The sequence below is a fragment of the Paramacrobiotus metropolitanus genome, unplaced genomic scaffold (genome assembly GCF_019649055.1).
Source record: "Paramacrobiotus metropolitanus isolate TYO unplaced genomic scaffold, Prichtersi_v1.0 Parri_scaffold0000001, whole genome shotgun sequence".
NCBI classification, from domain to species: domain Eukaryota; kingdom Metazoa; phylum Tardigrada; class Eutardigrada; order Parachela; family Macrobiotidae; genus Paramacrobiotus; species Paramacrobiotus metropolitanus.
Window position 1 is genome coordinate 3844180 of NW_026570221.1, and position 144179 is coordinate 3988358.

Consider the following 144179-nt stretch of genomic DNA (forward strand, 5'->3'; position numbering starts at 1 on the left):
GAAAAACGACATCTGCGTTGATACGGCATGCTAAAGTTTAAATCCGAAGTGATGCATGCGGATTCGCAGTGGATTACAGTCTACCGACAGGTGCAATGTTAACAACTACTTCAGTCGTAACTTTACATGAAATAAGTCAGCAAAAATATGTGTGCACACGTGTCGAGATGAGTTGAGAAAGGCAGTGGCTAAAGTTAGGCAGCAAAAAAATTTGAAAAATGATACAGAAAAAAGCAATTTTATAAAATACAGCTGCAGTCAGCGAACCGATATAGCTTTTAGCAAGAGCAATTAGAAAATAACATGATTTAGTACTACTGACTTGCGCTGGTCGCAATTTATGTTTTGGTAACTAAGTCTTGTTGGCCGATTTCATATAGTAAGTCGACGTTCCTTATGAAAGCGGCGCATATTTTCTAATAAGATTGTTATGTGCTTGTCGCGAAAGCATATAGTAATCTGCCGTCACGAGATTGTGTTGTAGAAGCCACTGTAAGTAATTACGGGTACCCAAAAAGAAACGGCTAAGCTATATTCAGAGTCTCGCTGAAGTTTTGGTGAAATAATTAATGGTGACGTAGATATTTGGTAAAGTTGCGGCACAATGTACTTTGTAAAATGTCGAAGTTTTCGGAAATTCGTATTGTAGAATTGGCCGATGTCTTAAAAATCAGTTCTTGAGAGCCGATCTGGACTTCATTTTACTGGTTTAAATTGCTTGTCAAATTGCTTTGTTCGTTTTTCAGAATTCAAAACTGACTGAGGTTTATTTTTACGTAATGGTTTTCATTGCAATAAGTGCAATTAGCGGCTGATGTTTTGTATGCGATTTTACTTCTATTTTGAGTTATTATACAGAAAGCGGAAAGGCGGGAAGTAATACGATATAAACTGCAAAAGTGCCGGCCATTTTGCCACATTTCCCTTATCATTTCAGTAGATAAGTTCAAAATTGTATGTCATCCGTTTTATCACTGACACCGCTTATCTTTGCGCAACAACATTACTAAGAAGTAAGAAGCACGTATCGTCCGTTACATATCGGACAGTTACGGTACAGTTAATTATACAGTGCCAGGCGTGTGTTAAACTTGCAACAAGGCTGCAAAGCGCATGTTGATGAAATAAAAAGTTCTATTGACGCGTTAAGTCGGCTTTTTGGCATATAAACCAGAGCCTAGGACTTTTATGATACATTCTTGGCGGCCACTGCTGTTGTGTGCTGAACTTAGCACATGCATTAAAACGGAATTAGGCATGTGCTAGAGCTAGAGAGCAGAATGCACTTTTATGAAACTAATGGACAGAGTTTAGGCGCATGGAATTCGGTGGAGGTGCTGCTAGATGACAACGGTCCGCTGCAACGCGGCAGCGTTATGAACATCGTCGAGGATGGTCTGATTATTGAATTCCACTGTGTCGGCCAGCGGCCGGTGCTGGTGGAGTTCGGGAATGTCTTTGGTACGAGCCTGGATGAACGGTGTTTTGGTCGGATCCGCGTTTTCCCGATAAGGAATCAAGGAATTCCTTTGCTTAGCGCCGCCAGCAGCCGGCAGACTGGACTTGCAGGTGCTGCTGCGCGCCCGTCCCGGCCCGAAGGTCCGTGGCATCCTGGAAAGCTGCTGATGTGGGATACAGACCATGCCCGTGGTTACGCCTTCGTAGAAGCGCATTTGCTCGGAGCGACAGTCCGTAAACTGTTATACCAAAGGCAGGTGCGCTCTCTGCCGTCGAATGAGGACACGAAGCAGAAAACAATTCAGCCCAGTGATTCGTTATGCGCTCCGTTCCTCTGCCGGAAAGATACTTGTCACGACTTGAAGGTGGCGGCATAATGTATTTATTATGAACCGCCACTGAGGGCGCAAACAACCAACTGATTGTTGTCATCAGGACAACAATGGCACACTGCAACCGTAGTTGCCATGCTGGACAACACACCACATAGAGGTCACAGCGGACACAACATTCTCGTTGCGTCAGTGCCACTGCACTACGCCACAATACTGGAAGGTTGGAACGCCGGCTTTAACGGCGGCGTTTCAGTAGCAAATCGACGCCTGCTGCAAAGCGCGATGCATCTCTCTCTACAACGAAGGATTTGTCTATCTGCAGCGCACCGAAGAGACGGCTGTTGCAAATCATGTTCCAGTAAGTTCCCTTGTTTTTTCTAGCCAAAATAGAGTAACAGAACTGATAACAGTGACTGGGTACTTGCCATTTATCTGCAATATAAAATCAATCGTTCAGGCGGAATGTGCACAACGAGCGCAAGCTCGCCGTGGCGACTACGTGAAATACGGACGTGAATACCGACTCAGCCGGCATCCGCTGCCACTTAAAACGAGTTGCTTCCGGGATTCCGTTGCTGCGAGAACTTCTAGTTGAGATCTTCCAGTCTTTCGATACCATCGGTCGTCTGCGGTGTCGGCGTAGCTGCCAAGCTTGGGAGACTGTTCTGACTTCAGGAGAAGTGCGCCGTGAGGTCCGGGTGTCCTTCGACCGTAGCGTTCTCTCGTCGCGATGGTTGTTTCAGAGATTGGCGTACTACGCGGTGCACTGTTGTGTCCTTTTAAGGACACAACAGTGCATGAGCACATCACTCCGGCCACACGCACCATCTCGTTCCTCGACTACGATGACCTTTGGTGGGAGGATCTAGACTCCGGGCGGTGGTGTCATTGCCTGCGTGCAACAAGTTTTAAGCGTGACTGGTCGACGAATCCAGCGAACAATCTTCTGTCGACGACACATCCGCGCGCACGACAACAACGAGTATTTGTCGGACTGCTTCGGAGAAAATTTTCGGAGCGTTCCGGGTCTCATAAAATATGCTTGACAGCTCTGCACAATGGCACAGCGTATTACTGCGCGTTTAAGAACGCAGAATAAATTCAGGGATTTAAAATAAATTGCGATTACGGTGGCTCAAAAACCTTGTACCTGTAAGTTGTAATAACAGCTCCCCATTTAAATATTGTTTTACGTATATACATGTATTAGAAAAATGAACTATTGTCGAGATGCTGCCTAATTGCAAAACTATGCCAGATGCCTTTTCCTCGTGTTTTGCGATGTTTCGGATTTGCGGCGTTTATATTTAGGCTTACAGTTGAATCGGGACGAAGCCGGATCGTCCGGATCGACACCGGATCGTCCGGTATATAATTTTGCAAAACCGAAAAATTTCACCTTTCGGCAGCAAGCTCCTGACAGTGGTGCATGGTGCTCAATAGCTTAACAAATCGCTAAACTTGATCATTTTCTGTCCGATTTTCCAAAATGGATGGTTCTTTCTAGGCGGTAGGCTGTGTGAAACGGGGACGTTCTAGAACGGCAGCTACTGGTGCGCCAGCTGTGACTGCTACCCGTGAGGTTTTGAGGATAACGAAGTCCATCCGACGCCCTGTGAGTCTGTGACCAACGTACTTGTCAATGTGTTCGTCTTCCCGGCATTGCCGGACGAACGTGTGACGAGTGCGCACCCGGTACCAACGATCATTCGGCGCTGCACTGTACTGAGTTTCGGTGCTCGCCTGGCGGCCAGCACTGCGCACGGTACTTGCACCTGCAAAAGCCAACTTCATATGTCCACCCACATGTACGGTACTCTGTACCTTTACGGGAACTTACTTCATGCTACGTGGGCACAAAGTTTTCAGACCTTGCCCGAAGATGGTGTTATGATCTGAAATCGTTTGAAAACAATAAATTTTGCGAGATACAAAACAGAAAAATAGGTGAAAGACTGCAATGTATTGTTTTATTTATTCTCCCGGCCTTAGCGTGATACAGGTAACATGTAAGCAAAATTATAAATTATTATTCTCGTGTTTTCGTTTTGAATAATTCCGAAGGGTAAATAGAAGATCCCCACACGCGTTACCGGGCTGCGGTTTTCCAAATCACTAAGAGAACTGAGGCGAGAACTGCATGACACGTTGTGATTGTGTCAAGAAACTGGTTCGCAGATGTTATCGTTAAAATCTCTGGCGCATTGCATTAACATGGTATGATACTGGAAAACGGCGATTTACTGCTCCTCTCAGAAACTCTGACCACTGAGTGTTGTTCTTTCTGTACAATTTTTACGTGGATGTTCGAGCATGTCGATTCAGCTCGTTTTTAACTGTCACGTAACTCACGTTCATCGTCATTTAAAAGAGATCTGCTCCGGACCCGCTTACAGTTGCCGTTGCGGGTGCCGGTAGAACGTTCAATTTTAAGGGTCTCCAAAAAAAATAGCGACGTACGATTGCACCGATCAAATAAATTATTCACATGTTATTTTTTATAATATATATTTACCCAGATCAAAATTTCAAAATGTTCCATTTTTCCTCTTTTAAAAAAAAGGCCTTACAGGATGTGAATTCTAACAAAACTCGCTGTTCGCTAACTTTAGATAATTCTCAGTAAAAGGAAATCGAAACTGATCACCAGTAATTCAGCATGATCAAAATAAAAGAGTCAGAATAATCACGAACAATCATAAAAGAGTCAGAATAGTCTAAATAGTAGGTGGCTTAACTTTCGTAACTCATGCGGACTTTATTGAAGTGGTAAGCGAAGTAAACTTACACTATCCCGGAAAAAAATTGTTAACGGAACCCGTTTTAATTTGCACGAGCTAATCCTAAGCGTATTTTTAACTGACTAATACGAGAGCCAGAAACTCTGAATAAACGTCCAATATCATGGTCCGTACTCCATAATCTATCTATCTATCTATATAAAAGAATAAGAAGGTGCACGAAATTTGTGTGTGTCAGGGTCTAAGTCATAGACACGTTCAACCAAACTTGAACGTCTATGTACCGTTCGATAGCCCTGAATGTGTAGATTTGTACAAAGTTATCAGATTTCAGAAAAACGTAAACAGTTTTGAGAAAAAATTCAAAACTCTAACATGGAAAGTCTACGGGACGTCATAAACCAGTTAACGGAGCGCAGCTAAGTATATGTAGCTGCCACCTTGCGTAGGTTGTGGGACTCTACAGATTTTACCGTAACGGCGAAGAAGTACTATTGTACGGCTGCAGCCAGCAACACATTATCCGGTTTGTGGTCGAGTTGCATTTAAATTTTCGAAGGTAAAAGGCACACGTTTGAACTTTAAAGTTTGTCCAGTTGTGATTTCTACAGATTTTTTAAAACGTCTACACATGTAATCTGACAGCTACTCCAGTTATGAAATTTGTGCAGTTGCTGCTGCTGGGCTGCAAAGTTTCGCAATGTAAATCTGTGGAAATTGCTACAAGCAAAAACTGAAAAAAACTGGGAAATTTTTCGTTTGTTATGTTCAGTTTTTGTAAGCATGGAAACTTCCTGCGAGCTATTCCGCCGTTCGATTTCAAACTTGATAGTTTCACAGGCAGGTGATGCCGGGCGACACGACACGAGCGGATCTCGCGGAACATCAAGCGAGACATTATTCTGCGTAGTGCTCCGTATTTCCGTGGCACAGTAATAGCCAAATTCCGAATTCACACAAACTAACAATACACTGCAATCCCAAAATTGGCGAAAGTTGAAAATTAGAATTGCTTTTATTGTTTTCGTAATTGCACTTTCAAACCACAAGTAGACGTGGAAAACTGAAAGCCGAAAAGTTAGCGACCATTCGTTAACAAATTTTTAAAACCTTTCGGTTGGTCTCACTACGTTCACCCCGTGCGCTACATTGCGCACTATTTACTTGGTAAATTACCTTTTCGGTTTTCGCCTTTCACCGTCCCTTATGGTCCGACGTGGGAAAACACTTTGCAATGTATTTTCTGCATAATAATTTTGCTATGTTTATAAGATGTACACGTTATTGTAAACATATCTAAATTTCAGAAATTATTATTTTTATAGATTCCAGCAATAAATTCCTCTGAATTTCAGAAATTATTCCCAATTGTATGTCCAGAAATTCAATGGCGACAAATAACTGGTATTTTGTCCGACTGCTTAAAGTATGTAGCAGCATGTTTCGGACATTTACGAACATATACTTTAGAAATATCTTGAAAAATGAAAGTGAATGTAATGTACAGAAATATTTTGAAAACAAGCAAGTGTGGTTAAAGCAAATGCAAATATCAGGCGAAGGGACCGTTGGCAGGCCGTATTAAATGCAATGAACGGAGGGAAAAGTAGTACGAGTACCGAATTCGAAAGTTTCAAAGTTTTGTGTTTTAAGAAATACGAATACGATTGAAAGGCAATGAAAAGTGGTAAACAGAGTGGTCAAATTATTGATTAGTTTTCAAATGTTCTAAACGGTGCAATCGGCAAGTATTTTTGGTTGTTTTGCTGTCTGTTCATTAACATTTAATTAACACTGGCTACTGATAAGTACGTATTTTTTACGATCGTGGGATTTATAACAACGAAAATTAATAAGTACAGTATTGTACGAGTAGCTCTCCATAGTTCGTGTAGTTATTAGCCGCTAATTTACTCCGCGCAATTTGCGCGGGGTCCACTAGTATCGGAATAATGAATTTTACACCAGCAGTCACCGAGAATGCCAGCAACATACATCGCGCACACAGTGTGATTATATGCAAGAATTACTTTGCGAAAATCCCAAATGCGTCCAAGTTTGCTGTTGCATTTACGGACGGGAGTGAATCCTCTTGCTTCAAGACGGGGAATCACTCGGCATGAACTTCTTTTAAACAGTGTTCATGCAAATTTCTTATATCCAGATTGACGTCAAGAGAGCGTTTACACCATAACATAAAGCCATAAACATTATGAAATAGCATTATTGGGCAATAGATAGGGCTCTAATTTCGTCTCCGGCAAACGTGTGTCGCAATAACTCCTCATCTCGATCAGGCAATGCGACAGTTGACCAGGGTTCATTGCTAATTGTATCATACACTTCTATCGAATATTCAACATCACCTTCAGCGTTTTCGCCACCGGTGACGTAAATCTTTTCGTTAACAACGCTTGCTGAATGACGACGTCGAGGTTGTTGCAGCGTTTGAACATTCTCCCATCTAAACGTTCTCACATTCAGTCTGATACAAGAAGGTGTTACAACCCGATCAACTATTCCGCCGATTATGTAAAGGTATCCGTCCACGACAGCCATTCCAAAATCAACCCGGTTTTGTGGAACTTGTGGTAAGGATTCCCATTTGTCCGCCATCGGATCATACAGATCCAGCTTCACTTCAGAACTGCGCACTTTGTGGTAAGCATATAGTATTTTTTCTTCAAACTCAGTCACACTCATCACCGTGTTCCTGCAATTAAAATTAACAATATTGTTAGCTTTGCACACGGTAGACCGGAAGGTTAAAACATGCTCGTTCCTCGATTCCGCCATTTTGAAACACAAAAGCAAAACCTCAGCAAAATTGCTTATTCAACTGGCTCGAAATGACGGTGAAACTGATGTATTGCTAGTTTGCTACTTACCCTGGTGTGTCGCCCACTGGACATAATTTCTCAAACTTGGTGTGGCCACCGCATAGGTCTCTCGCAACAAACTTAGTGTTGTAATAAGTGTTTCTCTGCAAATAATAAATCGTGTCTTTAACAACAACCGGACTGTCACACGGAACACGATTTGTGTACAAGGCGTACGTTTCAAATTCACATAAGCGCCACGTGCCCTTCGATACATTCCAGATGTACAATTTATAGTCGGTGTCGGATCTCGGCTTGTTCGCTTCCATAATTATTTCTTTATTCGGTAATGCCATTTGGGGATTAACAAAACGCAACTGTTCTTTCACAGGCACTTCAAGAAGTCGAATTCGGTTTGTCAATGGATTCAAAATTACTGGCTTTACTATTCCCGATTTTGCACTCCAGTTTATTAAAAGAACCTCACAGCTGACCGTTTCAGAAAGCGTGTTGTTCTCTAAACTGACGCCCTCAGCAACTGAAAATTTGTCCAAGAGCCCCTCGGCTAAAACTCTTTCTTTGGGATTTTGTTTTAAGCACAAACTGGCACAGGCTGCTAATTTTGGCGGTATTTCAGAACTAATAAACGGCACATGGCCATTCATTATCAGTCCAACAAATTGGCTGTCCGTAGTGCTGTTTAAATTGATCAGTTCTCCATTCTTCTCCAGGAATTTTTCGCCAACATTTCTGCCTAAAAAGCATTCGGCGATCTCCAGCATAATACAACCTAAACTCTAGATATCAGTTTTCCGTCCGGGATCTTCCGCTTCAAGTTGGCAGAACTTCTTCAGCATTTCTGGTGACATGTAGCGAACAGTCCCACGCAGTTGCAGTATATCTCCAGAACAAGTAACGCTTTCTTGCATATGAACTAAATCATCCAAGTCTCCGATCAGCAGCTTTTTGCTGCCGTCGGTCAGGCATTTCACTAAAATGTTTCCCGGTTTCAAGTCTCCGTGTATTATTCCCCTCCGGTGAAGATACGCTAGTCCTGTCGTTATATCCTGACAGTACCGTTCAAAATCTTCGTATTTCTTGACGGGAGTTTTGATTTCCGACGCTTGCTTAAGAAGAGCTGCGAGATCACCTGCAACATTCTCGTAAATAGTTAGCAAATACCGTTTTAGCCACTATGATGGTGGATCTAGAAAGAATCCACGGACAGAGACAGAAACGGAATCTATCCTGCAGAGTGAGCAGTGTTGTATACTACGAGCTATGCGGAAACGCAAGACACCCGACAATCAACTGCACACTTTTATATCCCATTCATATAGCACTACAGATGCTCCCGCAGCAGATGCTGCGGGGCCAAAAGTACAGCAAGTTACTCAGACGACGATGGCTAGCAACTGAAGAATCTACCAGATCGAAGAGCTGGTAGATGGAGAAAATCACTAGCAAAAACAGCAAAACAACTTAGCACCCGCACCTGTGCGGGCGTACGGGGAGGCCACTCCTCCTCACATGCCTGCGGGTGGAACCCGTGAGGTCCTCCGAGCGTATCGCGCGGCGTCGCGAACTCCCCCTCCACGTCTTCCCGGGTTGAAGTCATGGGTGGCCGCTGGGGCTGTAAACCTCCGCTCACCAGTCCACATAGCCGATGCGCATCCTTCACACTGCAGACACGGCCTCGTGCCTGCGGTACTGGAAAAACTGACACATACACTTTCGTTTCACTTTTTTCGCACCTTTGCTTCGGATTCGTTTCATTTCTGTATCCTCTGACGTCACCGGTGCCTGCGGTACTGGAAAGACGTCACATACGGCTTGCTTCACATCGGTTTACGGTACACTTCGGTTCGGCTCGGTTCACGGTTCGCTTCGGTTTGGATCCAGTCCGCTCTGACCTCTTTAACCTTGTCTGGGTCGACGCACTGGCTGCGACGAAATTTACGACTGCGACGACGTCCAACCCGGAACTGGGCAAATTCCAATTTTCTTCAGTCGGAAAAGGTCACGTTCTGAGAAAAATCGGGCAGGGGTTTGGGGCACTGGTACACTGGTGACCCTGCAAACACCAAAATACGCTTCTTCAGTGGGGAAATTCCGCTGCACCCGTCCAGGAAAGGTCGTCATCCCAGGAAAATCGGGCAGGGGTTTGGGGCAAATTGACACTGGTGACCCTGCGGAGCAGCTCACTGCATCGTCTGTGGTGGCAGGGTACACGTGGGCTTCGGTGGCTGGCAGTCCTTTAGCTGCTGTGGACTGGAGTTGGCGTAGTCGTCGCTGGCTGGCTGCTGACATTCTTGTTCCATCTTCTTTTCGCGATCCATCTTCCTTTCGCGATGACGGCATCCGTATAGCCGTTCTTCTTGTTCCATCTTCTTTCGCGATCCATCTTCTTTTCGCGATGACGGCATCCGTATAGCCGTTCCCTTTGCTGCTGCTGCTGCGGTATCCTTATAACCGCTTAAACGATTAATGGTCCCAATGGATAGACGACACGCTCTGCTACCATATGATGGTGGATCTAGAAAGAATCCACGGACAGAGACAGAAACGGAATCTATCCTGCAGAGTGAGCAGTGTTGTATACTACGAGCTATGCGGAAACGCAAGACACCCGACAATCAACTGCACACTTTTATATCCCATTCATATAGCACTACAGATGCTCCCGCAGCAGATGCTGCGGGGCCAAAAGTACAGCAAGTTACTCAGACGACGATGGCTAGCAACTGAAGAATCTACCAGATCGAAGAGCTGGTAGATGGAGAAAATCACTAGCAAAAACAGCAAAACAACTTAGCACCCGCACCTGTGCGGGCGTACGGGGAGGCCACTCCTCCTCACACCACGTTCAGTATAGACCGCAAATGTGGCCATTGTTGCCAAACTGCCATTTTTGGCAAATCTCTGTAACGAGCTACTATCCACCAGATAGGACAACTGGACAACTAGTCCGCTCACCACTAGTCCGTATTGCAGTGATTCATCACGTCCATATTTGCGCTCACGTCCCAAAATACCAAGAAGATAACCGGAAAAGTATTACGCATTCACTTACTGCTACAGCGCTCCATCAGTACTTCTATTGTCGTTCCGCCTGCGGATTTTGTGATGCGGATTTGGTGGTAGCGCACCAAGTGTGGATGCGCTAATCGAGAAAGTCTCCTTAACTTGCTGCGCATTTTCGCCCAACACTCTTCATTCCCGACAACTTCAGAGTTAGTATCTAAATGAATGGCTTTTACAGCTACGACTTCTTCCCCTGTATGATCACCGCGTTCCGTAATTTTTGCTTGATAAACAATCCCAAACGTCCCTTTTCCAATGAAATCAGTGCTGGAGTAATGATACTGGCATCGACTACCGAAAGTTTCAGTCTCACGTTCAGCGACTTCGGTTGCCATTTGAGTAAAAGTTTATTTCACCTATGAAATGAACCGATTGCATGAAATCATGAGGAACCATACGGTATTTCTAAATCACAACCTGCTACAGCACGTAAATCGCATTATTATCTCAGTTTCAGTATTACGATATTTCGACTGTTGGGTATACACATGCGAGGCAAAGGGACTACTTACTCAAATATGTTCAGCGAATAGACGATTAGATTACAGCCTGCATAACAGGCCAAAGAAGGATCAGATTTGTACTAGGGAAATGCCGCGCCGATTAAGGCGCTGTCGGTGCTGCCCGCATGAAAACTGAAAGAATTAAAATATAATGAAAATGGAATTACAGAAATAAACAAAGTGGATTTGCAACAATTTCAAGGGGTTCACAGAGAAGCCTGCAATTGTCCTCAGTCAAAGTCTTGCAAGTATCTGAGTCTGCTGTAGCCCAAATTCACCCTGGGTATTAAATTGTTGTAGACGGAGTGTTTGAATGAGCAAAGTCTCTTGTCAGTTAGTACGTGAAATGCGGACGACATTTTCCGGTGCTGCTATAATCCATCACCGCCGAAAATTTATTATATTGGGATATTAATTTTTCATGATTAACATATCATGAATCACGAATGCTATGCTTTAGCGCCGGTGTTTCATGAGCGACCGTTGATTTCAAAAATTGTAGTCGAGGTCGCTGGTTATATAAGTATACACATTTCGCATGACGTTGGTCGGCTTGATACGAATAAAGCAACATAAGGTATAGTAACGTTGGTAAATATCAGGTGATTTTACGAAAGTGCTGTTTGAAAGCTGTAAAATTTCTCGGTCGTGGCATTTGTTCTACAGATACAGGAAACTGGCTGCTGATGTACAATACCTTCGCCTTAAGCAAACACAACGGCTCCGCCGGCCATTTTGCGTCAGCAAAAACATTAGCGGTCGGTAGTGTGCCTTAAAATGGTGCGTACGTACGCTGCTGTTTCACTCAAGCGTTGCATTGTGGACATTTCCGGCGGTTAGATACTGTACTGCAATGAGCAATCCCACACTCGCTTTACAGCGGTTCATCTTTGATAACGCTTATGACTGATCGCCGCATGTAAAGCTGCACCTGTGTGCTAAGCGGTTCACAATCAGTGGAATGACTTTTCAGTGCGCTACTAAACGCGGAAATCGGAGTAATATATCAGCAAACACATACAACAAGCACCTACAATTTACAAGTATTGAATCCAGCTCCGCGCATTGGCAGAGTATACTATTTTCTGGGTTCTTAGGGAACTTACGTACTCAATTTTCTGATATTTCTGACGGCAATGCTCAGCTTCTTGATTAAATGAAGCACGAAGTTAATTAAACTGTTCTAAGGCTTGTTCTGAAATCGAGCCCGTTCATCGAAACGGTAGTTGTAATAATACTTTTACTGTGCCGGCCAGCGGTCGGTCTTGGTGCAATTCGGGAAGGTCTTTGCCTCATGGATCGACCAAAAATGTTTATGGTTGGACTCGCGTTTCCCCACATCCTGGAACAATTCCTACTGCCCACTGCCCGCGCGATCTGACAAACCGGATGTGCAAGTGCTACTGCGTGCCCGCCCCGACGGTCCGTGGCTATGGCAGCCTGGGAAACTGCTTATGTGTGATTTCGTCGAGGTCTATGAATACGCTTTTGTGGCAGTGCAGTTGGGCGCAACTACGCTTCACGAACTGGTTCGTCTGTCGCAGGTACGCTTTCCCCCGTCCGAAGACGAGATGCGACGACGGATCATTCGAGCCGCTGACTTCGTTATGCGCACCGTGGATCTGCCGGACGGATACTGGCAGTTTATTTACACGCCGGAGTTAACGGCGGCGTTTTGTCAGCTAATCGATGACATGTACCATGCACGGTGCCTTTTAGTATTCAGCAATTTGATTCACTATTTGCAACGCACGAACGGGTTCGCGATTCCAGACAAGCGCCATCTCGTAAGTTCACCTAAATGCAGTGTGTCTCTTCTGCTTATTTTCATTTTCACAATAGGGAAATAACTCCAATAATAATAAATAATTGTAACAACAATAAAAAACAATAAATAAAAAAGATAAATAATGACAAGTAAAAAAAAAATAGTAATAATAATAATTTGTACAATAAATAATATCCCTCCAGTAATAATAAATAAGGGTCCAATAGATAAAAATAAGTAGAGCACTTCCTGCCTGGTCCATATGTCAGTTCCGTTACGTCTCGGAAATAGTACTGGTAGTGGCAAGGGAACTTGTACTGGTTATGATCGTAGTATTTCTAATTCTCTACTATACAGAGTCTCGCTTTCCTTTTTTAAAGTTGTTTTTAGGTTAGTTCTTAAGCTTTTCTTGGGTTTTTTGGGTTCTTTGAGATTTCTTAGAGTTTAATTTTTTTAAGTATTTTAATTTTTAGTTATCTTTTTTCTTCGTACGAGTAGTTTTCCGCTTTTTTCGTTCTTAGGTTGATGAACTATCTTACCAGGGCCCGGTCACCGGCTCCCGGATCCGAAAAATTTTCTTTTTTGTAGGAAGACAGAGTAACCCTTGGGTATACTTAAAAAATATTTTTATCGGCCATGGTTAAGTGGGTGTGGTTAAACTTGATTTCAGTGCATTAATACATACAGCACTATATATTGGGCATACCGTATTAGTGTAGCGTACAATGTCAGAGGTTTTTGACTAATACGTTATTCAGTAGTGGGATCATTTTTAATACTGCTGTTAAAAAAAACTGCTGCTGCTTCTAAAAATTACTGCTGTTAATAATCGAAAAAAAGTATATAGTAAAGTTACTACAGTACTAGTTTGAAATGGGAAATGCGAATACGCCCGCGATAGAGTATCATATATTTGTTCGCACAAATACAATACGCGTTATCCTTAACCACTAATTTCATAATTTTTGTTAAATTCTTCTCGACATTAACAGCAGTAACTTTGGGAAGAATTAGAAAGGATCGGACTGCTGATAATACGTACTGTATCTATTGCAAACCTCTGACATTGTACGCTACACTAATACGGTATTCCCAATACATAGTGCTTTATGTTTTAATGCAGCACGGGAATTAAGTTTAACCACGCCCACTTAACCAAGGCCGATGAAAATATTTTTTTACGTATACCCCAGGGTTACTCTGTCTTCCTGCAAAAAATGAAATTTTTGGATCCGGGAGCCGGTGACCGAGCGTCGACCCTGGTTAGAGTCATAAGCTTCTCAAGTTTCTTGTTTTTCAGTTCTCTATCTACTTTGGATCTTGTTTTCTGTTTAGAATTTATTTCTACATGTTCTTAATAAAGTTTCAAACGCTAAAAAAGAAACAGCGATCGCCAGAAATGCCGTAAAAAGAGAGATCTAAGTAAAATGATGTTCTGTACAATAGCTGGATTCCTTAAGGGAAGTGGCCCGGTACATGGTACCAAATTCGTGTACATGCACGAAATCTTTCAATTTCGCGCACTCCCAAACCCTTTTTTCTCTTGTTTTATGATATTCTGTAGTCAAATGATTTGTATACACAGGCCTGAAAACCGTTTGCGCGCGCAACATCCGGTTCATGAGTTATGGCTGTAGAAAATTCCCAAAGTTTAAATGCTTTCAGGTGTACCAAAAGTCTCATTATGGACCGATCTCCTTCCAATTTTGCATGTAAATGCACATGGCCATGAAGATCGTTTTTACACCGATCCAGACTTCCACGATTTTTTTCAAATTTTAAAATGAATTTTAAAATTTTTGCAATCCATTTTAAAATTTGAAAAACATGCTAGAACAGTGGATCGGTGTAAAAACGTTCTTCGTGGTTATGTGCATTTACGTGCAAAATCTGAAAGAGATCGGCCCATAATGAGACTTTTGGTACACCTGAATGCATTTAAACTTTTTGGAATTTTCTAACAGCCATAACTCCCGAACCGGATGTTGCGCGCGCAAACGGTTTTCAGGCCTGTGTACACAAATCATTTGACTACAGATTGTCATAAAACAAGAGAAAAAAGGGTTTGGGAGTGAGCGAAAGTGAAAGATTTCGTGCATATACACGAATTTGGTACCATGTACCGGGCCACTTCCCTTAATCCAAGCGGAATATTTTGCCAAGCATTACGTGAAATGCGGTCGAGAATATCTGCGCTTCTGGAACCCAGCGCCCATTAAAACCAGCTAAGAAATGCCGCTTGTGCAAGAGGAACGTTGTCTGCCGTTGCCACGCCCGCTGCTAGTTGAGATCTTTCTATCCCTGGATACCATCGGACGCCAGCGGTGTCGACGTACCTGCCACGCGTGGGAGGTCATTCTTACGTCAAATGAGGCTTGCCGCGATGTCCGGGTGTCGTTTGGCCGCACCGATTTCACGTCTCGGTGGTTGGACCACGATTTAGCGCCCTACGCAGTGTACAGCTGCGTCCTTAAACACGTGACACCGGTGACGCGCGCCGTCTGCTTCCTCGACCTCGACGATGGTTGGCAACCGAATCAGGGTTGGGTTACCGGTGTGCTTGACTGCTTACAGCAGCTGCTAAGTGGGATCGAGCATCGCATCCAGCGATTGGTAATCTGTCGTTCTCACATCCACGTGCACGGCACTAGCAAGCCTCTGATGGAATGCTTTGAAGAGATGACCCATAGTTACGATGCGCTGGCGTCATGTTGTGAAAAAATCATCCATAAAGACGTCCTGTTGACAAGCGAGCACGCGGAATCACGTATCATGCACGCCGTTATCCCACTGAACGCAAGCGAAATGGTGCAAAAGCGGGATGTTTTGGGAAACATGTACTAGAAGAAGGTCTGCTGGAAGCGATTGTTACTGAAACAAATAAATATTACAAAATGTAACTCATAGCGGCAAAAGCACCTTCGCGATTGTTTACGTACTTTTCCGTAAAATCGTGTACTTTTTTAGAAGCGAATGTTGTTAAAATAAAGTTTCGATTGATGCGCCATGCAATGCTTTTTTTCCATAATGAGTGCCTGCTGTTTCGGAACGCTGTGATTAGGTGACAACTCCGTACACTGGCTTTTACTCCGTACAGAACCTTTTGCACTACTATTTTAGAGCAAGTTTTGTAGGGGCACACCGTATCCATTCAGACCGTTAATTATGTAGTTGGATGACTCACAAAATTATCGTATTCTCCGCCCGGTGCCGCACAATTTTTGTAAGACGGTTATTAATTTTAGACTATCAAATTATTGATCTCCTCTTGCGTATTCCGTCAAATTTACCAATTAGCGCCAGAGTTTGTGAGATTGTTTGTACACTTTATGGATTGTCATGCATTTCTGGCGGGGCTGGAAATAAGGTCTCAATGCGTTTCCTGCATGTTCAGCCTTGCATTAGATAAGTTGAAGAAATGACATGCGGTGCATCGATTGTTAATTAATTTTGATATGTCTTATCTTTTCACCATAATAGTACGTATTATTCAGCGATATCTCTCGTAGCAGCTGGTGCAGCCATTTAATTAAGCACCGAAATTCGAGCGTGACATCATACCTGGATGGCAGCATCGGTAAAAACTTCCTTGATAGGTAGCAACTTTTTCATGACACAGGTTGGAATTTACCAGAGTAAATGGTTTATTTCTTGACGTATTTTTGCAATCTCTGTCTGCTTCGGGCGCACCTGCTCGCCCTCGCTACTTCTTTTTCCACTCAATCCGGCATTAAGATAACCATATCATATAAAATTTGGCATTTACTTTTATCAGTTACTGTTATCGTATCGCAAGCTTATATCTTTTACTGCAGCTCGTGTAACTAGCGGAACGATTGTTCAGTACGCTTTAAATCGGAATCGCGAAAGAAGAACACATGAGTACCGACTTTACTCTATTTAATGGCAGATTGAATAATTATTTTTTCCTATGTGCAAAATAGAATAAATAAATTTTTTCCTATGTGTAAAATAGTTTAATTGGCAGCTGAAGCAATGCACTTTTACGAAACTACGAACGGAAATTAAGAGCATGGAATTCGGTTGATGTAATGCTGGATGACAACGGAAAGTTGCAACATGGCAGCGTTATTAACATAGAGGATACCAATTTGGTAACCGACTTCCACTGTTCCGGCCAGCGATCGGTGCGAGTCAAACTCGGAAAGATCTTCGCGTCATGGCTCGATAACAAACGGCTCCGCTGGGACTGGCGTTTTCTCGAATCCTGGAAGGATTCTTACTGCCCACCACCAGCGGGAGCTGACAAACTGGATGTACAGGTGCTGCTGCGTGACCGCCCAGACAGTGCTTGGCTGTGGCATCCCGGGAAACTGGTCATGTACGATTTCGTAGAGGACCGTGATTACGCCTTCGTGGAAGTGGAGTTAAGCGGTGCTAGGATCCGCGAAGTAGTGAGACAGTCGCAAATACGCTTTCCCCCGTCCGACAGGGAAATGCAGCGGCGGATCATTGGACCCGGCGATTTTGTCATCCGTTCCGTTCAAGCGCCCGACCAACACTAGAAGTGTTCTACGCCTGCTTTAGAGGCGGCGTTTTGCCAACAAATCTATGACACGTACGATGCGCGATGCCTGGTTTTATCTACTGAAGGGATTGTGTACTTGCAGCGCAGCGGATATTGCGAGTCAAGGAGTTATTGTCTCGCAAGTTTTCTTCTGAGGAACCCGCGTCTAGTGCAGTATTTTTGTTTTGTTGAAAAATAAAATAGGTATTAAAACTGAACTAAATTACGCTTTATATACGGTTAAGCAATATCGGGTTCTCATATCACAGTCACTTTAATCAAACGCTTCTGTGCAATCAGTTTCCTATGTGTTGTGACCCGCATAAATGTGCAGTTCTTGGTTTGAAGTATGGTAACTTCGCTCAAGAATTTCAAGGCACAAACTGCAACCGCGATTACTGAATTATAAACTTCCTCCGCCCCCCCACCCCTAATTGGAGCCCTTCTCGAGGTGTTCCGAAAAATATACGCCCATGGCTTTTATGTAATTCGATATGTGAGACCGGGATCACTAGCGTTCACGTCAGTGGCGCTACGCCTGTGGCGCTACGCCTTAGGATTACGTGTCTGTGTTGTGTCTCTTCTGATTGGCTTGAGTTGTGTTAGTGGGCGCGGCATAGCACGTGCTGCACAGTGTTACACACTGTTGAATGGGCTCCACGCTTTACGATCGAGCTGCGCCGATCAGTGTTGATTTTTCGATTGTCGGAATTTTCAATATTATTAAAAGTCAGCGATTTACGGTGCGACGTTTGTGTTTCCGCATAGCTCGCGACCCATATCGTATCGCTCGCTTCCACGGGATAGATTCCGTTTCTGTCTCCGTCTCTGGATCCATTCTGGATCTAGCATTAGATGGTAGCAGAGCCGATAGCGGTTCTCTGAAATTGATTTGATTTGTGTCAGGCAAAGTTGGCCTGTTATTTGATGTGAAACCCGACCAGTAAGGCACAGGTCCATCCAACAGCAAAGCGCACACCACAAGCGGTGAACTGCCTCATCTGACGTGGATTTCCAGCTTTGGTCTTCGGTACGGTATCTTCAGCGAAGAACCGTGCTGTTTCCTCAGCTGTGCAAGAGTTCAAGAGTTCAGTCGTCAGCGAAGAAGACGACTGAAGACCTACAATGGTGTCGCTGATACTCGGCAAGGATTCAGCGAATCCTAAGCCGTGGGGCAGAAGCGCCGAAACGCCGAAAGGGGCGCACGGAAAAGACAGATCAGACTCCACCAAACTGGTGTAGAGCGTACAACTACTGGTGCTACGGCACAGCCGGCACAGTAGCCTACTAATAGCGCGAGGCACGCTACGGAACAGCGGCGACGCGGGAGCGGAGTTGGAAGAAGAATCTGGATCATCTGGATCATTTCCCCGAGGAACGCGGAACGGACGGACGGTTAACAGGTAGAAAACCGTTAATAATTACGAGATTGGTTAACTGGTAAAATTCGCAATTTCCATTGGTCCGTACTGAGCTGAGTGTAAAAGTAGGCGGGGTTTTGCACACGGTGCGCACGTCTGGCCGTTGACCGTGACGTCAGGCAGATCTAAAATTTAAGTGGAGTAACGTGATTGGTTAGTTATCTGAGCTGTGATTGGCTGAAATTTGAACTGAATATTTTGAACCAACGGACCAATAGGAACGAAGTAAACAACCCGAATGGGGATTTTCCGCTGAACTCTAGCTGTAATGGGAAATTTGATTTGAGATAAGATAATTGAGACGAAAAGTGACCTTTTGAGTTGAGACAAAGGAAAAGTGACTTTTGATCGAATTGAGCTTAAAAGTGACCTTTAACTTGAATTGAGCGGGAAAGTGACCTTTTAACAGAAATTGAGTTGGAAAGTAACCTTTTGAGTTGAATCGAGTCGGAAAGTGAACTTTGAGATCAGAACGTGACCTTTGACTTCGAAAAGTGACCTTTACTGAAAAAAGTTGGAATTGACCAAATTGACTTAGTTACGTGACCTTTATGACCTGAAAGAGACCAATAGTGACCTTTATCGAAGTGAAAGTGAAGTGAATAGTAGTACAGCGATATCAGCAGCTGTAGGATTCCAATTGTAAACACGTTCTGAACCGTAAGAACGGCTTCAAAGTTTTTGTCTGAAGAGTGACCTTTAGGGCAAATCTCTCGAACTTTTTATCGAAAAAGTGACCTTTAAACGGGACTTAGTCGAAATTTTCCAATCGAAAAGTGACCTTTACTAAGGACTTAGAAAATTTCACAGAAAGAAAGTGACCTTTAGGACAATTGAATAAACCATACAATAACGCGTTTGTGAGAACAATTGGCAGGAGCGTCCAAGTTATCCGATCAACATGGACAAAGACCAAGAAGAACCGACATCCAACAGCAGTCAGGGAAGTAAAAGCTCCCGCAGCTCACAGCAAAGCGCACCGAACCCGTACAAAAAGGACTTGTACCCGTACTCACGTCCAGTTGGACGTGAGCGGAACACTCGAGCGCCCAAGGCATTCGAAAAGAAGGATTCACGAGGTTCTGATAGCACTTATCAGAAGGCGCTCGAGGCGGTCGGCAACCAGGAAAGCTCCAGTGACGACCAGAAACACACTCCCGCATCTGCGGCGGGAAGTGATCCGATGAACCAGACAAAGGTCACCGGGGAGGATAAACCCACAGAAAGGGGGGCGGAACCAGTTGGAGCATCACAGTCAGATGCTACCACCAGTGAGCAGGATAAAAATGTAAACCTGACTCAATCGGAGATGGAAAAGACAAAGGTCACCGAAGAGGAACTGGCGGAACTGGGATTGGGTGACCTTTCGCTGAATGATAAAACGGCAGACGATGACCTTTGGGCAACCCCAATGGTCTCAGATGAATCCAATGAATCATATTTCACGGACGACGAAACAACGATGAATATGTCCTTCCAATCAGCAATGAGACAAGCCGATCGTGCTGAAGGGATGACACCTTTCAAGGACATACCAGAGCACCTCATTGAACGGACACAAACGGGAAAGGTCATCAACGTACGACCACCGTCACCGAATAGCCCCACGTCAACTCTGAAGAGGCGCGTGAAGGATTTGGAAGATGAACTCCATAATAAGGAAGATCAGACGGCGAGACGAAAACAGGAATATCAAGAGAGACTGACATCGCTTGAGACCCGGCTATTTGAGTTAGAACAACAACGGGGATACTTGGAGAATACAGCAGAAGAATGGAAAGTGAAATATGAAAAGCAAAGGGAACTGGCCGAAGAGTATCTGAAAATGGTAGATGACAGAGAAATGGAGGGTCATCTTGCAGTCAGTGACCTTAATGAGAGTATGTCAGAAGAATCAGCTGAAAGGTCACGACACATAGCCGAATTGAAGGATGAATGTGACTCATTGAAACTTAAGGTCACCGAAGCGGAAGCCAAGAGAGACGAATACGCGGCCAAACTCGTCGACGCGACCCAACGATTGTTGACAAGCACCAACGAGGTTTTAAGCTGAGAAATGAATTGAAGTTACGGGACGAGAACATTGGAACCCTTCAGAAAGAAGCACAAGATCATCAGAGGAGAGCCGATGACGCTGTCAAAGTGGCTAAGGACCTGAGGGAGCTCACAGCCACTGAAGGTGTACGGTTGAGTAACGAAATTAAGCAGGTGACGGAAGAAAACAAATCGTTGAAAGAAGATGTTCGAAAGGTCACCGAAGAGAATACTGAGTTGAAAAGGACCGCTAAGACAATTGCCGAGCAAGGCATGAGGTGGGAACATGAGGCACACCTCTTGGATGAAAAGGTCACGGTACTTGAATTGAAAGATAAAGAGTGGCAACAGACAGTCCATCAGAAGACACAGGAGATTATCAGACTCAATACGGAGCTGATCGATATGACCCAAACGGTAATGACGAGGGAAGATGAGGTCACCCATACAAAAGACCAGTTGAAAGCGGCAGCTGAGGAATACATGAAATTGGAACGAGATGTGACTCAGTTGGCAGAACACATCAGGAAAGTGGAAAAGGATACCGAAAAAGTCATCCAGGACAAAACGCTTCAACTACATCAGCACATGTCGAAGGTCGACCAAGAGAACCAGAACTTGAAGAACGAGAAAGAACAATCCGATTTAAGAATTAAGCGCCCCGAAGATGAAAATAAAGCCCTTCAAATGTCCAACAAGCATAAAGATGAACAGCTCCTACAACATGTAGTTAGAGCAGCGACAGTGGAATCACCCCCGCCCAGTTATAGCAAGGCGCATGAAACGGGCACGGGCAAAAGCTTCCACTTTGACATGCCGCTACGAACTGGTACCGGCAAAGGAAGCGTCAAAAATGAAAGAGATGGTGAAAAAGACAAAAACGACAAAGAGCCACCTTCGGAAAGTTACCCGCATATGAGTCGAGGTGACCCTTCACAATTTCCCCCGCACATGGAAACAAATGTGTTCATTGACGAAGGACGACGGGACAGACCCCCCAGCCGACAGGAGCGCCCAAGGAAATCTCGTTATGGAAAGGCGAAACGAAATCAAAGTGATGATGGAAGTAGCGAAGAAGACGATGACCACAGAGCAGAAAACACAGCGGTGCAATTGACAAAAGCACTCAACTCGATGGCCAGGAAAACACCACTCATGACCTTTGACGGCAGTCGTGACACGGTGAGTGGGTGGACACGACTGGTGAAGGAAACCCAAAGGACTTACCAGCTGACAGACGACCAAATTATGATCGAGATAGCCAGTGCAGTGAAAGGTCCTGCAAAAACATGGTTTGAAGGAGAAAAAGACATCGCAGCAGAAGACGGAGTTGAATACTCGATAACCGAATGGATGGACAAATTTAAAGATGAATATGGTGACCGAGATGAAGAAGTCCTAGGCTTACGTGAGGCCTACGCAAGGAAATTTGAACTCGGAAAAGAATCGCTTGACCAATACTATCAAGCGATGATGCGGTTTAAGGCAAAGAGAATCATTACTGAGAAACAGGCCGTGGGCTTCTTAATCGAAGGATGTAGAGTCGACAATGAGCTCTACAAAGCCCTGCGTATACAAAAGTGCAAGACGCCAACGGACGTGAAGGATTTCTTTCGACATTGGGCCACCGGCGAAGAGAAATATAAGGCGCCCAGAGGTCAACGTAACCAGGAATACGTGACCATCCGCCAAGGCCAAGTCGAAAATGTGCCGCAACAGAGAATGGCAGCTGCACCAGTTCAGCAACCAGTTGAATACCGAGTGGAGACTCCGGTTAGAGAGGTCACGGAAAAAGTGACCTTTATCGACAGTCAGACGGGGCAACCGATAACGTACGCAATGGTAGCGGCGATACAAGCGGCAGCTCAAGTGAGACCGGTACCTCAGAATGTGGCTCCACCAGCTCCACAGAACGTGGCCCCAATGAACGTTGGAATACCACAACAAGGAGCGGGGAACGGAAATTTTGGTGGAAATGGATACGGATATGGAAATGCAAACTGGAACGGAGGACAAGGAAATTTCCAGAATCAAGGTCAAGGTCAAGGCAACTTTCAGCCAAACAGAGGAAACCAGAACAATAACCAGCAAAATCAAGGGTCACGAACCGAATTCAAGTTCCAGATGATTGATGGATGGGTGGCGAACAACGTTCAGATGTGCCAGTACTGTATGTATGGCAATCATCAGACACAGGGGTGCAAATTCGCTAACACACCACCAGAACAGAACCCGAACCTGTTCGCCTTCAACGAGTGGCAACGACTGCGCGGGCTTGGTGGTTGGCGCCTAGCGGTGAATAACGGATATGACCTCATCACCCAATGGTACCAACACAAAGCAAACTTCCAAAACCAACAAGGGAACGGAAACGGTAACTATGGAAATGGAAATGGCGGTGGCCAGAATGGCGGCTACGGCCGTGGTGGCTTCGGCCGCGGCGGCTTCAGAGGAAGGGGCAGAGGCTTCGGCCGCGGAACTTTCAGAGGAGGCCAGAACAATGGAGGCGGCCAAGGTAACTACCAACAGGGTGGTGGCCAATACAACAATGGCAACGGACAGAATCCTAACCCGGCAAACGATATCGGACAACAACAAGAAAATGTGCAAGGAAATGTGCAAGGCGTGCAACAAGGTGGGGCGACGGTTCAGGGAAACGGGCAAGATCAGTAGGCACCGGTGAGCCTACTGATCGTCCCGACCCTAAACCACCGGATAAAAGGGAAAGGTCACCACTGCAGAATGGTACTGCAGTGAATGTGACCACTGCAACGGCTATATGGATGCCGTCAGCGCAAAAGGAAACGGCTAGATGGATGCCGCCACAGCAAAGAGAAACGGCTATATGGATGCCGTCATCGCAAAAAGGAAATGGAACGGTTATAGGGATACCGTTACAAAGTGAAAGGTCACCGCAGAATGGCACTGCGAGTGGAAACGTCCAAGTGGATAAAAGGTCACCGCAGAATGGTACTGCGAGTGGAAGCGCGCAACGGGACAAAAGGTCACCGCAGAATGGTACTGCGAGTGGAAATTGTCGTGACGGTAGCGCGACACTGCAAAAAGTGCAGCAAAACGAAAGGTCACCGTACTGCAGCGAAGAAGTGTTAGCGCAACGACGCGCACAACGGAACGCAAAGATTAAACAGGCGTTGCTGAATCAGAAGAAACCGCAGAACGATACTGCGCAAGAAGAAAATGAGCAACATGCGAAATTCCGGAAATACTTGGCAGAAAATGATAAGGCGAATGAACCAGGTTGCGACTGTTACGGAGAGATAAATCCAAAGTTCTGGAATTGTTCAGAGGACGAAGAAGAGAAGTTGATAAGGCAAAAATGGATGGAACAGAATATCACTGTACCCAGTAAAGATGAAAGGCCACCTTCCGTAGGAAAAGTCCAAGTGAAAGGTCAAGGAGCGAGTGCAAACGCTAAAGGTCACGGTGAAGGCACCGTGCTAAAAGGTCGAGAAACAGACTTGACACTGCGAACAGCGCAGCAGAAGAATAGCGAACTGGCACAACAGGACTCCGAAGACTCACTTGTTGATGCAGCAACTCTGCAACAGAAGGAAAAGTGGCAAAAAGTGGCCTACAGACCGAATGGCAATCACGGGATGTGGATACCTGTGACGCCGAAAGCAAAGCAGAAAGCGAGAATGTCACAAGAGGACTACTGGGACATGCAACAGTTGCGAACGCAATGTGAAAGAAAGCGATTAGAAGAGTTGGTTACCGGGAAACCAGCGCAAAGGTCACCGAACCCAGCCCCAGCATTCAATGCAGAGGAATATAAGAAGACATTCGCCGATTGGAATTACTCACGTAATGCTCCGCCACAGGATAAACCGCCGAATTATGGAGAAAAAGTCCCCATACAAAAGTTGACGGGCGGCGGATTTGTCATAAAGCGCAACGAAAGGTCACAGGACTTAGAGCAAAATGAACAAAAAGGACGGTCAAACGAGATGGCGCAAACGCAACAGAGTAGCGCAGTTGAAAGGTCACGGGACTTATCGCAAGCACTACAAAAGGATGCTAACGACAAGTCACCAGCCCGAACAGACGGAATGTCTTCGCAAATTGATCCAACGAAAACGAATAATGAAGTGTCTGCAAAGGTAATGCAATGGATGACCGAAAAGGGATATGATATGGTTACATATGAAAGGTCATCGGAATAGACGAAAGATAAGGAAGAAGACGAATTGAAACGAGCTGACAAAATAACAAGTGAAGTTATTGAAAAGTTGCGAGATAAGCGAAATGAAAACCGTAAAGAGGAACTAATCCATCAGACGATAAACGAAGTGACTAAAGGTCACGAGGATAGCACAAAAGCAAACGAGCAAGTGCAGAACGCTGAAAAGGTCACCAGTGGTAAAACCGCTGTGGAGAAGCAAGCCGACAAGACAAAACCGCGGAAATTTTACGATGTTCGAACTAACGTCCCACACAGGATCGATAAGCTGAGCGAAATACTGAAAGGTCACAGCACTCCGGCTAAAGGACAAGTGCTTCCCGATATGGATCCGGGACCAGTATCGCTCATTCCCGTGAAATGTAAGATTCATACATTGAAGATTCAAAACGGAAAATTGCCCAAAAGAATCGAAGCGTATACACACGAAGTGAAAGTGGGAGACATAAAAGTCAACGCAATGTTGGACACCGGCGCTGAGACGTCGCTGATCAGCAAACCGTTTTGCGAGAAGAATGGACTTCATATGCTCCCATTGCCACCAGATAGACTGGTGAAAATAAACGGAATTAGCGGAACGTCAGGATTCCTGGTGACGCATTACTGTGTAGCACCAGTGGCCTTACGAAAGAAGACAAGCGAACATTCCTTCTACGTCCGACCGAAGTGTGACGATGTACAGGTGTTATTGGGATTTGACTTCTTGGAAAAGAAATTTGTATTGATGGATAACGAAGGCGAAGAAGAAAAAGAAGATGACCCGAAACCAGTTGCTAAAGTACAAGTCGGAAAGGTCACCGAACTTGCAAAACAGGAAAATGTTCAAACGGTTAATAAAACGCTAATCCCAGTACCAGAGGCACCGGGAAACGGAAAGAAAAAGATGGTCCCAAAAGAATTGTCAACATTTGAACAGTTGAAAGTGATCCAGCAGGAGATTGAAAACACACTAAACCAGACAATGCTGACACAAAAGGGAAGAGAAAAGGTCATCCCAGTACCAGAGGCACCGGGAATGACAAAAGTGCAGCAGAAACAAATTATCCCAGTACCAGAGGCACTGTAAACGAAAAATGAAAATGGAAAAGTTGAAAAAGTTATCCCAGTACCAGAGGCACTGGGAAAGGAAAGGTCACCAGATGAAGCCAAAGAAGAAGTAACAGAACGTGATCTTCAAAAGAAACCCTTTTTCGAACCACACTCTGCTATCAATGACGAAAGGTCACCAACACTTGAAGAGATAGCTGCCACACAGAAAGGAGCGACAGCTGCAGCGAAACAATCGCTCGTGCCTGGCATGGATTGGGCAAGGCCTATCCCAGTACCAGAGGCACTGGAAATAAAGACGGCTAAAGTGGGGAAGGATAAAAAGAGTGAAAGGTTACGGGTTTTGAAACGAATAGCTGAAGAGGAACAGATGTTTACAAGTGAAATCCGCAACAAGGCACTCGAACAATTGAAAGGTCACCGAACACAAAAAGAACCAGAGGTCATCGTAATATCCTCTGAGGATAAAAGCGTGACTCCAATCGAATGTGAGGAAGATACCACAGTACAGGAACAGGTTAAACCTCAAGCGAGTCAAAGGACATTAACTCCAGAAGAACGAGCCGGGAGTTGCCACCACGGTTACTTTGAGGATCCGTGCAGAGCGCAACCACAATGGGAATGCGCGGAATGTTGTGAAAATGCCTCTCGAGATGACCTTTCAGAATGGCCGAAATGTAACGCCGCATTAGCAGACCTTAAAGGTCATGCCCAAAAGGAAGTGAAAAGCATAATGCGGACAAACGAAATGTGGAAACCACACATCGAACGGTATCATTGGAATAGATATCGAACGTGGTTGTCATGCGTGAAAGTTTTATAATCGGAAGAGGCAGATGGCTAAACCGTTGGTTGCAACGTGTCGAGAAAGGAATCAAAGATCCTCTCGATCCGGTAGCAACAGAAAGGAGATTTGAACGAGAGATAGAAGAAATGACCGAAGAAGGAGAAATGTGGGAAGAAGCGAGAGTTGACCTTTTCTGGGACTTCCGTGTGAACCACATGTATAAAGGCGAAAGGAGAACGATCATCTTCCCGGCAGGACTTGGTACCCCTGTCTACGAATCACTCGAAGTATATTACAACGCGTTAAAAGAGGGGAACAAAGACATATTCCAAAAATACTGGAATAAATTCGAAGAAGAGATCCCCAGATTCGACGTAAAAGAGATGCGATAATTACAAGTAATCCGGAAAAGAAGGCTACCGGGAATAATGCAAAAGAAAAAGGTGACCTTTGCACCAGATCCAGATGGAGTGGACTACCCAGAACGAGGTGGTGATACGTGGTGCATGTATGAAACGATTCCGAATGATGAATGGGTCACCGAAGAACTGATGGCAAATTGCATTTTCGTCGGTCCCAAACGACCTAAAGGTTACGAAACAGTCCAACAGGATGAAGTTGATAGAGGGACCGAAAGAGAAGCGGAAAAAGAGGAACCAGTTGAAGAGATAGTCGAAGGAGGATCGAACGAAACGGAAGAAAGTTTAAAGTCGGCTTTCGACATCGCACGGATGTTAACAGATAGAGGAGAAATGTGGAAGAAGTTCAAAGAGGAAGTTGAGAGGATATCGAATAAACAATAAAACCCAGCAACTGAGGCAAAAAACGGGGAAAGGTCACTCGATAACGGTGAGGAATGTCCGCCGGTCGAGTTGACCGAAAAGCTATTAACGAGCCTTGAAGAAATAAATGAATTGGAAAAGTCAAAATCGGACGAAGAAAGGTCAAACTCCGAACAATCAGAAAGGTCACCAACGAGAATCCGGGTAGCAAGGAGTCGGTGGCTGACATTACAAAAGCACCAAATGGTTTGAAAAATAACTGGACATTGGGCAAACAGGGTCATTCAAAAATTTCCTGCCAAGTTTGACAGGAATGGGCATGGCGCTACTTTAACAATAAAACTATAAATTCTTTATAAAATCTCAGATACTTGGTAAAATGTCCCACAAGGAATCAAAAAATCAGACAAAAACAGTGCAAAAATGCCTTTTGCTTCGGTGGTCATCAAACTGACCAATGGTCAACAACAGAAAAATTTCCAAAATTCATGTTTTTTGTCGGAAAATTTAGGCTGTTACTTTCAGATAAATTGTGAAATGTAAGAATAAATGTGACATTGCAAAACTGAAGCTGTTTGATATATTTTTTCATCACCGTTCTGTAGGTTGCTCTGAATAGCCCTAAACATAACAAAGAACTGCATGATGGTCTTCACCCAGTTCAGGATATGATGTAATGGCATGATTTGCATCACTGGGAGCGTAAAATTATATGAAATGTATCTACATACTACCGTTTTAATTCTGCGCAACATCTCCACGTTCTATGAGTTGCATCTTGCAGTCAGTTGTTGTGGTGTAAATGCGTGATAGCGGAAATGACCTTGCCGGTAGTGCCGGTGCCGATGTGCTTTACAGGGTTCAATGCAAGTTATGCAATAAGGGAAGCTATCGCCGAATTTTTAGGGGCAGGCAACTTTTAGACTGCATAATTTACTTATAGTTCAGTAGTTGTACCATCTAAAAATTAAAAGTTCACTAAAAGTTAAATTAAAACAGGAAACGGCAAATAAGTACATATGTACTGCTGTTACTGTTGCAGTGTATCATGCAGTATAACGGGAGTATAACTAACAAAAACCGCATATCTAATTGTGCCGACATATTCTGTTGTTTTTGTGTGACCTAGGGTCATTTTGTATTGTCCTTATATAAACAAAGTGGATTTTGCACCTTTGTTAGCCTATGGCCGCTCGGAAACATACTTTCGTGCAATTTTACCGTTTCTTGACCACTGGTCATTTCGATGACCATAACAGTATCTGACAAATGTAGAGCTTGTCAAAACAGTTTTTTTAAGTAGTCGTGCTTCTCAGTGCGATCTCCCCATCGTTTCCCATAAATTCCGGCGTTTTACCTGCCAAATGGCATGATGCCCATCCCTGTCAGTTTGGCAGGCTATCGCCCTGCTTGACCTATGGTCAAGAAAATTCACAAAAAAATAATTTTTCTTGATTGAATTATTTGAGGAAGACCCACAAATTTTTAGATTGGTATTCACGTTCCTTCTGGTAGCTGACTTTGGTGGGTTAAGTGGGTTTTGATGAAAGGGGGAACAATTTGTTCATGTGTCACGTGTTTTCCATATGAGTCTGACATACTCGTACATTTTATTATTTTAATGAGCACTGTGGATCTGGCATTGATAAACTGCAGTGGCATTGATAAACTCCCGACTCATTCCGTCCAGTTCAAGTGCAGGTAACAAAGCTTTGTTATAGGGACTTGGATCGGACGGAATTGGGGTTCTCCCAGCCTGTCTTCCAGGGCGTCTTGTTATAGCAACTACTACTTTGTAGTAATGAAAGCAGAGCTACGTCTTATCAAATCCCGTAAAGTTCCAATGAAAGTAGTGTTGGGCCGGCCCGGCCCAGGGCCGCGGCCCGAACGGCCCGGGCCGACCTCGGCCCGGCCCTTTTAGGAGGGCCGCGCCGGGCCGCGGCCCTCGGCCCGGGAAGAAGGGCCATGGCCCGGGCCGCGGCCCGCTGTAAACGTTAAATATGGAAAAAGACGTAGAAAAACAAAAATTTCATTGGGATTTTCTGAAATTTAGTAGTTTTTGATGAGTTTTTCTTAATTTTTACAGCATTAAACGTTTCTAGGCGAAAATTCGTCTATTTTTCCGTTGACATACCCGCTGTAGCCACTTGCATAATGACATCCGGGAATGAAATATTGATGTGCTGCAAGACGGCCCGGGCCGCGGCCCGTGAACATGTCGGGCCGCAGCCCGGATCGGCCCGCGGCCCGGGCCGTGCAAACGACGGCCCGGCCCTCTTAACCGGGCCGCGCCGGGCCGGGCTGGCCGGGCCGACCCAACACTAAATGAAAGTGGTGTACCAAAAGGTGGTATTAGAAGTCACAGGTGGTATGAAAGATCGTCGCCAAAGATGGTACAAGGTGGCACCCAGCATGACTGAAGATACTTGTACTGCACTTTCGGCGTTTTTTGACTTAGTTTCATACGTTCACAAAACCACTGTAAAAGGCGACGATCGCACATCCTAATGGTCGTAGTCAGTGATCGCGGAAGTACGGGCTTGAAGATGACCAGTGGATAAACCAGTTGTTGACAATAAACAATTCTTTTACTGGTTAGGATTACTCAAGTGAAGTGAAGTTTATTGTCCTTGCAACGGAGCGGTTGCCCCTCTAGGCTTCAGACAGCAGATTCTTGATGCGTAACATTCCGTATAAAAAAATCGACGACACTGTGTTATGCAGTACTTCGGACATTTCTGGACAACCGGTCAATCCTAGTATCCTACTCAGCATTTTGAACATTCGCTCACCAGCTCCCTTGTACAATGCAGATTAACCTAACCCTTGGACCAGACCAGTTGCACAATCGGCTTCTTCGGCTATGTACAAGGTTGTCCGATAGTTTCTGACGAGTCAATGCAGCGAAATACTGTACAGTAATGTATACCAATTTAGTTGTCACGCCAAACTCCATATTACGACGCGCCACGCCATTGCTTAAGCACGTAATATGCATTTGGGTGGCTGGTAGTTTGGTGCACGCCAGGTAGTTTAATGAGAATAATAGTAATTACCTGGCGGAAGTTGGCTAGAAAATGGTCGGTGCAGTAACCACAATCTAATTGCAGAGCGCATTCTTGGATTTTGATAAAAGTAGTGAAGTGGCCATCGTTATAAGCGCAAACTTGTACCTGTTGTGACCAGGTACATGGTGTCAGAAATAGGATACATACCCTAAAACTTCCGCTCTCGCGCACTCCGTATCACTTTTTTGTAATACTTTATGTCATTCTAAAGCTAAACGATTTGTATACATTATTCTGAAAACCGTTTGGGCGTTACTATTCTACTCCAGCACTTCCTACGAGATGTACTGTACAGTATCAGTTATAAATACGGCATCGTCAAAATTGTGGTGAGGCTCATGACTGGCTCAGCAAGCACCTGATAATTAATTAATTAATTAGCTGCAGTCTTGCAGATAATTAAAGTGCTCTTTTTGACAATAAATTTTGTCATTTTATACTTTCTACGCTTAACTCTTGTGCGCATGCAAAATTCTTTTGATCCGGAAGCCCGGAGGCATAATCTGAAGGCGCTGCTGTGTACAATAACGTGGTCTCTTCCTTTACTGACTATGCTCTTAATCCGATGAAAGAGCGAATCTAGAAATATCCTCCTTTTCCAGATAGGCTTTTGTAAAGTGAGGACTGTAGCCAATCGGCTTTCGCTCGGGGGGTATGCCTCGTGTTAAATCGGGCTTGCTACCCGCCTGTATTTAGCACCATCACCATACAGAGCATGTAAGACGATGCAAGTCACGCAGATATTCATCGGTAATGAAATTCGAAGATCGTGCCATACAAGTACAGACAGAAGCGTACATTAAACGATCCACAGTCCATAATATTGTTATTATTATTTTCTGTACCGTCTTGCCAGCGTATAATTATGGTCTACTACACAATACCGCAAAAGCTCATATAATTATACGGCAAGAGAAAACAGTGGTGATCGGATCGAAATTCTTGCGCATTTAAGAGAATTTTGTGGATGATGAATCCGGACAGCCGACTTATAAAGCACTCCTTCGGGTTTGTTTTATTAATCTGTATTAGTATCGCCAGTGTTTCTCGTTCATTACGGAATTTTTGCACGACGTTTGCCACTTAGCCACGAAAATGCGTTTTTTTTGTGTTTTTTTGTGTCGTATCAGTTTCTTTTGTTTGTCAAGATAATTCGTTTTGTCTACGTGCACAAATTTAATCTCTACTAGTGATTATTCCAACTGTTTTATAGTATCTGCTTTGGCTTCCATGGCCATCGTACAGCGCAATGCAAACAAGAGACCAAACCGGTAAAGTAACGCGTAAAATAAAATACAATTATAGAAGATTTCATGTAATTTTGTACGAATATATAAGCGATTTGTTAGCAGATCGATACCGGAACACAAGCTGCCCGCGCACTTACGATCCACTCTGTGTGGAACAAACGAGAAGACATCCGCCAACCTGTGCGAGTTATGCACTGTCCAGTGGCTATTAATGTTCATTGCCAGATTCGTAGATGGGTCGTTTTGCATAGGGTGATGATTATCCCGCTACGCAGAGCGGCGAATCTGGCACTGAAATCGCAGCACGCAGGTACGTACTCGTTTGGGCCAACGTGATACGTATCGCCATAACTAATGTGCTCAAATAAATATGCCTGTTACACCTTATCACTTTAAAATTAATAAAAGATAGAGTATTTTAAGAGATGACTCACGCTAATTGTGAAGTCTGATACTCTGTTATTCTGTGCTGACGACTGTGACGGTCACACTGCAATGGTTCTGGGGCCGAACACCGTGATCACAGTGTGACCATGGTGACAAGCCACAAAACCAATCGTAGGGAAGGCGACAGCGCTAATGGGTACCGTCTATATTCGTGCGGCGACGCCGATGGGTATCCGGACAACTGCCTCATTGCGCCGTAAAGCGGTATGGTTAAGGCTTGATGTTAAATTCATTCATTCAGTCATTCATTGTATCAGGAGCAGACAACCCGGTAAACAGGACTTCAATGTCTGGTCGGTAAAAAGGAAAAGAGCTAAATATTACTAAGGAGATTTTCAAAACAGATAAACACTTTTCAGAGCGAACTTCAAAAAGCCGACACCGCTAACATTGAGTATCTCTTCATCAACTTTTTGAATCCGCTCAAAAACGTTCTTCAACCGCATGGATTCCAGCGATATACGGGTTTTGTCGCTGTGCTGCCACTGTCATCGCCCATGATCACATTACCTTTTATGGTTATTATGCTCGTACGCGTAGCAGGGTAGCGCGAACGCCCGCACGTACGAAGGCCAATAATGATTTCTGATAAACTCGCTTCCGAAGTTATATTACTTGTTAGTTGTTACAATTTCTGTTTAGAGCTTTTGCGAACTGCTTGACAAATTGGTCGGAATCTGATACGAATGTGTTAAAGATTAGGTCGGGCTTTACGGCACGTCTAATTACAAGGACAATAATTGCACATAACGGACCATGTTGCTCATTGCCATTGCCTTGCTAAAATTACTGCATTATCTTCTTTCCTAATTTGTGAAGCGTTGAGCCAAGAGTTGTAAAGCAGTAGGCGGCAAACACGAAATCGTAGTTTAATTCAATTACCGACACAACGGTCCAAGAATCAGGTGTTTAGTTCAAGCGGGACACGAACGATATTACGGAGCAACGCGCATGACCATCTGATAGCTAACTTACAGAATGAGTCCAGATAGCCAATAAGACAAAACAGTACGCATTGTTGCACAAAACAGAAAACACTGATTAAAAAAATGAGCAAAATTCTGCCCAAAGGCAGACATTGTTGCTAAATTTTGACCGAGCGATCACTAATGTTCTCGGCTGCTTTTTTACGGCAGCAGCCATAAAATATGACACACGCCTCAATAAACGGCCCAAGGTTGTTTTTTGTTGTCCACTGTTGTCATTTTAACCCGAGCAGACAAGCGTCATCTGACCCGACATTTTTTGCGAACGGATATTGTTGAGAAAAAGCGCAATAATTATTTGTTATGCATTGCTTATTTTTCAAAACACCACACGGATTGATTTTTATGTCACCGGTGAACAATTTTCTGGCCGCTGTTTCATGGCTGCTTTCTGCCAATTTTGCGCTAAACACGGAATAACATCGTTTTCCTGGCAATAATAGTTTATGTTTATGCGTTGTTTATGCAATCATCGACTATTTAAGCAAGCGGATGCTTATCAGTCTGTATAAAAAAAATCTTCAATAAACGTTTTTGATCTGCAATTTCGATACAAAATGGCAACGCAAATAGTTTTCCTAACCCTTCTGGTCCTCGCCACGTGCGCCTATGCCACTCGCTTCGTAAGTTGGGCATTTTAGACAAATTCTGCAGCAGGTCATCTGCAATGTCTGCTTGTGTTTTGCAGAGGGTCAACAAGGGCTGCGTCGATTTCCAACAACGGGGTGCCGGTATGCACAGTCAGTGCTCGGGGACCGGGGCTAACGTCAGCCCTCCCATCACCGTTTGGGGACAGCTGGGAGGCGGCAAGGGAAAAACGGTACGAGCCGGTTGCAAGAAGGAATTCAACTGGCCTTCCAACTACGGGGAGGTCTTCTATGGAGCGGACAACTGCCTGTACGACGCCAAAGGTGAGTTTTTCCGCTATCGTATCTTCATAAAATAAGGTGTGCTTTAAGCCTTATACCATGTAACAATAGTAATGGAGGAAGCGTTAAATAATACTGATCGAGAAAAGCATATCTACGAGACGAGCGGTTAAGTACTGTTTCTGCAGGCGGAAGAATTAATGGCCAGTGCTGCGACGGTGGCGGCGGCGAGGAGGTGCCTAATCCGTACCGCAGTGGCTAGTAGCAACTCTCCCGAAGTCACTTCCCGGTCTCCTGAATCATGGTCCGTACAAAGAATGGCTACAACTTGTTGATAAGACTTTGAATGCTGCAACGACTGTTCTTGTAAACTAGAACCTTGCTGTTTAATCAGCGCATATCAGTAACATAACGAATTTTATTATTATAGCTTTGCATGCTCTTTACATCATGTACAGATGCTATGAATGATGGACCTATCGTTTTTGGTTTTTCATTCTACTGCCTAGTCCGGCTTCTTAATGTACGTACGAATACTCTGTATAGCGATAGATACAAACAGTGGAGATGCCAAAAAAGGACCTTTATGTTTATGTATCATGGATAAAACTTAGACTAGTGGTCCCGAAATGAACATTCCAACGCTTCAGGTTTTCTTACTTTTTGTGACACTTCTATACCAATGAACTCTTATGTTTATTGAATACTGATGATTGGTTAAAAGCTAGCTGAAACTTTAATACCATATAAGCTTCATAACCAATCAAGTTATTAACAAAGACATTTTGCATTAAAACTGTTGTACTTTGTCAGAAACACTGATACAGCAAGAATAAACCAACACTCCAACACAGTAAGCAAAGCTTTTATTCAGGCTAATCAACCTTTTGTTTTAACACCGTGACAAAAACCGCCAATGCCAAAGGAACAAGTTACATATACTGCAGTAACATTGTGCGAATATCTCCCGTATTTTATTTACTCAGTGGCTGATGCGACGCAGGCTTCACACTTCCACTTCTTCCTGGGTGATCTAATTAGATCAGTCATTGGGAAGGTAAGGGACGACTTTGTCTTTAATTGCTGTTTTCAGAAATCAGCGCAGCCATATCTTCAAGACCGTACGCAGCTGCTTCCATTCTGTTGTAGAAAGTGGATAAAGAGGAGAATTCCGTGGAATCTATTCTACAGGAGCTCTTCAGAAAACGGGAGAGGATACTTCGGTCACTTTGAGTGTTGAGTTTTGCCACGAAGTGGGTCCCCTGTTTAGCAGGGGTCGTGGCTTGTACAGTGCTTCTATCTCAAAACGTGGGCTACGATTATATGTGCGGAAAAGCGGAAGGTGTAGAAACGTATTTTACATTTTATATTTCGCCGTTCTTTTGGGGATAAATGTTCGTAAAAACTGCTACGTCTTGTGCAGGTAAATGCTCCATTATTACTCTGGTTTCCTAATACCGGCTGCCGGTGTTTGTCGAACTGGTTCAATAATTATCATGGCTGAGCTGACAAAGACAGAGAGATCAAAGACACTTTGATACTATATAAGCGTATTATGCGGCATTCTGTTGTGGTTGCCGCCTTGCCGGTCAGTCGGTCACCGACCACGTACGAGAGAAAGTGACCACATCGATCGGACCGAATATGGCGTCGATGACCCTTTTATTCGTGGCAGTAGCAGCGGCGAGGAGTACCCAGGCATTTTTAAATTAGTCATTTGAAAATGTCTACGATGCACCTTGCATCGGGCCGAGATCGGCAGCCGTCGCATCGCGGTCTGCTTCGTGTTTGTTTAGTCCCAGGGCGTCCTTGGCGAAGTGCCGCTGGCACGCTGACACTGTCGGAATGGAATTGCACATTCAATACATTTGCTCGCCAGAACACAGTACAACATTTTCAGACGATGTGCGACGATCCGCACCAACCAGAGAAATTCCGTGGCGCACTCGTTACGATGCTGTTTTTGGGCAATAGTCCACAGTTCAGGCCACTCGCCACTGTTCTCCAAGTCGCTTTGCTCTAGCACTGGCTCAGTGTCATTCCTGCACGTCCGTTGCAGAATCGAAACCGAAAAACTAGTTTTATAAAAAAGTTTCTATTCCAGCTGTTCTAGAATTCGCGGTGCGTCTTCTGCTGGAATATTAGTGTTAATTTATGTACGACATTTGTTCTTAGCTGCCCGGGAGGTGCATATGGCTTAGCTTCACTTCAAGACGCAGAGCTCCTAACTAACACGAGCGATTTTCTTAAGTAAGCTGTGTTTCTGTGAAAAAAAACACTTTGCTGTTGAACAGAATTATTGTTTCACGAAAACCTTCCCGTAGAACGCATGACTTCCGGCGCGACTTCCGGCGTTTAGCGCAGTTGCAACCGCTCGGTGTGGCAGCGTAAAGCCCTTTATCTTCGAGAGTTTTCGGAAATGCTCATTCGTTCGTTTCCTTTCTGATTTCCATTCTTCCTTTCTTCTCAGAGCATTTTTTCGCACTATTTCCTATAAATACATCTAGAGTCAGAATAAAGTACAGGAAGCCATTGTAGGTTGTACAGGAATCCTTTAGAAGCAGGGACACCGAATACGAAACCAACCGACCTGTCGTCCCGACTATCGACGCATCATGCATTTGTACAAAGATCCTAAACACCCGATAAATGCCTGGAACTCCGTGGATGTCCTGGTCGATGGATTTCTGCAACAGGGCCACGTGCTCGACGTGGCCAAAGACGGCCTGGTCATTGATTTTCATTGTGCGGGACAGCGCGCGCAGTTGGTGAAGTACGGCAGCATCTTCCGCTTTCCCAGCAGCAGCAGCAGCGCCAAGGACTCGCTCCCGTCAACGGCGGTCGTACAAGTCCTGCTGCACCGTTCGCCCGATGGTGCGTGGATCTGGTATCCGGGAACGTTGGTCGGCCTGGGAGACTACCACCATCAGCGTTTTGTCTGTGTGCAAGTTGAAGTACCGCTCTACGGCACCATCCTGGAGATGGTACCTCGCGTCCAGGTTCGTCCACATCCCGCGGACGCCGATTGGGAGGGAGGCCGCGTAATGGACAAGGATTTCGTGGTCTGCTTTGATCGACTGCCGGAAGCGCACCGCGCCGGTGGATCGCCAATATTTGTGGAGATTCTTAAGGGGGAGCTGGAGCGCGAATTCCCCATCGTGTGTATCGCACTCTGTCCACGCGAGCGGAGCCTGCGCTACCTGCAGCGCCAGGACGGCTGGCCGCTGAGCTTTAGCCAGCTGGTAAGCTTCCTATAGGAATTTTTTTGACTTTTTCTGTAGTTCAGTACTGATCTGATCTTAAATATTCGCGGGGACATTTGAAGATCGTCCAACTATTTCACATCACCGGAAATTGATGTATATCTGTATTCAGTACACGTAAATTTTGCATTATGCGACATTTTCTGAAAATTTGCGGGGTTACAAGCCCATCTCCAACCGAGTCATGGCTGTAAGCCTTAGAAAATGAAAATATCAGCTTGCGCCAGTCGGCAGATGTAGGTATCTCGTAGACAGATTAGCGGCAAAGTGTGCATGTTGTTGCTGGATTAACTCTCTGTATTACGGAATTAGAACTGCGATATTTCCTCAGTACCGTACACACAAGTATCAGTGGGTGCTGGGTACTATGGATAGCGATTTCCTTGGTTTATTCCGGGACTTTGTTGTCAGATGGGTTTCTACAAAGCTGTTTGGATGACTGAGATGTTTCTTTTTTACAGAGAGATGTTTTCACCTGGGTGCTGGTGAAGGAGAAAGCGCAAAGCGGATCCCGGAGAGCGCGACAGCTGACCGGCATCACCACCGATACGCCAGGAAAGGGAGAGGGCATGCCGCTACCGCCGGTGTTGCTGTTGGAGGTTTTCCGCTCGCTGGACTCCATCGAACGCTTTCGTTATCGGCGAGTGTGTCCCCTGTGGCACACTCTGCTCACTACCGACGGCTACTTCTCTGATGTTTACGTATACGGCAGTTCCGAGTACACCTGCTGGCCGGCAGGTTTAATCAAATGTCTCACGCGGTCCACCCGGGTGCTGGTCTTAGACGAGCTGATGTTAGGCGATGCCATCGGCATCTCCGGCCTCATCCGTCACCTCCTCAACGGCAGCCGCCTGCAGGCCGTGGTGTTTTACGGCTGCGAATTCTCCCCCGGCTTCGGCGCTCCGGTGGGTGCTGGCTCTCTGATGGGACGCTTAACGGGTCTGGTCGTGCAGTGGTCAGTGGCCGACCGAGTGATTTTGAAGCAATGTCAACTGTACGCGGACACTGTTGTCGGAGCAGGTGTAGCGCAGCACATCTTCCACGGGTCGTCGCGCGAGCAGACAGAGTCGGACATGTGGAATCTCTTTGAAAGCCGCCTGATTCTCCGCCGGCCCCTGGATCGACCGGCATTAGCGGAATGCATTGCTGAATGGACGGCAGGATATGTCTTCGAGGACGGCGACGGTTCCGAAGAGCCGATTCCGACAGTACGTTCTTCGAAAATTTTGGCTTTTTTTGCTGTTTTTGCAATACGAATAAATGGCATTAATAATGTTATGCTACACCTTCCAGCCACCTTATTTACTGCTTTGTATTTACTAATTTTTCAAAACTTTTACTTACTATTGACCCCCAATTTTTCAAATACCGTACATACTATCACTTAATATTCTTCGCTAAATAAGAACTTACTAATAAATAGCATTTTCTAGTTTTATTTAGCAGTACATCACTATTGGCATACTTGCAAGTATGCCAATTATTGGCATACTTGCAAGTTGAAGTAGTACGTATACCGGTATAAGTATATGGTCCCATGTAGAGCACGGGCTAGTCTTGAAATTTCCTGCGTAAATGAACAGGCAGCGCAATAAGCCACGATAGCCACTACACCATTAGCGTAAGTTCCAGGGCCGTCGCGAGGTCCGAGGGTAGGGGGGGGGGGCGCGCGCGCGCCCGGCGCGCCAGTTCGAAAATGGCTCAAAAACTGAAAAAAATCGTAGAAAAGTGGCTCAAAAAAGCCGGTTTCTTTTCTACGCTTTTCTATTGTAACTAGGAGACCCCGCGCAAATTGCGCGGAATAATTAATGATAATTAAATCATAACCTAGTACTAAAATCAAAACTCAAGCCTGCAGGTAAAGTGTAGGTTTTATGGGCGAAACGTAAAATTCTACAATATACATGTCCAAAGTCTAAATGTCCACTGGTAAAATTTGCCTGTCGCTTTAACAGACTGCAGAGACTACCTTAAATCTGAAGTGCGGAATTTTTTGCTTTAAAGCAGAGAAATGCATTCATTAGTTTCCCATCTATTTCTTAATTTCCACATCAGTTATCCACTCACAAAATTTCGTACACCTGCAGCAAAGGGACTTCTTAATTTATGAGAAGTTGCACTCTCTTCCTTTTTATAAGCTGTAGAGTCGTAAACTATCCGATAGCTGTTTATTTGCACTCTTACGTTAAATCCCCATTTGAATACTAACACCACCGTGCCCTTTATATCCGTGTTTTAATATCAGTACACTAAGAGAGTAGTTTCTCCACTTGCTATCGCTTTTTTTTACTATTGCTTTGACCACAGAACACGTCCAAACACTTTAAATTAAATAAAAACGTTGCATTTCGTTGTGTTTCCTTTTTCTCTTTTATCTCATTTTCAAAATCGGGAACCGCTACGCTAATTTCTTGTATGCTTGCTGTAGTGATGATTAAACTCTTAATTTTGCTGGGAATTAAACATTATGATTAATTCAATTAAAATTATGGCAATTTTGATTATGCTGAGCATAATTAAAATTGCGCATTTTTAATTAAGCTTAAGCATAATTAAAATTCGTCAATTTTAATTATACTTAAGCTTAATTCTGAGTCAAATTATGAACAATATAAATAGCCTGATCAAAAGAAAACTGAATTTTAATTATGATAGGCAAAATTAAAATTGGACAATTTTAATTATGCTCCAGTTTAATTAAAATTGTTGAATTTTGATTATGCTGATCATAATTAAAATTGATCAATTTCCAATTATGATAAGCTTAATCAAAATTATAAGCAAAATAATTATGATGAGTTTAATATTCACGCCGCCTTGCTGCTCCTTGAGCAAATTCTGCTTAAGCTCCGCTCGCGCCGCAACTCGGCTCCGCCTTCCAGTATGCTATATGAATAGCGGACTGAAAAATTCATTTGCCCTTTTTACTTACCAGAGCATCATTCCACCTTACATAATACTTCGCGCCACATCCAATTCCACCCCACCAGTTTTTAAACCGAACATGATTTAGCTTGTACAGAAAGCTGGATTCGCTTTAATATGTATCAGATGTTCTTTTATCCAGAAACCACGTAACTTGCGAAGCAAACAGCATGATGTTCTCGAAGCAAATCTTGAATTTTCCAAGTTATCCGTTTGCCTTTCTCGAACACCACCTTGCGTATCTGCTAAAAACGAAAACCTAACAAAATACTGCAAGAAAGGCAATCGCGCCCGCCCAGGAAGGCACTTTTAATACAGCGTAGGTAAGTGAAAGCTGCCTAAGCCACTGCGGGGGTCAGATACTTTCTTAAAATCAGACTTTAGAACCGTCCCACAGTCGCAGAATCTTCGCGGCCATTTCTGTTTTGTTTTATTTTCTTTCTCAAAACTAACTTTTCCTTCTCAATTTTGATGAGAAACATACATTAAAACGATGGAATATTATTTGTCATGGAACGTACAGTCCCATCCAGCTGCAGCGAAATTCAAAAAAGCGAGTTGACTGTTCAGACAGTGATGGAGTGATCGGTTTAACAGTGGTGGCTTCTTGGCTTTTTCCATAGACTTTATAAGTTAACGTCTTTGAAAGTTTTCTGTCAAACTGATTTTTTTCTTCAAAAACTGATTTGTTTTGGCAAATCTACACTATAAGGGCTATCGAATGATACATAGCCATGGCAGTTCGGATCAGTGCGTCGAGCTGACGGACTCAACAAAGATTTAGGCTTACGCGATTATTATATAGAGATTGGCTATGTGGGCCGAAGATGTCACGCTGACATGGCTACAATGAAGCAATGGAACAGGCATTAACTGTCGACGTGCAACAAGATTTCATACTCAGTCCCACTGCATTACCGGCGATTGTAGTTGAAACTAAACTCACGTTGTATCAGATCTAAAAATCTCTACTATCTCGGACATGAATCTTCACATGTGGAAGCAGCGAAGCGAGGACACGCAAGTGTAATTATTGTAGTTCAAATATAAGGTAGCGTCAGCGTGTTCCAATAAAGATCAATTTGCGTGCCTTGAAAAAATCTGCATTTGCAGCTATGACAAGTACCGTCACTGGAACGATGATTAAGTTCTTGTATGTGGCAGAAAATTAACACCCCATTTCAAAAATCAGCTATTCATCCTAAACAATTTCAGTTCTGGCGCATGCTACTCGGCACTGCTGCGGAGACACGAAGAGAGCGTGTTATCGAAATGTTTTCGCAGTTGCGCTTATTTGCGTCGGAATTGTTGCTGGCCTTCCCAATCCTGGATGTGTGTATGATCAGGATTACAACAATGTGCGGTGTAAGAAGAATAATTTAACGCTACCCGATACATTTCTGGTTGACTCCATTCCTCTTGATGTCCGGTATATGTTCCTTAGTTGTCCCGCAGTCAATGCTGATCCCGTACGACCTTATACTTACTGTAACGTCATAATGGATGACATGTTCCCCTTGCCATACCGGGAAGCTTTGCGTGAAGTTCTCCGCAGCTAACGGCGGTAGACTCCCCATTGACAAGCTCTTTGGTCATAACAGTGTAACAGACAAGCACGAGGAGATCACGAGTGAGCTTTATTGTACAAATAAAGGGGAACAAATGCTGCGTTATAGCAGGAAAGCAAGAACAAAGCACTGATGGCTAAATAGCATGTGAATGCCAGGAAGGTTCTTGAGCGTCTGATGGCGTGAAAGAAGTGCTGGCGGCAACCACGTGCTGTGTGCCATCAGCTGTGTGATGATGCGCAGACTGGACTCTATCCAACGCGAGCGTATGAACGCTGAGTCATACTGCGAGAGAGGAACGTTACCCGTCGTAACCGGTTACATTCACCGAGATCGGATAAGCACGGTTAAACACTTACTTCCGACTCGTATCCATCCGTCTGGGATAGAGAGGCACTGTTGCGGTTGCAAATGCCGAGGCATCCTCTCTGAATGGGGAATAGGACCAAGGTCGGTTTGACCAAGGTCGGCCTACCGATAAGTCGATCGGCGGCTAGGAGAAATTCGGCTGTGTTCCGAATTCTTAAGGTTCCGGTCGGAAAAGGCTGTATATAAGTCATGCGGCCTTTGTGGTCGTCATGTACAGCAGTTCCGTTCAAATGTGGTCGGTTACAACCGTTCAATCTGCTACCACGAGCCTGGTTTGAAATAATCCGAGTCGAACTGGCTCGAAGGTCCGATCGGAAATCACGGGTTTGTTCGATGGAAGTGTCCAGTCGACTTCCATCCGGTATATTCCGTTGTTATCCGACCTTCTGTCGAGGTCGGTCATCCTATCCGTCGGTGGTCGACTAGGGTTAACCTGCAATAACATGCCCATATGGGGCTAAACAAGTGCCTTCAGGTCGAATTCGTCCACCGCGAACAGCTATCAATCTTCTTCCGTCATGTTGACTGAGTTTCCGACTTCCGACTTGTAGTCGGTTATGGTCGACTTCGGGAGGTCGGATGAACTGTGTGCTCATCCGTCCGAAGGCTAAGTTTTTCCGTTAGGAGGTCGGCTCTCGACTTCCAAATGCCTTCGCCGACTTGTTGTCGTATCCTTCCGACTTCTGTTCGGTCACTTCCGACCTTCATTTGAGGTCGGCTATCTATGTCAAAGTTCCGAGGTCGGCTGATTTCCGACTTCTTCGAGTCGGATGAACTGTGTGTTCATCCGTCGAAAAGGCAAAGTTCTTCGGCTGGGAGGTCGATTTCCTACTTCTGATGGATTTTCCGACCTGTTGTCGTATACTTCCGACCTCCATCCGGTGACTTCCGACTTCCGTTCGAGGTCGGTTATACGGTTATGCGTTCTGCTTAATGGTCGATCTGGACAACTCATACCGTTAAGCCCATTGTGGAGCTAGTCGGCACTTGTCAAGTCGACTTCCCTCTGACATGAACTCTGGGTCAGATCCAAGCTGCTGTTGGCCTGTTTACCTGAATGACTTGCCCCTGGGCCGCCGAGTCCTGCGAGGTAGGAGTTTCCTTGGCATCTGTTGGCCGAGTGACTGGCGCTTCGTCATGCAATTGTGCTCGCTTACAACACTAAGGGTCTCTGTGGCCCCGGTTGCCGAGCCGAGCTCTTTGGTTTGAAACTTCATGCACATGCAAATCCCTGAGGTCGTCAGATCCGATTCTTCTATTTTGTTTTGTCGGAACCTAAGACGCCTAGCCGCTTCTGTTGGGGTAGACAAATCATGTCCAGGGAGAATTTTTCTTTGCCGGTGACGCTGGCCAATTGGCCGGTACTGTTGCGGGCAAGTGGTCATCGTCATCGGGGGTTCGTTAAAGGGGTGCCGGCCGAGTATTCTAACTCAGTCTGCCTAGGATGTTCCATTGAATACATGGGGAAGCAGGTCGCGGAGGAGTCGTTGGTACACCGGTAGCCAAATCACCGTCGCTGTTCCTCTTCAGGTAATGGCAGCACGTTCGAGACGCGCGTAGTCGTGGTCACCGGTGAATCGGCTGGTTTACCCGATATCGTCCGGGGAGACTGCGGTTGGACTCCGGGTACAGATTCCTAGTTGAGTCCCTGTAGATCTGGGTTCAGCCTGAGAATCCGGTTAAGCTGCCACGTAACTACTGCTAGCTTCCGTTCATTCTTCATGGGCGACTTCTGTTGGCCGTTATGGTCGACCTGTGTGGTCGTCCCCAATATCGACTTCAGCTTCCGGGTTTCCAAAACCGATCTTTGTGATCGGCTTGCACAACCGACCTTTATGGTCGGTTAGTGCGGCAATATCCGTTATGTCTCCAAGTTATGGGCAAAGTACGAAGTCGACCTTTGTGGTCGACTCGAGTACATATAGTCAAATCCGAGTTTTCTTGCGCTGTTGGCAGCTCGGCCGAGGGATATCCGCTTTTACACTGGTGAAGGCTGTTCGGCTACCCGGTTCCGAAGTTGGCCACGGGTGCTCGGCAAACATGACGATGAACACGCAGCGACGTATTCCACGCCATGTTAGCGTAATCCTCTCGGTCTGTGCTCCGGAATCAGTTGGCCGGAGTAATCCTCATAGCTGATCCATGTTAATGGTGCGGTCCGTACCATGTAACTTATAGTGGGGGTCAGCTCCATGTAACGCGGATTGGGGCTTCTGTTGGCTCCGATGGTCGCAGAACGTGGTTGGTGATCTGCTATTGTTAGCAGATGTGGTTCGCGATCTGTTCATGCCGTACTGGGGAACTGAGGTCGATTTGCCCAGTTCTATTCAGGGGATTCCTCGGAAGACGTACCGGAACGGTGGAAAAAGCCGGCTTGTCAGGTCTAACCACTCGTGTCCGGGTCAAACCGAAGAATCCGGCCGACTTGTGTAGTCGGCACTCTGGCAAGGTCGCCGTTGACGTCCGCCGTATACATGGTTAATCGGTTGCTGTAAAAAAAAATTAAAGAAAAGTGTCCATTCCGAAGTCGTTTCTCGACAGTGCTGTTTCTCAGCTGGACTGATTCTCATTCGGCTATGCCGTTTCTCGGCGCCAAGTCCCCATAGATGTTCCGACGGAGGATCGAGTTCCAATGTGGGAACTCGATCTTAACTAAGTGGGACTTCGACGGGTTTATCGCCGCCGAAATAGTCTTCCTCATCGTCATCGTCTGGGCCAGGTCGATTATGTGGTCGCCTGGCCGGATCCTTGGGTTTACAAGTCGCCGGGCCACTCCGTTGGGACATCTCGTCGGTCTCATCAGTTTCTTGGCCGTAGCAATCCGTTCTGCCCTTCTTCGATTCCTTGGCCGCTTGTTTTCGGAGCCTCAGTGCGTACGGTTGTGCGCCGGGGGCGATGTCGTCCGACATCCAAGGTTCGTAGGGCGATGAGTTAAATCCGCTGGGCAAAGTCTTCTTTCGTCGGTACCAGCTAATAAATCTGGTCGCGTCGTCGCTAGGATCTACGTGATCCTCACGAAAGGCATACTTTGGCGCATACCGTTCTTGGGTATACAGCAAGTCGCGCATCCAGATGGCGAGGATAACACTCCTCATCGGTGTGCCGAGTTGGGCGACGAGGGTTTCCAAAGCCGCTGGTATCATTTCGTTCTGGTACAGTCCGTACAGGGTGTAATGGCAAAAGTAGTTGCCAAGCCGAGCTGCGAAAATGAATCGCAGGAATGCCGTTATTCCGTCCTGGGCAAGGTCGATCTCCCCTTCTGGAAGGTGCTGGGTTAAGTCCAGTGCTGCCCGAGCCGCGGTAATTACAAAGGCTGGATGTGCGTCCGTTATGACGAACTGGGCCATACTCTCCAACTCGTCGTGGGGGTATTCCCGAGCTCCTAATTGGCTCGCCCGCGTTCCGTCGGGGCTATACAGCGGTACATTCAGTAAGACCGGATCAGTCATCGACGGTAACGCATTGGATCTGGTATATGGGTGTTCAACGTTCGGCGCTGTGTGCGCAGACATATCGAAGTCCGGTTGCCACTGATGTTGTTCCAGTAGCATCTGGTATCCAGATCGGACGAGGAATTGACGAAGGTTTTCTACCATACGCCAAACTTGTGGTCGATTCCGTTCGTCGTAGTTCATGACGTTCATAATGTGGTTTGTCCGTTCGGTGGGATGTAGCATGACGACCTCGATTCCTTGTTGTCGAGCACGGTCGTAACGAGGGTCTTCTCGGATCGGCACTTCCACTTGTGGTAGTTGTGCCATCTGGTCAGCTACATCAACGTCCATTTGCTCCTGTTGAGCTGGCAGTTCTGCCTGGACTTCGGCCGCCTGTTCCGCCTGATAGGCTTCCGGCTGCTGTTCGGGTGGGACGAAGTTACGCTTCGACTTATTTGTTAAGTCGACCGTAAGTCCAATTCCCGTTTCTCCAGGTCCAGTCCGTTTTCCTGGTGGAGCTCTTGTCGGCTCTTTTCCGACTTGTCGAATTACGGCTCGTTGCTCTTCGATTCTGTCTCGAAGGTCGACAGGACCAATCCTATGTCGGAGGTCGTGTCCCGCCAGGTTTTTGCTCGGTCGGCGTTGCTGCTGTTGAGTTGCCGGTTGAGTCCGAGTTTCATGGGTTCCATGTTGGGGAATCTGCTGGGAAATAGTTGGACTAGCCTGTGTGACTACTGGCGTTGCCCTATGTGGGATTGCCATCAACTGTTCCTGAGTCGCCGGGGTAAGGGTAACCGGCTGTTGGGTTCCGTCCGGCATGTTCATCATCATCGTCACCGATGCACTCGTCATTGGTCGGTGTCGATCCCCGACGAAAACATCGCGTATGGTGTGCATCAACTGCTCGGTTTCCGGGCGACCCTGTGTGGGTGCCTGTACCCGAATCTTTATTTCCGGTTCGTAGTCGGTCGGTGATGGATGGGCTCGCATCGTGGCGATCTGTCTGTCGACCTCTGTGATCTTCTTCTGGTCGTCGAGTTGACGCTGCAGATCCTGCATCTGACGATACTCCAACAGTCTATTTGTTAAGACTGGTGGTCGAGTTCCTTCCCATCTTGGGTCGCGGGTTCGTTGCCGCTGAAGTGTAGCCAGGTTATCCTGTTCATGTGACTCCAATTGGTTGATCAGGTATTCTCTGCCGGCCAGGTACCGATATGCGCTCAGGTTACCAGCGACAACATTAATGTAAAGTGCCGCCGCCTGAGCTCGGTGTTGCGGTCCCGTGCCGGTAACTCGTTCGTTTGTGAAGGATACGATGCATTGCGCGCAAGGCAATCTGTTGTTGTCCCTCGTCGCGTTATCCCCGCACTGTTGGCAGTCCACCGTATAAGCTTCCGTACGAGTCTGTCAAAAGAAAAGTAAGCGAACCGTTTCTCGGTTGCATCCTATAATTTACGCCCTATAGTTACTACGGTCGGGCCAGGTCGTTTCTCGAGCTGGTCCAAGACGCCTTTGTAGTCGTCTAATGAGGTAAGTCGACTTCTGTTGGTCGATGACGCCTATGTGGTGTCACTGGAGGAAGGTCGGTTATGCCTCTCCTCCAACGCGTTCTGCGTTTCCTCATTCCCGTGTCGGTGCTTCTGTCGACTCCGGCCGACTTGCTTGGTGCGAGTCGGTCAGCTCGGTTGATTGTGCCGGGGTGGATCGTTCCTTCGGTAAGTGTCCGTGCCGGTGAGTTGATGGATTTAATGCGATAAATCGTTGGCCGCCCTGGACTTTATCGGTGTTTGTGGCAAATCTTTGTTGGTAGAGTGCCTTCGATAAGACGAATTCCAATTCGTCTTCCAGGGAATACTTCTTGCGTCCGGCGATTACGTCCGGTTTGGGCTTGTATTTAGGGTCGACCAACTGCGGTTCTGCTGTTGTCCACTCGAACTCAAACCGTGCTGTCAGTTGGTGGAGTATTTCTCCACGGGTAAGTCCGTCGGGATGCCAGGACATTTCCATGCACGCTTCGATGGCGTGTGTCCATCCTTCATATGTTGAAGGGGCCGGGTCCTTTTTAGCCGGTGGGAACTCGTAGTACATCCGCTTTGTGCTGGTGTACGTACGTATTATCTTCCCGGCATGGTATCCCAGGTCGCAGTAATGTCGCACATTATTCTGGCTCAGTTGTCGCCAGTCGCCCGTCTCGTCTACCTTCCAATATTGGAGGAGCTTAAAGGCGATTCTTGGTGTGGCGAATTTCGGTCCGCGTGTAGCCAAGGCCTTCAGGGCGGCGAATGTGTACATCCATCCCGCGTCGTATTCCGAAGCACTCGGCTTCGGTTTTCAAGCCGATTTGATGCCGGTGTACTTAACCCGAACGTTGGTCAACGGGGGGATGTCGTCCGGCAACACTTCCATGGCGTCTTCATTCCATTCGGAGAGAAGTGGCCGCTCGTCAGTGTCAGGGGTTATCGGTATCCGTTTACCGTACTGACGAGGGATATATACTCCGCCATCGTCTCCATTGCCTCTGGACTCCTCGGCTTTGTCGCCGCTGTCCTTCTCTTCCGGTTGTCTATCCGGTATCTCCGGTTCACTCTGAGGTGCTGGGGCCGACGGCGGTGGTTGACCGTGTTCGTCGTCGTCGTCGTCGTCTTTTGGCGATCCATTTCCAGGTGTTTGGAAATTGTCGTCGTTATCGTCGTCATCGGTTTCTTCCTCCGATGACGGGACCAATTCTGATGACTTCGGTTCCTTCTTCTTAGCTGGGTTAGTCGACTTCGTCTTAGTCGACTTCGACTTTCCCTTCTGTTGGGTCAAGTCTTCCGGTTCCGGCGAAATTTCCATGGGCGAGGACGGTGGTAGTGACTGTACGTCCTTCGGAATGAACCGTCCTTTAGCGCTCCGAGTCGGCTTCGCCATACTTGCTCGTCCCGCTGGAGCTGCTGCCGTACCGACATATGTTGTCGGTTCGAACGGTGCTCGCGGTCGGGATAAGATTTGGACTCGTCTTTGTGACGACTGTCCAGCCGTACGAGCTATATGCAGCAGAGTAGCCGCATCGTCCGACGGTTGTTCGTTGGAGTCGCTGTACTCTTCGGTAGGTTCCGTGCCAGCCGGAGGCTTGTCCGTGTTGAAATAAGACATCCGGAGGTTGAACTCACGCCGATGTTGTTCCGGTATGAAGTTAGGCACGGTGTACCGTACTGGTACGTCGCGTTCCGCGTTAGTCGTCTGAAGGGTGTGTTGTTCGACCAAGGACGTAATCCGGTCGCTTATCCTATTCATGATGATTTCGGCGATGTTCCCCCTTCTTGTCCATGTACATCACGTTATATACACGGGCGATTTGGACCAAGGTTGATCCGCGGGGGTTCATACTGTATCCGATGCACCTTGCAATTCTAGTCGGTGTATCGTCTGCGTTTCTTGCGGCTGCACTTCTAAGTACTTTGATAGGGTCCGGTGGAAGCAGTTCGGCTCTCCGTCCCCATTGTCGGTGAACGGCTACTGCCAATCCGAAATCCAAAGTCCAGGCGACGATCTGCATCATGAGTTGATGCGTCAACCACTTTCCGGTTTCGTCTCCGACCTGGATGTTATTGGACAAGTCTCGGACCAGGGACTGGTAGATGTCCGCGCCGTTTTCCCTGGCGTTTTCGATGCTCCTTACGACTTCAACGTGTACTCGGACGGTACGGATTAACGTATCGACCGGGTCATCCGGCTGTTCATCCGGAAGACGCTCGCGTACATCGTCTGGGGCTGGCCACTGTGATTCATCAGTGTCCGCTCCATGGTCGAACATTTCTTTCAGGTCACCTTTAAATCCTTCGTAGGGGTCACCTTCTCCATGATCGGAGATTGAGTCCTTTTCTTCAATATCCGAGATGTGGTCGGACTCGACGTCAGACTGTTGCTTGGATGTGGAGAACTGGGGTTGTTCGGTCGGAGTCGGCGGTTTTGGTGGGTTCCGTAGCCGACCTCCTGAAGTCTTAGCCGGCTTTGTGCCGGTTCGTTCCATGACTTCTTTGAATTTCCGCTCCACCGCTTCCTTGTCATGCGGTTGCTGAGCTTTCTCCTTCTGCTCGGTCCTTTGTGGGCCGGCATCCGAGATATCCAGATCATCGGATGACTTATGCCGCTTGGCCGGATTAGGCTTCGGCGTCTTCACCGTAGAGTCCGACTTCGGTTTGGTCGTCTCTTTGGCCTCCGACTTCACTGGTTTCTTCTGGGTTTCCGTCGGTTGCGGCTTAGCGGATTGTTTCGCTGCTTCCTTCTTGGCCTTCCGTTTATCCTTATGGGATTTCGCGGAGTTGGCCGAGTTAATGACCCGTGTACTCGGATCATCGTCGATCTGAACGGAAGGTTGTCTGGCCGGAGGAGGAACTTTCATCTTGACGGGTTGCTGTACCCTCTTCTTGGTCTTGGGTCCCGGAGCGGTGACTTTATGTCGAGTCGGCGTAGCCGCTTGTAGGGCTTTAGGTCGACTCTTTTCCGCTCGTTAGTGTTTTCCCATACGTTTCATAACGTCGGCCATCTTCTCCGTAAGTCGGTCGTGGTCGCGCCGAGCTTCCGTGGTATTTCCGACTATGCTGGCACGTCGGATTCTCAGCGAGTGCCAGAGTTCCCTGTCCTCCGGATATGCCATTTCGATGCAGGCATCCTGTTCCGACCTTGTCAAGTCCTTTACATGTTGTAAGGCTGGGTCGTCATGGAATTCGCGCGACGAGTCCTGAGGTGGTTTCTCCTTGGCCGTACTCCGTTTGGTCGGTATATTTACCGACTCCTTTACCGAATCGTTCGTTCGAGACTCGTCAATTGTTAGACGTGGTCCGGCGTGTATCGAGGTCGGTTCGTCCCTTTGTGGCGACGTTTCGACCGTTGTTTCGACTCGCGCTTCCGAAGGGGATGTTGTGTCCATCGCGTCTTCGGTTTTCTTCGGTTTCGTCGGAGTATTCCGAGGTGTGAACCTGAGTGGTTTCTCCATTGTCGGTTGACTCGGCAGCTTAGTCGGCTGGGATGCTGATCGGGTCGGCGAAATTTGTTTCACCGGCGATCTGCCTCGTTTCGGCGTGGATCCCTTCGGTGGTGCCGCTGCCTTCTGTTGAATGGAGTCATCGGAATCGACGTTGTCCGCATTTTCCTCATCTTCACTACTGTCCGTGATAGTTATCGGAATCTTCTCGGTTACCTCTTCTCCGGGCCGAGGTTGGATTTCCAGCGTGTAAGCGCCTGGGTTGATGCTAGGGTTGCGGAGCCGTTGAATTGTTTGAATCATAGTCGGATCCAGCGGGAGTTGTCGTAACTCCTTCTTCCCGCATCTCAATGTCACCAACCGTCGCAGGACTTTATCCCTATCCTGGATTGTGGCATGGATCTTCTGGGCCATTTGAGTCTGTTGCTCTTCCGTCATGGTCCGATCTCGGATACCTCCTTGAAGTTGTGCTTCGTAAAGTATCCATTGAAGGTCCAATGTTTTGGCTTGGCTGACCAACTTCTTATGGACGCCGGGTGTAAATAAGGCCTTCGCTCCCAGCACTTTTTGTGACGGGCCCGGCTTTTCTTCATCCGGTGGTAGGGAAGACGGAGTCGCCTTTAGGAGTTCCAAGAGTTGTTCCTTGGTCCTGACTGGTGATGGCGACTTTGACGGGAAGAGACGCCTTCGTGGACCGTGCTCTTCGATGTTGTCCGTCGGTTTTGGCTTCCTTGCGAATTTCGGTGAGTTTGGTCCGCCTGGTTGGTGGACGAGTCGACCATCAGATGTTCGTTCACTCTGTGGTTCTCTTTGTGAGAGCCCAGGTAACGTTGTTGGTCGTTCCAGGGGCTTGAATCGGCTAGCTTCTGTTACTGCGGCTTCCTCCGATGTGTCCATCAGTTCATCTTCGCCTTCGAGTCCTGGTACTGGTAGGTCGTCCATCGGCTCGTCTTGTTGACTCACCGGTGGGACTACCTGTGTCGGTTTGACAGGTTGTACCTTAGGCTTTTTGGCGGAGGGCGGCCTCTTCAGCTTACGTTGCTCCTCCGCTTCCTTGCGCTTGTAGAAGTCGTCTACGAAGGACTGAATCATGGCCATCAGAGTTTGCAGCCGTTCCTGATTCTTTGCCGACCACACTGTTGTTGGTCAGAGGATAAATCGGGCTTCCTTGGCGTTGTTTTCCAAGTGTCCGAGATTAATGCGATCTGACAATACTGCGGACTCCGTTGATCGGTTTTGTCCATCATCTTCCGCAGTTCGACGATGACGGCATCTGCTCGCAGTAACTGTGTGTTAACTGCCTTTACCCATTCAAGGTCGGGTTTGGCTGGTGGGGCCGGAGGTGGAAGTCGGACAGCATCGAAATTCGGTTTCCGAGCCGACTGGATCTTTGTGATCCGAGACGGTCGACCTTCAGCCATGGCGTTTGTTGCCAGGTTGGTCGATTCCTGTTCTTTGTCCCGTTCCTTCTCTTCCTCGTACTCGTTTACCCTTGTTTCCAACCATGAGGTCGTTCGAATCAGATGTTGTCGAGTCCTGGTCGTCTGTGGGGCGTCCGGGTGACTAAGTCGTCGTATGAACCGGGCATTGTTTCCCCACGCCAAGATATCTCGATCCAAATCATTCGCTTCTTGCTGTTATCTTCACAGAAGTTTCTGCGGGCCCTCATCTCTGTGATGAGTTCCGCTACTCTAGCCAATAATTTGACTATATGTGGCGCGACCGTACTCGGCAGTTCGTCCGTGTCCGGTATGGCTTCCATGATCCGAGCTTCTGTAGCCGGAGACATGGGCCGATCGGCCATTTCCATCGGTTTCGGGTGAACCAAACCTACTGTTGGGGTCGGCTGAGGTTGTATCCGAGCTGTTGTCGAAGTCGGCTGACTCGAGGTGTTCGGCTGTTGCGAACCGGATGCGCGTTGTGCCGCTTTCCGTTGTTCCTCGAGTTCCTTCCGCCGTAAAATTTCGAGGTCGACTTGCACGTCCTGAATGTGCATCTGGGAGACTCTAATTTGGTCTTCTATTGCCGTCCGAATATTACGGATGGTCGGATCTGTTCCGTCCATGTTATCAACTTGGCGTTGCAAGCTGTCGGCAATCCTTCTTGTACGAGCCAACTTATCGTTAAGGGCTTCACGCTTTTCTGCCAATGTGGGCTCGAGCGGTTGTTGAGAAGAAGTCGGCTGCGGCTGAGTGGGGGTCGGCTGAACCCTTTGTGAGTTAGCCTCTAAAATTTTCCACAAATCTTCGACCCGCCTTGAGCAGATGCTATACTGCTGGTCCAAGGCATCGCGCATTTGCTTCTCCATGGCGTTATTCGGGTCGAGTTCCCGGAGTTGTCTTCCGAGCTTCTCCATGACGTCGACCGCTTCTCGGTACTGGTCCTCAACTCCTCCGATGTCGACTTCTTTTTTGGTCGACCGCTTCTGCGAATGGGAGTTCGACGTCAAGTCCGGGTGATGGGACTGGAGAAGGTGTTTTCTCGCGAGCTGGTACTGGCGCTCCCGCTTTGTTCGGGTTTGCCAAGTACTCCTTGACATGGTCAATCACCGACTGAAGTGCTTCAATAAGCCGGTCCCGGTTCGGACCTGGCGGTGGGATTCCCCACGTGCCTAGAGTATCGGCCCAATCCAACTCGAGTCGTAGTGCTCGGTCGATCCGGGTGAGGTCGGTTTCCCCTTGTTCCGTTAGGGTTCCACTAAGTCGGTGGTAAAAGATGTCGGCCAAATCCTGTCCGGCTTGGGTGATTATGTCCAAGTTGGCGTTTAGGTTTTCCATTGGTGTCGTGCCGACTAGAGTCATCACTGCTGTCGTAGTCGGTGGTGCTCGGCGAGGTGGCGACGGTGTTGGAATCCGTTCAGTGTACGCGGGTTCCGCGTCAAGGATTTCTGTGATCCGTTCCACTACCGACCTGAGTTGTCGTTCGTCGACCTCGGTCGGTTCATCTTTACCGATGAGAAGATCCGCCTTTTCCAGGTAGGCCGTTAGGTCGTTCATTTTCTGCCGTGCCACTTTGAGGGTTTCGGCATCGGATGGTGTCTCGTGGACAAAAGATCTCTGGAGGTGATCCAGTAAATTCCATCCATCGGTGATTATTGAGGACATCTTTTCTCTGCGGCTTTTTCGCATTGCCGAGTGCATCTCCGCCGCCGATGAGGTCGACGGTAATGCGTCCGAGGTTTCCGTATCAGAGTCGTGTGGTTTCGCCGTTACGTCCTGTGTGGTCGTCGTCGGCGGTAAGACTAAAATGCCTCGATGCTCTTCGTTGAGTTTCGTCAACAGATCGACTCGTGGCTGTACTAGCCGTTGATGCGCCTCCGTCTGCGGCGGTCCAGTTTGGATCAGACTTTCGACTAACTCTATGTAAGCTGTAAAGTCGTCCATCTTCTGCAGAGCGAACCGTTCAAGGCCTTGTCGTGACCGTTCGCGTATCCTTTCCAGAATTTTCTTCGCGTCTTGTAGGGCCGCTTTCGCGTTGGCGAATGTTTTCTCGCCGTCCACGGCTGGTGTGGCTAAGGCCTGTGTGGTCCTTGCCGATCGTGGTGTAGCCGTTAGTTGGATCATCTGTTGCTCGACCTGAATTAGTTGGTCGAGTTCCATATGGCGGTTGGACGCCTGCTTGTACTGGTCTAGCAAGACTTGGAACTTCTGGTGATGGTCGGCCTCGGTTGTTGGGAGGTTCTGCATCCGTTCCTTGATTGCGTTAGACTGGTTGATTGCTTCGTCCCGCTTCCGTTTCAAGGTTGCGAGCGTCCGGAGTCGTTCCGGGTCGAACGCCTGGGGATTCGGTGGGTTTACTTCGCTATCGACCTGTGTGGTCGGCGGCGGAAGCGATGATATCGGTGAAATCGCAACGGCTCCCGGTGGTAACGTCGTGGGTTGGACGTTATCCGTCGGTAAGGTCGGAAGTTTCTCCGCCAAGATAGCCCTCTTCACCTGGTCCATAGCTGTTCGGAGTCGGTGTTTGTCCACCTATGTGGTTGGCAAACCATACCGAGTGAGATCTTCAGTTAGCCCTATGTGGGCTATGAGATCGTGAATTTTCCGAACTGGATCTAGGTTGGTAGGATCTCGGATTCCGTCAGCTATGCGTCCGTAGATTCCTTGGAGGGCTTGTTTGCCGTCAAGGATGGTTTTCCAGTCTTCTGTCGTCTGGTCATCCTGTCCGATCTGAAATGCCATCGCATCGTACCGGAGCTGGGGAACCTGTTGTTCGGCTCCTCCTATTTGGCTCTGGATTATCTGTCGAATCCTTCGGTAATGCATGTTTAGTCGAATGGCCTGATCGTCTGTGGTTATGCCGCCGTGGTTAAGTCTGCGGGCGATCCGTAAACTTCGGTAAAGGTCGTTTACTAACCCTGCTCTATTGGTTACGGCGACCGAATCTCCGCCTTGCGTCATCCTCACTTCGTCGAGGATTCTATCTCCCGTTCGGATGGCGGCCTGTACCTCTGCCAATGTAGGCATTTGAACATCTTCTGACCGACGTTCGGCTGCGTCCAGGTTCTGGGCAAGCTGTGGATACAGGTTAACTCGGTTCTGGGCATTCCGTATCCTGTTCCGGATTGCAGTTAGCAATTCCAGGCTTGTCGGCATTCCGGTCGTTAAGTAAGACCAAAGTCCTGACATGAAGTCGCGGATAGCCCTCCTATGGCTATCGAGGTTCATTGCCTCGGTAGTCCCTGCCTGTGTATCTTCTAATACTGTGTCCATCCGACCTGTGACTATTGTAGCCATCCGTAGGAAATCCCGCAGTTCCTGCAGTGTTGGGAGCGGTTCCACAGGTGGTCCTTGTGGGGCCTGCTGTGTCGGGTTCACTTGTAAGGCCGGGACTTGGATTGGAAGCAACCCTTGGCCTACGTTCCACGTCATCGTAGGTAGAGGTTGACTCGTTGGGACGACCGCTGGTTGGGTCGTCTTCGGCTGTAACGCTCGGATTTCATTTTCCTTCTCCGTCAGCTTCTTAGTCCAATGCTCGATCAGTCCGGTATTGCCCAGAACAGTTTCAGGGTAATGTTCCTTGGTTGGATCGAGTGTGGCCAGGCGTTTCTTCACCTCGTTTATCTCGTGGAGATATTCATTGCGTTTTTGCCCCAAAGCGTCCAGCCTGGCTAATCGGATTTCTTCGTCAATCACCGCCTGTGTGGTCGGTGCTGAGATTCCGGACGAGCGCAAGTTTTGTTCTTGAGCTCGTATTCGTCTTTCCAAGTCGGCAGCCGAATCGGTCCAGCGTTGTTCCTCTCGGCCTATCCTTCCCATCTCGGCGGTGTAGTTCTCCGCTGTGTGGGGGATCTTGGAGTAACTCATTCTGAGTTTCACTGCCTCCTTCATAGCCTCCTCCTTTTGAACACGGAGTTTTCCGATCTCCAGTGAAGGTGTTCGGCCAGGCACTTGTTGGCCTGCCGAAGTCGACGGAGTTGGCTGAGTTGCCTGGGAGGTCGGCGTGACAACCTGTGTGGTTATCGCCGGTGGACCGGGGTCAGGATCTCCCAGTCTCTGAGCAACATGCCGAGCTACCGCTTGCTGGCAGATTCGAAGGGACGTCTGTTCCTCGGCATGGAGCTTTAAGTTGGCGTCGTTCAGACGGTTCTCGTAGTACGACAGTTCAGTCAACAACTTCGTTCTGTACGGAGTGTGGCTCGGGTCCATGTGTGAAGTCTGCGTCAGTGCTTGGCTGATCGTGTCTATGTGAGCACGAGCCAGTTTTGCTTGTTGGCGCAACTCTGCTTCGGTTCTGCCGTTAGTGTTGATTTCTTGGACAACCGCCAAAGGTGGAGGCATCGACGTTACGACCTGTGTGGCCGTCGTCGGAGCAGGCACTTGTTGGCTCTGTCCTCCTACCTGACTTCTATGCTGGTTCAGCCAGGTCATTAAATGGGTTGTCGCGTTCGGATCCATCCAGAGGTTCTGTTGCCTGGGCTGTCCGAGATGAGTCGGCGAGATCGGTGGCGTAAGCAATACTGGCCTTGGTGGCGAGATTGTGCCATCCGGGCTGACCATACTCATCGTTGCGATCGTCATAGGTGAGGGTGACATTCCGGGCGTGGGCGGAACTGCTACGAAGCGCATCGGCGATTGGTTATATGCGAAACTATTCGGCGCCAATGTGGGCGTCGTATAGATCGGACCCGCTATGTTAGCCATTCCTGGCGCCATTGTGGGCACCGTGTAAAGTGTTACGGGCGTGTTCGCCATCCCTGGCACCATTGTAGGTGTCGGGTAAGGTGCTCCGGTCATCATTGTTGATGCCGAGCTGGTCGGTCCGACTATTGTAGTCGGTACTGACCACTGATAAGGTGGCATTTGACCATGTGGGCCTGCTGCCGATACCGGAGTCATCTGACTCGTTCCAGTTCCGAGGTTCCACAGACAGCCTGTGTTATCGACTGCTGTGTTCGGTGGCAAGATCTGCGGTGGTATCGTTCCACGTTGGGGCCCGACCGTAAGACCTGCTAACACATTAGCTGTTACGTTAGCTTGAGGATTGTCTACCTGCGGTAATGGCGTCTGTGTGGCCGACCGCGAATTGTCCGATCGCGATGTCGAGCGATGAGTCGGGTAGGGCTGTGATCGGTTCGATCCGCTACCACTGCGTCCACTGTTCGATCCGCTGGAAGGTGGGTCGTGTCGGTGACGACCTGACATTGTTGCTTGCTGTCAAGGAAAGGAAATACGGCGCGTTAGAATTCTACCAACTCCCGTATATTCAGCTGAAGATGTTCCGGTCAACTGAAGAGATTCCATTTCGACACCAAAGGTCCATCTATACCTAGCTACTGTTAAACTATCTAAAACTTATTCTAAGTTTTACGCCTATGGCCCTATGACTGAGTCTATTCTGTTGTGACTGCTGTTTTGGGTGTCTTGGTTTTTGCTGTTTTGACTGGTTTCTCAGGGTCTGCCCGTCCTTCGGATATTCGTTCGAGGATTTCTTTATGGGCTTCGTCTTCAGCGACTTCAGTTTCCTCCAGCATCTGTTGTGCTGTCAGCTTCGGTTTCTTAGCTGTCCCATACTTCCGTTTCGGCTTAGTCGGTTCGACTGCCTGGTCAGCTGCCTTGACTTCCGTGGTCGGCGCTGCTGTGTTCGGTGAGTCGACCTTCCGCTTTATATACTTCCGCTTAGGCTTGGTCGGTTGGACTGCCAAGTCGGCATCAACGACCTCCGTGGTCGGTGCCGACGAGTCGGTTTCCTTAACCGTCCTCTTCTTCCGAGCTGGCTTTGTCGCCGGCTTCGGTTCTTCCGTAGGTTGGTTGACTGGCTGAACCGGCGTTTCCGACTTGTTTTCCGACTTCTTCGGCTGTTCGGTAGTCGACTGAGCTTTGGTCTCGGCTTCATCCCGAGGTCGGTGCTGGTTCAGCGGCTATCACATCCTGCTTCTGAAGTTCCTTCAGTGCTGGTGTCTCGAAGTCGGTCGGAGGTTTCTTCCGAGGTCGACCTCGTTTCTTCTTCGCCGTCGGTTCGGTTTTATCCGTGTCATTAGTCGGATCCGAGGGTTTTTCGACGGTTTCTTCCGGTCTCTCCTTCGGCTTCCGAGTAGCTTTCCCTTCTGTCGGGTCGGCTACCGGGCCTGTTGACCGAGTTGCTGGTCGACTTGTCTCGACTCGGCAATGTTTTACTCGGTCGACGGCTACCGTATCTTCACGTCCGTCCTCGCATCGAAGGAGTAAGTTGTTTGGGCCAACATAGTTGATGACCTTCCAAACTCCGTCGTAGCGTTCCTTCCGAGTTGGATCCTCGGTCGGGTATTCCACCGTTACCTTATCCCTCGGTTTGAAGGTCGGACTCGACTTCTTCTTGTTATAGTGCTCGGCATTTCGTTCGAATGCTTCACCGATGTTGATGCGAGCAATCTCGTGCGAGAGCTGAAGTCGTTCCTTGATCCGTCGGATATAGTGTTCCCTATCCGTGAAGGTTTCTGGTGTATTCGTTCCGACTACTACGTCCTGTGGCATGGTCATTTCTCGACCATACAACATGTAGAACGGTGAGAACTTAGTCGCGGCGTGGACGGCTCGGTTCATTCCGCAGACGACGTAATCCAGGGCTCTGTGCCATCGGTGTCCGTCTTTTACATCGCAGAACTTCCTTATTCCGTCCCAAATCGTTTGCATTTGCCGTTCGACTTGTCCTTGTCCTTCCGGATGATGGGCCGTTCCAAGTGTATGCTGGATGCCGAAGATCCGTGCGACCTTAGCGAACGTCTTCGCTGTGAAGTGTGTCCCTCTGTCCGAGTGGATGAAGGTCGGCATTCCGTACTTCAATAAGACATCTTTGACGAAGAACCTTTCGAATTCCCTCGCGGTGTTCGTCTTTGTTGCCCGGGCTACGGTGAACTTCGTCAGCTGGTCGGTTACCACTGCGATGTACTGGTATCCCTTCGTCTCCGTCCGGGGAAGAGGACCTTTAAAGTCCGCGTATATGCGATACCAGGCTTCACCGACTTCCGTCTTTTGGAGTTTACCCGGTGGTGGGCATCGTTGCTTGTTCGTCATGATGCACTGTCGGCATTTCTCAATGTAAGCAATGGCGTCGCTATTCATGCGAGTCCAAAAGTAACGCAACTTCAGTGCTTCGACCGTTTTCTCCCGTCCGAAATGGTTTTCGGTTTTTCCATCGTGGAGCGATCGGATAATTTGATTCCGCATAAAGAGTGGTACGACGAAGCAACGTTCCAACTTTGTGTTGATCGTCTTCAGTCTGTACAATACTCCTTGCGCCATCTGGTAGTGTTCCAGATGCTTCGACTTGTGGTCGAGTTTCTCTGGATTCTCCAGTTCATCAATGATTTTGCGTAGCTGCGGGTCTCGCAACTGCGCCTTCCGAAGTTCCATGTTCGGTTCGGGTGGAGGTGGGAGTGTCTCTTCGACTTCCAACTCGTCATCCTCCGCCGTGTTGACGGTCCAAATGGTCGGTTCCGGTGTCTCCGGTGCTGGTATGTTTATGACTCGGACCTCTGTGGTACTCAAGTCATCCCAGTCGGTTATGACGTTGCATCCGGGGAGAACCGGTGGAAGGGGGATTTTCGGTGGGTTTTCCTTATCCTTCTTCTTCTTCTTGGAGGCGTTCGCCTTCAGACGTCTAAGAGTCCGTACTGTACAGACATTAACTTCGTCCTCGAAGTCCTCAAAGTTGGGGACTTGATCCAACTCTTCGTGTGGATCTTTGTCTTCACTGCGTTCCAATGGCCATCTCGACAGGGCGTCTGCATTGTCGCAGAATACACCTGGCTTATACTCGATGGTTATGTCCCGTCCTTGTAAAGCCATGCCCATCTCGTTAGTCGAGGGTTGATGCCAGGTCGGTTTGACTCGCATCGGAGCAAGTTCTGCAGTGCCCGGTGATCCGTCCTTACGGTGAATGGTCCGTGGTCGATGAAGTGCTTAAATTTCTGCACGGCCCATACCACGGCCAAGCATTCCCATTCAGTAACTCCATAGGTGAGTTCCGGTCCTCGTAGGACTCTGCTGGCGTAGGCGATAGGATGATCGTCTTGTGAGATCACCGCGCCAAGTCCGGCTCCGCTTGCGTCACATTCGATGACGGTCTTTTGGTCGGGTCGAACTTCGCCAGTACGGAGGATGTCGTTGAACTCAGCCAATCGAGCTTGATCGGCTCGTACATTTTGACGTCTTCTGAGCGTATCCTCGGATGAATTTCCGATAGTAGTTGGCCAGTCCGAGGAACGACCTGAGTTGCCGTTCAGTTCTCAGGCACGTGTCAGAGAACGTGTCCGAGGAACAGCAGTCTGTCCGTTCCGATCTCGCATTTGGAGGGTTTGACCGTGAATCCGGCATCGCGGAGGCATTCGAGAGTCGCTCGGAAAGCCTCAAGGAAGTCTTCGAACGTTTTACCGAAGAAGATGATGTCGTCGATGTAGGCGAATACACCTTTCTTCCGAGCTGATGCCGTGATTTTATCCATATGCATCTGGAAAGTTGCTGGTCCGTTGCAGACTCCAAACGGCATACGGTTAAATCGCCACATGTCTTCGGGTGTTACGAAGGTCGTGTAGTCTTTGGATTGTTCGTCCATGGGAATTTGCCAAAAGCCGGACTGACAGTCTACCTTGCCGTAGTATTCCATTCCGGCACATCGGTCCAGTAGCTCATTTGGGTTCGGTAATGGGTAGTTGTTCTTTTTCGTTACGGCATTCAACTTGATATAGTTGATACAGAAGCGTGTTCCTACCGTGCCGTCTCCATTCCGTTTCGCGGCTAAGACGACGGGGAAGCTCCATGCAGCCGATGACGGTTCGATGACTCCTTGATCGAGCATCTCTTGCACGTGTTTCTGGATGAATTCCCGTCCCTTCCAGCTTGTTCTGGTGGGGTTCATCTTGATCGGCTGTGCACCCTGGACATCAATGGTACGTGTTACCCCTTTGACGTCCCCATAGGGTTTCTTCGAGGTTGGAAATACAGTCCGGTAATCCCATGCGACTGCCTTCAGTTTGGCTAGTTGCTCATCAGTCAAGTTTTTACCGAAGTTCATGGAGTCGATGATTCTTCGTCGCTCCTCCTGGGATTCGGCGTCTTCCTTTTCTACCTCAGCCGTGTTGACTCGTGCTTCTTCGACCTTCTGGTCGTCCGTCATCATAGTGAATGCTTCGGCTCGGCCCATCGGTGCACCTTTGCGTAAGGTGACTTCCCGATGAGTATGATTTGCCACCATGACGGTGAATCGTTTCCCGTCATGCTTGGTTACGCCGTCCATGAATTCGACTCCGTCTCGTTTGGGGTCGGATTCGCCTAGGTACATTAGTTTCTGGTCCGTGGATACCGGTACGTCCAGGACAACTTCTACCATGGTTACGGCCCGAGGGATGAGTTTGACCTTCCGTTGGGCCCGAACTCCTGTTGCCTCGAAAACTTCGAACTGGGGTTTTGGCTTCACTTCCCGAGTCGGGGGCCATGTCTTCGCCACTTTGGGTGGGAGTTCCCGTTCGACGAATTCATTATTGATTTCCGGTTCGTAGACATCGGCATATTGCATATGGCCAAGTCGTACGCCTTTCTTCAACACCTTCGTTTGGTGAGTCGTGTTCTGTATGTTTATCCAGGCCGTGTCGACTTGAGGTCTGATGTCGATCTTGGCTTCGATTGGCCGAATAGGTCGGACTACCCGCTGTAGGGTAGAGAAGTATATTCGTCTTCTCGGGTCCATTGGTTTGGCCGTCCGTACCTTGATCGAACATGTTGACCATGGTGGGAGAGAGACTCGTTCGCTGTTAAAGACAACTTGTCGGTCTAACGCTTTCGTCTCTACATAGGGGTCCAGCTTTAAGTGGTGGACTTCTGGGCATTTGTTGTCCAAATCCAGCTCTTCAATCGTCTTGACTTTGGCGACTCGTGCCTTCCATGTGTTGAAATGCTCCGACTTCTGTTGGTCGGTCAAGTTAGCCAAGATCGGTTGTTCCGTTGACAACCGCTGGACGACTATGGTTGGAGGTCGGATATCGTCTTCTTCCGGTTTACCTCCTCCGAATTCCCATAAAGCCTTAAGTTGGTCGAGTTCCTCCTGTTGTTCGGGGTCGGCTGGCTTGGGGTGTTCCGGTTGCTCGCCTATGAATTCTGTGTGAACTATAGACCGCAGTGCTGTAGTTAGCCGGACATCGTAGGTCGGTTCTTCGTCCTCCGATGACGAGTCATCCGAGTCGTTTATGCTCGGTTTATCCGTCTTACAGTGTCGGACTGACAGATCGAATTCTTCGTCGTCATCTTCTTCGGATTCTTCCGAAGGTCGGTTGTCGGAGTCCGTGCCGGCCGAATCACTCGTGCTTTGTATGTCCGAGTCGTCCGACTGATAATCTTCGAATTCGACCTCGGATCCGTTTTCGGGGTCGACTTCTGCCGTGTTTTCGAATCCGACCTTTGTGGTCGGTTCGAATGAGTCGACTCTATCGGTTGGGTAGGTCGACTTGCCCCGTCCTGGTTCTCAAGGTCGGCCGGCTGTGAGCCTATGTTGGTCAGCCATCGGGTGCTCGTCTGTTGGGGCTTCCGAAAGCGATCCACTTTCCGTTCCTGTTGCGGAGGCGACGGTGACGACGGTCTGTCGTCCGACCAAGTTAGGTCGTGGTGAGCCTTTATTGCTCGTACTACCTCGTCAATATTGTCTTGACAGATAGCACACCGATAGGTTTTATCGGTTTCTTCCAGGACTACGTTTTCCTGGGGCTTCGCCGAGCTATTCGCGAACGTCACATTGGTTGGAGTGTGTGGCATAAGTGGTGGTAACGGTTTAGGAACTTGCCGCGTTATGGCGGTGTCCTCACCGTACCGCTGCCAGAATGCAGTTGTTGACGATTCTCCGTGCAACCTTACTCGCTGCATGTAGGCGAAGAGTTGAGAGCCTATTTCCTGGCACGGCATTTCCAGCGGGGGTGGTATAGGAAGTCCGTATTCCATGTACTGTCGATGGATCGGAATTCGTTCCTCCTCCCATTCCCATGCTTCGTCCTCTATGTCGTTCATAAGGGCGATTACCGGTTCACACGTTTGTTGTGCGTCCAGTATCTGGTCGGGGGTTACCGCTCCGTTCTGTTGCAGAGTGGTCACTATCTCCGACGTCTGTTGGTCGAGAAAGTGTCGCACTCCCGAGAACCAAGTTCGGTACTTTTGTCGTACTTCCTCTCGGTTCATGGCATCCGCGTCAGCGGATGCCTCTGGTATCGGGATAGACTTCAGTACAGTCCTGGCCGGTCGTAATGTACCGTCGCGTATCCGTCTCTGGTAGTGCTCTATCACGTTATGGAGTGCTAGTTCCTCCAGCAGAGTGCGGTTCGTATCCCGGCAATCGCGGCAGATGTTACGTGTGGAGTTCGCCGGGTGATCAAGCCGACTAATCCGAACTTCGTTTCCTACCGTGTCAGATGCCTCTGGTATCGGGATAGACTGCACTACCGTGGTTCCTTCTGGTTGTTCCGGAATAGGAATCGGTGTCAGGATGAAGGTGAATTTCGAATGCAGGTAGTCGCATCCGAGTAGCACTGGGATGTCCGCTTCGGTCGGCTGGACGTGTAAAGTGTGATGGCTGGTAAAGCCCTGCATTGTTACAGGTGCCGTACAGCAATGAGACACTACAAAGGCGACTTGTCCGCCCACACCAAGTATCTTGGTGTAGTGTCCGAGAGGTTGCATCGTTAAGCCGTTCCTCTCGCAGAACCGTTGTTCGATGAGCGAAGTCTCCGGTCCGGTATCTAGCATCGCCAGTGTGGGCGTGGATCCGACTTGGATTTCGTGCGTCCAAGCTCGAACTGTCTTCGGTTTCTTGTGTGCTCCTTTTTCAAAGGTAACTTCCCGCACCGTTGGTTTGATGGGGATTAATGACACCGGTCCGTGGTCGGCTGGCTGTTGAGTTGAACTTTGTGTGGATTCGACTCCGACTTCAACCACTTCTTGTACCTCAGGTCGGTTAGCTACTCCGTCCTCCGGTATTTCGGCGGTTCCGAACCGTTGTGCCTGTGTTAGTATCCGTTCCTCCATCGAGACTTCCGTTGGCCTCAGTGTCGACCACATGTAGTCGAGGTTGAGGAATGTTCGAGAACCAGCTACCGTTCTGGTCGGCTGCTCCTTTGGTTGGAAGAGGTCCGCTTCTCCCGGCCGAGAGTAAACGGGTGCCTGTACTTCCAGTGGGACTGTTTCCCACTTTTCGACTTCTTCCGGTTCTTCGGTGAGGTCGATAGCTGCCATTGTTGCAGCGTATCTATCCGTTGCGCGTCCGGATGATACATTGGGGAAATTTCTGTTGCGTGGATCGGCGTCCCGGTCCTCCACGCCTTGGGCCTCGTCTGGGCTGCTCGGTTGAGTTTATCCTCACCGGCGATCCGGTCCAACTTCCGTGGCCGGGCCGTACTACGCCACTTTGTGTGACGGACGGCGCAGTCGCATTGTTTGCGCTGCTTGGGTCGGGCAATTCCTGCGTTCCGACTTCCAACGTTCCAGCGTTAAGTTGATGCGCTGGGTCGGTTGCCTCGAGTGCATGTTGCATCCCGGGCCAAGTTTCGACGGTGCCGTTGTTGACATACACGCCGAGCTGAGCGGCTAACTTCCGAGCCGTCTCCACCTCCTTTGTGGGGGCCGATATCGCTTTTGCGAAATCCTCCTCGGAGCTGTTTTCGTTCAGTCCGAGTAGTTGGAGGATGGTGGCTATTTGTTGATGGCCTTCCTCCATCGTTGTAGGAAAGTTCAATTCGTTCCATATCTTCGATGTTCCAGCGCCATGTCGGTGCGCTGGGTCGGTTCGGCCGGGCATTTCTTGCGTTCCGGTCCGGAGCTCGATTTCAACGTTGTTGATGAAAATTCCGAGTTCGGCTGCCTTAGTTCGGGCGGCCATCGCCTCCTTTGTGGGGGCTGACAGTGCCGTGAGGAATTCCTCCTCCGTGCAACTGGTCCAGTCCAGTCCAAATGTGTTTAGGACTGTTGCTATCCGTTTTTGTAACGGATTAAAGTTCGGCTCGTTCCGTGAGGTAAGCGGCTGGTTAGTTGGGTTATCCTTGTCCGGTGGTTCGGTCGGATGTTGGAGGTCGAATGAGTCACCGGAGCTCATCGACCTTGGGCGTTTCCCGGGGAGTTACTCCGAGCCGACCCATTGTTGGGTGGCGTCGAGTTCAATGATTGGCGGGGCGGCAGCGGTTCTCTGTATGCCGGGGAGCCTTGTTGGTTCCCACCGCTATTATTGGAGTTTCCGGCATTCCCCTGGCCGGGCGACCGGTTTCCGTTGCCGGGGCTACCCGAGCCACCAGCCTGTTGCTGGCGAAGGCGCGGTGGTGGCACAATGTCCCTCCAGAATGGATTTGCCGAGCCAATCGGGCCATTCGTCGAGTATCGGCGGTACCAATCGTCGTACCACCGAAGGTTTGGATTGTTATCCGACCCGTATATGCAGCGCGACTCGTCATGGTTGTTGAACATGCAGTGCCTGCACCTGAAGGTCTTGTCCTTCGTCCACTGGAGGCTGCCTCCATTTTGTCGACATATGTCATCGCTTGCCGAGCACCTTGTTGTGCTTGAGGAGGTCGGTTGCCTTGTGGGGCCCCGCCTCCGCCGCGGTTAGGAAAGTTTCCACGGCCACGATTCCCGCCGCCGCGTCCTCTTCCGCGTCCATAGCCTCCGCCGCCATATCCTTGTGTAGGATACTGGCCGTAGGCTGAGTATCCCTGGTTGGAATTCTGTCGGTAGCGAAAACCTGTGTTGCTTTCGCTACCGCCCGAGCTATAACCTGGGCCTCCGTAGTTGTTAACGGGGGCTCCGATTCCAGGTGCCGGGAGATTCAGGTTCGCTGCCGCCGCGCCCGCCCATATCTGTTGCTGGACTGGTGCTTGTTGTACCGGTGGCGTCGGCGCCGGACTCAGTTGTCCGTACTGTGCCGTTGGAGTTTGATATCCCGGCATCATGTGCGGCTGATATCCGGTCTGTTGCGGTATCGCCAGAGGTGGAGTTGGGGCAGGTGCAGGTGTTGCTGCCCGAACTCGGATGTAGTCGCCATCCCGTGATTTTCGCACCTCATACATCTCTTTACCGTTAACGAAGTTCCGTAGGTAATCACGGAACTCGATCGGCGTTGCCGGCATCCTGATTTCCAGGGCCTCCCGTAGTTTGGGTTCATGGATGTTCTCCTTGAGATGATACAGGATTATCTGGTCAGTGACTGTAGGGACTTGGGACTTCATGAACATCATTGCGTCGTAGTACTATTCCGGCGTCTCTTCACCGAAACGAAATATCCGTTTGTTAATTCGGGATATCATGTTCACTTCTTTGTTTTTGTCCGCAAATCGCTGCTCGAATTTGGTCAGCCATAAGTTGACTGGCCATCCGCCGAGTGGTTCTCCAGCGGCTTCGAGGGTATGCTAATGTTCCGCTTGACCATATAGTTGGGCTACCAAGTCGGACATGAAAGTCTGATCGTCCTCGTACCATTGTTGGGCTTGACGATACAGGCTTCGAATCTGTTTGAGCCACCCATGAAGTTTGGTGTGGTCACCGTCGAACGGCGGTAAGGGTTGCCGACGTCCGTGGGCCATTGCGCGCACCAAAGCGACGTGTGCCGGGTCCTGTGCCGGGGGGATCGGGTATGCCACCGGCGCAGCTTGTTGTGCAGCCGGGGCGGGTGGCGGGTTGGCATATGGCATTCGACCATGTTGGTGCTCATATGCCTGCTGGTGGTAGGCGTCTTCTTCTTGGCCATTATATCCGTCCTGTTGCTGGTACGGTGCCTGAGCCTGGTCTTCGTGACGGGGCTGTTGAGGCTGTCCTCCATACTGTTGTGGAGGAGGCGCTCGATTTTGTCTCGGCGCCTGCGGATAGAATCCGCTCGGTTGGTCGTAGACTCTTGCGTACCGGTTGGGCTGTGTTCCCTAAGCCGGCATCCGACCTTGTATTGGTCGGTGTGGAGGCACCCGACCTTGTTGGTCGGAGCTATCCTCTCCGTTCTGTCCATCCTGCCGTTGGTCGGTCGTGTTGAATGACCGAGCCCTCGTTCGTTCAAAGTCGAACGGCGAGTTCTGGCGGAGGAAGTTCGGGTTGGAGTTCGTCCTTGGTGGGCGATATGCTTCCACTCCGGGTCTCGGTAGCGGATTTGAGGGGCGTAAGGAATCTGTTGTTTGGTCCCCTCTCACGGCATTGCTTGGATTGAATGCATTTGGTACCGGCACGTGCGTTGTTGTCCGCGTCGCGTACGAGGTGCTGGTATATGCACCGGCTGACGTAGTTGTCGCCACGTTCGTCGTCGGTACTCTTGGTGCCGCGGTCGATGTGTTGTGTTCCGGTTCCGGAGCACTCGGTATAGTTGGTGGTTGTGGGGTTGTTCCCACGCTCGGGTCGGTCGTCACGACTCCGACGAAGTAGGAGGTGTTGTTCTCCTTCTCCGCCATTTGCTGGGTTGGATTGATCCCCCACAGGATGTCACTAATTGTTCGTGACGGCTGTTGATCCTGTGCCATGGACGTTCGATATGAGGGGGTTCCGCCCGGCTTTGTTCCAGGTGCTTTTTCTCTTCCCTCAGACACCGTGTTTCCGTGTCCATCTCGTCCATTTGCCGCATCATCTCCGTGAGATTGCGGGCGGCTTGTTTGCCGAAGTCGTATAGTTCGACTTCACGAGCTTCCAGGTAAACGATGCGGTTCTGTTGCGCCTCGTTCACTTTCCGGGCTTCGGCCAAGCTATATTCTAGCTGGGCTCGGAGTTTCTGTTCCTCCTTAAGGACTTCGTTCAGTCGATGTAGTTGGTCGGCCAGCTGGGCGTTTGCTTCAACCAGGTCAGCATCGGCTGTCCTCTGGTTAGGAAAGTCTGTTTGCCGAGTGTGTGCGTCAATGAATTGACGTCCCATTCTGACGAGGAGGAGTTCCATTTCCGACTCGAGTTCGTCGGTTCGTTGCGTTAGTCGGTCGATCTCGTTATCGGCCTTCTTAAGTTCCACCACGTATCTATCGACTTCGTTTCGATAGACCTCTGCTTCTTCGTTGGCCGAGTTAAGTTGCTGGTGGAACGCTCCTGCCCCCATCTCCGATTCGAACAACGCCGTCTGCGCGTCGGCCAACTCGTTTTCCGCCTCTTCGAGGGCTTTGTGCGCCTCGTCGAGTTTGCGTTTGATTTCGAAGACGGCCGCTGTTGACCGTTCCAGTCTACCAGAGAGCATGGCGACTTGGTCTTCTTCATATCGACACGGTAAGTCAGCTCGCTTCAATATGGCGTTGAGCCGGTCGATTTCCCGTTGTTGGGTGGCGATACCCTTGTTGGCATCGGCCATGTCTCGTTCCCATTTCCTCCGTTCGAGTTTATGGGTGTCCTCCGAGTTTCGGAGGGATCCTTCTGCCGAGTCGACAATCTTGTCCGCCAAAACGATCTGTGTGATCAGTTTGTGGCATCTCGCTCGGAGAAGGTCGAGATCGTTGATCTTTTCGGGCGGTGTTGCCGCGATCCACTTCTTGGCCGTGTATTCGAGTGCACTGGCCTGGTATCCGAGGTTCTCCTTATCGGACTTAGGTGGTGTCGTGAAAAATCCGTCTGCACTACTCGGTCTTGAGGCATTTGTTGCGTCGAAGACTTCGTTTGTCGGTGACGGAGTGCTGCCGAGTTCGCCCGTTTCGAACATCGGTGGTGACGATCTAAGTGTCAGGTCGACAGGTCGACTTTGTGTCGCCTTAGTCGACTTCACCGTTTGTTGAGCTTCGGTTGCTCGGGTCGACTCGCGTCCGGTTGGCGAAGGTCGACTCAACGGCGAAATAGCCCGTTCGTTGGATGCCGGCATGTTAGTTGGCGATCCGGCTGGGTGAGGGCCGCTTCGTGGCGGTACCTCGGAATCCTCCGTTCCTGTCGGTATTTTGGTCGGCTGGACGGCCGCATCCGACTTTGTGTCGGTTGGTTGCCGTTCAAGGCTAGTCGGTTGCTTCTTACCGACTTCCTTTTCTCCGACCTCTATGGTCGGCATCTGTTGACCGACCTTCGAGTTTGGCGAAATCCTTCCGACCTGTGTGGTCGGTTGGACTTTGCCGACTCCTGTTGTCGGATTTTCCTTTCCGGTCAAGGTCTGCTGTTCGACCTCTTTTCTTGGTGGCAGGTCGGCCTGTTGTTGGTCGACTTCCTTTGCCGAAGATCGGTTGACCGTTTGTTGGTCGGCCACCGTAGTCGATTGTTGTTCACCGACTTCTTTGGTCGGAGATTTTCGCTCGAACTGTGTGGTCGGCGATTTCCGTCCGACTTGGTTAGTCGGTATGTCCATGTTGGGGGAGGTCGGCTTCGGCACTTCTTCCTTCTCGTTGGGTGATTGCCGTCCGAGCTCGGTAGTCTTTGTGACCGTTACCGAGTTTTGAGCTCTGTGTGAGCTCGACTCTAGGTCGGCATGAGACAATGTGGTCCCTGCCTGCAGCTGTTCCGCATCCCCCGGTCGGGTGGGACGGGGCTGCTTCGACAGCTGGGGCTTCCAGAATGTTTTATCCTGGCGTCCTCAAAACTGTCATCCGAGGTTGGATTCGAGTCAGCGAGAGAATCGTTCGTTGCGTCCTCCTTTGCTTCGGCCGACTTAGTCGAGTCGGTTGAGGACAGCTGACTTTTTGTCTTGACCGGCGTACCGGTGAGTACTTTCCGGTCATGTTCGCACGCCGAGAATAGTCCGTGTTGAACTTTCTCGCGTACTCGTTCTAGGATTCATTGTTGTCGAATCAGGTCAGCTCTTGGAGCCTTAAAAGTTTTATTAGTTAGAAGAGGAAGTCGAACAATCTTTTGTGTGAAGATGTTCGATGAAATCGAACATCTTTTGGTTCAGGAACTTCCGAGTGTCAGAACGTCCGATGAGAGATGTTGTTGTTGATGTGTCTGTTGGTGACTCAGTACACGGGTTAATATACATTACTATGGTACAGTACAGTACGTAATAGTAGTACGGTGTAGTACGTCCTATGTTACTGTGCTGACCAGTGTGACGTAACAGGTTAAGTGGTCTTGCACCTCTGCCTTCGTCACAGAATGCGAGCCGCGTGCAAAATTTACAAAAAACGATGAATCACGCCTATGTTAGGCTATGGGAACTTTCCCCTGCACTCTGATTGGCTGCTTCTTAAGTACTGATAAGCGGTCGTTATGATGTCACAAGGAAGCTCGAGAATTTTTGCGCTATTTCCCGCGAGAAAAACAAGTTATTTTTGGTTGGCTAGAAAGTTTATCTAGTCGGATTTTTAAGTTTTTAACCGTTAGAAATTATTTTTATTAATTAGGAAAATTTTCCGATGGTCGAAAGACCGTTAGAAATCAAAAATAAGAGAATTTCCGACCTGTTGCCGGTTAGCCTTTGTCTAACTGTCTAGACAGGTTCGTTGACCTAGCAGGTCGGTTCTCGACCAAAAGCAAAATTCCGAGTCGGTTTCTCCGTCAGAAATTACTTTTCAACCGTTAAAAAGTTAAATTTTACGGATAGAAATCGTTTTCTACCGTTAGAAAGTGAAATGCCGACCTAGTTTCGGCTAAAATCGACCTAGAACCGTTACTTTACCGGTGTCGGTGTCGGTGTCGGTTCCGCTCGATTTCCTCCGTCCAAGGTCGGAAATCCGTCGTTTCCGAGTTGAAATCCGCTAGTAAAGTTGCGGGTCGGTGTTCAAACCGATGGTCCCCGTATTATTGGATTAATCCTATCGCGCTGCAGACTCTCGTTCGAGTCTGATCCTTTAGTTGGGAGAAGTCCGTGCTGTTGGGAAACGTGCTCTTCAATGTGGAAGAGACAAAAAAAACTGTGCTCACCAGCTGGGCAAGAATCACTTCAGTGACCCCCGTTATTCCTCAGCTGTAAGACGATGCGATCAATCCGATCAAAGTTAAGACAGAGATTGCTTCAGCAATCTATCTGACAGTGACTTTCAGGTTCCTCACAAATTCTCCGCGAGTTAAGCCTTCACCGTCTCCTCAGAGATTCCGAAAGATCGAAAACCGCAAGAAGCTGCTACCATGTAACAGACAAGCACGAGGAGATCACGAGTGAGCTTTATTGTACAAATAAAGGGGAACAAATGCTGCGTTATAGCAGGAAAGCAAGAACAAAGCACTGATGGCTAAATAGCATGTGAATGCCAGGAAGGTTCTTGAGCGTCTGATGGCGTGAAAGAAGTGCTGGCAGCAAACACGATGCTGTGTGCCATCAGCTGTGTGATGATGCGCAGACTGGACTCTATCAACGCGAGCGTATGAACGCTGAGTCATACTGCGAGAGAGGAACGAGAGAGCAAGTGTGGCTCAGTGTATGCGCTGCGTATATCCACTTCAGCGGATAGTGCAATGCAGCAACGTACGTACAAGCGAGAGAGGCGATAACGGCAAGCAATGAGTGCAAGTACGTCCTGTGTGGACTGTACGCACCAGGCGCAGTCGTGGGCCTCTGACAACAGGCAAAATATTGAAAGACTGTCAATTCGTTTCTCAAGAATCGGCTCCATTAATCGCCGGCATTTTGCCGGCTTCGGCAAGCTGTTATATTTGGACCTCGAATGCAATGATATTAGTACTGTCAGCGTAGATGCGTTTGAAAATTTGGCTGGTGAAGCGTCTGTCAAACCGCAACTTAGCGAACTGTGGCTGCGCTACATTGCCTTGAAAACATTTGACTGGCAAGCTCTGTATCCATTGAAAGACACCTTAGTAAGTTTTAAATTCTTTTTAAAAAAAAGCGGTTGCTTCTCAGCATAGCAGACATGTGCAGCACATTGTAATCAGTGAATCACTGCTTTTCTGCATACAGGAACAATTCAGTCTTGCGCACCAGAAACCGAAAATGTGTTCCTTGACTCTGAGTGGAAGTCCTTTTCTTACTTCCATCCAGCTTTTAAACGTTGAAGTGAAATGTTACTCGTATAACATTTGGAATTTCCGTAGTTTAATGCAATTCAACACCAGACTGACTTGTACGCTCAGTACAAGTTGATTATATACACAGAGAAAATAAGGATGGAAAGGGATAGGAAATCAGATATAAAGTAAAAGTAACAATCCTTAATGACTTATAGAAAAGTTAACAAGGAACAAGAGCGGTTATTCATATAAGTGAATCAGCTAACATGACAGAAGGAAATTCATTGCAATCTATTCCTAATGGCGTACTGGACAGTATTGGTTTGAATTCTTCTCTTCGGGCTGACTTTTATTTCGAAAACAATGCGTTCTGCAAAGATTTCAGAGATTGCAATTGCTGTGAAATGGAGTATTTTATATCTTGGATGAAAAGAACCATTTCGATTGACAGATTCATCTGGCTGTCCTGTGCATCAGACTCATTTTTATTGTACCGATATGGCGAGCCATTAAGAATTCTGCCACTGCGGTTTGACCACACTGTAAAGATTCCAAACAGTTTGACACCTGGCTGGTTTACTGACGATTGTACGTGTAGAGGTTAATAAATCATACTGTGCTCTTTTATTTCAGGCAATACTTCATCGACAGCAGCAGTCAGTACAGCCATCCCGACTACGGCAGTCACCATGATCACAAACGCAGCAGAAACTAATAACATTGATCCGTTTACAATTTGTGCGGAACCTAGGCCTATTGAAATCAACTGTTCGTCTGGCCGTTTGACGATGTCCCAGCCGGATCTACAACGTGCCGAGGACACCACTGTCGTCTTTCGCATTGATCGGTCATTCGCCTGCGTATATAAATTGTACAACCTCCATATGGTGGTGTTGGAACTGTCCAACTTAACCCAGCAAAAGGACATCGAGCAAGATCAACAAGAAGTGATCAGCGCGGAATGTAGCAATGGAGTGTACACTCTCAGCTCGACCGACCCGGAGAATTCGCACGCCAACCGACTCGATTTTCGCTCTGATCTGAGCAGCCAGTGTTTCACGAAATTCACGGAAGTTTTGGATTACATTCACAACGACCTAGCAGCAGCTCACAATACTTCTTCCGCGACGGCAGCAAGTACGGGACTTGCACTCCCTAATGAGATGTGGAGGACCTGTGGAGACATCGTTGTCGCAAATTGCTCCGAGGGAACGTTCATATTCTCCCGTACTCAAAATGCAACCACACAATCAGACGGTGTGGTTATTTTAATTGACCACACGTTCGAGTGTCGGAGCACTCTGGTGGCTATTCACGAGCACATTCTGGCCCAGGATATGACCACCGTGCAACTTCCTACGGCACCGCTTTTGAAGTCGATCACTGTGCACTAAAGGTCGCGTATTTGTCTCCGAAGGTCATCCGCGACGATCGAAGAAAACAACGATAGAATATAGAGCCAAGGCAAGCAAATTCTGTCGCGATGCTTTTCAAAAGTTTGTGGACTATTTGTTTGGGTTGTAGCATTTATAGTCGCCCGTGGTTTTAGAACGTTGATTACCATGGTTCATGTTTGCTTTTATTACCGTATCCATGGTTTCGTATGGAAGTGCCATATGGTGATAAAGTACTTATTTCCGGTTATTCGTCAATTTTTTTGTTGATCAGCACGTCTTCTCCCGCACGACTGCTCTCTGACAACAACAAAAGTAAAAAGCTTTCATGTAATATCAGTTACAACTAGTTATTTCGAAGGTGTGCAGCTCAATCAAAAGTTCTTATTTATTGTAAATATTTCGAATTTGCTCTGCTGATAAACGGTACTCGAAAGTAAGTGTTTTTTGTTGCAATACGCCAATACGCCAGTACTCGAAGCGTTGCACATAATAATCATTGTTAAGGTGGTTGCGAATACGCACGTTCTTGTACATCGTATTTCATAATTATATTCTCGATAAAAAGAAGATCGGGCTGGATTCTGGGATAGTGAACTGAGCAAATACACCGGCCATGATTTTAAAGGATACTGACGAATATGCTTATTTGGGGAGTCATCGGTGTCATAGAGAGAGAAAATATTGTGCCTCGGTAACGAAACATACTCGCAGGCCGACGACGGTGGGTTCCAAGCAAGAACGGCGCTAAAATTCCTGTCTGTGAAAGCTGTGAAAGATCATAAAAAATTCAATGTCATCACCCTTTTACCGTGGGAGAACCGAGTACCGCTGTCCGGTGGCCACACTCGCCGCCTCGTATATACACCGCACCTCTGCGAACGTTAGGACAAGCCCAGGACGCAGAAACGAAGAGAACAGATATTGCTTTACCTCTAAACAGTCATGTCCGTGAGTTCTTACGAAGCGCACACTTACATTCATTAGGAGATTTTTCGCGGTACGTAGTAATCAGGTACATTGAAACCTCTCTCATACGTACACCTTCGTTAAAAAAACTTCGTACGTAATGTAGAGGGTGTGCGGAACTAAGAGGTTTTTGCAGTGTACAGTAATTTTGGTTAGCGTTTTGGTGTACTTGATACAGAGGGTGTACCTACATAAGAGTGTATGTATCAGGGAGGTTTTACTGTAAACAGTAAAGCGCAAAAATGTCGATGCGGTGCGGTATCAATGCGGTTATGGCACACAAAATGTATGTACACGCATACATAATGTACGAGGGGGAGAGAAGTGCGTCAGTAGCGCACCTAGAGAATCCCCTGTATTGCTGCCGTCACCCGACTGGAGTGTGACGGTAATACAAATACATATAGCTAAATCTGGCGTGGTACAAAAGCACCATGTAGAGCGACAAGGTCATGCTCCAGCCGGCTGACGGCAGTAATTACAGGGATTATCTTATTTATCTAATTATCTAGGTGAGCCAGTGACATCCCCTCTTATAATATATGTGTGTTGTGTAAAACTGATACCGCGCCGCAGCCGATACTGCACTGAAATTAACAATCGGGCCCAAAAATTGGTTATTGCAGGTTGCAATAATTGACTGGCTTTACCTGAATCTTTTTTCTGCGCCCAACTGAAAAAAATTAAGAAGAAATTAGAATTCAGCAAATGCAAAACAGATAGAAGTTGTTATTTTACAGAAAGAGCAATATAATGAACTGTGTAATTATTAAAGCTGATGTTCATATAGAATAAATGTTATTGAATGTAGGTAACATTAACGCCTAATTTAGCGAGTTTCGGGATTGCCTTGACGAATCGAAAACGAAACTTGTCCATAATAATTATGAATTTAATTATTTTCGTAATGTCAGGATGACGAGAAATACGTGGAAGATTCTACATATTATTATGATCTCACACCCAAAAATTTGTTGTATGGCAGTTACTTAAAGTATGCAAGCCACAGAATTGTACTGCCATTATACAATATACATATTTGCAGCAAGTGATTAGGTATGAATCGTATGGCAATAATATCTTAATAGAGTCTTTGCTGTGCAGTGACACCACAGCTTTTGTATTACAGTGACACCACAGCTTTTGCAAACTGCAATTAACGAAAGAAACTCGATCGTGCTTTCTTCTAACCAGCCTGATAGCTGCTGGAGCAAGTTGAAGATTTCCCACAACGAATAGAACATAAGCGTAATTTCAATATCACGCATCCCGGCGTCGCATTAGCGGCGTGCTTCACGTAAATTGGGCTGTCTGAGCAGTGTTACCATCGCTCAAGCTACTTTTCGTGGTTTTCACATACTCGGGTTGACTCAACTTTAGTGTCGCGGCGTAGCATCAAACTGTAATAAATGCTACTGGTTTTGTACTGACCGGCTTCGCCATATTCCAGCACATTGTGCAAATTTTCGCCAATAAACAAGTGCATAGTATTTTCACATGATCACCGCAAGCGTTTGAAACTTTTTCTGCGCCGCGAGCATAAAATTTCAAATTAAAGTTTCATATTCAAGTTTCAAGCTGTTTAGCTCTAAAGCATGGAGCTAAGATTGTACTGTGTTTCGGTGACGGAACTAGAAAGCCCAAACTGTCGACCGACACAATACCGACCCAAATACGTCGACCGTCACAAGGGCGACGACTAAGAAAAACATAAGAAAGTACTTAAAATATACGAAAAAAATAAGAAAACATTTGGAAACCTAGGAAAATATAAGAACACAAAGAAACATAATAAAACACAAGAAAAACTAAGTAAGCTAAAATGTTCTACAGTAGTTATTAGTTAAACACTGCTCAACGTCGTTAAGAGTCCGACATACGTGTCTGCTCGACGAAGTGACGGTCGACGAATTTTCGTCGATTAAATGGCCGGTCACCGCTTATTAATATTACGACTGCCTGTAATATTAATATTATATTAATATATTAATATAATATATTATTATTAATATTATTAGTAATATAATAACTGCCTGTAAGGCATAAAACATGACGATACCTTGGGTGAAATTGTTTTAAATGTTACATGGTGGGCGATAACCGTCGTTGTTATTGCTAAGATTGTTTTTCTCATGCTGGCCGCGTTGCTCGCATTTTCATCCCACCGAAACGCGAACATTGGAGGAACACACTCCGCTTCCAAAGTTGCCTAACCGCGCACAAGACCGACGAGCATGGGACGCCCTGTGCCGGTCCAGGCTGCAAAAAATTCTGCCAGCTAAAAGGTACAGCCCCAGTGGCCAAATGCGTGGTACTCCTCGCCGCTGCTACTGCCACGAATAAAAGGGGCCTTTACGCCATTTGGTCCATTGCGGTATCTTTCTCCCGCACGTGGCCGGTAATCGGTAACCACAACCGCACAAATAAGAAAAGATCATACACATTTGCGAATTACTTTAAAAAGTCTATCACAAATACATCATTAATACTGTAGTTTGATCTGTATGTCCTGTATATTATATGTATGTAATCTGACAGTATTTAACTGCTCTAAATATTGCATATTGATCACTGAATACGCTTAAAGTCGTGAATAATGTTGAGTGTCAAATATGTACGTGTGAAGACACGTCTGTCGACAGTATCTAGGCCAAAAACGCTCCGGTGCGCGGGCTATCATGCACTGATTCTGAGTCACAAAAAACTGAATCATAACAACGCCACCATTGGCCAACCAGCAGATACACAGCTGAATTATAAAACCGAGCTAAAGAGCTCGGTTTCATAAATCATACACACATCCGTGGCTAATATCGGGCATCGACTTGCATTCTAGCAGACATTTTTGGCGCTTAGTTCTTTAACTGCCACGGTCTCGTTAAGCCTTCTTACAGCATCCTGTTTTTAGTCGTTGTAGCATTTAGTCGTAGTAACCATCTGAAATAATTCTAAATTTGTACCAGTTAATAAAAATTAAGAATTATTTCAGCCTTCGGCAGCCTTAACTGCAGCTTGCCTGGCGTTCATGATTACTGGCTAGCTACGTGTACTTAATTGGAACGGCCAGCAGGATCACATTTTGTATTCATTTGCAAATTCATTTGCAAATCAAAGAGAGAGAGTGAGCTAAAATGATTTGCAAGTTACTGTTTCTCTCGCGACAAAACGGCTGTCTGTGCCCGCGATGTAAAAAAATTCAGATGGACTCATGGACATACAAGACGCGATTCATTCCTCTCTCAGTTATCACGTTTTCCCATCATATGTATCGATTATTAATGGCTGATGTTGTTTTCATTTTTTTGCTGTTAGTCATTGCTTGTGCATAGATAAGGGATACGTACGCGGCAGTCATGCAGCAGATACTAACGGCCTGCTTATATTTGACGCTTGTTAATGTAGTGGTCACAAATGGCAGCATCATTCGTGGCGCTGCAGCCAACTGCGGGAAATACGTTTTTGATCTGCTGAAAAGCGGTCATCCTAATTATGCATTATCCAAGGCATTACTCATGAAGCATCTATTATTTATTATTACTAAGCATCGCGTCTAAGTAGTACCACCTTGGACGTGATGCGTGATTTCTGCTTGCTTCTTCTGCAAATAAACCAATCTTGGCGGCAGGTTGTTGACGGTTTTGGAATCGTATTAGTGTACAGTACGTTACTAATCGAAAATATTTCCAACTTTGAAAATGTCAAACACTTGCCGTTTAGAGAGCTATTTTAGCATACTGCTTATTGATGTCTGTTACCGGCTGAATGAAGCTGGATTAGCAAACACTGCATTTTTCCCTGTGTATAACGGACTGCATAAAACTGTTCAGTGTTCACCATACTGCGAGAAACATAAGAGCATCAAGTTATAGAAACGAGGATGCTTATAGTAAAGTAAACTTTAGTGGCATGGGATGCCTACAGATAGCTATTTCCCGCTTTCAAAATTTAATAAATCAGGGCAAAAAAACCAGCGAACAACAGGAACATGTCCAGAAATAAGGAACTTCACCATCAAGACATTCAAACAGAGACACGATTATTGGCGCAATCTGCGATAAAACAAACCATCTGCTTTTTCTAATTCGATATGTACAGTTCGTGGTTATTAATTATTACATATTATTACTATATCAAGAACAGACAACCTGAATTACGGGACTTGGACGTCTGATCGGTACACAAGCAACAAAAGAAATCTGCCCAACAAACAACGCCGTAGAACACCGCTGTCCAATAACACCCAGCTAAAAACTCCGCTCTTCAGCAGTCAGAAAGGCCTCATACTGCCTAAAACGCTAAACTGTAGTATTTTGCGTATTAAACAGGAATGCGTCCAAGGCCGTTGCCGTCAGTGTGGTCAGCTTGGCAACATCCAGATCCGACAGGTTAAACTTGTCCCAGTGGCGCTGGCGGTAATGTGTGGACGGGCGAGGGTCACTGCTCTGGTCCTCCCACAGGATCTGCAAGTGGGAACACCAGACGGTCAGTTTCCAGTTCACAGGTCTCGAACAACTCGGGATTATTATAAGAGTAGCGCGCAAAAAAAAACAGTGATTCAGTTCAGCAGCATTTGGTTCAGTGATTCTGAATCAGCAGCGTACTGGTTTTCAAAACAGTGATTCAGTTTAGCTGTCGGTAAAGGGAAGTGACCCGGTACAAGCCAATCCAAGAATTTCCTGCGTACCGGAACAACGAAAAACACAGATTCAGTGAGTTAGTGAGTTACGCTCAGGGCTGTCGCGAGGGGGGGGGGGACGCTCCCCCATCTAAGGAAAACGGAAAATGGTGCGCCGGGAGCTTGCGCAACTGGCGCTGGCGCGAAAAAATGGGACTGGCGCTCGAAAATCTCTATATAATAATCGCGTAAGCCTAAATCTTTGTTGAGTCCGTCAGCTCGACGCACTGAACCAAACTGCCATGACTATGTATCATTCGATAGCCCTTAAAGTGTAGATTTGCCATCACAAATCAGATTTTGGAGAAAAAGACACGTTTGAAAAAAAACTTTCGAAAACTTTAACATACAAAGTCATTGGGAAAAGCTAAGTATCCATCGATGCTAAACCGAGCACCCCACCACTGTCTCAACAGCCAACAAGTTCTTTTGACAATTCCGTTGCATTAGGACGGAACTTTGCGTTCCATAACAAATTTTCGCTGCTTGCTGTTTGCACATTTTTCATAAAAATTTGGTACTTGAAAAAGAAGATTAAAACTGGACAAACATGGCCGAGAAGATCCTGCGACTGTGTCAAGTGTATTTTCAAGTGACTGACCCCCGCGGTGATTTTCCCGTGGTTATACCGTAAAGTGCCTTCACCGGCGGGCGGGGTTGCTTTTCTTGCTGAACTGCCGACGATTTGTAAAAGCCGATTTTTTGAAACGAGGTTTGCTGCTTTTTAGTTTTCTTTAGAAAATGCTCTTTCAAGAAAGGCAAGTGGGCACCTTGCTTCTACAAGACTTTCGTCGAAAAACAGCAAGCTGTTTGCTCTTCGTTAACCCGCAGATGCAGCGGGTTCGAAAGACCGTCCGATACATATTATGTCTGAAACCACCACAGTACTGCTTCAAGCTCATAATAAGGTGAAATGCTTCGTTATTAAGTAACAAGAAACTTTTAGAAAGCTCGAAATCATTACTTATTTTAGTTTGTTATATAACGTATTACAAGGCCGAGGCGCAGGCATTCCTTTGCGGTGAGCGAAGCTCATGAACGCTCATCTCTGAAAATTTCGAGTAACAGTTCCCGGTTTTAAAGAAGAGCGAAAAGCAGAAGGCAGCACAACGAAACACTTGCATCTTTATTTAATTAAAGGGGTTTGACTGTGTTCTGTAGTCAAAGCAGTAGAAGAAATGGTGGCTATTGCTCTACATATTAGTATACTGAATGTTAAACTGGGATATAAAGGGCACAGGCCTCGCCGCGATTCCAAGGGCAGCAGTGGTTGGTCAAACTGGGATTTAGAGTTGGTACACTGTTGTTGGATAGTTTGCAGCTTGAAAGACCGCGGAGTAACAAAAACCGGAAGGTAAAACAAGTTCTTCCAACAAATAAATTATGAAGTCTCTATTCACCAACTGCACGAGTTTCAACTGATGGGTGACTGATCCGGAAATAAAGAAATAGGTCGAAATTTATTAAGAAATTTGTCAGCTTTTGGGGGAAAATGTTCGTATTTCAGGTCTTATATCATCTCTGTAGTCAGTTAAATTAAAGGAAAGGGAAATTTTCCACAGAAGACCATCGTCAACTGTGGCATTTGGTACCGTAATAACAGAATTCTACGCTTCGGACCTTCGGTCATAAAATCTCAGTCTTATATATGAACCCAGTGAAAAAGTTAAAACTACTTTTGCATTCGTCCATCGCATTATTTATTCCGCGCAATTTGCGCGGGGTCTGATAGTCAAATTTTAAAAGCCGTGGACGCAGCCAACACCCGTGTTTCCCGTGCACGCAGCATCGACCTTTGCCTTATTATGTAAGTCAGACTACGTATCACACGTTCTTTAACCCAAACAGCACGTACTACGCGGAGCAACCAGCTTGCTTTTCTTCAAAGCATCTCTTGAAGATTCTAAATTTCCCGCTTGCCTTTCTCAGACACCACCTTGCCTTTTTACTTGAAAACGATAAAGTAACAAATTTCTTGAATTCAAAATTGCATCACAGCCAGTTCAGCAAGAAAGGCAACCGCACCCGCCCGAGAAGGCTCTTTACAGTATGTTAGGCGAAAACTATGTAAGTAAACCAATGCGGGGATCAGGTACTTGAAAACAGACTGTAGAACCGTCCCACGTCACAGATTCCTCTCGGCCATTTTTGTCCTTTTCTTTCGTTTTATTTTCTTCGTCAAAACTAAGTTTTGATGAGAAATATACAAACTTAGGACGATGGAGCGCTATCTCTTATGGGACATGAAATTCCCTCAAACTGCAGCGAAACTGTCAGAAAAAGCGTTTTGCTGTTGAGACAGTGATGAGGTGGTCGGTTTAGCAGTGGTGGGTTCTTAACTTTTCCCATAGACTTTGTATGTTACGTTTTTGGGAGTTTTCTTCCAAACTTATTTTTTTCTTAATAAACTGATTGGTGATGGCTAATCTAGACTTTAAGGGCTATCGAATGATACATAGTCACGGCAGTTTAGATCAGTGCGTCGAGCTGACGGACTCAACAAAGATTACGGCTTACGCGATTATTATATAGAGATGGCTATGTTAGTCTATCACTTACAAACGCGCATACGAATAAATGCCTCTACTACTATGCATCTGTATAAGCACGCGATAAATGCCTGGAACGCCGTAGACGTCCTCGTTGACGGACTTCTGCAGCAGCAGCAGCACGGCCACGTCATCGACGTAGCCAAGGACGGCCTGATCATTGATTTCCATTGCGCTGGACAGCGCGCGCAGTTGGTCAAGTACGGAAGCGTCTTTCGCTTCCACAGCAGCAGCAGCGACGACGACGACTCCATCCCGCCAAGTGCCGTCGTACAAGTCCTGGTGGACTGTCCGCCCGACGGTGCGTGGATTTGGTATCCTGGAACGATGGCCACCCTGGAAGACTACCATGACGATCACAGTGATGATTATGTTCATCGTTTTATATGTGTGCAAGCACCGCTCTACGGCACCACCCTGGAGGTGTTTCCTCGCAGCCAGGTGCGCCGCCCACTGCGCGCGGACGCCGATGGGGAAGGATGCCGCGTGATGGACAAGGATTTTGTGGTCCTCTTTGATCGACTGCCCGGAGCGTACCGTGCGGGGGGATCGCCGTTATTTGTGGAGATTTTGAAGAAGGGGCTGGCGCAAATATGCCACATGGTGTGTATCTCTCTCGGTGCGCGCCAGCGGTTTCTGCGCTACTTGCAGCGTCAGGATGGGGGGCCGCTGAACCTTAGCCAGCTGGTAAGCTTCTTATATCAGGCTTTTTGTTCGGCTTAACTCTTTTTGTTAGGCTATGGACGACTAAACGCAGGCATGGATTGTTGTCTGCTAAACATAGGACAACCAAAATAACGGGTGATCACTATCATAAAACCCTGCAGGACTACGTCTACCTCGTACAACTGTGAGACGAGGCTCACTAGCGTTCACGCCCGTGGCGCTAGGCGCTACGCCTTCGGATTACGGTCTGTGACGTGTCTCGCTCTGATTGGCTAGCTTGAGTTGTGTTAGTGGGCGCGGCTTAGCACGTGCTGCACAGTGTTACACACTGTTGAATTGGTTCTACGATTTACGATCGAGCTGTGCCGATCACTTGTTGATTTTCTGGTCTCCAGACTTTCAATATTATTAAAAGTCAGCTATTAGCGGTGCGACGTTTCGCGATTCCGCGTAGTTCGCTATACATATCGCATAGCTCACTCCACGGGATAGATTCCGTTTCTGTCTCCGTATCTGGATCACAGTTGGATCTAGCATTAGATGGTAGCAGAGCCGACAGCGGTTCTCTGAATTGATTGATTTGATTTGAATTGTGTCAGGCAAAGTTAGCCTGTTATTTGACGTTATCCGCGACCAGCAAGGCGCAGGTCTGTTTGACAGCAACGTGCACACCACAAGCGGTGAAATTGTCTCATCGGACGTGGATTACCAGCTTTGGTTTTCGGTACAGTGTCTTCAGCGAAGACCTGTGCTGTTTCAAGGACTGTGAAAGAGTTCAAGAGTTCAGTCGTCAGTGTTCCTCGGTGTAGAGTCTTCAGCGAAGACCTACACTGGTGTCACTGATACTCGGCAAGGCTTCAGCGAAGCCTAAGCCGTGAGCCACAAGAGGCGAAGCGCCGAAAGGGGCGCACGGGAAAAGACAGATCAGACTCCTCAAACTGGTTGTAGAGCACTACTGTTGCTACGGCACAGCCGGCACAGTACTAGACTAATAGCGCGAGGCACGCTACGGAACAGCGGCGACGCGGGAGCGGAAATTGGAAGAAAGAATCTGGATCATTCGGATCATTTTCCTGTGGAACGTGGAACGGACGGACAGTTAACAGGTAGAAAAACCGTTATTAATTACGGGATTGGCTAGTTGATAAATTTGGTAATTTCTATTGGCCGATACTGAGCTGAGCATAACAGTAGGCGGAGTTTTGCACACGGCGCGCATGTCTGGCCGTTGACCGTGACGTCAGGCAGATATAAAATTTAAGAGGAGTAACGTGATTGGTCGGTTATCTGAGCTGTGATTGGTTGAAATTTGAACAGAATAATTTGAGCTAGCTGACCAATAGGAATGAAGTAAACAACCCGAATGGGGATTTTCCATTGAACTCGAGTCGTAACGGGAAATTTGATTTGAGATGAGATAATTGAGCGGGAAGTGACCTTTAAACTTGAATTGAGATGAGAAGTGACCTTTTGAGTTGAAACAAAGGAAAAGTGACCTTTGATTGAATTGAGCTGGAAAGTGACCTTTTAACTAAAAACGAGTTGAGAAGTTGACCTTTGAGTTCGGAAAGTGACCTTTACTAAAAGTTGGAACTGACTAAATTGACCTATTTAAGTGACCTTTACGATCTGAAAGCGACAAACGGTGACCTTTATCGAAGTGCAATTGAAGTGAATAGTAGTACAGCGATATCAGCAGCTGTAGGATTTCATTTGTAAACGTGTTTTGAACTGTAAGAACGGTTTCGAAGTTTTGTCGGAAAGTGACCTTTAGGGCAAATCTCTCGAACTTTTATCAAAAAAGTGACCTTTAAACGGGACTTAGCCGAAATTTTTCAATCGAAAAGTGACGTTTAACAGGGACTTAGAAAGATTTCGAAAGTACAAAGTGACCTTTAGGTCAATTGAATAAACCATACAATAACGCGTGTGTGAGAACAATTGGCAGGAGCGTCAAAGTTATCCGATCAACATGGACAAAGACAACGCGGAACCAACATCTCACAGCAGCCAGGGAAGCAGGAGCTCCCGAGGATCACAGCAAGGCGCAGTGGATCCTTTTAAAAAAGAATACAAGTCGCTCGCGCGTCCAGTCGGACATGACAGACAGACCCGAGCAGCGGTGACCTTTGCAAGGAAGGACAGCAAAGGCAGTGATAATACATACAAAGTGGCGCTGGGAGCTACAGAGAACGAAGAGCTCCAGCGGAGATGGAAAGCAAACCCCGCGCTCGTGGCGGGAAGTGAACCGATGAACCAGACAAAGGTCACTGGGAGGACAGAACCACAGAAAAGACAGCGGAAGCAGTGGGAGCATCCCAATTGGATGCTACCATCAGTGGAATGAATGAGCAGGATAAAAATGTGAACCTGGCTCAAATGGAGGAAACACAAAGGTCACCGAAGAGGAACTGGCTGAACTCGGATTGGATGACCTTTCACTGAACGATAAGACTGCAAGCGATGACCTTTGGGCGACTCAATGGTCTCAGACGAATCAGATGAATCATATTTTACGGATGACGAAACAACGATGAATATGTCCTTCCAGTCTGCGATGAGACAAGCCGACCGTGCTGAAGGGATGACACCTTTTAAAGAAATACCTGAGCACCTCATCGAGCGGACACAGACTGGAAAAGTCATAAACGTACGACCACCTTCACCAAGTAGCCCTACGCTGACACTGAGGAGACGCGTCAAGATTTGGAAAGTGAACTTGACGCCAAGGAAGGACAGATGGTTAAGAGAAAACAGGAATACCAAGAGAGATTGGTATCACTTGAAACCCGATTATTCGAGATGGAACAGCAACGGGGTTATTTGGAAAACATGGCAGATGAATGGAAGGTGAAATATGAAAACAAAGAAATGGCAGAAGAATACTTGAAGATGGTAGATGACAGAGAAATGGAAGGTCATCTTGCGGTCAACGAGTTGAACGAGAGCATGTCCGAGAGTCAGCAGAAAGGTCACGGCACTAGCCGAACTGAAGGACGAGTGTGACCAATTGCGTCAAAAGGTCACCGAAGCTGAAGCTAGAAGAGACGAGTACGCGACCAATTTCACAGAGGTCTGAAACGATTGACAGCGCTGGCGACAGAGACGTTCAAACTCAGAAACGACTTGAAGCTCAGAGACGAAGCTATCGGTACTCTGCAGCGTGAATCAAAAGAGTCACCAGGAACGCCGACGAAGCTGAAAAGCTACGCAACAGGCAATTAAAGCAATGCGCGGGCAGAAACATCACAGCAACAGAAGGAGAAAGATTGGCAAAAGAGATTAAAGAGGCCAACGACGAAAACGAAAAGGTCACGGCAGAAATTCAAAAGATCACTAAGGAAGGCCTTAAGTGGCAAACTCAAGCACTCCGGCTCGACCAATGGTTACAGCATTAGAGCTGAAGGATAAAGAATGGCAACAGCAGCTTGACCAAAAGACAGAGAAATCGCGAGGTTGAATACTGAACTCGTCGAGATGACCACTACAGCACTAGCGAAGGACGACGAGTTGATTACAACCAAAATCAGCTGAGATCAGCCGCTGGGGAGTATCAGAAACTCGAAGGAGATGTGACCCAGTTGGTCGAACACATCAAAAGATGGAACAAGATAACGAAAAGGTCACCCAGCAGGAAACTTTCAAACTGCATGCCATATGCAGAAGGTCAAACAGGAAAACTCGATTTGCGAGTTGAGAGAGAGCTTCAGCTAAGGAATAAACGACTAGAAGATGAGAATAAAGCGCTCAACATCTCAAACAAACACAAAGATGAACAGCTGTTGCGATGCAAGCCAAGTCAGCAACAGTGGAGTCTCCCCGCCCAGTTACAGCAAGGCGCATGAAACGGGCACGGGCAAAGCTTCCATTTTGAAATGCCCTTACGAACTGGTACCGGCAAGGAAATGTTAAAAATGAAACGAACGGTGACAAGGGCAAAGATGACAAAGAGCCACCATCAGGAGGTTATCCGAGTCATGGCGATCCCTCACAGTTTCCCCCGCACATTGAAACGAACGTCTTTGTCAACGAAGGACGACGGGACGAACAATCTAGTCGGCAAGAGCGCCCGGAAGTCCCGCTACGCAAAGGAGAGGCGAAATACAAACGACGACGAAAGTGGCGAAGAGGAAGAGGATCAGAAAGCGCAATCGGGATTTGCATTAGCAAAGGCGCTTAACTCCATGGCTCGAAAAACGCCACTCGTGACCTTTGATGGCAGTCGCGACACAGTGAATGGCTGGACAAGACTGGTAAAGATACGCAGAGAACTTACCAGCTTACCGATGACCAAATTATGATCGAGATAGCCAGTGCGGTGAAAGGTCCTGCTAAAACCTGGTTTGAAAGTGAAAAAGACATCGCATCAGAGGATGGAATCGAGTATTCCGTAACAGAATGGATGGATAAATTCAAAGATGAATACGGTGACCGGGATGAAGAAGTCTTAGGCTTACGCGAGGCCTATGCAAGGAAATTTGAACTGGGAAAAGAATCACTCGACCAATATTATCAGGCGATAATGCGGTTCAAAGCAAAAAGGATCATTACAGAAAAACAAGCAGTGGGATTCTTAATTGAAGGATGTAGAGTGGATAACGAACTCTACAAGGCATTGCGTACACAAAGTGCAGGACGCCAACCGACGTGAAGGACTTTTCCGACACTGGGCAACGGGAGAAGAAAAGTACAAGGCGCCAAAGGTCAACGTAATCAGGAATACGCAACCATCCGCCAAGGCCAAGTTGAAAACGTGCCACAACAGAGAATGACGGCTGCGCCAGTCAACAGCAGGTTGAATACCGCGTGGAGACTCCGGTCAGAGAGGTCACAGAAAAGGTGACCTTTATCGACAGTCAGACGGGACAACCCATAACGTACGCAATGGTAGCGGCGATACAAACGGCGGCTCAAGTGAGGCCAGCACCCCAGAATGTGGCACCACCGAACGTGGCGATACCGCAACAGGGAATGCCAAATGGCAACTTCGGTGGAAATGGATACGGAAATGGGAACTGGAACGGAGGTCAAGGAAACTTCCAAGGTCAAGGTCAGGGCAACTTCCAGCCAAACAGAGAAATCAGAACTTTCAACAGAATCAAGGGTCACGAACAGAATTCAAGTTCCAGATGATCGACGGATGGGTGGCAAACGGCGTACAGATGTGCCAATACTGCATGTACGGCAACCACCAGACGCAAGGATGCAAGTTCGCGAATACGCCGCCGGATCAGAACCCAAATCTGTTCGCCTTCAGAGAATGGCAACGGCTGCGCAACACGGGTGGCTGGCGTCAGGCGGTGGCAAACGGATATGACCTGATTGCGCAATGGTATCAGGCTCGGGCAAACTTCCCAAATCAACAAGGAAACGGAATAATGGAAATGGCGGTGGCCAGAATAGTGGCTACGGCCGTGGTGGCTTCGGCCGCGGCGGCTTCAGAGGAAGAAACAGAGGCTTCGGCCGCGGAAATTGGAATGGCGGCAACCGAGGCGGTGCAAATGGAGGCGGAAACTACCAACAGGGTGGTGGCCAAAATAATGGTGGTGGCCAGAATAACGGAGGCGGACAAAACTATGTCCCGGTAAATAACGACGGACAAGGAAATGTGCAAGGAAATGTGCAGGGCGCGCAACAAGGTGGGGCGCCGGTTCAGGGAAACGGGCAAGATCAGTAGGCACCGGTGAGCCTACTGATCGTCCCGACCCTAACCTAAACCACCGGATAAAAGGAAAGGTCACCACTGCAGAATGGTACTGCAGTGAATGTGACCACTGCAACGGCTATACGGATGCCGTCAGCGAAAAACGAAAGTGGACCGGCTATATGGATGCCGCAACCACAGGAAACGGCTAGATGGATGCCGTCATATAATCAACAAGAAACGGCTATATGGATGTCGTCATTGCAAAAAGAAATTGAAACGGCTATAAGAATGCCGTCACAGCAGCAGAACCAAAGGTCACCGCAGAATGGCACTACGAGTGGAAATGTTCAAGTGGATAAAGGTCACCGCAGAATGGTACTGCGAGTGGAAACGCGCAACGGGACCAAAGGTCACCGCAGAATGGTACTGCGAGTGGAAATTGTCGTGACGGTAGCGCGACACTGCGAACAGCGCAGCAAAATGAAAGGTCACCGTACTGCAGCGAAGAAGTGTTAGCGCAACGACGCGCACAACGGAACGCAAAGATTAAACAGGCGCTGCTGAACCAGAAGAAACCGCAGAACGATACTGCGCAAGAGGTAAATGAGCAACATGCGAAATTCCGAAATACTTGGAAGAAAACGATAAGGTGAATGGGCCAAGTTGCGATTGTTACGGAGAACCAAGCCAAAGTTCTGGAATTGTTCAGAGGACAAGTTGATAAGGCAAAAATGGATGGAGCAGAATATCACTAACAGAAAAGATGAAAGGTCACCTTCCGTAGGAAAAGTCCAAGTGAAAGGTCAAGGAGCGAGGGCGAACGCTAAGGGTCATGGTGAAAGCACCGTGTTAAAAGGTCAAGAATCAGACTTGACACTGCGAACAGCGCAGCAGAAGAATGGCGAACCGGAACAGCAGAACTCCGATGACTCACTTGTGGATGCAGTAACGCTGCAACGGAAGGAAATATGGCAAAAAGTAGCCTATAGACCGAATGGGAATCACGGGATATGGATACCCGTGACATAAAAGCGAAACAGAAAGTGGGAATGTCACAAGAAGATTACTGGGACATGCGAGAATTGCGAACGCGACATGAGAGAAAACGACTGGAAGAATTAGTTACCGGGCAAGAAGTTAAAAGGTCACCGAACCTTGCTCCAGTATTTAACGCAACTGAATACAAGAATGCACAAGCTGACCTGAATAACTCGCGAAATGCACCACCGAAAGACAAACCGTCGAATTATGGAGAAAAGTTCCCATACAAAAGATGTCAAACGGCGGATTTGTTATAAAGCGCAATGAAAGGTCACAGGACTTAGCGCAAAATGAACAGAAAGGAGGGTCAAATGAGAATGCGCAAATGCAACAGAGTAGCGCAGCCGAAAGGTCACGGGACTTGTCACAGGCACTGCAGAAGGATGCCAATGACAAGTCACCAGCTCGAACCGATGGAATGTCTTCACAAATCGACCCGACCAAAACGAACAATGAAGTGTCTGCAAAGGTGATTGAATGGATGACCGAAAAGGGATATGATATGGTTACATATGAAAGGTCACCAAACGAGATGAAAGATAGCGAAACAGATGAATTGAAGCGAGCTGACCAAATAACAAGTGGAGTCATTGAGAAGTTGCGAGATAAACGAAACGAAAAATGCAAGAGAACTGATCCACGAGACGATAAACGAAGTGACTAAAGGTCACGTGGATAGCACAAAAGCAAATCCGCAAGTGCAGAACGTTGAAAAGGTCACCAGTGGTAAAACTACCGCAGAGAAGCAAGCAGACAAGAAAAAGCCGCAGAAATTCTATGATGTCCGAACTGACGTGCCACACAGGATCGACAATTTGAGGGAGATACTGAAAGGTCATAGCACTCCGGCGAAAGGACAAGTGCCTCCCGATATGGATCCGGGACCAGTATCGTTAATCCCTGTGAAATGTAAGATCCACACATTGAAGATTCAAAACGGAAAATTGCCTAAAAGAATTGAAGCGTACACTCATGAAGTGAAAGTGGGAGACATAAAGGTCAACGCAATGTTGGACACCGGGGCTGAGACGTCGCTGATCAGCAAACCGTTTTGCGAGAAGAATGGACTTCATATGCTCCCATTGCCACCAGACAGACTGGTGAAGATAAATGGAATTAGCGGAACATCAGGATTCATGGTGACGCATTATTGCGTAGCACCAGTGACCTTAAGGAAAAAGACTAGCGAACATTCATTCTACGTCCGACCGAAATGTGATGACGTCCAGGTGCTACTGGGATTCGACTTCTTAGAGAAGAAGTTCGTATTAATGGATAACGAAGGCGAAGAAGAGAAAGAAGATGATCCGAAACCGATCGCCAGAGTTCAAGTCGGAAAGGTCACCGAACTTGTAAAACAGACGGGAAACGCTCAAACGGTTAATAAAACGCTAATCCCAGTACCAGAGGCACCGGGAAAGGCAAAAAAAATGAGGGCGAAAAAAGAATTGTCACCATTTGAGCAGCTGCAAATGATTCAACAGGAGATTGAAAACACACTAAACCGGACAATGCTGACACAAAAGGGAAGAGAAAAGGTCATCCCAGTACCAGAGGCACCGGGAATGACGAGAGTGCAGCAGAACGAGACCAACCAACGGATAATCCCGGTACCAGAGGCACCGGAGAAGAAAAGTGAAAGTGGAAATGTCAAAAAAGCCAACGAAAGGAGAAAGAACCGCTCGCGCCAGACATGGATGAGGCGATCATATTTCTCGGACGGGAGAAGTATGATCGCAGATAACCGTGAGCAAGAGCCACAACAAGAGAATGTGTTGAAAAAGTTATCGCAGTACCAGAGGCACTGGGAACGAAAGATGAAAGGTCACCGGTTGAGAATTTGGCATCAGAGTCGGATCCGAAAAACGTCAGCAAGACCTTTTCGAACCACGACCTGCTACCGGAAATGAAGGAGGAAAAGATTTGCAGAAAGTACCAGAGCGTACCCCGAAATCTTTCGAACCTCGATCTACTACCGGAAATGACGAAAGGTCACCAACACTTGAAGAGATAGCTGCCACACAGAAAGAGGCGACAGCTGCAGCGAAACAATCGCTTGTGCCTGGCATGGAGTGGGCAAAGCCTATCCCAGTACCAGAGGCACTGGGAATAAAGACGGCCAAAGTCGGGAAGGATAAAAAGAGTGAAAGATTGCGGATATTGAAACGAATAGCCGAAGAAGAACAGATGTTCGCGAGCGAAATCCGCAACAAAGCGCTTGAACAGTTGAAAGGTCACCAACTGAACAATGAAACAGAGATTATTGAAATATCCTCCGACGAAGCGAGTAGCACAGAAATCGAATGTGAGCGAAAGCTACAACACAGGAGAAGGAGATCGCAAACCGCAAACGAATCGGAGGATATTAACTCCAGAAGAACGAATGGGGAGCTGCGGACACGGTTACTACGAGGATCCGTGTAGAGTGCAACCACAATGGGAATGCACTGAATGCTGCCAAGACGCCTCCCAAGATGACCTTTCAGAATGGCCGAGATGTGACGCTGCATTAGCAGATCTTAAAGGTCACGTCCAAAAGAAGTGAAAAGTATCATGCGGACAAACGAAATGTGGAAGCCACACATTGAGCGGTATCACTGGAACAGATATCGGACTTGGCTGTCATGTGTGAAAAACTTCATTACGGGGAGAGGAAAATGGCTGAACCATTGGCAGCAACAGTGGATAACGGAATCCAAGATCCTCTTGACCCGGTATCAACTGAGCGGAAACTTGAAGAGATCGACTCAATGAACGAGGAAGTACAGCTATGGGAAGAAGCGAGAATAGAATTGTTCTGGGACTTCCGCATAAACCATATGTATAAAGGTCAAGGGAGAACAATTATATTTCCAACGGGACTTGGTACACCGGTGTACGAATCGGTGGTGGTATTCTGTAAAGCACTCAAAGACGATAACTGGGAGTTATTCGACAAATACTGGAGGAAATTCGAAGCGGAGATTCCTATATTCGATACAAAGGAAATGCGAGAATTGCAAATAACCCGGAAAAGAAGGTTACCGGGGTTAATGGAAAGAAAAAGGTGACCTTTGCACCAGATCCAGATGGAGTGGAATACCCAGAACGAGGCGGGGATACATGGTGCATGTATGAAACGATTCCAAGTGACGACTGGGTCACTGAAGAGCTGATGGCAAATTGCGTTTTTGTTGGTCCTAAACGACCTAAAGGATATGAAACGGTCCAACAGGATGAAGGGGATAAAGAGACTATGAAAGAAGCGGAGAAGGAAGAAACAGCTAAAGAGACAGCTGAAGGAGGATCGAATGAAACAGAAGGAAGTTCAAAATCGGCCTTCGACATTGCACACATGTTAACGGACAGAGGAGAAATGTGGAAGAAGTTTAAAGAGGAGGTCGAAAGGATATCGAATGAACAACAAAACCCAGTAACTGAGGCAAAAAACGGGGAAAGGTCACTCGATAACGGTGAGGAAGGTCCGCCGGTCGAGTTGACCGAAAAGCCATTAACGAACCTCGAGGGAATAGAAAAGCCAAAATCGGACGAAGAAAAGTCAAACTCCGATCAATCGGAAAGGTCATCAACGAGAATCCGGGTAGCGAGGAGTCACCCGAGAGTCGCTACACGAAATGGGCGAAAGGCAAAGGAAACGGACAAACCTCTGCTCAAAAATTCGAAAGCGAAAAAACTTAACGATTCGCGAGGAAACGAAAGTGACCTTTCATCAGAAGACGAAGGAGTTGATGAGCGTCCACTTGAAAAGGCTGACAAAGGTCAAGCCGCTGCACAAGAATACGAGAGCAGCGATTCGGACTCGGAATGGACGAGCTCAAGTGATAACTCAACGACTTCGGAAGATTCAGGTGTAAGTGACCTCTCAGAACAAGAGGACTTAATGGATCTGGACGAAGATGACGAAGTGGACGAAGAAAAAGAAAAAGAAATTAAAGTCAGAAGATTGAAAGTAGAAAAGGCTAGAATGTCGAAAGATGTGATTAAAGTCTACAGTGACCAAAGAATTAAACTGAAACCGTCAAACTGCACACGGGTAAAGGTCAAGATGGGAAAATATGCACCGGCTCAGAATAAGTTGATGTTTACACCGGTCCCACAAGTGGAAACTGAAGTGCAACCGTTGGCAGGAGTGACGGATCACAGGGGAAAATACTTTGAAATCGTCATCGCGAATCACAGTAGCAAATACCAGATTGTGAAGAAAAATCAACTGCTTGGATACGTTGAACCGTATGAACATATGGAAAATGTAAAGGTCAACGCTGGGACAGTAAAGAACGTACTCGAAGACCCAGAAGTGGATGATACAACCAAAGCTGAATTGACAAAAATAATTGGGAATTTGAAGCTAGGACCTGATCTAACTGAGGAACAGAAGAATGACGTGTACGACGCCTTCTGGGAATTTTGGAAAGTCCTACCGACATCAAAGAAACCGTATGGAGATGTGAAAGGGTCACTCACGTGATTGATACGGGAGATGCGAAACCGATTAAATGTAATCCGGCCAGAACGAGTTGGACAGGCCGTGAGTTTATAACAAAGCATATAGAAGAGATGTTGGCACAAGATGTGATTGAACCGTCGGATGCCGAGTGGAGTTTTCCAGTCGTGCTGGCAGTAAAGAAAAACGGCGACGGAACAATGGGAACAAGATTTTGTGTCAATTACATCATGTTGAATAAGTTAACGAGAAAGAACAATTACCCGTTACCGAACCCGGATGAGTTGCTTGACGCGTGTGCAGGCAATAAATATTACGGAAAAATGGACTTGCAAAGTGGATTCTGGCAGATCCCAATGGATCCAGCGTCAATCAACAAGACGACCTTTGTAACGCAAGATGGAATGTATCGATTTAAAAGGATGCCATTTGGAGTTTGCAACGGGCCAGCGACATTCCAGTTGTGCATGGATAAAGTACTTTCGAAAGCGAAAAGAAAAGGCTGCGTTTTCGGGTACATTGATGACGTGATTTTCGCCGGAAAAACTTGGGCAATCTTCATGCAGAATTTAAGAAATGTATTGATGAGCTTGGTCGAAGCGGGATTCACGATTAAGCCAACCAAGTGCGAATTTGGAATGAGACAAATGGGATTCCTGGGTCATATACTCAGCGAAGACGGAATCAGAATGGATCCGGAAAAGGTCACCGCAGTATCCGAATTCAAACGACCTCAAACTGAAAGACAATTAAGGTCATTCCTGGGACTGGCGAACTATTACCGCAAGTTCATAATGGGATACGCACAAAAGACTTGCCACTTGTACGAATTGCTGAGACAAGATAAACAAGTGAAGAAGGACTGGACAAAGGTGCATGAAGGGGAATTCAACAGCCTGAAACAACTGTTATGTGAAGGTCCGGTATTGGCAAAATTCGACCCGGCGAAACCAACCGTTATTGAATGTGACGCGAGTAAAGAAGGAATTGGAGCGGTACTGTCCCAAGATGGACATCCGATCGCATACGCGAGTCGCGTTTTACACGGAGCCGAGAGAAATTACGGCGTAACGGAATGGGAATGTCTGGCAGTAGTGTTTGCTGTCAGAAAATTCAAGCCGTTTATTGATTATGCGGAATTTACTGTAAGGACGGACCATCAGGCGTTGACCAACCTATTGAGGTCGGAAACGAATAAAGTTGGAATGAACCCGCGTTTGACGAGATGGGCGATGGCATTACAAGGTCATCAGTTCAAAATTGAATATAAACCGGGGAAATATTGCGACAATGCGGACGCGTTATCAAGAGCACCAATTGAAGGCCCGACGTGTCAGGAAGAAGAATTCGACGAGATACCGAACTTTGAAGATTATAAGAAAGAGTTCGACACGAAAGAACCAGCAATCGAAATTGGACAGTTGTTCCTGCAGATGGTGGAACAGAGGAGAAAACGTCTAAAGGTCACCTCAGTTACGGCGAAAGAGTCGGCTGAAACGGAAGCAAAAGTGAACCGAGTTAAAAGTTGGTTGCCTACCGTTAGTGACTTAAAGGTCACCGGACTTGCAGCGGATACTGAAGCTCATAGTGGAAAGGTCACCGGACTTGACGAAACGGTGGAAACTCGTGATGACCTTTGGGAAACAGACAAAGTGGCACAGGCGTTGAATGAGTGTCCGATAAAGTTGTTGCGATTCCCGAAACAGATGAAAAAGAGATATAAGCCATTACCACGCTGTAAGGTTATCAAAGACTGGAACGAACTTAGCACAGCGACAGTCCGCATCGTCAACCTGCAAGGTGATGAGGAACAGGAAGACGACTCGAACTTGCAGTTGCGCAATAAACAGTTGAAAGATCCCCACCTGGCAATGATAATAGATGAATTGGAACATCTGCCAGATGCTGAAACAAGGTCGAAATTTGAAGTGCATTACCAGTTATGGAACGGTATACTGTACCGAGTAAAGATAAAAATGGGAGACTTGAAAGGTCATATGTGGTACCGTTGTCAATGCGAAGAGCGATAATCCACGCATTACACGATGAGAAAGCGGCAGGACACTTGGGATTCGAAAAGACATTGACAGCAATCCGACTCCGATATTATTGGGATCGGATGAGTACAGACGTGAAGAATTACATAACTGCCTGTCAAGGATGTCAATTTCGTAAGACACCGAGGAAATGCCCACCCGGGAAATTGCAAGAGATAAAGGTCGGACATCCGTTCTTCCGGGTCTATGCGGACTTGAAAGGACCATTGCTACCGACGAAGAAACGTGGTTATAAGTACATAGCAGTGTTCATCGATCAGTTGACGAAATACGTGATTGCCGTACCAATGAAGACGGCTACAGCCAAAGAATTTGCCAAAGTGTTCGTCAAACATGTGATATTGGTACATGGAGCGCCGCACATCCTGCACACGGATCGTGGACGGCATTTTACGGCCGAAGTTTTGACAAAGGTCACCAATGTGTTTAAGATCAAACACACATTTGGAACGGCGTATCACCCAGAAGGTCAAGGCCAAGTTGAAAGACAGATGCAGACGATTGCGGACGGCTTGGCGCAATACTTGAAAGTGGGGAACGAAAGAAAGTTTAATAAGTACCTCCCATATGTCATTTCGGCGATGAACAGAGTTGTACACGCCACGACCGGATATTCAGCATATTATATGCTGCACGGCAGAGAAATGACAATGCCGGAGGACGTGGTCACAAAAACGAATATCCCAGACGATTATGGGACCCCAGATGAATGGGTGGAAACCATGAAAAGGAACTTGACTTTGCAGAAGAAGTGGCAAATGCAACATCAAAGATGCTTACGAGAAGAATGCGGAAATTTACAACAAGAAGAAATCAGACCGAACTTCAAAGTGGGCGACCTGGTACTGATACGACTACCAAAGGACACGAAACAAGGGAAGAAAGAAAACCAGTCCGACTTTAAGTCGAAATACGATAAAGTGTGGAAGATTCTGAGTTTCCCGCGAACAAACGAAGCTGAGGTCATTGAGCAGAACCCAAAGAAAGAAGCGGACTTGAAGGTGGTCTCGATCGATCGCTTGAAGTTATGGCACCCGCCACTGCCAGATGAAGACGCAGAGCTTAAGCCCCAAAAAGAGACTCTTTTCGAACCACCTCCGCTACCCGAAACGGATGAAGCTCGGATGAACAAGAGTGAAAGCGAAGATAAACCAACAAAGAAAAGAGGAAGAAAAGGAAAGAGGATAAGGATTTCGAAACAGCAGTCACAATAAAATTGAATACAGAAGCCGGAAATTTGGCAGAAAGGTCACCAGGAACTGAAGATGAAGTAGCCGAACGCGCTTCGCAAAAAGAACTTGAATCGAACCAAGATCCTTTTTTCGAACCACGCACTGCTACCGGAGACGTCGATGACCTTTCGAAACGGCAGACAGTCGCCGAGATATCAGAGCGCGACCCGAAATTTTTCGAACCACGCACTGCTACCGGCAATGAAAACGACCTCATAAGAAAGAGAAAAGAGGAGATAGAAGCGGTCAAATCAAAAGCTGAACAGTTGGGCCGGGATATAGCGAAAGCAATTGACGAGCGAAAAGTCAAACAGAAGAAAAAGAGAATAACTCCTACGGAATTACTGACCCAGCAAGGCGAAGTGGAAGATGCGGCCGATAAAGAACTTCTTGATCGGATAACTAAAGGACGCAAAGACAAATAACCCACATAAACATGAATAAGGGTTCACTTCATTAAAAATAGGAGTTGGGAAGCTGTAAAAAGGTCATCATCGTACGACAGCTAACCATTATTGTTTCATTGTTACAGAAGGTAAGCTCAGTTAATGGATAGATTGGAACGACAGAATTCAGAGAATTCGGATTCGGAAAGTATCGGAAATCCATTAAAGGCATCGACCCCGAAAAGAATGGAAGGTGAATACGGATACGACACTTCATATGGCGAAGGGTCGACGTCGTCAGCAGGAACGGCACAGAACGAGCCAGGCCAGGGAGGTTATTATGGCGGCCCGGAGTATTATGTGTATCACGATCCGGGACAGCAGACGACTTATCAGGACACGGTAAACTGGGTGCACCACGGCTTACCTGCCGGAACCCAGTATTCGGGACAAATAATGAGCGCCCCTTATCAACCGCATCCAGGAGCGTATACCCCACCGATGGGACCGCCGCAAGCGATGGGACCGGCAAGAATGTTGATGCCGCCACCGCAACAGACTACACCGAGTAGATTTATGGGTCATGGAGGATTTAGCGGAATGTTAGCGACCCAGTCGCAAAGGTCATCTCCGATATTGCCGCCTTTCCCAGAATCGGGAGGCCTATCATTGTTAGATATCGGAACGCCTCGGATGAGAGCGCCACAGCAATTGGGAGCGCAACGATTTCACAGGAATTCGCCACAAAAAGGAGGGAGGCGAGGAGGAAATCGGTTTGATTCACCACGACCGCGAGGAGTACTGCCATCGCTGGGCCCAAATTTGGAGCAGGTCGGACCAGATGGTCTACGGGCAACGCCCCCGGGTGAACCAACGGTGCATGATTACTCACCTAAGCTCCCGCTAGACATGAAAGATGATGACGCGCGATTGAACGTGATAGTGGGAAATGAAGAAAAACTGACAGCGGCTGATACAGCGGGCATCCAGGATTTCAACCGCATGTGTCGAGATCTCTATAGAATTCATATGCGAGTCGAGGATGAACATGCATTTTATGGAAGACTAATGAGTCTGGATGCGATCATTGAAACAGTCCATATCGCGATGAAGGAAAAAACTAAAGTCATCGAAGTTAAACGCAAGGAGTTGGCGATCAGAATCGCCTCGATGAAACAGTATCACCCGGCTTTAACCTACAGAAAATGGCCGCCGATGATCGAGAAGATACAGATATTCCTTAAGACGATTCCCAAAGAAAGGGGACCCTCAGCAAGCAGCGCGGCGGGGCCATCACGGGCATCAGTTGAAGCACCAGTAGAGGAGATGTCGGACAGTGCTCTCCTGGAAACAAAGAGAAAAATCGAGACAGAATTGACCGAACGGGCAGAAAGGTCACGGGCCAGTTCAACCGCAGGATCAGTACGCGGACGTACCAGTTCGGTTACAGAGCCGTCTAGCGGGACCGTAAAAAGCGGAAAAAGAGTAAGGTCACCGACGACAAGTCCAAAAGAAAGCGACAAGAAGGAGCAGCGGACGAAAAAGGTCACGACGAGTAAAACACCGATTTCAGTGGGTAGAAAGAGTGCACCACCCACGCCGCCGGATCCCGAAGCAGCTTCAGTTCGACTTCCGAAGTGCCGGACTTTCACAGTCAAATACACTGGAACTGACCATAACGAACGAAAGGTCACCGCTCGTATAGTCGATAAAAGAACGAATAAGGAGATTGACTCATATAATCCCCTAGCGGACAAGTCAGTCAAAACTGCTATTGGAGAAAGGGCAAAGACAGAAGTTAATGAGGCATTACAGTTCATTCCCCCGGAGGAACGTCATAACCCGAGAGTCCTCATTCAGATGATGAAACACGTGGTGTCCAAAGTTGCGACTGAGGAAAATGCGTGGATCCGTATTAAGGTGGGCACAAATGACGACCACCTGGCATATACATACACAGTGGAAGGGAAGTTGCTGACGAAGGAGAGAATTCGGCCGAAACCGACAGCAGACCCAGACCCGAATAAACGAACACTAGACGATTACGAGTCAACCCTGAAATATACCGAGGGGACGTGCAGAAAAGTGACGCTGACACTCCACTTCGGCGATGGAACAACAGAATGTGTAACTGCAGTAATCGTCGACCCGATCACAGGAGATCCGATTCCATACGCTCCATGGGATGTGTCGGAAGAGAGCGCCGAGCACGCTAATCGGGCAGCACTAGAACAGCTGTGGAACTTGATACCAGTAAGTGAACGTCAAGATCCCCTAGTCCAAGCGAACACATTGATCAGTATGATGCGACATCGAGCGGAAATAGATGAAGCCCATTTCCGACTAACAAGAAGAATGGAAAATGGAGCGTATAAAACGGTGTTTTATGACGCGAAGAAAAACCCTTTGTGGGAGATCGTCACACAGGGACAGACGGTCGAAACACCGCACTTGGAAAGTCAAGCCCAACATCCGGCACAAGAAAGTGGAGTCGGAGAGATGGCAGAGGCCTCCGTAGCCGAAATGGCAGGAACGGAGAGTACCCAGCGACCATCGAAACAAGATGAGCCAGAAGAGGAAACAGATGACGGTGAGTCGGAAGAAGAATCGACCAACGAAAAAGAAGATGACGAAGCAGTTGAGGACGACGATGCCTCACCAAAAGTTGTCGTTAAACCCTCCAAAACTCGTCGCCCAAGAGTTGCCCCTAAACTAGAAGAGGCCATGAACCGTGAAAAGGTCAAGAAAGGTGACTTTTTAAAAAAACGGAAGGAAGAAGAAGATAAGAAGAAGAAGAGTGGTGATGAAAGTGAGAGCACAAACACCCGGAAGAAAAAGGGAGAGAGAAAGAAGAAAGACGAACCGTCGTCTCATGATGTCGAAATCTTGGACGAATCAGTCGGTGAAGTGGAAGAAAGGTCATCCACACCTATTATTCCAAAGAAATTCGTTATCGAATCGGCAACATCAAAGTTAAAGGTCACCGAGCCTGAGCCGTCAACATCCAAAGGAAAGGTCATAGCTGTAAAACAGATCGTACCGGTCGTTATCTCGGCATCTACTACGAAAGAGCGTAGGGAGAAAGGAATGCGCGAGAAAGCGAAACGAAACGTCCCGCGAATCGGAAGCATCGGAGGTGAGCCTCCCAAGTACGTCGACGGTTAGTACGAGGTCACACACGGACCCGAAAACGACCAGATCAAGAACCGTGGAGCCAGGAAGCCTAGCGGAGGCTCTTGAAAAAGGGAAAAAAGCAAAGAGCGAACCCACAAAACCGAAAAAGAAAGGAAAGGAGGCCAGGAAAATTGATGCATTGGCGATGGCCAATTACATCGAACCGGATGGAGAAAGTGAACTCGATTATTCGGGAGATGAAGCAGAATTCGAAGATCCGGACAGCGACAATTTGACCACAATTGACGAAATCATCGACGCATTCGACGGAGCGGAGAAGAACTTTACACGGATAAGAACGACATCAGTAACGTCGAAATTCAGAACGGGTATAAAGAAATACCTGAGAAAAGAAATGCACCGAAGTTTCACCAAACAGAAGTTCGATGTGGTATTAGAATATGCTCGGAATGCGGGAAAACTTCTCCAGAAACACCCGAATTTCGCGTATAAGGCCAAGTTATTCAGACCGTCCAGTTCGGATAAGTCGTTGACGACTCCAAACGAAGATACCTCTATGCGAGTAGAAAGGGCGATCGCGGGAATGACAAGCCCATTGGGGTCAACGAGTCACCGGATCAGCCAATACATCAATGCCGTTTGGAATGACGGAAAGGGATGATTAAGGAAATCGATACGGCAACTGAACGTGTATTGCCAAGGCTGATAAAACAGAATATCCTGTCAACAACGAACGCACATAAAGGATATCCGATCCGATACACGAGGGTAGGCCTGATACCGCCGGAAAAACAAGTCCATTGTACCATGTCCGACAGTCAGGAGATGGATAAAGTGCCATCGAGTGGAGATCCAACAACTCCCATATTGAATCGGATCGCGCAGTTAACAGCGGAGGAAGAAACAGTTCGGGTTAAAGCACAAGCACCGAAAGTGTCGAAAAAGAAGGGACCCATGGATACTGAATCGGAAGAAAGTGGCGATGATACTACGACACCAGCGCTTCGCGAGCCAGTGACAGGACAAGACAAACAGTCTAAAGGTCAAGAGACATCTGGAACTGTGACGGAAGAAACTCAACCGAAAGGTCATGGGACTTCAGAAAAACGGGAGAAAGAAAAGGTCATGCTCCCAATGGACAAGGCAGCGTAGAAGCAGAAGCTGCATCTGCGCGACAGGTGTACCAGAAATCATTGTTCACACCATTGAAGGAGGCTTTTGAAAAAGAGCGGCCGAAGTCAGCAGATGAAGTGGGAGGTCACGAGACTTTACCACAGAAGGAGAAAGCTGAGGAACCGAAATCGGCACAGTCATCATCTGGTTCAATGGCGAAATTGAGGATTGACGAAATGGAGAGAACAGAAATAACGGACTCGGCAACATCCCCCCAGAAAACAGAGACTAGCGGTACAAAAACAAAAGAGCCGACAGATTACACGCTAGGCGCGCCCTTGGATGTGACTAATCGGACATGGGGCGAAGTCCAGGCTGCACTCCAGAATATTAGGGAAGCCGAAATGCTTGGCGCAGACTTGAAGAGACAAGTCGCTGAAAATTCGAATGGAAGGTCATCACTCAGCATGACCGAACGGGTCTTGAAGAGAGCATATAAGGAAGGAAAGTTGGGATGCAAATATAACAAGGACAACAAAGTTATTTACTACCTTCCGAAACAGGGCACGGACCGCACGCCCAGACTGAAAATGGAATTGGAAGTCTGGAAAATAGCCATCACAGATGTGGCCTTGGACGCCATCGGTGGTACCAATGGAGTGTCATGGAATGACCTTTCGAATTTCATGGCCGCCCATTATGAGTTGGGAGAATTGAATATTGAGAACGATAGAGAATGGATTAAGAATGCCGTCGAAGCGTTGATTGCAGATGACGTGCTTCATATGAATCAGGATGGCCGAATTGACTTCAAGCCGTATAAACCGCCGGCGAAGGAGTCTGAGTGAATGGGGCGAGTGTAATGTGCAGCGAGTAATGAACCCTGCATATTACTAAAAAGCATAAAATAGTTAAAAACGAATGGGAAAAACTTTATGGAAAATTGAAAGTGAAGAGGTTAACGCGAGAATTAGCAGCGATAAGACTAATAGAAAAGGTCACAGTAGTCAGAAAGTGCTGATAACGTTGAGAAAGGTCACCACGTTACAGTGATAGAAAGGGCAGCAGGAGCTAGGAAAGTCTCAGCTCAGTAACGGAATAGGCGTAAAAATGCTAGAGAAGCCTTGATAATGGATAAGATGGAAACGATTAACGTGGAAAGGTTATTATGACGGATTGTTTTCTGATTGCAGATTTAAAACGGAGAAGATGGCACAGAAAGGTCAAGCCACTCCTAAAAGCTCAGGAACGGCATCGGAGATAAACAGATCTACGGGCTATAACCCAAAGTGTCCGGACTGTTTACGGAATAATAAAAAGGTCGATAAGAAATTCCCCTGCTATGCATGCATTCACAAGTTGGGCGACCCACATATCGTTTCACTCGTGGGGATTACGGAAGCTAAACGGGGGAACATGGACGTTTTTCGAAACCTCATCAGCGCGAGGAACTATGGCAGCATCCCAGTTGAGGAGCGGATGCTACTCGAGGATCGCTACCGGGAAGCGATCCAGAATAACGAAAGCGGCTGGGATGAGACTCTGGAGCCATTGAAATGCCCACAGACGGACGCATACCGGAAGAAGTTTGAGGAAGAACAAGAGAAGATGCGGCGGCAACAGCTGGAGGACGAACTCCGGGCGAAGATCAATGCGGCGAATCAAAAGGCGAGCGAACAGGCCGCACGAGAGACGCAGCCCAATCCGTCGAGTTCGACTGTACCGACAGCCAGCCTCAATGACGACGAAGCACAGCTGATACGCCAGTCGCTCATTATTCAAATCGACACGCTGACGAGCGATCCGGCGGCCATGCAACAAGACCTATTTGATGCGCTGTTACGGGAAAAGTTAAGACTGCAAAAGGGTTTTGCTCCGGCACCATACATAAAGAAAGCAGTCGAAGAACGTATGGAGGAGCTGCGTAAATCCCGCCAGACCGAGAGCAATGTTTTACAGGCGCTCAGAGGCTTTCGACGAGACGATGTGTTTACACGACCCCGTTCGCCTCTGCAGAGAGAAAGGTCACGCGGACATTCACGGGAACATGAGCGGACTTCTGAAAGACGAAGTGAAAGGTCACGTGAACATTCCCGGGAAAGGACACGGGATTACCGAAGCGAAAGGTCACGCGAGCGTTCTCGCGACAGAGACTACCGTGGCGGAAGAGGATGGGTACGCCATGGAAATGAGATAACGGAGACAAGCATCCAACGAAAAATCGACACGGCAAAGATTCTAGCAGCGACTAGAGGACGTGAAGAGCAACGGCGTGCGGAGTCATACCGTACAGAGCCTGAAAAGAAAGGTCATCAGGTGCCGTTGGAAGTTGGATTCCGTAATCGCAATGTTAGAATGTCTACGCCGGAAAGGTCATGGGATAAAAGACGCGAACACACGCGAAATCGAACGCCAGACCCACAGGATAAACGCTGGCAGGAAAGAGCCAGGTATTATGCGGGTTTTGAATCTGGCGCAAGTAAAAGGTCATCCAGCGCAGAAAGGGAAGACTCACCCCCAAAGTATCAAAGAATGGAGTCAACCGTCCATGTGGTGGACCCAATTATTAGCACCGCTCAAGATGATGACCCGATGGAAGGACCCAGTTCAATTGCAGAAGCGTCCCAAGCAAATGTGACACACCGACGAAACGTTATTCTGGACAGCGACCTTCAACCGCCTACACCGGCGAGTAATGAACCGCCGCAGGCAGAATCAGGAGAACGAAGCGCACAAGAAAGTCAGCGCGAACCGGATGAACGTCGCGAAGTCGATCGGCGAACGACTTCTCGATTCAATAACCGACACCCCGAAACAATCGATATGGTATACGATATGCGCGACACCGACGAACAAAAGATAGAAATCTGCCGATACATAGGGATTGAAGACGATTCGGCGGATGCGAATAAGATCCATACAATTCTGAACCAGCTGCGTCAATTTTTATTCGACTCGGGCTATGCGAAAGAAATTAAAGAGGGAGTGGAACAAGGAAGTTTCCGTCAATTATACATTCCCCGCGACTCAGCAAGGGATTGTTACCTCCCTATCCGACGAAACGGATTACATAGCCTGTTGGATCTGAATTTGTTGGACGTGCCACTGGATACGACTGACCCAATCGGGATGACACAATTCTGTTACAGAGATTATCCCGAACGACAAGAATATGTCGCTCAGTTTGTATTACGACACGTGAATCCAGCCTTCAAGTTGCTTGCAGCAAGAGCATCGATCGGGTTACAAGTGGATCCTAAAGATCATGCCGCAAGAAGGATGGGGCAAAAGGTTTTCGCTGCAAGATTGGCACATTATAAGACCCATAACCAATTGGTGTCCAATACCATGAAGGACGACATCCCACTACTCTTCCGACCTCACGTGGCGAGATTGGGCGAACCCATGGAACATGTTGGAATAGCCCATACGGCAAGAAAGGCGTTGAAAAAGTGCAAGATACGTATGGAAAAGGGCAATCTTACACAACGCCATGCCTCCCAGGTAGAAGAGAGGGTTAATAAGATCAAAGACACCATGGGAAGCGACTACGTCGACCCCTTCGACGGAGTTGAAATGTATATCGACGAATTCCTTGTGAAGAAAAGCGATCGGCGCCCAGAACGCGCCCCTAACCAGCTTGGACGACGTGGTCTACGGAACCAGCAGCTCCGGGAAAATCTCGCCGATGTACAGCGTCGACTAGCGGATGACCCCGACAATCGAAGACTGCGACTGGAAGAAAATGGCGCACGCCATCGGGTAGAGGCGGTTAAACGCAGTCGCCAAGGGAAAGGTCGCGGTCAGCGAGAAGTTGATCCGGAAAAGGTCATGGCAGTTGATTCCACGGAACCAGTTGACCGAACGTCTGACCGTAACCAACCAGAAAGCTCTAAGAAGCGCCCGCCAAGAGATGGCGAGGACGATTCAAATGAAATGGAATAGTGTTGATCGTCAGGATCACACTATTAAAAGGGCGTCTACGGCAATTGTCGGTACGTCACAAGAATGAGAAATGGTGTTGTATAAAGGCGACGTGACATATTAACATTAACTGCATTTGTGTATTTGTTGTTTTCAGCATTTATAGCACAGAATCAGAAAGGATAAAGAAATCATGTGGAGCATCGATTGGGGTTGAAATTGATTCGGTCTATAAAGCCGGCCCCAAAGGAGTTGCTACGGCAGTTAGCCGGTACTCCTCCGTAAGCGATTCAGTGTTATAAATTGGCAAGAGAAACTACGGTAATCAAGCCGGATCTCTTGAATACGAAAGGGGGCCACAAGCGGCGAAAAAGAGAAAGACAACAGGTGGAAATTTTGATGGGGTAAACTTGATGCGGCAGTCAGCCGGCCTCATTAGAGTTGCTACGGCAAACTGTGCCGGCAATCTCTCTAAGCGAATCAGTGTTATAAGTCAACGAGAGAAATAGCGGTAATCAAGCCGGATCTCTCGTACCGAAGTTGGGCCACAAGCGGCGAACAAGAGTCAAAGATTTAATGTGGAAGCATCGTGGGGTAAATTTAATGCGGTAGTTAGCCGGCCCCATCGGAGATGTTACGGTAAACTCTGCCGGCACTCTGGCCGCTCGAGGCATATTGGAGTTGGATGTGCGACGGAAAGGTCAACTTAAAAGTTTTACCAGGGAGGCAAGCGAAGAAATGCTTGAAAGTCGGCAAAAATCGGCTAAGTTCCTCCATGACCTTTAATCGAAGTTTGAAGTGAAGTTGGATGACCTTTGGGATTATTACCGCCCAACAGAGTCATCGTATTGGAATTTAAGCCGTATGACCTTTTGGGACCATTAACCCAAACCGAGTCGCACATCACAACGGATCATCTCAACAAAGGTTGACCTTTACCAGGGAGGAAGCGAACTACGCTTGTCTATACGACGTCCCTCCATGACCTTTAATGGATCTCATTTGAAAGTCGTACAAATGATACGCACCGTATTCCAAAGATTGAAGCAGTATTCCTAAGTCGTACTTGATACGCACCCGATTCTCAAGCTGATTGTGATGAAAGTCGCATTACACATGCGCGGGATTGCTCAACAGAGCGGAATGGGCCAAAGTGCGGAAAACGGTGGACAGGACCTGTGACCTTTACGAGTCAGAAATGGAGGATCCTAGTCTACATTTGATTAATACTTTTGTTGATCTTATAACTGTTGATCTGTTTTTGTATTAAAATTGATATGGAATAGTATTTTGATACAGATCTCTTTATTTTCACATAGTGCATTTGGAATTGATGTGATAAATGGAATAAGAGAATTTGATGTTTTTGAGCACGCACAGACACCGGCAACCGTCTTTTCGTGGATTCGGGAGTGTGTCCAGCCTCAACGGAGCTCGGCATCCCCCCAGAGGCATGTGAGACGAGGCTCACTAGCGTTCACGCCCGTGGCGCTAGGCGCTACGCCTTCGGATTACGGTCTGTGACGTGTCTCGCTCTGATTGGCTAGCTTGAGTTGTGTTAGTGGGCGCGGCTTAGCACGTGCTGCACAGTGTTACACACTGTTGAATTGGTTCTACGATTTACGATCGAGCTGTGCCGATCACTTGTTGATTTTCTGGTCTCCAGACTTTTCAATATAAAAAAGTCAGCTATTAGCGGTGCGACGTTTCGCGATTCCGCGTAGTTCGCTATACATATCGCATAGCTCACTCCACGGGATAGATTCCGTTTCTGTCTCCGTATCTGGATCACAGTTGGATCTAGCATTAGACAACGTACACCACAGAGAAAAAGCTTAACTTTTATTTCATGACAGCTGCACTCCCGACAACTGTGTCGTCTCCAAACAGTTGTACCACCTTATATACCACATCAATATCCATACTCGCATAACACGCTCATAATCGCATACAGCCACACAGCTATAAAAACACACGCACCAATCTGACCACTGCACATCTGCTCCTGCAGGCCAGATTAATCCTGCCTTCCTCTCATTCCCACTTGACCATCGGTCACAAACACTCATGCATATAAATGCATAACACCACAAAGACATAAATGTCCCGCACAAATATGATCATAAACCATACAGCTCAGACTCGGCACAAACAAGATTATAAAGATACATGCAGCCATGCAATGCACGCTATCCAGTGTCCATGGTCGTAAACCTCCATGATCGTAACAACTATACCCGGTAACACCTCTAATGTGTTCCAAAGACTAAAGCATGCTGCGTAGACCACTCTTTGCTGTTCCAACTTCGAACCCACACCCTGGCGATTATGCGCGGACTATTGCGTTCCTATTCCACGCAGTCTATGTACTTTGGAATTAGCTTTTGAGCCGTGTGTTTTTCTTGAAAATCTAATTCGCATTAGTCAGGTGCAGGTACATTTCGACAAGAGTTATAAAGGAAATGTGCAAATCCCCAATGTCAGATCACCTTGCGATCACCTTCGTTTTACAGTACAGCACAGTAGTATAGCTTAAAATTATTTCGTTCAATCGATATTGAAAACTTTCACATACAGTTTCCGTGCTTCACTGGTGACCCGTAGCTGTGGAGTAACAATAGAAATGTGTAGAAATAAGGAGTTTTTAATGGTAAATCCCGAGATGTTGCTGCTGAAACTACCATTACGGCACTACTCGTTGTTATAATCCCGAGTTATGCGACCTGTGAACTGGAAACTAACCGTCCGATGTTTCCTACTTGCAGACCTTGAGGGACTTCCAGAGCCCCGATCCGCGACCATCCACCCAGTACCGCCTGCGGACCAAGTGGAACCTCTCCGATCTGGAAACATCCTTTATTTCAATAATCGCAAATCTTTCTTGACAGATCTTTGAAAAATTTCTTGGTTAGCGGTCAAAGGTTCCCGTAGTTTCAAAAGCCAGAGGTTGTTCTACGTATCGATCCGCGAGTCCGTCGTACTTCCGTAACTTCTGATTCTCTCTCACTTCCGATGCGCTTCCAGAAACACGTGATGTATGGCCTATGTAGGTCTGGGCGAAGGTATCGCCAACAGTGACATCCCATACCAACGGCTTCCCATTGCGCCAGGGAAAAGCCATAACTCCGTCTGGCCGCTTTCCATCTCCTCTATCCAGTCCCGGTGGCTCAAGCGTCGACGGCACTCTCTGAATTCAGTTCTCTTTTTGTTGCGGCGTTCAGCGCGGCATGAGTACCGTGTCTTTCTTTTGCCAGCTTACACACAAGGCCGTGGTGACCGAGACTATCCACTGTGGATCCGCAGCGACATACGTGCGGTTGGCATACCGGTGCACCCAATCGTCGAGCCACTGCTATGCGTAAATGGGCGTTCTCGAACAAGTTGCCAAAAGTTGAAACGGGTAATGCAGCTAACCAAGCGCGGGATTCCGATGAGGATGCAGCCAACAAACGTGCGCGGGAAATTACGTCGGTGTTCTCCAAAATGCGGGTCGCTGTCCTGGTGTGCTGTACTGCTGTCCAAGTTGACTGGAAACGGCGGTTTTCGGTCCTGGGGGCTTCTGCCGTGTAGCAACTTGTCCATGCTTCTGTGAGGCGAGTATATTTCTCTTGGACAGAGTTACTGCGGACGATACTGTGCACTTTTTCGTGCACTATTTTCGAAACTAGCTATACTGTATGGAACACAGAATTTAAAATGGAATCCCACTCGATGATTCACCGAGTTATCTTCCATAGCAGCACAGTAACCTCCGATCGCACGTTAACGACAGTTATTGTCATACAATAACTGACATTAACGTTTTTCGATCTTCGGACGAACAGATAGTTTGCCGTAATTGAGGCTGGTGCACGGAGGTAATAAGTGTAGACCAATGTCCAGGCTTGGCACTGTAGGCCAAGCTGGTCGAACCACCGCTTGTAAGCCAGCCGCGACCAAACCCCCAAAAGCGAAGCCGCGGCCCAAACAAGAGAAAGAAAAAAAACAAACGAGACAAACAGCCACCATTGTTTATTAAATAAGTCTTATTTATTAAATAAGTCAGTTCATAAATTGCTTAGTCAGAGAAATCAAATGGTGAGCACTGGTACGAGATTATAGAGTATAAGCGGAACTTCTCCATCTACCAAGAAGGCGCACTTGTTTAGTGCTGAAACCTGCTTCAATAGCAGCGGAAGCAGCACCAATGCGAATAGAATGTGCAGAAAAAATTAATATTCGTAAGTTTTTTAAGAAAAAAGGACAGTTGCTGCCTAGTCAAGAAGGTACCATTCGAAAAACGGAAAAGGGGCGCATCCGGTGAGAATCGTTTTCGTCTTAGGGAGGCATAAGCCATAAAAGCATGGACAGGGCAATATTTGCTGCCGGATTGTCCAATGACCACAGTCGCTGGACAGAACTGTTTGGTTTTTGTGCGGCGAAAATGTAGAGCTATATAATTTGACGTGCACGTGGCATCCATGCGCCGCAATGTATAATCGACCGAAGCGTAGCGAAGGTCCTCTATGTTCAGAAATAATGGGAAAAGTGATGTCCGTTCGTCGGTCACCGCCACAAAATGCACATACGCACATTAGCATTGGAAACAAATGCACGCATGCGCGGTGGCCGTATATGCTCACATCTCATGTAACTGGCGATGTCCGTACGTCGGTCACCGCCAACAAATGCACCCATGCCGTTATATATTCCAACAGATGCTATTCGTAATGTCCGTTCGTCGGTCATCGCCACATGATATACTTATTAAGTACAGTACTCATTAGTGTCATTACAGTATTGTCACCATGGAATCAGATTTTTGAAATGCTTTTGTAATACGATATATAAAATGCACATAAATTACAGTAAATCGAAAAGGTCACTATGTATTGCAAAGTTATGACCTATTTAACTGCCGGCAAAAATTTGCCGGTACCGGTGCCGTTCATCGATTAACATAAAGACCAGCTTATCTTATCAAATGGCGCCCAGGGTAGCCCCGGTTAGAACAACAAGCATCAAGCGGAAAAGACAACGGAAGCAGCAGTCAGCCAACGGTAAGTTTAATATTATGTAATTACCGCAGACCAATATGCCGCTAACAATGTCAATTTCCAAACTGCAGGTGAACTGTCAGAGAGTGCTGATTCCGCATCTCAACCGCTTCCGCCTCCCCCTAAACGCAAACGCCAACAATCTTCCCAGCAAGCTGAGCAAGCTCGTGCGCGCAACAGGGTCAACCAGGCGAGAAAAAGAGCGACAAGACTTCCGCTCAATTGCGCAGCAAAAGAAGAAAAGACAGAGAGGCTGCCGCTCGACGCCGCAACGAAACCTTATCGCCTCGTACCCGAAATAATGTGAATACGAGGGCTCGAGAACGTATAGCATGTCGTCGCGAACAGCCTTCACAAAGAGCCCGGGAACAGCGCCGAAACACGGAAGCTCACGCCCGTGTACGACAATCACAAAGGTCACCGCAACGAGATATACGAGTAGCCGCCATGCGCTTCAGTCGGGCTGTGTTGCGAGCCTCAATGGAACCTAAGTTACTGGCAGTTTCACTCCACGAACATATGACGACCTTCATTTGGAAAGAGTGTGTTGTTTGTAAGGAGTCCTGGCCAGGGTTAAAACTAGACAATCAAATGCGTTGTGCGCACTGCAGGAAAGCTTTCTCCAAATTCAGCGAGCAAAACAATATGGATCCAGGTGCTGTACCGGCAGTCTTGGCAAGCTTGACATATTTGGAACAGCAACTGATAGCCCGAATCCACCCAGTCCTGTCATTATACAAAATTGGTCACGGGCAACAGTTGAGCTACAGTGTGAACGTTATCAATTTTAGGCAGGATGTGAAGTCATTTGCGAAATCTCCGCCACATAGTATACATGAACTGGTTTCCGTTGTGTTGATTAACCGCAGCGCAGTGGACAATTATACTGCATTCAACGTATCTGGAACACGTATCCGCAAAGCCCTTCTGTGGTTGAAAAAACACAATATGTGGTGCAAGGATATCGAAATCAGTAATGCAAACCTGTCGCTGCTGCCTGAAACGGAAATCTGCATTCTGTTTTGCATACGATTACTCAGTCGCCTTCCGAAGTAAGCGAGGCCGACGACCGGATACATGATACCGGTGTGGTCGTAACGCCTCATGCAAACCAGTCCGCTCAAATCAAGGAAGCTGTTGGTATCCACAAATAGCTTATCCCGAAATGTCACCTTATCCTATTGATGAATTTACTACACCCGGTTATATTGCTCAAGCGTATCCGTGCTTATTTCCTACCGGCGCGGCGGATCTACGAGACAACCGAGGAAGAGCAATACCGGTGACCGAAAACGAATACTTTAAGCACCTGATGCGGTATAAAGGAAGGCGGTCTGCTTCTCATCCAACCTTCCGGTTTTTCGCCATGAATACTTTGTTCCGTTTTCAAGCGCTAAGAACGGGACAAATTTTTGTAAGAAAGTCTGCACTGGGAAACATTACTGCGGACGAACTGCGTGACAAGCTAGAGGCCAATCCAACTTTAATTAAGCAAATCATGAATTACGGTTCCAAACTCAGAGGCACGAGAGCATACTGGCATCACCGCAGTTCTGAACTGATTGACATGGTGAAAACTATCGGAATGCCAACTCTGTTTTTTACTCTGTTTGCAGCGGATTTGCACTGGCCTGAATTGTATAAAATTCTGGACCCTACGGTTCAATTTAAAAACCTGCAGTCAAATGAGTGCTCCAAACTTCGGGCCAAACTTCTGCAAGAGAACCCGATGGTGGCTGATTGGTTTTTAACTGAAAGGGCAACGCACTTTATCCACAAGATTTTGACTCCGAAACTAAAGATTAGGGACTACTGGTACAGATTTGAGTACCAACATTGCGGGAGTGTTCATCTGCATGGTTTATTATGGCTGGAGGATTCACCAACCGCTGCCGATTTTGAAACCATGGATGATTTGGGAAAGCAGCAGATAATCGATTATTTTGACGCCTTGATTACTGCTTCCAATCCCGACATGAACGCGCCACCGGCTGCTGTCCATCCGTCCCAATTGCATCCGGACGAAATTACTGACTGGAACGCAGATTACGTGCAACTTGTGAACAAATTACAGAGGCATACTATTTGCCGGAAAGGAACATGTCTGCGGAGAAAAGGTCGGGCCACTGAACACTGCCGGTTTGGTTTCCCTCAAGCCATTGTACCGGCAAGTAGACTAGAAGAAACAGATGGCCGGCAGACATTCATCCCTAAAAGAAATGACCCGCGAGTAAACAGGCATAACCGCAGCATTTTCCAAGCTTGGCGAGCAAATATTAATGTTTCACCTGTTGTGGACAAGCACGCTGTTGTCAACTATGTTGCCAAATACGCATCAAAAGCGGAACCTCGATCGGCTTCTTATGGAGAAATTTTGAAAACAATCTTAGACGACGAAACAGCAACTGGAGGTTTGGCGAAAAGGTCTATCCAGCGCCTGTTACTGAAGTCAGTGTCTGAGCGTGAAATTTCCGCCCAAGAATGTACGCATCTGTTGATGGGAACGGAGTTGTACAAAAATTCGCGCCCGTTTGTAAATATAACATTAAGACACGACGAGTGGATTCCCTTAGCCGACGATGTTGGGCAGACAGAGGGTGACACCCCATCAACAAAAACAATCCTAAATAAATACAAGAACAGGGCGTTGGAACTGGAAAATGTATGCCTACATGGAATAGCCTCTAAGTTTATATGGTCCAAAAACGGATGCAAGAAAAGAGGCCGTAAAAAAGAAGGCGTAGTGCGAGTTTTCCCTATCCTTGCCTTATCTAAAGACGCAGCAAGAAACGAAGAGCTCTATCGCCAGCAGGTGTGTTAATTCAACTTTACAGTTTTTTTTAAAATTAACAGTTATTCAGATAAGCAATATGTTAATATCCTTTTGTGTAGGTACTACTGTACTCACCAGGGCGCGATGTGAACAACGCCTTTGAAGACGAGGAAATTGGGAACAGGTATATAATCGACTAGAGCTGCCTGGACATGGTTATCACATACCCGACCCCGATGAATTTCAGAGTTCGGATGACGACGCTGATGCCGCATTTGATCGGGACCAAGACGAGTTCATAGTTCTACAAGGGCATGGTCCAAATGCCGCGCCGCCGATGGTAGAACTCGTTACACGTCAAATGGACACAATGTTTGATTGGCAACTAGCGTATCAGCAGTATGTGAATATTGCCGAAGCGGAAACCTTTCTGGAACGTTCCAAAGCCGACGCTGATGAGATCAACAATCCAGTTTTGTTACCTAACATCGATTTGTCGCGCGAACAGAATGACGTTTTAAATTACTTCGATGCACAGCTTGACGGATCCATACCTGACCGTTGCACAATAATTCAGGGGAAAGCCGGAAGTGGTAAATCGAATCTAATATCATTTCTTAGATCCAAACTAACAAGCCGAATTGGCTTTGGAGAAACCTCGTACCGCTTGGTTGCACCTACTGGCATGGCAGCCAATAATATAGAAGGGATGACAATCCATACCCTTCTGCGGATACCAGTAAACAGGAAATTTGTGTCTCTTGAAAATGAAGAGCTCAACAGAATGCAGTCAGATTTTCAACAAATACGATATATCATTGTCGATGAGTTCAGTATGATCGGCTGCACTCTGCTTGTCAAAATCGATCAGCGGTGTCGTCAAGCTAAGCCGAAAGCGTCGGATGTCCCATTTGGTGGAATGCACATTTACTTTTTTGGAGACATCAATCAACTGCTACCTGTTCTGAACCGACCTCTGCATGGTGATGGCTTTTCCAGCGATCTGGCTGACCTGGGACAACTTGTGTTCGGAATGCTTATACGAAATGCTTTATTCTCACATCTTCCCACCGGCAGAGTGGAACCGATCCAGAACAACAAGCACTCAGAGACGCCCTTGATCGCATCGCTACCGGAGACTCTACCCAGGAAGACTACGACAAATTTATCAATCGAACATATGCACTGCTCTCTCCAAACGAACAAGCAGAATTTAAAGGAGCGCTTTACATATTTTCTGAAAAAGAGCCGGCAAAAGGATTCAATATGAATGCTATTAAGCTCCTTAATATGCCGGTTGCCAGAATTAAAGCTGAACACAACGGCCGAACAGCTTCAAAAGGTAAAGGTCAACCAATTCCACTGAAACACTACATTGTTCTACAATGATTTCATTCATAGGGACTGAAGAGCAGGCAATGGGCCTGGAAACAGTACTCTACTTGTCGCGCGGAAGCCGCGTGATGCTGAAACGCAACCTGTGGACAAGCAGGGGATTGGTAAATGGCGCGCTCGTATGTACGCCACATCATTTATTTGCCAGGCACCACACCAGCGGATACCTTGCCGTATATCGTCCTGGTAGAGTTCGACAGGTACACCGGCCCAACACTGGCGAACAACTGCGTCCCCATCGTCCCCATCACAACTCAATGGAACGACAAATCGGAGAAGTGCACAAGAACGCAAGTGCCTCTGTGCCTGGCGTGGGCGATCACCATTCACAAATCCCAGGGCATCACGTGCAACCACGCCGTCGTACACCTCGGAGCTAGGGAATTCGCCTATGGTCTAATATACGTTGGGTTTTCACGTGTGCAAACATGGACAGGCTTGGCAATTGAGCCTATGTTTTCATACAGTTTACTGCAAAGCATCAAAACCAAGAAGGCCACCCAGCAGAGAGCGCGTGAAGTGGACCGGTTAAAAAGCCTGCAATAATTAAATACCAGTTTGGGCCACTACTTCGTTGTTTTTGTGCCGCTGTACAAATACGTAATTCCATCCGTTACAGTGGAATTTAATAATGAACGCGATGTTTGCGCCACCGGGTCCATGGATTAAAAATTAGTAACGCGGTTAAATAAATACGAGTACTTCGCATGGGGCCTTAAGTTTTCCCCTCATACAGTACTGGAAATTTTGCTTTCCCCCGCACACATATACGCTTAAAGCCGACTGCAGTTTTAAGCCGCGTGCGCTGCGGCAACACGGTTGCCGTTATCTGAGTTGTCTCTGCTCTCTTGTTACAGTTGCGCAACCGGATATCCCGAGTTGGCTAGAAACCGGTGACGTATCGTGTCTGTTACCTCCAAGAAATTATTATATCAGCGCATTTTCACTCGTCAGCGAATTCTGCTTGACCGTTGTAATACCGTTGTAAAGCACTGTGAAAATTTTAATATTGTAAAATCATTCAAACCATTTTAAAAGTGTTCCGTAGATTTCCTCATAAGTGTAACTTGAGTAGCAGCTTGCTAGATACTGTAATAATTTTTTTCCAGTTGTTTGTCTCTGGGTAATTTTTATTTTACCTTCGTTTTACTAGGGTGGCGATTCAAAGTCTTTGGGCCATTTATGGAATCATTTGACTTTAAAATATACACATTAACATAAATTGTGGACAATTTGTTATATTTATTTTCCGATATTGTACCGTTAAATGATAATTACAGCAGTAGGTACTGATACATACACCTTATTTTCAAAAGTTATTTCATTCTGTGCCGGTAAGTCAACCATCGCAAACTAACACAAACTCTCGATCTTTAATTAAACAGTGTAAAGATTCACGATAACGATTGCTACGTTTAAATGACTGACCCACCCATAAACACACTCAAAGCTTTCCAATGCATTATAGTTGACGGGTAACTCGCATACACAACTGAACAGTATGTTGCGGCTAGTTCTTGCCATTATAATATCTCCAATAACGATGGTCATCAAGATCCGCCGGTTTCTCGTCGATTTCCACTGTACCGTCGCGCTTCTTGTTAACGTTCCTAACCATCTGACGGGTCACCGTATGGACGTACTGGTGTTGTTGCTGTTCCAGCCGTGGTTGCATAAAAATCCGCGCGCAAAAAGTCAGGTGTCAGGTACGTTACGAACACGTCACTCATCAACTCGTAAGGGTTCAATGTGGTGCGCACAGCGCGTTCTTGAGCGCGTCAACTTTTCAGACATTTCTGACAGATTTATGGCAACTTGGCTACAACGACTTGAAACGATGGAGACCGCTTCTCAGTTAGCACGAAAAACGTGTAATTAATATAAGCTACATTCAGATGAGAGTGCTGACTCAGATAACGCCGGTGTTCTGAGCTGGTGAAAAATACACGCATTTTGTGCCTTTATTTAGACTACGTTCCTGAATTTCAATGACAGTAGAGCGCAGTATATTACTCGTACTTGCGTAGTGCATTACAATAATTGAACCTGCACCGGTAAACGCATCAGCGCAAAATTGATAAATTTCGTTTTTTTATGAACAGCATAAAAAAGCGGTTGGTACATTTACGGTATAAACACACAGCCTACAAACGCATAATGTTTAAAGGTTGTTTTTCACGCACAAGTGAATATAAACTTATTGCGACCAGTTTACACAGATTGTTTGTTGGCGCTGGATTTCGATCACACAATTAGCCTGTATCATATTGGATTTCAATTGTCGTCTGTCTCAACTCGTTCATTTCTAGTTCGCGGATTGCCAACTGGCGTCTCGTCAACCTCCACGGTACCGTCGGGCCTGGTGCGAACTTGCCTAACCTTATTACGGGCCCAATATACGGACGATGCTGGTGTTGTTGTTTCAGTAGTAATTGGTGGTGTTGTTTCAGCAGGAAATACACAGCGTCTTCCACCCGTCCACCCAAAAAATCTCCGATAACGATGTACGACAAGGTCATCGGGTTTCTCTTCAATTTTCATTGTACTGTCGGAACTTTTGTGAGCTCGCTTAACGATTCTGTGGTCACCGATGCGAAGGTTGCTGGTGCTGTTGTTGCAGTATTGGACCTTGTGGTCGCATAGAAATCCTCGCGCGAATTGTCAGCGGGTGGAAATACCTGAGTCTTTATAGCCGTCGCGACAGGATCGAATATGGTCCGTTGTACAGCGGCTTCTGCTTCCTTAATATTTTCTGCAGCTATGTTGGGAAATTCTGCCGCGTCGACAGTGCACTATAAAGCAAATGAAAATCTCATATAATGTTTTTACGAGTAATAGTAATCTTTCGTATAGTTCTCAAGAATAAGATTTCATCTACCATAAATGCCACGCTTCCATACAAAGCTAATATGGTGCTGTAAGGCAACATCGTGTTGCTCAAAGCAGGTTAATGCAAGGTTAATGTTTAGCTCAACGATTCTTCGGCAAGGGAGAAGACGCAAAAATTCAAAGTCAGGTATTCGTACTGATAGAGATGCACTTAGCTAAGTGCGATGAAGCCGTTTTTATCACAGAATCCAGCAACACTGCTAGTTTTGAAGTGTGTACGAGGAAAGAGGAATGGTTCTTTTTCTCTGTCAAGCAGAATTCACTTCGCTGATGAGCGTAGATGTGCTGAAAAAGAAATTTCTTGAAGGTAACGGACGTGGTACGTGACCATTTCATTTGACAAGTGGTTGAGGTTCTGACACGACGTGTGGAAATATGCGCGATGGTATGCAACAGACTGTGAGCGGAGAAGCGGCTCACGTACAGCGACAAAATCTTTCAAAGGATTTCAACGTATTGCGCCGTGGTGCAGTGGTACTGCCTACGCGGATCTAACGACGTAGCCGGGGTTCGATTCCCCCATCGGCGCCTTTTTCAGCCGTTTCTCGGTTTCCCTCGGATTGCGCCCTGCTTAGAAGACTATTTTTTGGCGCAAGATGCACCCGAATTGGAATACAAAGATTTTCTCTGCATGCTAAAGAGATCGCAGCCGTGCACCATGATTGTGAGGTTACTAAAAATATTATCAAAAAATCTTTTTTATCGAACCGTCCATAACGACAGACTTAACTGTATTTTAATGTCAAGTAAGTTATTTGGCAGTCAAATATCTTTACGGATATTTCCGGTAACTTTTCTCATTTACGTTAAGAACGCAGAAATGAATAAGTCACGAAAACCGTATCCTAGTGAGTGAATTTCATGGAATCCTGGCGGCCGGTAGATTTGTAGCTTGCTTATTGTATAGTTGGTTTACAATTTACATAACTCGTATTATTATGTTTAAGCTGATTTTTATATAGTGTTCTGCGCAATAAATTATTATGCTTTTGAATTTGGCGATAAGTTTACTTAAAATTGGTGGAGAGCCGAGTCCACACTAGAGCGACAAATTAACGCCTTGCTAGTTGGCAGATGTACGCTGACTGTAACTGGTTAACGTATAACAAATTAGCATGCTTTTGAATTTGGCGAGAATTGCGTGAAAGAAAACACAAACTATCGGAAGTCGTAATACTTCACAAAAAGAAAATTAAAGTACCTGCGAACTGCGATCGTTAGATTTTTACTTTCATATACGTTTTAATAGCAAGTTACCCACAATATGGTAATCACTCTTGATCACGTCAACGTTTGATACATTTCTGACAAATTTGTGGCAACTTGTCCACAGTGATTCGAAGCGATGGAGACCGCATCTCAGTTTGCAACGAAAAAAGTGCAATTATTACAAGCTTTTTAAAGATTTTATTACAAGATTTATATGTAGTTGACCGCTGCTGACTCAAATAACGCCGGTTTTCTAAGCTGGCAAAACGTGCATCCACTATGCGCAGTTTTTTAACATTACTGCCTTGAATAATGAATTTCAGTAATGATAGTATCATTAGTGTGCAACATTATACTACTCGTACTTCCTTACTGCATTACGATTGAATCTGCACCGGTAATACATCAGCGCAAAATTGATAAAATACGGATTTTTTAACAGCATGAGAATTCACAATAACGGGTTGGTACGTAAACGGTATACTGTATAAACACACCGTTCCGAACGCATAATGTTTAAAGGTTGTCTTTCATGCACAAGTGAATCAGTATATCGCGACCAGTTTACACAGAATGTTTTTGAGCTGGTGATTCTGTTCACACAAATAGCCCTTATCATACTACAGACTTCACTGCAGACTTGTATCACTTCGTTCATTCTCAACATTAAACCATTTATTTCTAGTGCTCGGATTCTCCACTGGTGTTTCGTCGGTTTCCACTGTTCCGTCAGCCCTGGTGCGAACTTGCTTAATCATTTGATAGATCCGAGGTACGGACGGCTCTGGTGTTGTTGTTGCAGTAGTTGTTTCAGCAGGAAACGGACAGCGTCCTCCACAGTACAGCCATCTCCGATAACGATGTACGTCAAGGTCACCTGGTTTCTTGTCAATTTCCACTGTACCGTCGGATTTCTCACGAATGCTCCTAACGACTTTACGGGTCACCGGTACGAACGTTACTGTTGCTGTTGCTGCAGTAGTGAACTTAGTGGTCGCATACAAATCCTTGCGCGAATCGTCGGCGGGTGTAAGTACCGGAGTCTTGGCAGTCACCACGTCATAATCGAATGTGATCCGTGCTTTAGCGGCTTCTGCTTCCTTAACATTTTCTGCAGTGAAGTTGGGAAATTCTGCCGGTTCGACAGTGCACTAAAAAACAAATCGAAATGTCAAACAGTATTGCTACTAATAAGAATACGTAGCGATCTTTCGAATCGTCGCTCAAGAATAAATTCCACTTACCATGAATACCATGCTCCCATATAAAGCTGTGATGACACTGTATAACAACATGTTTTTGTTAAATGACGGCTGATGCAGGGAGAGTGTTTAGCGTAGCGGTTGTTCAGCAAGGAAAAAGACAACGAAATTTCAAGTCAGGCAGTTGTAAAGACAAAGATGCACTTCGCCGGAGTGTTTTAAGCCGTTTTTATAATAGAATTCAGCAGAGCTGCCAGTTTTGAAGGGTGTAAGAGGAAAAAGGTATGGTTCTCTAAATCTGGTAAGCAGAATTTGCTTGGCTTGTGAGGGTAAATGTGCTGATACAGTAAAACCCCTCGTAACATACACCCTTATACAACATTCACCCCTTTATTATATACGTGCGGCTGAGAACCGGACTGTTCGGTGGATTATAACATAGGGGCAGTTCTCTATATAACATTCACCCCTTTACAGCTATAACATACACCTTTCGTGGAACCGCTGACTGTATTTAACATACAGTCAACCCCTGCGTTACATACAGCTGGCCGAATAAGCGCAAAAAAAGTTTCAAAGAAAGTTCCGGTTTGTGTTTCAGATCTGTCAAGTACAAGGTCTGACAGTAAAACAGCAAAAAGGCATTAAAAATTATTGGTTACCGATTCATTCTGAAGCATAAAATGCCAGTAATACGGTAGCTTTTCGAAAAGGAATGCGTAAAAGAAGCGCTGCAGAGCCACTTTTCTCAGGAATAGCATGAATTTATAAACGAAACATCAGCAGCACCGTGCGTCGTTGCTGTTGACCAATGTATGGCCAGCCACCTGGGGGTAAGTTAATGAGCGCCCCCAGGGGCAGTGCCCCTGTGTAACATACACCTCTTTACAACATACGGAGAGCTGAGAACGGAGGGTGTATGTAGTAGAGGGATTTTACTGTATGGAAATTTCTTGGAGGTACCGGACGTCGTTCGTGACCACTTCATATTACAAGTGGCTTTGATTCTGACACAATGTGTAGAAACATGCGCGATGGTCTGCAACAGATGGTCTGCAATAATTTCAAGAAAAAAGTGAAACGCGGATATGAATACTTTGACGTTTTTTTTTGCATTTCGGACATTTTCAAAGTATGGATTCGCGTAACGGTCACCAACCAAACGGTGTTCTTTGCTTGACAAAACTTTTCCAGAAATACTTTCATCGTGATTGTTGATTTTGTGTAAGTCTACGGACGGGATTATTAAATCTTTATCGAGTTTTTAATGTGAAACAGCGCCGATTACACCGTATTTCTGGTGTCCGGTACGCGTATCCATATTGTGAAAGTGTCTAGAATGCGAAAAAACGTCGAAGTTCTGATGATCGCTAAGAACTCTGTCTTAGCGATTGACCGGCATGAAATTCCAGCTGCTGATAGATTCTCAATTTATTAGCATGTTCACGGACTGTTTTTAGTGTATATGAATCTGTTATACATGATTTTGAATTTTGCGAGAAGTATTTCACAAAAAAATTTATTAAGTACAAAAATCAATAGATCTTGCACGACTGCAATGCCTGAAGTTGGCTGCTTTCAAAGAAATCCGGACTATGCAAAAAACTGTAGTGAGCAAACGTAACGAATCAGCACATTCGCAAAGAGACAGCAACGTAGCCGTACAGTGTTCTTTGAATGTTAGTTGAAGTGCTTCCGTTCTGACACACAGCGGTTGCATGGACAGTTTCTTGCGAAAACTTATGCCAAATGGTTTACTAGTAATACATGTGCCCTTACGCATTGCTATTGTTCTACGAAAAACGATATGTTTTACGATATTCTGTAATTCTGGCGTTTTGAATATTCTGATTCGTCATCACAAATCAGTTTTTAAAAGAAAAAGTTATGTTAAAAACAAATCTTTGAAAAATTTTAGTACGTTATCGTTTACAACTTTGCGTTTTACTACTACCTACTTACGCATATCTTCTGCTTCTCTAGATAACTTCGTCTAGAGCATCCCTTTTGTGGTTTTCGATTTTTTCTTGGTAATTTTTGTGAATAAATAGTGAGCCCTGCCATTTCTGGTTCGAACAGTCATACTTTTTGAGTAATCAATTAACCATTTTAATTATAAATTAACACACAACACGCAGAAAACTGAACGGCAGTTAATTCACTGATCATCTTTTTTGGAATGTCAGGAAGAACAGAAAAATTCAAGCAGAAAGACGGGGAAATCCAAAGCATTCTGCTGTGGTTGCCGGTCACCTGCCACGTGCGGAAACGAAGAGGACTGTTTCGGACCGACGTCCCGTTTATTCGTTGGAGTCGCAGCGGTCAGGAGGGGTGTGCCAGCTTTCGCGTTCCGCGTCAAATGGAGCTGGCAGAACTTCTTGCAAACTGAAGCTGGCAGAATTTTTTGCATTTCGGACCGCTTTTGTACGCGCACAACGGCGCCCCATACCCGTCTGTGGAGTACCGGGATTCCAGGTCTCTTCGGAATTTTAAGGTTTGTCTCCTGGACTACTGCTTCCAGTTGGACGGTGCTGCGAGGAATGCGACCAACATGAGCAGAAAAAGCTTAACAATAATCGCGATGACCTTCATTATAAACCGGTAAATCCACAAAAAATTCAAAACACAACAAAATTAAAAGGTCGGTGTTTAGAAGATGAGTTACAGCTTGTGGTAGTGTTGCAGAAGAAAACAAAATTAAAACTAAACCAGCGAAAAACTACAACAAGAAAATCAGATTATCAGAGTATGTGTCTTAGCGGGAAAAGCAGCTAAAAGTAGTGGAGAACGATACATTATCTTGTAAGGTGCGAAATGCGCTGGCTAAATCAACCGCGTAACAATTAAATAGTCGTGTCGCGCGTCGCGTTTAGTTCGTTCATCCGCTGACCAGTACCGGTATATTGCATCAGTGCCCGATGCAGACTGGCTGCACGCGCGGCGACGGAAGTAAGCGCGCCTAGTGTGCGCTCAGGAACGCAGTTTCGACTGCATTAACTGAATTCACGATGGCTCCACTATTTTTAATTCGGTTGATGCATTAGGTCCGCCGCATTGCTAGGTGGCGTTGATCAGGCGATAATACGGCAGTGTCGGTTACTCATACGGCGGTATACGCTTATCGCTGCTCCGACACTGCCATCGCAGTTCATAAATATTAATATCCGCTGTTACTGTATTACTTTTTCAACACGCGGATGTCCACACGAATGGTTGGTATAAAATATTTATTTAGTTCGCTTTTGAGTCCGCATCATCGATCGATTACGTTTTACGTATTACGTTTACTATTAGTATTACGTTTGTACAGAGATCGGTGAAATTTGCGACTAACTGTTCAGAATCTGCAGATTAAAGATTAGGTCGAGGTGCAAGTACATCTCCTTACAAAGATAATAATCATTTTTATTTAACACACAGTGTTGCTCATACGTACTCTGACCTTTACAGAGCGTATCGAACGCATGATGTGCTCAATCACGCGGAGAAAAGAAAAATGTTCCTCACCATTAGATTTCATTTATATTTGCAACTGGGCAGGAGCTTGTTATAGATATAATTTACGATGGGAACGATTCTAACAGTCTTGGGGGGTTTTTTGAAATGGTATAAAAAGAAACTGACTTCAAATAAAAACACTAACGTGAAATGCGAAACTTAAACGATGCAATTATCTCAATTTATTTTCCGAAAAATTCTGCAAAAAAGAAGAACACTTAAATAGTGATATACCGAGCGCTTCTAATGCACCATTGTTTTTAAAAGTTATTCCAGTACATTTTTAACAAATAGGAATTTAATTTAACCCGTTCTACACTGGTACAGCAACCGGAACAAACTTTTTAAACTTACGGTCTTTAATTCTATGGCATAAACTTTCACCATAACGATCGCTATAGATAAATGACATACAGTACACATCCACATATATACACATAGAGTTTTCAATGCATTATGGCTGACAGGTAGCGTTCAGGCGCAACTAAACAAGACAACAAGTACTGTACGTTGCGACTAGCTCTTCTGGCTAGTTCTGGCGGCTACTATATCTGAATATCTCCATTCGCGTTCGTCATCAAGGTCCGCTGGCTTCTCGCTGATTACCACTGTACCGTCGGGCATGGTGAAAAGTCGCCTAATCATTTTACGGGCCACCGGTTCGGACGGTGTTGGTGTTGTTGTTGCAGTAGTGGTTGGTGTCCTAGTAAAAGAATAATGGCCCCAGCCTCCAATGTTGAAAAATCTCTTATAACGATGTATGACAAGGTCATCCTGTTTCTTGTCAGTTCCCACTGCACCGTCGGCCCTGTGGTGTTCTTGGCTAACCATTTTACGGGTCACCGGAACAAACGTCGCTGCTGCTGTTGCTGCAGTGGTGGACCTGGTGGTCGCATAAAAATCCTCGCGGGAATAGTCAACGGGTGGGAATACATCCAACACGTTAGGATCGGGTGTGTTCCGTGCTGCAGCGGCTTCTTCTTCCTTAATATTTTCTGCAGTTATGTTCGGAAATTCTGCCGGTTCGACGGTGCACTATAAAGCGTCCATACAGAATTGCTACTGCTAATAATGCCGTAACAATCTTCTAGATAAATTTCCAAGAATAAATCAGTCTTACCATGAATACGATACTCCCATATAAAGCTATAATGACACTGTAAAACAACATGGTGTTGCTCCACGATGGATGATGCAAGGGTAATAATTATGCAGTGTAACGATTGTTCAACAAGGCTGAAGACAACAAAAATTTCTGTGAGGTAGTTGTACTGACAGCGATGCACTGACCATGGTGAACTACGTGGGCTGAAGCCGCTTTATATGGGAAACCAGCAAAACTGTCAGTTTTGAAGTGTGTACGAGGAAAACGAATGGTTCTCCAAATCTGTTACACAGAATTCGCTTAACAGAGTAAATGTGCTGATGTTGAAATTCTTGGAGGTACCCGATGTTGTACGTGACCACTTAATTTGACAAGTGGTTTAGGTTCTGACACGATGCTTGAAATTTTGCGCGATGGTCTGCAACACATATTTCGCGCAAGATGTATCTTCAGTGAAATACAAGGTAAATGTGCCGAAATGTACCCGGCATGCTAAGACGGTCGCAGCTCTGCACCATGATTGTGTCGTTACTACAAAAATTACCAGAAATTTTTCTTGATGGAGCTGGCCATAATAACAGACTGAATGTCAATATATTATTTGGCAGCCAAACATCTGAATGGATATATGTGAGTAAATTTGATAATCAATAACTTCAAGGAAAAGATGAGGCGCAGGGATGAATATCTCGACGTTTTCTGCTTTCCGGACATTTTCACAGTACGGATTCGCGTACCGGTCACCAAGAACACCGTGTTTGCGGCGTTGTTATATACGACAAAAGTTTTTAAAAATTACTTTCATCGTAATTATTGTTTTTATGTAAATCTGCCTAAGAGTTAATAAAAGATTATGAAGGTTTTTAGTGTGGAACAGCGCCGATAAAACCGTATCTCTGATGTCCGGTACGGAGATCCATATTGTGAAAGTACCCAAATTGTGAAACAAGTGGAAGTACTGATGACTGTTAAGAACTCTATCTTCGCGAGTGACCGACAGGAAATTCCTGCTACTGATAGATACGAGTATTTTGCTTACGTATTATTATACGTATTATTAATACACGTATTTTTATCTTTCATAATTCTCGTACGTCTTCTGGCTGTTTTCTTTGTACCTTATTCCATATTCAATTAACATGCTGTTGACCCAGGCGAGAAAACTCGAAGTCATAATATCTCGCAAAAACACAAATGTTGTGTTTCTAAAATCAATAAATTTTACAAGATTACAATGCCTGCAGTTAGCTGCTTTCGAAGAAAGTCGGACGAAGCAAAATTATAGTGGACGAACTTGATAAATAAGCACATTTGCAAAGAGAGATGCAGCGTAGCCGGCTAACGTTTCTTTGAAGTTAGTTGGAGTGCTTCCGTTCTGACACACAGCGGTTGCGATTGATAATTTCCGATAAAAACGCTCGAAACACTAATTTATTAGACGAAATCCACGACATTTGGTTGCTTATTCTTCACAAACAACAATGGCTGTAAATTGTGGAGGGTATTGAAATCGTGTTACTGTATATTACAATTTACATTCATAAGTAAACGTGCACTAAGTATTTATTATGTATTAAATACTTGTGCAAACTATACTTGATCCATAGAATATGCGAGTTGGGACAACGCGTTTTTAGAACCGCAAATACGTCGAAATACCTGCGATCGTTAGATTATCACTTTCGTAAACGAGTACGTGTTTGTATTCGTATCAACGATATAATAATCGCGCAGTTTCCAGCATGTTAATATCGATCGGTACGTGATCTTGAGCACGTCAGCTTTTGAGACATTTCTGACAAATTTGTGGCAACTGTACACACCGACTTGGAACTGACGACCATTTCTCAATTTGTAACGAAAAACGTATGATTATTATCAGCTACAGTCAAAGAGAGTTGTGCCGCTGTTGATGCAGATAACGCCGGTTTTCTAAGCGGGCAAAAAGTGCATGCATTGTGCTCATTTTTTAACACCAGTAATAGTACGCAATGTATTACTCGCACAATCGCACTTGCGTACTGCACTACGATGGAATCTGCACCGGTAAATGTATCAGCGTAAAATCGATAGATTTCGGTCTTTTATCAACAGCAGAAAAATTCACAATAATTATGATTGTTGGTACGGATACGGTATACACACGCCGTTTCCAAACGCACAATTTTTAAAGGGTGACTTTCCTAAACAGGTGAATAAGTATGTATATTTGCAGCCAGTACAAGCATGTTGCTAGTTGGCTTTTGATCCTGCTCACACAAGTAGCCACTATCACACTAGACTTCAGGTACGTAGACTTTTTCAGTTGTTTCACCTCTAGTGCTCGGATTGTCCTCTGGTGTCTCGTCGAATTCTGCTCTACCGTCAGGCCCGGTGAGAACTCGTGTAACCATTTGACGAGTCCACGGTTCGGACGTTGCTGGTGCTGTGGTTTGTGCGGCCAAAACTTGGCAGAGTCTTTCACTTCCAGGGCACCACTCCGATCTCCGATAACGACGCCCTTCACGGTCCTCCGGTTTCTCGTCAACTCCCACTGTACCGTCGGGCTCCTCGTGAACTCGCCTAATCATTTTACGGGTCCCTGGTACAAACGTTGATGGTACTGTTGTTGCGGCAGTGGACCTAGTGGTCGCATAAAAACCCTCGAGCGAAGAGTCAGCGGGTGGAAATACCATAGTCTTGGCAGAAATCGCGACAGGATCGAACATGGTCCGTCCCGCAGCGGCTTCAGCGGTGGCAGCTGCAGTTTTGTTGGGAATTTGTGCCGGTTCGACAGTGCACTAAACACAAATCGGAATTGTCAAACAGTATTGTTACTAGTGATGATAGCGTGGCGACCAACTGAATAAATTCTCAAGAATAAATTCATCTTACCATAAATACCATGGTCCCGTACAAAGCTGTAATGAAGCTGTAAAACAACATGGTTATTCTCGAATACGGCTAATTTAAGGATAATGTTCACCGTAACGATTGTTCGGCATAGGAGACAACGAAGTATTAAGTCAGGTATTTAGTTGTACTGACAAAGATGGACAATGCAAGTGCGCTGAAGTCGTTTTTATAACGGAATCCAGCAAATCTTTCGGTTCTGTAGTGTGTACGAGGAAAAAGGAATTGTTTTCCAAATCTGTCAAGCAGAATTCACTTCGCTGATGAGCGTAAATGTGCTGATATGGAAATTTCTTGGAGGTATCGGACGTGGTACGTGACCACTTCATTTGACAAGTGGTTGAGGTTCTGACACGATGCGTGGAAATTTGCGAGATGGTCTGCAACGAAATATGTAGCGCAAGACGCACCTTTATGGAAATACAGAAGCTTGCCCAGCATGCTAAGAAGATCGCAGCTCTGCACCATGATTTTCTGTATACCGTTATTACAAATATTGTCAAAAGTTATTTTTAATTTTCGAATTATTTCTATAAAAATACTTTATTTTTGAATTATTTATTGCAAAAGTAATTTTCGAATTATTTTATGCAGCTGGCCCAACTTGGCTTGGCTGTATATAACACGAAAATTCGGCGTCAGTTCTGACCATAAAAAGTTCTGCCGACATTTTGCCCAGGTAAAAACTCGTACGGCAAAAAATTCTGCCGGCGTTTGGACCTTGGTCAAACGGAACGCTTATTAATATGGGTACCCTTTGGTTAGAAGCCCCCTCTTGTGCACCCTGTTTATCATAGGCGCACTTTTTAAATTAATATGATACAGTATATAATGAATTCACTGTTATCAGATAATAATGCAGCTTTATTGAGATAATAGTATAAAACTTTTTTTAGGGAGTCGATTTGAGTGCTCATACTATTCATCAGGCCTTCCATCCGATAAACAGGACGATTCGGTAAATAAGCTAACTTAGAGCAAATTAGCACCTCGTCTACTGTGACCGGACGGTCGTATTTTGCGTTAGTCAGGTCATTCATTGATTGGCTTTCGCTGGCCCCCGTTCCGGAGGCCTGCTTTAGCCCGGCATAATATGATATTTGCCGGAACTGAAAACACACTTACTGTTGCATTTCTAATATAGCAGTTGTGTGACACTACTAAAATGACTTTTTTTAAAGTAAATTTTTAAGTTCATAACAAATGTATAAAACAACGACAAATTAGAAATGTGAACCGAACACGCATGCCGGGCACTTGCGGCAGGAATCTTAACGTTAACACCGGTGCAAGGAGCAAAGCGCTGTGCTGTCACTTGCTAACTGCAATATGCATAATTCGGTATCACAACTTTCACATGCCAAATTTTGACATGCTTACGGACAAACCTTTGTGGCAGGCGACGATGCTAACGTTACCATTTGTTTGCGGCGGAAATGCTAATAATAGAAAGCTAACTTTTGCATTTGACGTGGGCAAGGAAGTATTTTTGCAGCAAACATATCCCGTATAGTATTAGAAAGCCGAAATAGTGATCGTCAAAAAACACTCAGTAACTTGTGATTAAGAACACATAAGCACTGGCCAAAAGTTTTGTGCCACAAGTGCTGGGCATGGCAAACCAGTACTATTTGCTACATACAACAGTTATATCTACAGTAACCTGAATTTGCGAATTTGCTATTCGGAATTTAAACTGATCCCTTCTATACCAGTAAGTCAACCAGTGCAAACTGCACAAACTCGCGATCTTTAATTCCACAACATAAAAATTCAAGGTAACGATCGCTAATTTTACAAGACTTGCAGACCCACACACACACACACACGCACATACAGTCAGAGTTATCCAATGCATTCTGGCTGACGGGTGACTCTCATGCACAACTTAACAGGTATGTTGCGGCTAGCTAGTTATAATATCTCCAATAACGATGGTCATCAAGATCCTCTGGTTTCTCGTCGATTTCCACCCTACCATCGGGCCTGTGGTGCTCATGCCTTACCATTTTACGGGTCACCGATGCGGGGGTTGTTGTTGCAGCAGTGGACCTAGTGGTGTCATAGAAATCATCACGCGAAGTGTCAACGGGTGTAAATATCGGAACCTTGGCAGCATTCATGTCCCAGTCGGGCGTGGTCAGTGCTGCAGCGGCTGCAGCCTCTTCTTCTGCCTTAATTCTTTCTGCACGTATGTTGGGAAATTCGGCCGGTTCGACGGCGCACTAAAAACAAATAGAACAGGTCAAACAGTTTTATTACTACCAAATATCACCGAAGCGATCTGTGGGATAATTTCTGCAGATTATACTATACTTACCATGAAAACCATGCTCCCATACAAAGCTATAATGACACTGTAAAAGAACATAGTTTTGCTCGAATGCGGTTGGTGCAAGGATAATCTTCAGCGTAACGTTGTCCGGTAAGGCCAAAGACTACAAAATTTAAAGTCAGGTAGACGTACTGACAAAGATGCATTTCGATATGTGCGTTACAGCCGTTTTTATAACGCAGTCCAGCAAAACTGTCGGTTTTGAAGTGTGTACGAGGAAAAGGAAACGGTTCTCTAAATGTTTTAAGCAGAATTCACTTCGCTAATACACATAAATGCGCTGATATGAAATTTCTTGCAATAACCGGCCGTTGTTCGTGACCACTTCATCTACAAGTGGTTTTGGTTCTGACACGATGCATGAAAATTTGCAGGATGGTCTGCAACACAATATTTGGCGCAAATAAAAGATTATCGAATTTTTCAATTTGGAACAACCCGGTATCTCTCGTGCACAAATCAGTAGTGTGAAGGTGCTCAGAATACGAAAATCGCCGAAATACTGATGATCGCGAAGAACTCGATTTTAGCAGATGACTGGCATGAAATTTCTGCTGCTGATAGATTTTCTGTTTATTGTTTCTGTCCTACATAAAATTAGTATTTGCTATAGCTTTTTTTGTGCACCTCAACCCATAATAAATTAACACATTTTTGAATTTGATTTGATGAGAATAACGTAAAAGAAAACACAAACTTCGGTCATCGCAATACTTCACAAAACAGAAAAGGTTATGTTTTCTAATCAACACATTTTGCTTGTTTGCGATGCCTGCAGTTAGCTGCTTTCTGGGAAGTTCTGATTCAGCAGAACTGCAGTGGACGAACTTGTTAAACTGGCACATTTGAAACAAGAGAAGCAGTGTTGCCGTCCAGCGTTCTTTGAAAATTAGTTGGAGTGCTTTCATTCAGACACGCAGCGGTTGCACTGACACTCTCCTCCGAAAACGCTTGAAACACTAGTTTTTTTAGCTGGAATCTGTGATCTCATTGCTTGCTCTGCAATACAGGAACCATCGCGGTATATTGTTGTCAGGTTTAAAATGAGAAATCGCAGTACTGTACAATACGCTGGTAAATTTCAAATGTTTGAAAATTTGTAAAACAATTTAATTTACCATTAGTCAATATTGGTTGTGTTGGTGATTGTAACCGGTCAAAATAAAACCGAATTAGCCTTTTTTCCCTGACTACAAAGTAGTACCAGTAAATATTTACAATACGGGAAGTAACGTAATTGCATTCATGGTGAAATATGGCTAATAACTTTAAATCTATAGAAACGGTAATAACGGTTATGAACTCTGTACGTACACCCTACCGGCTTGCTTTCTGCTTGCCACATATCGCTAATGTTTGATAAATATCACACTGACCTGATGTTGATCAATACCTAGATACAGTATTTCGGATATTCCATGTTATTGATTATATCGGCATCGCGCAGCTGATATTTATTATTTGAATTAATCATTTTAATTTATAATTAAAATAGTTAGTTGATTGTGTAGAAGGTACGAACGTTTGCAAACACAACAGGCGCAAGGGAACTGACAATATTCTTAAAATTAGGATATTCGACAATTGTACAAAAAACAAACAGGAAAGATTAATATGATACATCTCCAGGCATTTGATTACCATTTGGCACAACCAATGCTGTAAACGTTTCTACGCTGCTGTAATCATTCACTAAAATGCGCGCTAGAAATGTTTTTGCTTACGCCATGCCATCGTTCTACGTTATTCTGTAATTCTGACATTTTAATTTGTCCAAACAAATGCCGCCATTAGTCGTGGCGCTGCGGGAAATACTAAACTGCCGTTAAGCACTTTTTAAAGATTTGATAAGAAACAATTTTGTTATGCTGAAAAGCGCTACCGAAATTTATTATTCCATATTTATAAAGCTACAAGTATGTATTTGTACATACCACATGATATACTTGCATGATCAAGGCCGGCTGTGCCCATTTTTTTAACACGAATGTTCTGAATTTTAAATACGAGTACCAATTAATTGTTCGCAAGATATTACTCGTGTTTGCGTTCTGGATTACGATTGAATCCACATTGGTAAAATAATGTACTTTCCGAAGTATTCTGTAAAAACAAGAACAATAAAGTAATGATATACCGTAGGCGACTAATGCGCCACTGTTTTCAAAGGTTATTCCATTATATTTTGAATAAATCGGAATTTAATTTGATCCGTTCTACACCGCTATAGTGAACCGGAGCAAATTTATAAACTCACGGTCGTTAATTCTATGGCATAAATTTTCACCAAAATGATCGCTACGGATAAATGACTTAAACATTCACATACATACACTTAGAGTTTTCAATGCATTATGGTTGACAGGTAGCGTTCAGGCGCAACTGAACAAGAAAACAAATACTGTACTTTGTGGCTAGTTCTTCTGGCCACTTCTGGCGGCTACTATATCTGAATATCTCCATTCGCGTTCGTCATCAAGGTCCGCTGGCTTCTCGCTGATTACCACGGTGCCGTCGGGCATGGTGAAAAGTCGCCTAATCATTTTACGGGTCACCGGTTCGGACGGTGCTGATGTTGTTGTTGCAGTTGTAGTTCGTGTGGTTGTTGCAGCGGGAGACACACGGGTTCTTGCGATAAACCACCAAGCTCTCCGATAACGATGCACTTCAATGACGTCCTGTTTGTCGTCAATTTCCACTGTACCGTCGGGCCTTTCGTGAACGCTCTTAACTATTTTACGGGGCACGGGTACGAACGTTGCTGGTGCTGTTGTTGCAGTAGTGGACGTAATGTTCACAGAAAAATCCTCGCTCGAATAGTCTGCGGACGGAAATACCGGAACCTTTGCATCCATCGGGGCGGGATCGAATATGGTCCGTGCTGCAGCGGCTTCTGCTTCCTTAATATTTGCTGCAGTGATTTTGGGATATTTTGCCGCTTCGACAGTGCACTATAAAACGATCACACAGCACTGTTGCTAGTAACAGTACCGTAACGATCTTTCGAATAATTACCCAAGAATAAAGTACCCTTACTTACCATGAATACCATGCTCCCATATAAAGCTATAATAACACTGTATGACAACATGGTGTTGCTCCACGACGGCCGGTGCAAGGATAATATTCAGTGTAACGATTGTTCAGCAAGAGAGAAGACAATAAAAATTTCTGTCAAGTAGTAAAGATGCACTGAGCTACGCGCGCTGAAGACGTTTTATATGGGAATTCAACAAAACTATCAGTTCTGAAGTGTGTACGAGGAAAATGGAATGGTTCTCTGAAGCTGTTACACAGAATCCGCCGAACAGGTTAAATGTGCTGATGTTGAAATTCTTGGAGGTACCCGATGTTTTACGTGACCACTTCATTTGACAAGTGGTTTTGGTTCTGACACGATGCATGAAACTTTGCGCGATGGTCTGCAACATAATATTTGGCGCAAAATGCACCTTCGGTGTAATACAGAGTAAATGTGCCGAGATGTACCGGCTTGCTAAGACGATCGCAGCTCTGCGCTATGATTGTTCCGTTACTACAAAAATTTCCAAAATTCCCTTTTGATGGAGCCGGTCATAATAATAGACAGAACTGTATTTGAATGTCGATATATTATTTGGCTGCCAAATATCTGTACAGATATACTGTACATATATGAGTATTTGTTATAATCAATAGCTTCAAGGAAAAGATGAGGCGCTGGGATGAATATCTCGAAGTTTTCTGCTTTCCGCACATTTTCACAGTACGGATTCGCGTACCGGTCGTCAAAAACACCGTTTCTTCGGCGTTGTGCCATACCACAAAACCTTTCCAGAAATATTTACATCGTAATTATTGCTTTTGTGTAAATCTGCGTTAGAGTTAATGAAAGATTGTGAGTTTTGTAGTGTGGAACAGCGCCGATAAAACCGTATCTCAGATGTCTGGCACGGGGATCCATATTGTGAAAGTACACAGAATGTGAAACACGTCGAAGTACTGATGATTGTTAAAAACTCTAACTAGTGACCGACAGGAAATTCCTGCTACTGAAAGATATTTGGCTCCATAAGAGATCAGTAACCCCTATGTCCAAGCGTACGTATTTTTGCGTAGCCACACCACTGCCACTTTAAAAACACAAAAAGGTATACTGCTATGATTATTTAGTTGAAGTGAATAATATTCTGGAATATTATTCACTTTGAATTTCTGATGCACTGCAGCCTGCAGCTGACCCCTGTTGTACCCTTGGGGAACACTGCGAACGCTGCGAATATGGGAAAACAATGTGGGATATATTTAGCATCAATATTATATACTTGTACCTGTACTGCAGTCGGCTGAACACTTTATTGTAATGACGTCGATGGCAAACCGCAGCATTGTAGGTCACGTACGATCTTGAGAGTTTTGGTGGTTGCTCATATTTATACCGCTCATACGCTTTGGTCGTACAAATGAATTATATTACTAATTGTTATTTACCAATAATTTATTCATACGACCACCGCATGATATTGTACTTGTACGTAACCGTACTACACATGCAATGGGGCTTCGGTTTACGCTTAGATACAGTTTGTATACTCGTTTAGTTATATATTTTTTCGCTTTTCTGGTAACAATGTTCTACTTAGATTATTTAATAAATTATTGCTGATTGGTTTAATACTTACATTTTGATATACGCTCTTAAATTATTACTTGGTGCAGCACTTGGTAGTTGTAGTCCGTAAGTTGTTATCACTTCTAATTCTATTAAGGTCCCACCTACAGTTCCAGCATTCGCGCGTACTTGCAAAATTCGCCAAGTACATGATAAGGTCATAAGATTACAACGCATCCAGGATACAATGACATTGTTACAGTTGTGGTGCTTAAGTACGTTAAACTTGATGAAATCTGAATAACCCATAGAAGGCAGTATTACTGATGTACCGTACTCTAATACTTTGTACTTCTATTCATTTTTCTTGTAATCATTTGTATCAGCAGCATTACTTTCACAACTTAAGTACTGTACATAGACAAAACCACTGACATACAGTGCTTCTGCTTATACGAAGATTACGTCGAACCAAACACTGAAATCAGCAAAATGACACCGACCGCAACCGCATTTCTGGCGAACTGTGCGAATGCTTCGAAAATGCAAAAATCAGACTGGGCATCCCGTCGGTTAGCTTTACATATCGAACAATTTTGATATTATCCTTGGCGGAAACCGGGAATGCTGCGAATGTGAGAAAATCAGACCCGGCATGTCATTGGGTATGCTTACAAAGACTGACCTTTAAAATACCCTTGGCGAACGCTGCAAATGCTGCGAAAATGGAGAAGCCAATCTTGCCATGTTCTTGATTATGCTTACGACCACTCACCATTAAAGTACCCATGACGAACGCTGCTGTTGCTGCGAATATGGAAAAATAAAACCTGGCATGTCGTTGATAATGCCTACAAAGACTCACCTTTAACGATATAATAAACACGCGTGTTTCGGCAGGTTAATATCGCTACGCCTTCTTGAGAACGTCAGCTTTTGAGACATTTCTGACAAATTTGTGGCATCTTATGGCGACTTGAAATTGAGGCCACTTCACAATTTCTAACGAAAAACGTATAATTATTACGGGTCGCAATTAAAAGAGAGTTGGCCGCTGCTGACCCAAATAATTTTCTAAGCTGACAGCAAGCGCATGCACTATGCCATTTTTTTAACACTAGTCTACTGAATCTCACTAATAACAGTACGCAGTGTAATACTCGCATTTGCGTGTTGCATTACGATTGAATCCGCACCGGTAAATCTACCAGCGCGAAATTGATAAATCTCGGTTTTTTTATGAACAGCATAAAAATTCACAATAGCGGTTGTCGGTTGGTGTGCATACGGTATACACACACCGTTTCCACGCACAATGTTTAAAACTTGTCTTTCACACACCAGTGAATAAGACAATAAGTACAGTATATTACGGCCAGTTTACACAGACTGATTGAAGGCTCTTGATTCTGTTCACGTATTTAGACTGATATCACGCTATACTTCACAAGACCGATTGAATCATTTCGTTCATTTCTAGTGCTCGGATCCTCTCCTGGTGTCTCGTCAACTTCCACTGTACCGTCGGGCCGGGTGCTAACGCGCCTAACCATTTGGCGGGTCCAAGGTACGGATGGTGCCGGTGTTGTTGTTGCAGTAGTGGTTGCTGTTGTTGTTGCAGCAAAAAACACACAGCGACTTGGAAATCCCTTGCACCACCCAGATCTCCGATAACGATGCACCTCAAGGTCCTCAGGCTTTTCGTCAATCTCTGCTGTACCGTCGGGCCTTTCGTGAACTCGCCTAACCATTTTACGAGTCACCGGTACGAAGGTTGCAGGTGATGTTGTCGCAGTAGTGGGCCTAGTTGTCGCATAAAAATCCTCGTGCGAATAGCCTGCGGGTGGAAATACCGGAGTCTTCGCATCCATCGCGACGGGATCGGATATGGTCCGTGCTGCAGCGTCTTCTGCTTCCTTAATATTTTCTGCAGTTACGTTGGGAAATTGTGCCGTTTCGACAGCGCACTATAAAAAAAAACGAAAATGTCAAACAGTATTGTTACTAGTAATAGCGTAACGATCTTTTGAAAAAATTCTCAAGGATAAATCAGTCTTACCATGAATATCATGTTCCCAAAGAGAGCGAAAATGACACTGTATAACAACATGGTGTTGCTCGACGACGGCTAATGCAAGCAGAGTGCCCACCGCAACGGTTGTTCAGCAGGAAAAAGGCAACGAAATTTTAAGGAAGGCAGTTGTATAGACAAAGATGCATTTCGCAAAGCGCGCTAAAGCCGATTTTATAGCGGAATCCAGCCAAACTGACAGTTTTGTAGTGTGTACGAGGAAAAAGGAATCGTACTCTGAATCTGATAAACAGAGTTCGCTGGAGAGCGTAAATGTGCTGATATAGAATTTTCTTGGAGGTACCGGACGTCGTTCGTGACCACTTCAAATGGCAAGTGGTTGCGGCTCTGACACGATTTGTGGAAATACTAAGTATGCGCGATTGTCTGCAACTGAATATTTGGCGCAAAAGGCATTTTTATTCAAATATAGAAACTTACCCAGCAATAGTATGCTAAGAGACAGCCGCTCAGCACCATGATTGTGCCTTCCACCGTTATTTCAGATATTATTATCAAAAATTATTTTAGATCGAGCCGACCGTAACAGTAGACTGATCTGTACGGTGGTAATGTACGAGTAACTTTGGTAGTAACTGAATTAAAAACAAGTGAGATGCAGAAATGAGAGCTTTGACATCCTTGACATTCCGGACGTTTTTACAATAGGGATTCGCGTAACCGTCGCCAGAGATAAATTATTCTGCGCGTTGTTCCACGCAAAAAAAAACTTTTCAAAAATGACTTCCCGTGATGATTATTGTTTTTCTACGAGTATGCACATGAGAAAAATAGATATTTGCACAGTGTATTAGGTTTTCTTTTGTCCAGATTTTCAAATTCAACAAATTCCGCATAATACTATGCCTACAATTTTTTTGCTTTCGAAGAAGTTCGGACACAGCAGAAATGTAGTGGACGAACACGAATAATAAGAGCATTCGCAAAGGGGAAGCAGCGTAGCCGTCTATTATTCTCTGAAAATTAGTGAAAGTAACGTGCTTTCTTTCTGACACGCAGAAGTTACATGAACAGTTTCCTATGAAACCCAAGTCAAAAAGTCGTACTCGTACTTGCTAAGTACACAAAAAAGCTCCGTACTAGTTCGAATGTGGTGTCACGGTTTCCGAACGAAGAAATTGGTACTAGATTAGACCCAAAGGTCTCAACAAGTTCCAAGTTCGAACCGGAAGTTGCTAAAATCACAGCATTTCTGTTTTTGAAGTACCCGTTAATTAACCACGCAAGTATAAAATAATACTGTCTTGAAGTAATTGTAGAAAAATGGAACACTTCTCTGCATATCGGATGCTCTAAGTGTAATCTTTTTTTATATTTATGCATTTTGAAAATCTGGCCATGAATAGTGCAAGGCGGCGCGCTGCGGCTAGGCGGTTCAAATTAATTGTTGGAGAAGAGCACATAAATTAAAGGAAAAGCACTTATATATAGAGAAACTTATGGATTTCAGAAAAGTTTTTAGGAAATTTGACCATAATTGTCTGTTCGTTTTTCGTCAGCTAGCCCAAAAGCACTACGTATCTTTATAACCAAAAACAAATATAAAACAACTAACATGCAAATTTAACACTATTATACAAATGTACAAATTTTAATATACAGGTAATTTTCATATTTGTATTAAGTAATTTGTTGGCTGGATTTATTCTGGAAAACAGCACTAACTATTAGTTTCCATTTTTTCCGCTATTACAGCAGCTTGAAAACTACGTGCCTGTAGAAAGAACACTGTACAAGTTGAAGTAGCCATGTACATAAAAATACTATATAAAATTCACTATACTGTAAAATAGGTAATAGTATAAAAAAGGAATTGCTATAAGATTCACATACGTATTAGTCTTTTACATATTGCGGTAGCGTGTCAGAAGCGCGCGCACTCTGCACTTACAGTTAGCAGCGCCACCTGATAATCTCTACAGCACACCGCATATGGGCACCTGACGCAAACAAAGCAGCATGTCGCTCCGCTGCGACTTCATAACACGCCGCTTTCAACGGCTTTCTTACAAGTTACAACGTCTTCAACTCTTCATCCTTTTGAGTAAGTACAATAAATGAGTTTGATTTTGTGAGGTATATTTTGTGAAGCGTATAATATTAGAAATCGCCTCAGACTTATCGTGATTTCCTAGTGTGATTTTTAACGGCGTCATTTTAAACTTGTCAGTAAACTGCATTTTGAGCTCATGATTGTAGACTTCGTGTAGTGTAGTCAGACTGCAGACACTGTTTTTGACGACAATAGAACAAGGGTGAGCGACGGCCAGCCTGGGATGGCTGCATCAGCCTCGTGTCATTTGGAGGCCAGCAAGCTTCTCTAGTTCTCCCAGCGACTAGACATTGCGCTGCTTTACATATGTGGTGATTGTTGTCATATTGTTGTGCTGCACCAAGTATGAGCAGTCAGAGGCGCAGGTACTGATGGAGCTGAAGGAGCATCTCGAAGCGTGGACGCGTGCCCACGCTATGCTGGAATACTTGCAGAACCCCGAGACCAAGTAATGTGCCCTGCAGAACCGCTATTCCTCAAGAACGTCATCAGCATCACGTGGAAGGAGCTGCCAGGGCCCCAGTGTGAAGGTGAGATTTTTTCTCGTGTTCCAGCTAATTTTAATGTTGATCACTTGGAGTTTGTATTAAAAATTGTTTCTCAAGTTTTCTCAGTTTCTAAATTTTCCACACATATTTAAGAATATTGTTTTGGATTATTTTTTCTCCTTCAATTTGCTCCACGGCAGTCTTCAGTTTATTGTAAATTTTTGCCATCGCCATCGGAATTCGAAGAAATAAAAAGGGCATAAATGGAAGCAGGAAGCTGAACGCGTCTTTATATAAGTTATTTTCGTAAGAATTTCCCATTTCCGTTTCCGTTAATTTTCTTCCACGCCAATCTTCAGTTGCATATTAGAAATATTTTAATCTAAATATTAATATGAAGTATGTGTTAGAATTTCTAAAGAAGCAAAAATGTAGAAACCGGCTGCCGGATTATTTATGGAAGAGCAAAATCATTCAAATTCTAAAATATTGTGATAAATATATTGAAATAAATACAGTGTAATAAACGCATTGAAAAACGAACGAGAAAGCATCGATGAAATCAGTGAGAAATAAATTAATATGATCAAATTATTATCAGATATCTTCGTCAAATTGTTTGTTTAATGTGTGGTTTTAATGGGGTGTATAGCGAGGAGATCTTTGACTTCTCCTCGGAGAGCATGTCGCATTCCTTAACGAAACGCCTGACGGACTCGATGCGCATCAGTTCCAGCCGGCCTTCCCGTTGTGTCTCTTCGTCCTGGACAACATCAACAAAACCTCTCTGCTGGTGACGGCCACGCTGCTCTTTCCCAGCTGGATCTCTGCTACGTCTTCGCGACCAAGCTGGTGCCCAGTCTGATCCAGAAGGTGCCGGTTTCTTGCTTTTTTCTTAATCATTTTCTTATCGGTTCGATTTTGCAGTGTCTCATCCTGCCCATGTTCATCAACGTCACACTTAAGTGCTTGACGGAGATCGCCGGCATCTTCGTCTCTCAGCATCGCTGTGCGAGGCGCCTTCAAGGACATGTTCTGCGGGACGATGGAGCATTTTAACGAGGTGATACCGCTGAATTCATTTATTTCGTTTGCTTTTTCCTTATTTTTTAGTTCATTTATTTTTTTATTCCATTTGTTTGCTAGGTTGTTTCTGATTTTCTGTGTAAATCAGTTGGCTGCATGACATTTCTGAAATAATGAAGGTGGTCAACTGAGTTATTTCGTATTTTATTTAATTTTTCGTTTTTCTAGTTTATTTTCTTTGTGAGATTTTTTTATTCATATTCTGTCATTTTTCACTTTTTAAATTTATTCCTTTTGCAGGTGAATTATTACTGTGTACACGTTACTTTTAAAATTTTAAATTTGTTTTTATAAGGAACGATATTTTTATAATCATGCCAAATTTATATTATACTAGTGGATTTCGTAGTGCACAGGCACGATGACTTTCATTTAGCGTGGATATTTTACTTTCGTTGTGTGAATTTAGCTTCTTCCGATCGTTCCATAATTTTTACCAGCTTTCGGATCTTGTTCTTGCACTTTTTCCATATTTCGTAGTCTTCTCATTTGCTGTGGATATAGTTAGCTTATACATTTTCGGTTTTGTTTTTTGAAATTTTTTTCTCGCACGGTTTTTATTTATGATTTTCAACAATAATTGTTTTGTTTAGTTCAAACAAATAATTGTGGTTCCAGCCATTTCTTGTAATCGAATTTTTATGTAGACACTTGCTGGTTGAGTGTTTGTGTAATTGACAATTTTAGTTAATTTTCTTTATTTTTTGGTGAATTAATTGCGGCATTGTGAATGGGAATGGTTTAGATCCTGCCGCTTGAGACAGACATCCGCGCAGCCTATCGGCAAGGGTACGGACGACGAGCCGAAGTTCATCCAGAACCTGGCGATGTTCCTGGCAGCCTGCAGCAAGGTGCACGGCCAGCTGATCCAGAAGACGGCGGAACTCAGCCCGCAGCTGCTGGAGACGCTGCGTTGCATGCCGCTCATCTCGATGGGATGGTGGAGGAGATCGAGATTTCAACATCTGGCTGGAGTTTTGGAACATGTTGGCCTCCGAGCTCTAACGGGAGCTCCCTCCCGGCCGCCCCCAGCTGGCCGCCGGCGCCATCTTCCTGCCCTTGCAGGTGAAGAGCGGCGGCCTGGAATCTCAGGCGCAGCACGCCCGCCGCAAGTTCTTCGAAGTGGTGCTCTCGCAGGTCAGGCGTTGAATTTTTTATGTGGAAATTACGGGTGTTGTTGAATGGATACTCGTATCCTAAAAATTATTTATAAGTATTTTTCGAATATTTACACGCACTGGTTGGACTGTAATGAATATTTTCTGTAATATTTTGTGTAAGAATCGATATTGTTCCCTTACTTCGCCAGTTCGCAGCATTGTTTCCGTTTTCTATTTGAAATTTTTAATGGTATCACACGTTGTGAAGGTTTCTGTAATAATGGTGTGCCTGCAGTGAATCTAACGCATCTGGACCCCGTAGACACGGAGCGCATCTTTGTGGAGAAGGCGAGAAGCTACACTTGCCGGCTACAGATGAACGGCGTGGAGTGGTCGTGGAAGCATGATTTTTTCGGATATTTTGCATTTCCTTGTTGTAATTTAGTATTTTATTGCATAATTATGGGTGCAGTTATGTTCTGTTACCCATAACTATTTCGCTGATGCTACCATTGCTCTGTTTTTTATGTGTTCCATTGTTATGCTTTCCTGGTTGAGGATGTTCGATGCACTGCCGCTTAAATGTTCGGAAAAGTTGCTAACAATACCTAGTTTTGTTCCTCATTTTGTTCGTGAGAACACCCAAAAAAGTGATCGAAACGGTACGGAAAACACTCCCAATTTAGTAACTACACGAGGTGCAGACTGGAAGTTCCAAGTACCAATCAGGTCTTTAAAACAGTGTCGAAACCGGTACGACTTTTTGACTTGGGAAAACGCTTGAGACACTAATTTGCTAACTGAAATCCGTGATTTTTACTTGCTTATTTTGCAAACATAATAATCACAGCGGTAGATTGTTGACGGTACTACAATCTTATTACTGTATAATGCATTAGTAAACGGGAAGTGCCTGAAATTTTGTAAAACACTTTTCGGTTATCAATAATGCTTTGACGGCTGTTAAACTGGATTAGAAAACGCGAGTTTTTTTCTTTCTGAAAGCAGTGCCTAATAGACACTGCAGTGACGCCGGGCGTCAATTCCTATGGGTTTTTCACAATACGAGGAGTAACGTAATTTCAGTCATGGAGAAACTAGGCGGACTTTAAATCTCTGTTGATCGAAAAAACCGCAAGTTTCCCGCTTTCATAAATAACAGGCAGCGCACAGTACAAAGGGCGTTCCAACAGTAACTTACCCTCTTTTGTCCTCATGTCATTTGAAGGAATATGAAACTCAATTTATTTTAGTTACATACTTATTTCTTGAGCTGTTATAAAAAACAGAAATAAGAAGGTGCAATGGAGAACTACAGAAACGAAAAATTATTTAGCTTATGCTGCTTTTGGCACCCTAATCATGGTCATTTTTCAAAATTCGTTTGTCATTTCTTTCCTTCCGAACGTTTCCAAGAGTGCTTTTTAATAGTAAACGATTATGGTGTCCTTACTAATATAAGTTCCCAAACCGCTTTGAAAAGTTTACAAATAAAATACGAATTAGTTTCCGTTCGAGATGTAATTTTTTTCAAATTTCAGCTTGCTGAAATATCGTATTTAAAGAATCTTTCCTCAATAAAACATGCATCGTTTGCCCATCACGGCACACTATAGACATAAATTAATTTCGAATCAGATGAAAAAGCACAATTTTTTCCTTTTTTTGGCATTTTATTCGTCAGCAAACTTCCAAGTTTTCTGCTTTCGGCATTTGGTCCCGAATAGGTTGCATTTTTTTCCAATAGTGTTAAGAACTGGACCTTTCAGTTATATTGATTGAAGTTGCAAGAGAATAGAATTCCGAACATGATGACATTTTTCGCATTTTAAAATACAGTATGAGGAGAGTCATGCCTCTTACAGATTCAGCAGAGGTACGTGATGGGCGGTCGATTTGCACGAGATGCGGTCTTATTTGGTTTTCTTCCAGGTTGAGCACAAACGATCATGGATACATGAGCACTCAACCATAGAAATGGATATAGAGTACTAGTACTCGCCATCGCTCCCACTGGTAATTGTGGACATTGGAATATTTGCACAGATGTTTCCAGGCAAGCGGAAGGGCCAGATATTTTCCATTGAGTGTTATCATTGCAGCAGTAGTTTAACATTCTGTCATCGTTACGTTTCCATCGAGCCGCATGATGACAACTCAGAGATCATAAAGTTTGCAAAAAGTTTGTGCGATGCCGTGCGACGATGCAGTAAATTTTGTGCGATGCCGTGCACTACTCGTACGTACTATCTGAACCGTATTTAGATGTTGGACATCACCTGTCTTATTCCTCTTCGATTGGGTTCACCAGCGTTGCGCTTCCCGGATAAACTGTTCTAAACTACCTATAGCTAAGGATGGTTGATTCGGGAAACGCAACACTGGCAAAACTAATTAAGTAATTGGTTACATACATAATCACTTATATCTTTGTCGCACGATTGCCAAGCAGGTATTGTAATTGCACCCACGGTGATTTCGCCGTTACACTGCTTGCGATCACACAGTCATCTTGCTGGTGTAATTTATTCGAGCAGATCGATCGCTTGAACAAACAGAAAAGCCAGAAATGCCATCCGGCAGTGTGAGACTGCGAGCCTCTTTGATTGAGCGGTGCGCAATGGTTCACTGTTGGATGACAGTTTTGGAACCCGAGGATTGCAGCTTCAGCGACAAGGTAAAGTACTAGCAAATTCTGATATCAATGCTCGGGCGTCACAACGTGCTAATGTGTTACTTAGTTAATTTTATGCATTGTCGGCAAATTCAGGCCATCAGATGCTTGTTAATGCTTATAATGTGCTTCGCTATGATACGATTTTAATGCATTACTTTGCCCTGGTAAATTTAGAAATAATTTTATGAGGTTTTATTTAGCTTTTTTCAGCCTCTATTTCAACATGGCTCTAAGGACGACCATTTCCTTTTTTTCCGCAGCGAAATCGTCCCATAATCGTGATTAAGTATTACATAGATGCGTCATTTAACTGGCAAATAGACACCAAAATAACAACAATTACAAGCGCCGGACTTAGCGAATGACAGGCAAAATTTCAACTTTAAAAAAGTCAGTCTTCGTTTTACGTTAATTACGTTAGCACTATTAACTATTAAGTGTTATTATATTGTGTGCTATAGTGTTACCAATGTAATTTTTAATACCGGCATTATCTGTAGACTGTATATGAGTACATTATGGTCATATGGTGTATTAGGCAAAGGCGTAACCTCAAGCTAAGTACACTACATAAAATCTACTCGTACCGGATATAATGTGCGGT

General features: G+C 45.9%; 5 protein-coding genes and 2 long non-coding RNA genes across 8 annotated transcripts; 6 read left to right on the forward strand and 1 right to left on the reverse strand.

Annotated features, from left to right (window-relative positions):
* Positions 1-9288: 9288 nt before the first annotated feature.
* LOC129602868 (uncharacterized) lies at positions 9289-10517 on the reverse strand. The gene is made up of 2 exons (XM_055502041.1): positions 10427-10517; positions 9289-9889 (listed from the first exon to the last, which is right to left on the reverse strand). The coding sequence occupies exons 1-2, from the start codon at positions 10440-10442 to the stop codon at positions 9555-9557; spliced, it is 351 nt and encodes a 116-aa protein (XP_055358016.1). The 5' UTR covers positions 10443-10517; the 3' UTR covers positions 9289-9554.
* A 9323-nt stretch (positions 10518-19840) lies between these two features.
* Positions 19841-23371, forward strand: LOC129581556 (uncharacterized). Its single transcript, XM_055472701.1, has 2 exons — positions 19841-20537; positions 20615-23371. Exons 1-2 carry the CDS (start codon positions 19841-19843, stop codon positions 23362-23364), a joined length of 3447 nt encoding a protein of 1148 aa, XP_055328676.1. The 3' UTR covers positions 23365-23371.
* A 7783-nt stretch (positions 23372-31154) lies between these two features.
* On the forward strand, positions 31155-34690 carry LOC129581201 (uncharacterized). Its single transcript, XR_008689457.1, has 4 exons — positions 31155-31847; positions 31929-33882; positions 33948-34170; positions 34317-34690. It is a non-coding gene; the product is annotated as an uncharacterized LOC129581201 (long non-coding RNA).
* A 2053-nt stretch (positions 34691-36743) lies between these two features.
* On the forward strand, positions 36744-38417 carry LOC129581563 (uncharacterized). The gene is made up of 3 exons (XM_055472714.1): positions 36744-37370; positions 37853-38362; positions 38412-38417. The coding sequence occupies exons 1-3, from the start codon at positions 36744-36746 to the stop codon at positions 38415-38417; spliced, it is 1143 nt and encodes a 380-aa protein (XP_055328689.1).
* Positions 38418-38577: 160 nt separating this feature from the next.
* On the forward strand, positions 38578-73530 carry LOC129581196 (uncharacterized). Its single transcript, XM_055472143.1, has 2 exons — positions 38578-38599; positions 72556-73530. Exon 2 carries the CDS (start codon positions 72612-72614, stop codon positions 73314-73316), a length of 705 nt encoding a protein of 234 aa, XP_055328118.1. The 5' UTR covers positions 38578-38599; positions 72556-72611; the 3' UTR covers positions 73317-73530.
* A 14207-nt stretch (positions 73531-87737) lies between these two features.
* On the forward strand, positions 87738-106832 carry LOC129581187 (uncharacterized). 2 transcript variants are annotated; one of them, XR_008689454.1, is made up of 3 exons: positions 101871-102103; positions 102424-105225; positions 105312-106832. XR_008689454.1 is itself a non-coding variant. In XM_055472130.1 (2 exons), exons 1-2 carry the CDS (start codon positions 87752-87754, stop codon positions 105173-105175), a joined length of 2760 nt encoding a protein of 919 aa, XP_055328105.1. In that variant the 5' UTR covers positions 87738-87751; the 3' UTR covers positions 105176-106832. The 2 variants fall into 2 exon arrangements, 1 of the variants encoding a protein (XP_055328105.1); XM_055472130.1 differs by lacking the exon at positions 101871-102103 and adding an exon at positions 87738-87759 and having other exon boundaries at positions 102424-106832.
* A 32630-nt stretch (positions 106833-139462) lies between these two features.
* LOC129581770 (uncharacterized) lies at positions 139463-140681 on the forward strand. Its single transcript, XR_008689538.1, has 3 exons — positions 139463-139585; positions 139640-139775; positions 140544-140681. It is a non-coding gene; the product is annotated as an uncharacterized LOC129581770 (long non-coding RNA).
* The last annotated feature ends 3498 nt before the right edge of the window (positions 140682-144179 follow it).

Bases quoted from the DNA above. Each gene is read 5' to 3' on its own strand.
- LOC129581556 (XM_055472701.1), top strand. From the start codon at position 19,841: ATGAACCAGACAAAGGTCACCGGGGAGGATAAACCCACAGAAAGGGGG. The intron at 20,538-20,614 runs GTATGTCAGAAG...TTGAAACTTAAG, and splicing joins AGTCAGTGACCTTAATGAGA to GTCACCGAAGCGGAAGCCAA.
- LOC129581196 (XM_055472143.1), top strand. From the start codon at position 72,612: ATGATCACAAACGCAGCAGAAACTAATAACATTGATCCGTTTACAATT.
- LOC129581563 (XM_055472714.1), top strand. From the start codon at position 36,744: ATGCATTTGTACAAAGATCCTAAACACCCGATAAATGCCTGGAACTCC. The intron at 37,371-37,852 runs GTAAGCTTCCTA...TCTTTTTTACAG, and splicing joins CGCTGAGCTTTAGCCAGCTG to AGAGATGTTTTCACCTGGGT.